The sequence below is a fragment of the Toxotes jaculatrix genome, chromosome 17, assembly GCF_017976425.1.
Source record: "Toxotes jaculatrix isolate fToxJac2 chromosome 17, fToxJac2.pri, whole genome shotgun sequence".
Taxonomy (NCBI): Eukaryota; Metazoa; Chordata; class Actinopteri; family Toxotidae; genus Toxotes; species Toxotes jaculatrix.
The window spans coordinates 5523174-5665069 of record NC_054410.1 but is presented as its reverse complement, the minus strand read 5'-3'; the positions used below and the strand labels follow the sequence as shown (position 1 = coordinate 5665069).

General features: G+C 41.2%; 8 protein-coding genes and 2 non-coding genes across 24 annotated transcripts in view; 9 read left to right on the top strand and 1 right to left on the bottom strand.

The window, feature by feature from the left end:
- rps6ka5 (ribosomal protein S6 kinase, polypeptide 5) overlaps positions 1-15904 on the bottom strand; it is a 19231-nt gene extending 3327 nt beyond the window's left edge. The window contains exons 1-17 of one of the 3 annotated variants that reach the window (XM_041060384.1): positions 15635-15904; positions 12607-12678; positions 12248-12466; positions 11952-12067; positions 11749-11850; positions 11275-11358; positions 10978-11081; positions 10732-10882; positions 10379-10540; positions 8902-9027; positions 7335-7468; positions 6443-6536; positions 5312-5482; positions 4790-4981; positions 2595-2754; positions 1991-2154; positions 1-1561 (exon numbers count right to left, since the gene is read on the bottom strand). The exon at positions 1-1561 is cut by the window's left edge and continues 3327 nt beyond it. In XM_041060384.1, the coding sequence (XP_040916318.1) occupies positions 1256-1561; positions 1991-2154; positions 2595-2754; positions 4790-4981; positions 5312-5482; positions 6443-6536; positions 7335-7468; positions 8902-9027; positions 10379-10540; positions 10732-10882; positions 10978-11081; positions 11275-11358; positions 11749-11850; positions 11952-12067; positions 12248-12466; positions 12607-12678; positions 15635-15704 (2427 nt within the window). In that variant the 5' untranslated portion in view covers positions 15705-15904 and the 3' untranslated portion in view covers positions 1-1255. Of the gene's footprint in view, positions 1562-1990; positions 2155-2594; positions 2755-4789; positions 4982-5311; positions 5483-6442; positions 6537-7334; positions 7469-8901; positions 9028-10378; positions 10541-10731; positions 10883-10977; positions 11082-11274; positions 11359-11748; positions 11851-11951; positions 12068-12247; positions 12467-12606; positions 12679-15634 lie in introns of those variants that run through there. The other 2 variants (XM_041060385.1, XM_041060386.1) reach the window with 2 other exon arrangements.
- A 1798-nt stretch (positions 15905-17702) lies between these two features.
- Positions 17703-24936, top strand: hadhab (hydroxyacyl-CoA dehydrogenase trifunctional multienzyme complex subunit alpha b). Its single transcript, XM_041061333.1, has 20 exons — positions 17703-17835; positions 18574-18615; positions 18727-18797; positions 18879-19012; positions 19176-19314; positions 19425-19544; positions 20053-20155; positions 20334-20456; positions 20562-20680; positions 20995-21051; positions 21144-21253; positions 21527-21661; positions 22119-22290; positions 22391-22477; positions 22570-22710; positions 22890-22958; positions 23120-23315; positions 23410-23524; positions 23753-23898; positions 24038-24936. Exons 1-20 carry the CDS (start codon positions 17769-17771, stop codon positions 24181-24183), a joined length of 2292 nt encoding a protein of 763 aa, XP_040917267.1. The 5' UTR covers positions 17703-17768; the 3' UTR covers positions 24184-24936.
- Positions 24937-25401: 465 nt separating this feature from the next.
- Positions 25402-31557, top strand: kif3cb (kinesin family member 3Cb). Its single transcript, XM_041060884.1, has 8 exons — positions 25402-26805; positions 26921-27022; positions 27180-27302; positions 27633-27751; positions 28069-28185; positions 28944-29058; positions 31032-31210; positions 31344-31557. Exons 1-8 carry the CDS (start codon positions 25402-25404, stop codon positions 31492-31494), a joined length of 2310 nt encoding a protein of 769 aa, XP_040916818.1. The 3' UTR covers positions 31495-31557.
- An 867-nt stretch (positions 31558-32424) lies between these two features.
- asxl2 (ASXL transcriptional regulator 2) lies at positions 32425-43631 on the top strand. Of its 3 annotated transcripts, XM_041060370.1 has the most exons (13): positions 32425-32579; positions 34025-34107; positions 34324-34326; positions 35135-35243; positions 35416-35557; positions 36810-36928; positions 37926-38046; positions 38363-38422; positions 38842-39002; positions 39275-39371; positions 39517-39622; positions 40072-40795; positions 41268-43631. In XM_041060370.1, the coding sequence occupies exons 1-13, from the start codon at positions 32523-32525 to the stop codon at positions 43089-43091; spliced, it is 3606 nt and encodes a 1201-aa protein (XP_040916304.1). In that variant the 5' UTR covers positions 32425-32522; the 3' UTR covers positions 43092-43631. The 3 variants fall into 3 exon arrangements, with proteins under 3 accessions (XP_040916304.1, XP_040916305.1, XP_040916306.1); XM_041060371.1 differs by lacking the exon at positions 34324-34326; XM_041060372.1 differs by lacking the exons at positions 32425-32579; positions 34025-34107; positions 34324-34326; positions 35135-35243; positions 35416-35557 and adding an exon at positions 35596-36080.
- Positions 43632-50285: 6654 nt separating this feature from the next.
- dtnbb (dystrobrevin, beta b) lies at positions 50286-73048 on the top strand. Of its 5 annotated transcripts, XM_041060473.1 has the most exons (18): positions 50286-50352; positions 50643-50723; positions 50870-51083; positions 52842-52927; positions 53260-53414; positions 53524-53629; positions 54345-54511; positions 56441-56565; positions 63129-63203; positions 66887-66977; positions 67295-67383; positions 67558-67671; positions 69630-69726; positions 70098-70118; positions 71462-71621; positions 71907-71996; positions 72205-72258; positions 72981-73048. In XM_041060473.1, the coding sequence occupies exons 1-18, from the start codon at positions 50286-50288 to the stop codon at positions 73004-73006; spliced, it is 1818 nt and encodes a 605-aa protein (XP_040916407.1). In that variant the 3' UTR covers positions 73007-73048. The 5 variants fall into 5 exon arrangements, with proteins under 5 accessions (XP_040916407.1, XP_040916409.1, XP_040916408.1 ...); XM_041060475.1 differs by lacking the exon at positions 63129-63203 and having other exon boundaries at positions 72205-72262; positions 72981-73035; XM_041060474.1 differs by lacking the exon at positions 63129-63203 and having other exon boundaries at positions 72205-72268; positions 72981-73035.
- Positions 73049-79718: 6670 nt separating this feature from the next.
- Positions 79719-112700, top strand: dnmt3ab (DNA (cytosine-5-)-methyltransferase 3 alpha b). 5 transcript variants are annotated; one of them, XM_041060161.1, is made up of 23 exons: positions 79719-79812; positions 81090-81310; positions 84971-85078; positions 89004-89355; positions 93876-93922; positions 95871-96017; positions 102542-102910; positions 103545-103703; positions 103971-104078; positions 104278-104434; positions 104633-104779; positions 105587-105631; positions 105985-106064; positions 106193-106305; positions 107252-107435; positions 107559-107643; positions 108197-108342; positions 109734-109824; positions 109968-110116; positions 110444-110529; positions 110806-110875; positions 111259-111377; positions 111553-112700. In XM_041060161.1, the coding sequence occupies exons 2-23, from the start codon at positions 81230-81232 to the stop codon at positions 111692-111694; spliced, it is 2985 nt and encodes a 994-aa protein (XP_040916095.1). In that variant the 5' UTR covers positions 79719-79812; positions 81090-81229; the 3' UTR covers positions 111695-112700. The 5 variants fall into 5 exon arrangements, with proteins under 5 accessions (XP_040916095.1, XP_040916093.1, XP_040916097.1 ...); XM_041060159.1 differs by having other exon boundaries at positions 110444-110544; XM_041060160.1 differs by lacking the exon at positions 79719-79812 and adding an exon at positions 80552-80610 and having other exon boundaries at positions 110444-110544.
- A 5877-nt stretch (positions 112701-118577) lies between these two features.
- On the top strand, positions 118578-124839 carry dpysl5a (dihydropyrimidinase like 5a). 2 transcript variants are annotated; one of them, XM_041060164.1, is made up of 12 exons: positions 118578-118862; positions 120686-120844; positions 121130-121309; positions 121443-121511; positions 121690-121734; positions 121978-122053; positions 122308-122464; positions 122587-122728; positions 122963-123105; positions 123217-123424; positions 123571-123739; positions 124729-124839. In XM_041060164.1, exons 1-12 carry the CDS (start codon positions 118602-118604, stop codon positions 124812-124814), a joined length of 1695 nt encoding a protein of 564 aa, XP_040916098.1. In that variant the 5' UTR covers positions 118578-118601; the 3' UTR covers positions 124815-124839. The 2 variants fall into 2 exon arrangements, with proteins under 2 accessions (XP_040916098.1, XP_040916099.1); XM_041060165.1 differs by having other exon boundaries at positions 118596-118862; positions 123217-123445.
- A 2706-nt stretch (positions 124840-127545) lies between these two features.
- Positions 127546-133307, top strand: mapre3a (microtubule-associated protein, RP/EB family, member 3a). 2 transcript variants are annotated; one of them, XM_041061587.1, is made up of 7 exons: positions 127546-127641; positions 129219-129346; positions 129458-129603; positions 129746-129902; positions 130940-131082; positions 131291-131443; positions 131900-133307. In XM_041061587.1, exons 2-7 carry the CDS (start codon positions 129226-129228, stop codon positions 131966-131968), a joined length of 789 nt encoding a protein of 262 aa, XP_040917521.1. In that variant the 5' UTR covers positions 127546-127641; positions 129219-129225; the 3' UTR covers positions 131969-133307. The 2 variants fall into 2 exon arrangements, with proteins under 2 accessions (XP_040917521.1, XP_040917520.1); XM_041061586.1 differs by having other exon boundaries at positions 129746-129938.
- Positions 133308-133782: 475 nt separating this feature from the next.
- On the top strand, positions 133783-133855 carry trnaa-agc. The gene has a single exon. It is a non-coding gene; the product is annotated as a tRNA-Ala (tRNA).
- Positions 133856-134471: 616 nt separating this feature from the next.
- trnaa-agc lies at positions 134472-134544 on the top strand. Its single transcript has one exon. It is a non-coding gene; the product is annotated as a tRNA-Ala (tRNA).
- Positions 134545-141896: the final 7352 nt, after the last annotated feature.

Genomic DNA, 141896 nt, shown 5'->3' with positions numbered 1-141896 from the left:
CAATTAAGTTTTACACCACACAAGGCAAATCCAGTGCTGGGCTAAATACTGACTTGAGGATCAGACCATGTGGAACAGCAGCAGTGCTGAGTCTTGAAGTAGTCATACTCCCACATATGAGGCAAAAATAATTCTTCTTGTAGGGTCACATCCCCTCAGGCAGCAGTATTCCCCATACAACAATAAAACCACAGATTTGGCTGAACATAGTACATCCACATTTGGTTGTTTCTACAAAGAAAGATGTTTACACTTTTGCTTCTTCAATCCTTATACGTAAGGAAACTGGCTTTTTGACCACTAGACACAGCTACAGCTGAACCCCAAAATTCACTAGGCTCTATAAATAAATTTAAAAGTCTGTTACATAAATTCAACAAATTGGTTTACAACCATTAACCAGTGGCTAATGCTGTTAATCTCTTCTTGCCTATAATATTCTTACAATGTCTACATGACTGTGTCTCAAAAACTAGAAGCATTGAAGTCTGAAGTTTACAAAGAGATATGACCAACCCATCTGACTACATGGAGCTGATAGGGAACAACATACACAAATACATAAAATATTTTTTTTAAAGACTCACTGTCTCTGTTATTTCTTTTCAGATCAGTCTGAACCATAAATAAGTTAACAATATAGCTTATCATAAATAAATTTCAGTCTGTAAAATTCACATATAAATACCCTGCTCCATCTTGCAGAGACTTCTCGGAAAAGAGAAGTGGACCCACGTTACGTTAGGCTGCAGCACACTGCATTTCTTCTCTCCCCTTGACAAAAAAAGTATAAAGCATCCGTGGTGTAAACACTACGACTTTCCCTTTAAAACCTCTGGAGGCATCGACAAAGACAGGTAAATGGAGCAGACACAGCTGGGATTTTATGATGAGACTAAAGGTGTCTCTCCATTGTCTGTCTGGACCTGCGGCAGTAGGGCAGCCCTTTTCATTTTGGACACCGGTGACAACTTCTTCCTGGTCCAGTCCCTGATTGATACAGTCTGTGTGTGAAAATGAAAGAGAAAGAGAGAGATAGGCTATTGCTAGTAATGACTGATTGATTGATACTGAGGTGACAGTTGCCGCTCCTGCTGCATGCTTGGTTTCGGAGACATGCGGACGTCCATGCAATTGAGCAAGAGGCAGAGAGCTGCCAGGGACAGAGAGAAAGAGAAGAGAGCTGTCTCTACACTGGTCTGAACCTTCCTGCTGTCCATGAAACTGTCTAAATCTCCCTTTTCCTCTGGCTGGCTCACTGTCCTTCTGAGAAGTGAAAGGCTGGAGGCGCTGCTTGGTGCTCAGAGTCCGTTCCCAGGGCCACGGGTGTGTTAACAGGGGTGGTAAGAGGAGTGCTGTTGGAGGGCTGCGGGTTGGCGTCGCCCTCTGGGAAAGTCTTCTCCTGAGACTGGGAGGAGGAGGACGAGGAATGGGTGCTCTCACTGGAACTGCTGCGGGTCTCTGTGCTGGTACTTGTCTTTTTCATCTTCCTCCTCTTGGCTAGCGGCGCCTTGTCCACAGTCTGCAGGCGGAAACCTTCACGCTTACATTTGTTAAATGCCTGGGACAAAAACAAGGGTGAGCCAGTTATTAAGATTTCTTTGAATAATTCGTTTTTCTAAGGGATGCACTGGGCCGATTGTAGCAGATCACAGACTGCTGTGGCATTTTTAGTGCCACTGCTGTGGCCTGCTGTAACTGAATGACTGTCCTCCTGGTGGAGGAAAAAAATGTTGTAATGACACTGGGAAAGGAACTGTATTTAATGTGTATCAGTTATGTGATGGCTCCCAATTAATCAAGAATTAATCTGCAAATTATTTTCTTGATTATTTGATTAACTGTTGCATCCACAAATGACAGAAATTAGTGAAAAATACCTCTTCGTATTTCCTAAAGCCGTAGCTAATGTCTTCAAATAGCTGTTTATAGTGTAGAGTTATTCTCAAGCATCAAATCCACACCTACATCGAACAATGACATTTCTTACATTAAAGGTAGCTTTGACATAAGTGTGGACGGAGACAGTGGAGGAGCCCAGAATGTCCGGGGTCATGAGCGGGTTGGAGGAGAGCTGGCTGTCGTCCTGGAGCCAGGCATTGTAACGCAGACCACACATTTTAATCCTCTTGTTTGGGTCCACCGTCAGCAACTCTTGAGGAAAAAGACACAGATGATTACCTTTAGTGCTGCTAATATGCAGTGAAAAGGTGAGCCCCAGAGAGGAAGTGCTTTTCTCTTCCAGCAGTTCAACCTCTGTGAACTACTGTTTGAGTCAAAGATTCAATCAGTGATCCAAATGTAAATAAATGGTTAAGTCCACTAACAAAGGTCAAAACACAATTTCACATCCTGTCAGTCCCAAACCCCTATTTCTAAATTTTGTTCACATAAATTATATTGAGTAAAGAGGCCTTTGATTATCAGCTAAGAATCATTAAAATGCTGATGTTCATAAAGGGGGTACAGGTGTCATTTTTATGATATATGGCAATCTTGACATGAAATAACACCTGATCTCTGATCTTGTGAAAAACTAAACTCTGTTGTTTAACCCACTGGATTTGACAGTGAGTCACTAGATCCATCCTCACCTTGTATCAGGTCTTTGGCCTGCTGGGACACATTTCTCCAGGCCTCTCCTTCAAAAGAGAAGTCCCCCTGTTTGATTTTCTTCATAATTTCCTCAGCACTGGTGTGGGTCAGGCTCTTCCCCTGACACTGAAAAGGCACCTGGCCAGACAGCATGGTGTACTGCAAACAGAGCAAAACCACACAATCTGCCATCAGAACAACACGAGCACATAGTTTCCAAGCATAAATATCTACAGTGTAAATCCAAGTTAAACTGTCTGTGCGTGGCACAGAAAATGTTCCACGTTTGCTTATGTTTATATCTTGTTGCCCACAATGAACTGGGAAAGCAAGTAGGCATTAGTGTTAAAACACATCTACTGTTAAAATAACAACATGCTTTAAAAGAGCTCTTGACCGATCACGACTGCCCACATTTTTCCATTGTCATGCTGCATGTTGTTGACCGTGGTTGAACCAGCACTAAACCAAAGAGCGGTCTGTGCTCAGCTGAATGAACAGGATACTCTCACCTTGGCCTGCTTAGATCTGCCCTCGCAATTCTCATTAAAATGACAGTAGTTGGGAACAGCGCTTTTGGCAGTAGAGGATATGTCGTGCTCTGATCTCTCGCTCTCCCTCCCTCTCTGTCTCGGCACGCTTTGCTTCCAGGGCATTGTGCACACAGCTTGTCAGTAGCCATTTCATCAAAGCTCTATGAGGCACACTACTCCCATATCCCCCCAGGGGGCGACGGTGCAAAGTAGCACTACAGAGACCAGGCTCAGTACGGATGACTGGCCAACTACAGAAATCTCTCTCAACTCTCCACCCCTCTGTGTACCCTCTCCTCCTCCTTTCTACCTCTCCTTTTAATTTTCCTCCTCCACACAGAAAAAGCTTGAATTAGGATGACATTTCCGCTGCCGGGAAGCAACGTTTCGTACGAGCGCAGCCTTAACCATCTCTGAGAGCTGGGCTGGTGGCTCGTCATTCTGTGGTGAACATTAAAACTGTGTCAGCTCACCACAGGATCCTGAAGGTTGTAGTGCTGAACAAGAGAGGGAGATGAATATCATGCAAAACAGATTAACCAGAACATGCACACACATGCAAGCACACATGTCTGCACGCATACACACAAACACATACACACACACACACACACACACACACACACACACACACACACACACACACACACACACACACACACACACACACACACACACACACACACACACACACACACACACACAAAGCCTAAACTACAACCAAAGGCAGTTAAAATATCAGCTGATTGCTTAAACAGAATGGCCTGCAGCAAAATGTTTTAATCCATAAACTGGATAACATCAACAAATCAACAGTGTATGGAGCTCATGATTAAACATTAATTTGGTTTTAGAGATGCTTCAGTTAAATGTATTATGAAAAACAACTTTAAAGTGGAGCTTGGAGCTGTGGATTTTGAAAAGATTTTTATAAATTATAAATTTATATAATCAGGTCATTTTCCTGGGGCATTGTGGAAAGTGATAGTCTAAAGCGGGCCTATACATGTTAAGATTGTCCCTGAATAGGGCTAATCAATGATCTGTTATTTAGTCCTTATTAGAGCCTGTAAGATGCATCACTATCATCAAAGTGAAAATTTAATTTTGATGTGAAGCGTGATCCTTTCTTAGTGTCCTATAACTTCTATCCTGATGATATCAAATATTAAATACTGTGCTGTAAACATTGTTTACTGGGTTCAAGGGTTAAAATTGATTGGACTGTTTGCCAAGACTGCTATGTAAAATTCTGCATTTTCTTTTCCAGACAGACTAATCCTGCCAAGACTACCAACGCTGGAATTTACAGACAAAATCTGGGATTTAAATGGCGAATCCTATTCTCTTCGCATAAATGTTGGCAGATTTCAGTGCATCTTTAAAACAGATCGCTGACTAATGAATAATTTCAGCACCAGCTTCAATCCCTCATTTCCAGGCAACATGTACAAGACATTGTACAATAAGTTTTCTTTCCTCTCAATACATTTAATTTTTTAAAAAGGTGTAAGATAAAATGTCTGTCATTTTTACAACCAGAAGTGTTGATGTTTTTTTCCCCTCAGATTAATACTGAGATGATTAATGAATGTTCATGGTCCAGCTACCAGTATTGAGTTCTAACCTGAGCATGGCTCTGTCATTCCACAGCCACTCACCAGAATGACCCCCAGACTCCACAGGTCACAGGATTCATCGTAGCCGTCATATTTGAGTATCTCTGGTGCAGCGTACTGCAGGGTGAAGCAGGGAGTCTTCAGGAGCTGATTGTCTGGTGGTTTGAGGCGAGCAAAGCCAAAGTCTATGATTTTTATCTCGGAGTTCTCACTCTCGTCTGTGAAGAGCAGGTTCTATGAAGCAATTTGAGACACGGACAGCAATCATTTCTTTCTGCCTAGCAAAACTGGTCCACTCAAGAGCTTACTAAATTGGACATCAAGACTCGTCTGACCAGGTAGTTTTGACCCATGTTAGGGTGAAACAATTTTACTCTTGTTTTGCAGAAGATTGCAGAGTCAGAATGACAACTGAACAGATCATACAAAGTTCAGAAAAAGACCGTAATTCTCTTTCAAAAGCTTATGATCCACTGTCTGTCCTCATCACAAAGACACAATGTGTTCAGGCAGAAAAGAATTTCTACTAGCAGCCCTGCTGCTCCCTGAGTATATGTCTAATACCTCCGGTTTAAGGTCCCTGTGCACCACTCCTACGTCATGCATGTGACTGACGGCGGACACCAGTTTGCGCATGATGCGGCTGGCCTCTGTTTCGCTGAAATGTTGCTTTCTGCGGATCCTCTCCAACAGCTCACCTCCGCCGAGCAGCTCCAGAACCAGATATGTGTGGAGCTACAGCAAACACACCACATACACACACACACACAGAATACATTTACATTACTCATCAGCCTCTGTTACACCCACCCACAACCTTTATTCTTTCACTTGTTCTGAAATAGTACAGTGGGTGCAAACATTCCTATAAGATTTGCAATTACACAAATATTGACAAATTTGCGTTAACCAGTGTAATCTCAATATTGCTTTCACAGCCTGAACTGGAAAGTTAAAAACAGCTGAATGTTAACATGTGAATGGGTGGGTAGGAATTTTTTATTGCATAATAAATACAGCAAAAACAGCCTATCCCCAATCCCATGACGGCGAGATCAAACCGTAATGGTGCTGAGTAAAAGTGAAAGGAGCCAAACAAAGTGGGAAGGGAATAATGTGTCTGGGCAGCGGGGTAGAGTTTCTCATTAGTGCTGGGTGTGGGGAACAAAGGCAGGACGCGGCTGAGGCGAGGCAAGGCAGCACTGCTTTGATCTGGGTCACAGGCCTCTGAGATACAGTAATAACCCCACTGAGCTCATCAGGACTAAAGTGGTGCTCCTGGGCTTGAAGGGCCGGGGCTAATGAACCTGTGCACAGTCAGACACACGGACACACCTTCCCAATAACGGAGGCAAGCTACATTTGGAACATATGCGCACTTAGTTTGGGCTGAGTGTGCAGCTCGTTTAGCGACACAAGCGAATCTAGGTTGTTTTTATTCAGTAACACAAAATGGGTGTTTGTACAGCTGCAGTTTAAAAATACATTTGGTGGGAAATATCAAGCACACGTAGAGATGTTTATGGGACAATACGTGAAGAGACAGAAAAAGACCTCGAGGGCTTCCAGCATCCCCATTAATCTGCCTTGTTCCAGTTCCAGGACTTAATAAGGCTGCAGTCCCTGCAGGCTCCACAGAGAGCCATGCAAAACAGAATTTATGGTGGCAAATGCAGCCGCTGCACTGAACCTTACCTGGTCGTGGTAAATTTCATGTAACTTGACAATGTTAGGGTGGCCATCACAAAGCTTCAGGGCTGCAATTTCCCGCTGAGTCTGTGCTTCCATCCTACAGCAAACACAAGCAGATACATATATATATATATATATATACATAAATACACACAAGCACCACAGAGAGAGAAACTGACCTTAACACGGTTTCAGTCGCTATTTTTGGTCCTAACTGTCTCGGGCATTATATAGCAAATGAACAGTCAGTTTAACGTGCCAGATGTTTTATTAACTTTTTATTTTCAGTATGATATTTCTACAATATAATTTTTTGATAATGAATTTTCTTCTGCAACCCCACTGATTTGACAGTGCCGTGGACGAACAGAAAACATACTGGTGGTGTGAGTAAAGTGAGATTCACTTTCCGAACATCCCTATCCAGATTTGAAGAACATGTGTTTGTGTCAGGAGGGGCCCAGAGAGGTTCACTCTTGTCAAAGCCATAATATTTGGTGCCATGCAGTCAGTGGAGAAGTGTAGGAGTGCAGAGTAGGACTGCAGTCAACACACATGATCAAAGCTTATTTTGTAGCAGCTGGCAAAAAAACAACCTGGGTTGTGAGCACAGGTATATTTGCATTTATTTAACCAACATCTGGCAACCTTAAACAAACAAGGCAAATAAAATCTGAGAAATTCTGTTATCAAGTTAGATTATGACATTATTATTTCTAAAATCGTATTTCTTTTGTAAAATTGTGTTTACAGTTGCTTGACAACACTCCAATTTCTGTAATGGCAACAAGGAGGGTGGCTGTCTGATGTATCCAGTGAAACTATAAACACCACACAGACCTAAAAGGACCTATGATGACAAACACATCTGAGTGAGCAGGCTGTGAGCTTGTACCTCTTGCTGACAATTTTGACGGCATACTTCTGTCCTGTCTTCTTGTGTGTGCACCGTCTGCAGATGGAGAAGCTACCTTCTCCCAAAGCACTGTCCTTCAAGTCCATCTCATAACTCATATAGAAGGGTGAGTCCTGTAAAGGGTAACAGTTACAAATATATATAACATAACAAATAAATATATCAAATATAAATGTTAACCAACGCCAAAGTGTTTAATTATTCCAACTGGCCTTAATGTTATTATGTCTTTCCAGTGGAATGTTTTCTCTGGTGTGAAATATATTGATTACAGCAAACAAGAACAGATTTGATACAGTTCTGTATTCCCGATAATCACATATATGTACAGATTAAACTAATCCAATATTTATTTGAATACTTTAATGTAGGCCAATGGTACTTGGCTTGCTGGAAACAGCTTATGGTTAAGGCAGAAAAGTTTCTCAAGTACTATGTTCCTTTTTCAACATAAAGACACAATTTAAGTCTTTAACACTTTCTCAGATGTCTCAAGTATAATCTAAAGGCATATATTCAGCATTTGTATTAAACACTCCTATTTTTTTTTCTTCAAAATTCAAAAATGTCAAAGTCTCCTAACTATTGCGTTTCTACTTATACATTAAATATTCCTGATTCGACACCCGTATAAAATGGTAAACATTTAGCTGTTCTATAACCATAAAAGTTTTTGCTTTTTTAAGTATATCACAGCAGCACTCCAAGAAAACCATTTCATGAGGATCCCAGTAAACTTCTCTGGCTGTGCAATGTTATCAAAATGAATATGCATTCAGAAAGAGAGACATGGAAGTGGTAAATGTATATAGCAACCCATCTAGATTTTCCAGATTTTAATTAAGATCTTGAAATTTACCACAGAACAAGACAAGAAAGATTAACTAGCTTCCTGTTTGTGACAAGAAATGGCATAAGAACCAATGAAGCACAGTGAGTTGAAGCTTTATTGGAATTCTGAGCACCGTTTGTTGCCTGAATGCCCAGCTGAAACTGCCCCTGTCTACAGTGTGTAAGCACTAAAAGAATTAAGAAGCTATGACCAAATTTACATACAAACTTTTTTTTTTTTTTTAAATTCTAGCATTTTGCTGATTAAATACACATAGCTAAAAATGTATTTGAGCTACACTGGCATGTTGATGATTATTTACAATCCCTATCAGCCATTTAACAAATGTAAATACAAAATCCTGAAAAGGATTTGTTTGTCAAAGAGCTCGATTTCATATCGCTTAATTCAAGAGAACACAGCTACACCAGCAGGTACAAAGGATGTTGATGAGAAAGCTTGATATTGAGTCCAAAAATGTACTTCTACCTTCTAAAAAAAGCATTATGCTGCACAGATACAGTACACATGTGCACTCTGGAACAAAATTCGATAAATGAACAGGCTGAAAACTCCTGAGTGCAGTAAAACAAGTACAGTAGAAAAAAAAATTCTAGTGGAATGGAGAGGAAGGGAAAAAAACTCATCTGTCTGTGACAGCAGCCATTAGCTTAAGTGTGTTTGTGCAGGGGGATCCAAGTCCATTTATCTTACCTTCATCATGGCGCTGCGGGCCACCGCAGCGGAGCCCGGCCTCTCAGAGCCCCCACACAGCTGGACAGGGTCATCCATCACCACATTCCTCTTGAACAGGATGGAGGGGGCCATGAAAGAGTAGCCCTGCACAGAGAAACACATAAACTCTTGATGTTTACATTTTACTAGGACATAAAGGGAAGGTTGGACTATATGGACAAAAAAGGAAACTTCCTTTAATGCAATTTAGAGCCTAAGAAAAAAGATTTTTGCATTACAGACATTTATAGACACTTAATGTGTTTTATACGTTCCCATATTTACTGTAAAACTTGAAACTGTTGTGCGTTTTTCTTCAAATGTTTCCACGTCAAAGCAGCCTGTCAGCTCCACAATGAGCCCAATTCAGTTCGTTTGTGAGTGACAGCAGCTGTCCAGCTGTTCCTATTGTTAGACCTGTCATTGTGAAGCGCTGCCTGCATAATTCCAGCTGTGAGGAGCCCAGAGCTTTGAACTGGCATTAATCTCTCTCTCTCTCTCCCTTTTTCACCGACACACACACAGCTGTGTGGTATGTAGTGACAGCCATGGATGGACGGAAGGATGGATGTTGAATGAATGAGATGCCCTAAATTGCCGGGCTTGAATATTTGATTGCTCTGCTGTGAAATTACATCTTGGCGCTCTTAATGCAATTTTAATTTTGTTTTGTGAGGCACTGTGGGGGAGCAAGTGCACGGTTTAAAATTGGGATTGCTGTCGTTATCTCAGAGATTGCTAGGCTTGCAAATTATAAAGACCACAAAATTTCAGACTATGTGAATGGCAGCTGAGAGCGAAAAAAGCCAAGATGAAGTTGGCAATCAAAGACCGAAGGCGTAACCGAGACAGACGTGGTGATGCTCTCAAAGTGTAACCTTTTATTCCATGAGAGAAGCCCGTTAATGGATCTATTGATCTACCGAGCTCAAGGATCCAGAAGGCAATCAGAGTTGAAATTTCATGCAATACATCAGACAGCCATCAGCTGGCACGGAGTTGTGGGCCATATTATGGTTCAAAGCTACATCAAAAATAGTCATTCACATCTGTTACTTCAATAAGAGCTGCATATGGCAGCAATTACTTCAATAAAAGACCCTTTAGTCAATTTGAATACCAATGCACACAGACAGACTCATGTTGACTTACAGCAACCTTTTGAGGACATTCAAAACTTCACTTGATTACTTCAATTGCTGTGGAGTATGTCAAATATAGTCGCAGACAAAAAGTGGATAATGTATAATGCGATTTTTCATCCGTGTCAACATTTCACTCAGCCTGCAACCAAAGCCCAGACAAACATCGCCACAAAGCGGATGCAAATATAAATGCTGTCCTGAGCAATGACCTGCAAGGAGCACAAAGCAGTATTCTTGTCTGTAAACAACAAAACCATGAGTCACAACAAAAAAGCAGTCTGGTTTTCTAACATCCCTTCCCTCTCTCCCACCTGGAAGATGCGGTCACAGTTCTGAGGCAGAGCTGCAGGGGAGTAGGTGGGGTCCATTTCCGTGAACTCGTCTGCAAAGTTGCTGACGTCCAGCTCATCCCGAATCACTGGCTTGAATGGAGCGAGCACCTTCTTAGCTGCCAAGTCCTCCCAGTTAATTTTCTAAAGTGAGTTTAAAAAAGAAAAATATTGTTGTCCATCCCAATCCTTATTAACTTGGTTTATACAAAAATACTCAGTTTTCCTAAATGCTGCGCTCACAAAGCGGCCCCCATTTTGTATCGTTAAAGCCCACCCTGCTATTTTGTTTTTCTAAACATTGTGAAATATTCAAGACAGGCAATGAGATCCACCTGGTAAAAAGCATGTTTCTTTACGTTCTCAGCTCCATTAGGACCTGAGCCTAATCTCTTCTTTGGATCTTTGATAAGGAGTCGCTGGATGAGGTCTTTGGCCAGTGGTCCCATGTCTTTGGGGAAAGGAGGATCCTTCTTTGAAATCCTCCTGTGGTGTGTGAGACAGATATGGTCAGTGTTGCAGAGTGATTATAAGTGAGAGCTAGCTGAATACTGTGGCTGGTGATCAGGGAGAATCCATACTTGGCAATGTCTGTGTGTGAGTTCTCGTCTCCATCGACGGTGAAGGGTGATCCGCCAGTCAAAAGCTCGTACATCAACACGCCGAGGCTCCACCAGTCCACCGCCTGAAATGCACGAGAGCACCCACCCGTGACTTAGACATACCAGACTACAAGAAAAATCTCACTGGAGAGTGCACACATTCTGGAGACCAGAGAGGAAAGTCTGGACTGCTTGATTTGATTGAACAGACGAAAATAAATAAATAAATAAATAAAATTAAATAAAATTAAATAAATAAATAAAACTACAAATTACCTTGTCATGCCCAGACTCTCCTCCCTCCACAATCTCTGGAGCCATGTATTCGATGGTGCCACAGACAGAGAAAGCCCTTTCCATCTTTCCATCCAAAACACAAATGCATCAAAGGACATTTTAGGAGCCAAATATATCACAAAATACACAAGATATTAGTCTCTGCATGATGTAAAATGTCTGCAAGTGACCAGGACTATGAACTGTCCAAGACTGAAGCCCATGAAAAATTCTCTATAAAATTAAACAGACATTATTTAAAAAAGCAATCAATCAATCCACTGCACATGGAAAAATGCTATTAGAGAAAATATTTTTAAAGGCCTTGAAGAGGATTTTTTTTCAAAACTATTAAGAGAACAAACTAATAAGTAAGTTTTGATTATAAATTTAGCTTCCAACTTCCTTTGCGCTCCTTACTGATAAGTTTAACGATTAAGAAGTTTTAACACATATCATTGAGACATATTGTACCTGATCAAATTCCTTACTGAGGCCAAAATCTGTGAGAACTATATGACCATTTGAATCCAGTAGAATATTCTCAAGTTTCAGGTCCCGGTAGACGATCCCAAGCTGCACCAAGAAAATGACAGAGGGGCTTTGACATGTGAAAGGAGAAAGCGATAACTTCTTAACAGACAAGACAGTTTGATTGTATGGAATCTAGGGGTTACCTTGTGTAGATGCTCCAGAGCCAACACAATCTCTCCACTGTACAGGGCTACTTCCTGCTCCTTAAACCGCACCCTTTGCACCAAATGTGTGAAGAGCTCTCCACCATTCACGTAATCTGTAACGAAAGATATCATGTATGTAACGTTTCATCCAAAATAATATCTTGTTCTTCTACAGGGACAGGCAAATGCTTCATGTAGATTTTTATTTATAAAGATTCAGCTGCTTAAAATCTGTTTCTTTCACTGGGTGAGTAAACATAACACAGAAGTGGAAATGTGTAAAATGTCCTAACCGAGAATGAGATGCAGCTTGGTATCCGTCTGGAAGGCATAGTGAAGTGTGACGAGGAATGGAGACTGTCGGATGTGCTCCAGCACTTGCCGCTCTGTCCGTGTGTGTTCAGCAGTCTTTGCCTTTTGTACAATAGTGGCCTTCTTCAAAACCTTCATGGCATATAGCTTTCCTGCATCATGACCACTCACTTTCCTCACCAGGAACACCTTGCCATATGCTGGTGGTTCAAATAAACAAAGACAGAGGGCAAAGTTCAGTGTAGAGCAAGGGCTTGAACAGAGGTGACTGGTATGATGTGCTTGTCCTTCCAAAAAACACAATATCAGATGTTCAACAGAGGAAAACAGTGTTACTCACCTCCTGTGCCCAGCACCTTTAATAGCTCAAAGTTTTCAATGCCCACCCTCTCTACATGGCCCGTCAGGTTGGCTGAAGTCAGAACAGAAATAAGAAAAAAATTAGCTTTTATTACTCATGTTCATGTAACGATACAAAGGTGGCTTGAACGACAAATTACACAGATACTCTAACAAAAATAACAAAAAATACTGCACTTATGGCCTTAATGGTCATTACCTCTGAGAAACATTACGTGTGAAAGTATATTTCAAATCTCAAACACCTCCACATCTCACAAAAATACAGTTAGACAACCCACTGAAGAATTAGCATGACCTACAAGCCATTTGCTAACAATTGAAAAATACTATGTAATAAAACCAAGACATTAAAGATCTGAAAAGGTACAAGTTGTGGTTGCCGACTGTAGAGTAAAAATTTAGGGTTTGATTCATTTAGAAAAACGTAGCTCTTAAAACTTCCTTTAATCTTGATCTTCTACAGCAGAGCTGTTCCTGCTTCTAATCAGCTGACTTTTCAACAAAATTTTGCAACAAAATTATCAGCCTGTGGTCAAAATCAGTGAAGCCATTCCTGTTCCCTATTCAGAAGTGTCGAGATAGCCAAGTTGTAAATACTTTGAGACCTATCACCTATCATTTTAACCATTTTTTCCAACAGCAGTGGACCTTGCATGGCCCCCAGGGGGTACATTACATCACCGTACAGTCCTCTATACTTTTTCTTTACTAAATGGTGCCTACCCACTAATAGCGTATTCTTGTATTATAATGCAAAGAGAGTCTCACTCTCTTTGCTTTGAGAAACATTCCAGCGAATAAAACCAAACTCTGCAAGGCTAAAAAGCTTGGAGAACAGAGCTTTAAACTGGAGGATCAATTATTTAAAACACTGGACCAGTTAAAGAAAGTCTGGGTAGTTACATGATTCGTAGCTGAATGAATGGTCAATAGCAGTAACACTGGTAGCACTGGGCATCTTACAATGGTAAATTTGCATAATGGAAAAAAGAGCAAGTACTGCAGAGAACACATGCATAATCATTAGACTTCCTGCATGTAAACAAAGATTTAAAAATAACAAGTCATGCTAAAAAGCTTCTAATATGCAACGGTATTAAGCAATCTCATATGCAACCGCAAGCAAACATGCCACATTAACCAGCAAAAGGTCATTATATTCAATCAAGGATTTTCAGTGAATTCAGCATGCACTGTCACTGACTTCTCGTGTCTTTCTAAATCACGGGCTCCCGGTACAGCTGACTGAGCATTGCACGCTCTTAGACTTGCACATCCATTGTAGTGAAAACATTCCTTCTGTCTCACACTCTGGAAATGGGCTACTGAGCAATTAAAGCAGCCGATTTCATCTTTGCATGTTTCTCCTGTTACACGCGAGAAGAAATGACGCAACTATTGGGCAATTCGAGTGCAAACTGTGTCATTTCAAAACAACAACACTGTCCTTCAAATTTAAAGTCAGAGGTTCAGGTTGCATAACACCCTTGTCAAGCTCACCCTGCCAAGGCCATGTTTGATTTTGGTGTTTATTAATAGACTGACAGAGGTGTCCAACCAGATGATGCCTTACTGCTAGACAAGAGGAACCTCTTCAGTTTACAGGTGGGACATATCGATGTTCCTCAACATAAAAAATTACAACTTTCAAATTTCAACAAACCACTGTGGATGAATGGATTAACTTTTTTGTGTAAAGCATTGAAAGAACTATGCCTTAATTTACTCTGTTTAAGTTCGGGAATTATAGCAATTATGTGCACTGTAGTATATTTTAGCAATTTTGCAAACAAACATTTTTGATATCTTGCAGGAAGATTAGGACTGAAAGGCACACTGATCACTTATGCACTGATATTGCTGATTCAATTTGCTTGAGAAGAGGAACTTATCAAATGCTACAGCACGGGTGCAAAGTAGGGTTAAGTTGATACAGGGGCTAAAATGTTGTGTGAAATATGACACACACAAAAAAACGAGCGCCAGTGACAACTAGACAGACTGCATATTTAGGGCAGGGCAGTAAATGGGGGTGCAGCATAGTCATGTTGCAGCCTGAACAGCGCTACTGTCTTTATAAACCAGTTGCAGCCGAGGCAGTGTTCAACTTCATTCAGCAACCTTCTGCACTGAATCAGACGACCTACAACTCTACTCAGCACAACCACTGAAGTCTCAGTTATAGGTAGTTTTAACAGTGACTGGAACTGTATTTGCTGTTGATGCTTTTTGGAGTCATGCCAATACTACTTCTCTTCCTCGTACCATCATTCTGTAAACTAATTCCAACAAAAACAAAAGCCAGAAAAAATTCAGCACAGCCGTCACAGTTTCACCTTGAGGATGGCACAGATTGAACAGTGTAAAGGTAACAGGGCTAGCCAAGAGACAGATGCATTTACCTGTCTGTCGTTTGACATAAACCAACAGTTGAGGTAGACCTCTGTCTGCTGTGCACACTGAAACCAAGCTAACGTTAGCTCTTGTGATTTGTCAGCACTGCAGCTGCGTCTGCTCTTAATTGGCTAAGAAGAAGATAGCTGTGACCGCTAACAAATCCAGACAATAACAGGAAAACCAACTCGTTTAGTAATTAACGTTAAGTTAAGGCGTTGACAATGGCATAAACTTAGTCAAATCTATGTCTGATTTCACCTAGTTACACGTTAACAACTGGCTTAAGCTAATGTTATTAACTGGGTTGACCACGGTTATTAAGTGGCAGTTAGCTAACGTTAGGAAAATGGTTAGGTAACAATAGTTTGCGTGAGTTAGCAGTACCGTTACAAGTAATGAGGACAGTCGGCTAACGTTAGCCTTCCTCTGCCATTTTTGGACTTGAGTAACGTTAATGTTAGCGCTCACTACAAGCGCCCATTGACAGTGACAGTTTGCTCCTCAGAGCTAGCCAGCTAACATTTCTCCCCTTGACACGTGTCTCCAAAAGATAAATGCCAATTAAAATGTACCGCATTAAGAGTTTAACCGGCTCGCAGCTAACTTACCATTTTTCAGCTCATGTTTCACAGTAAACAGGTCACCTTCTCTGGAAGATCCCTCCATCGGGGATGGCATCGTAATTTCGTGCTTCAAAGATGCTTTTCAGACAAGGTTCGGTTCACCTCGCGAGCTAGTTTCCAACAGGAACATGTAGAAAATAAAATATCTAGCAAGAGAATTAAATGCCTTTGAGTTATGAGCTAAACTTGACAGATATATAAGCAGAATCTTGCTGCCAAACGTAGCAGACAGCAAGCCCAAAGGAAACACTTGCTTCTTCCAGCACACCACCACTACCACTATCTTCGCAACCAGGCAGTCCCTCTTCGCTGATTGGTGTTGCTATGTGAAAATCTGACCTCTGATTGGATCTTTTTGTGTTAGCGACACACAGTCCCGCCTTCCTCAAAAGACTGGTGCTGCCTTCACATGTGCCTCGTACAACATCATGTCAAAGGTTAGAACTGTAAAAATGGAAGCGCAATCAATTGCACGCAAAACGATACTTCTAAATTCAAAACAGAGAAGTGACTTTAACGAAAGGAACTTTACCGATGTGCCTTATTTTAGCACAATATTGAGGCACTTTCATTTCACATTACTCTAAAATACTACTCGTGTACATTTTACAGGAAAATGTTGTACCGATTATTCCACTACATTTATTCTAAAGACATAGTTACTAGTTTGAAGATCAAAAATGCCTGTGGTGCATTTTCACTAGTGCTGCTTCAGTAATTCTAATCAGATGATAATTATTAATGGTATAACACTTGCTACTTATAATTAAGTAAAATATGCCATTACTTCGTCCACCACTGCACAAGAGCCCAACAACTCCTGGGAACATTTGTTTCGCCACAGTTGGTGTTTTCATTTGAGGCAGCAGAGAGATATGTTCATTTTACATGGAGTCTTATACGCTTTGAACCTCTACCTAAAAAAAATGCAAAACAATGCAAAGTGCTGCTGGTGATGAATGGCCATATTACTAAAAGGAATTGAGTTTTATCATCAGTCTGTAACTATCTCTGTCCAATCTAAAACCTGAAGAAACTTCATGGACGTTCAACATTAAAGCAGCTACATTGCACCCCGTGTATAGTGTATGTCTAGGTGCCATTTCCCAAAGAGAAGTCCATGCAATGTAGTTCACCAGTTTGTACACGGGGTGTCACCTTTGCGCTGTGCTCAATATGGAGTAAAGGTCACTCAGGTGCCAGGTGTCACTGGACAGAAGGTTCAGGGACAAACAGTCTTTGACTGAAAAGGGTCAGAAAAAAAGTAATCTGATGGGAGATGGTTATATGTTTTGCGACTCGAATTTTAGTTCACTTTTCAGACTTTTCTTAAATCTTTTTCTGCTTTATGTAGTGAGAAAGAGTTTGCTGTGAATATAACTAAAGTTTATTTATTGAGGTTACTAAGGTTACTAAAGGTTGAAAAAAAATAATACATATATACAAAATACTATGGTACAAATCATATGCCCCCACAGCAGCTCTTTTTTTTATTTTGAGAATCCCTATAGTTACAGATGGATGTAAAGCAAGGCTTCACCTTTTCAAACTTTCATTTATATGGAAATTATTTGCCCTAAATCAATGCAAAATCAGGTAAGTGAAAGTTAAGGATGAATGAAACCTTTTTTTCCCCCAAAAATTCGTGGATGAAGGCTCATTAACTGAAGACCTGATTGAAGATCTGATTTCTACCTCCGCCGTGTGGAAGCATGATGCTGTTGCATTCATTCAGTGTAATAATAATTTTTACGGCACATTTGAAACGGCAACAGTGTCGCATACTTAACTGAAAAAATATATATTCTTTAAAAATAATTTCAATAACACAGGGAATTTATAACTAAAAATATTTTTCATTTCATGGCATGTTAAGGAAGTGGCCGTGTTGAGAACCGTTTTGTTGTCCTTGAACGTCCAATGAGCTGCGAGTCCCTCAGAATCAGCCAATGGTGTGCGGGCAGTTTCAATGAGCGCCAATCAGCGTCTAGTCCGATTGATCTGGTTTTCAGGAAGTGGCATAGAGTCACCAATCCTGCTTTCTTACCCATGATAGCACACTTGACAGCGAGCTAGTTAGCTTCACTTCAGACTCTGCTGACTGACCTCCGCTCCCAACATGGCTGGTGTTCGAGCCCTTGGTGTTCTTTCAAGATTGACATCAAGGAGATATGCTCTCTGCATAGGTAAAAACTGCACGTGTTTAAATTGTAAAACATAAAGAAAAGCAGCGCGTTGAATGATCCTGGAAATACGGGGTTTGCCGAGTGCCGCAGAGGGGTGATTAGCTTGTTAGAGTAGCTATTAGCTCCGAGGAATGCTATGCAGAAATGTGTGGTGGTGCATCATAAAACACGATAGTATTGTTTTTTCAGCAAACATATATGTCAGTGAAAGTTTTGTTAAGAAGTAGAACGCTTTGTTTTTGCGAGCGAAGTTAAGTGTAAACTTATTATCTGTACTAGTCAGCTGCTACGGAATCATGTAAGTCAGGGAGGGAGGGAGGGGGGTGGCTCTTAAAATAAAAGGTTGAAATCAAATTGTCTGCTTTCACTTTTGCCTGTAAAATGTCCCTGTCACCGCAGTTTAGACAGGCTTTAGACGGTTTAGATAAGGATTTGAAGACTTGTGCCATTCATTCGCCATTGTGATGGCCACTTTCTGTCTCCGTGGTAGGCGGGGAATCTAGGTGAAGGGTCATTTTCCACTGGATTGCACAGCATGGCCGAGACCATCTGAGGTCATAGCAATATTATGTGCACGTCTCATGTGCATGTCATATATATGTTGTACGGGGACATTTTTTGTGGATTCAGTTTTTAGTGCTTTTTTTATGTGCTGCAGATTGGATGACTTATAAAGCAGTTTAAGACAATGGTTGTAATTTTATATTGTTTACTCTTTTTTCTTTTCCTTTTTTTCAGGCAGTAATTTTCGCACCTTCTCAGTAGCTCCTGCCATGCTAGGTAATTCCAAAATCACTACACATTTAAATAGAATATGTTTAAAAATAGGTCACCCTGTCCTGTGACACAATTGTGTTTTCACTGTACATTATCTCTCCTCTCTATTTTTAGCCCGTACACATGTGAACTATGAAGTCAAGGGCGATGTTGCTGTTGTACGGATCAATGACCCAAACTCTAAGGTGTGAGCTCATAAAAAAATGAATGTGACAGTTTTCACGTCTGGGGTGAAATGTGGACCTAACGGTCATTTCTCCTTCCAGGTCAACACCCTGTCAATCCAAATGCAAAAGGAGATGGCAGAAGTTATGAATGAAGTGTGGGCTAATGATGTTGTTAAAAGTGCTGTTCTCATCTCCTCAAAGCCCGGGTGCTTCATTGCAGGAGCTGATATTAAGTAAGTCATTTTGTTAATTGTCTGAAACAACAAAAAATTAGCTCATCTTATTTTATGTATCCTTAACATTCAGATCCTCTGTGTCTCTGAATGATATGTCACAGAGGTTTGTCATGTCTTGGATTTTGTGGATTTCTTATTATACACTCTACATTTGTTAAAGTATGATCCAGGCCTGCAGCAATGTAGAGGAGGTCACCAAACTTTCTCAAGAAGGGCAGAAGATGTTTGACCAGATTGAAAAATCTCCAAAGCCTGTTGTTGCTGCCATCAATGGCTCCTGCTTAGGAGGAGGCCTAGAGGTAAACAAAAACTATTTCAGCAACCAACTATATGTTTGACTTTGTTGGAAATATTTGAATAGAATGATTGATAATTATGTATTATTTAATGGGTTCGTTTTGTATTTCAGTTTGCCATTGCCTGCCAGTACAGAATTGCAACAAAGAGCAAGAAAACAGTTCTTGGTACTCCTGAAGTAATGCTGGGTCTTTTACCGGGAGCTGGTGGTACGCAGAGACTCCCCAAAATGGTTAGTACTGAAATTCTATTTGAAGAATTTCTGTGCATTTCTAATTCCTTCCTGTTTTTTTATGCAAAAATATGTGTGTGTGCCTCTTGGAGATTGCTGCACGGTTTAAGTGTTATAAATACAAAAACCATACAGTAAGATCAGATAGTGTACAGGATGATTCAAAGCATGGTCTGTGAAAGCATCCTATAATAGTTATAACATGGTAGTTGCATCAGACCTCAGATAGCTACACTATAATGCAGAATAATCTGCTTAATGCTCATAATTGGTTTAAGATGTTTACAAGCATCTTTAAGGCCCCACACACAGATTATGACCCCCTGCCCATCACGTTTACTTTCCAGCAACCCCGTCCTTCAAAGCTCAGGATTATGACTAAGCATAACATATGTTCAGAGCTTGAAAAAATATCACATTTGTGCATCTTTCTTATGTACCATAAACATTACAACACTTTCTTAATATTGATAATAATTCATTCTTACATATGTTGTTTTAATTTTAGGTTGGTCTACCCAGTGCCTTTGACATGATGCTAACGGGAAGAAATATCCGAGCAGATAAAGCCAAGAAGATGGGGCTCGTCGACCAACTCGTAGACCCTCTAGGTAAAACAGCTATCTTGACTAACATAACGGAAAAACTGCTTCAAACTGGTATTGGTATTAGTAAGTATAAAGTTGTGGTCTGTACACTTTGTGTATAGGATTGTGCATGAGCTGGTATTTAGGATGAAATTAAGATTAATAATGATTTTTTTGTGTGTTATTTCTGCTTGTATTCTAGGACCTGGACTGAAGAGTCCAGAGGAAAGAACAATAGACTACCTCGAGGAAGTTGCCATTGAATGTGCCAGAGGAATCGTCAACAAGAAGATCGCTCTCCGCAAAGAGAAAGGCACAATGCAGAGTAAGTTGTGCTGCATTTGCTGAGGCTCTTTGTAGTCACATGAGTTAGTTTCATCACTGATTAAAAGAAATACTACATTAAAGAGTTGATGTTCTTTTTCCATAGAAATTCAAGACTACATTATGAGCCTTGGGTTTGTGCAGAATCAAATTTACAAAACTGTCCATGGTAAAGTTATGAAGCAAACCAAGGGACTTTATCCAGCACCCCTGAAAATCATTGAAGTAAGTAAAAGCTCGTTCTGAGTAAAAACTTTGTACAGCTATATTTGACTATCTGGATGGCAGTAGTTAAATACTATTTAAGTGATTATTCAATTGACAGAGAAATAATGAATGCCTGCTTTAAATTTATGTTTAATTTACTTGCCAAAGCTTGTCAGATGTGAATAACTGGTGTGAGAAAACCTGTTGTAGACTTCATGTCTCTTTTGTCTTCTCTACTTTGTCAGTAATCGTAGAATGTTGTTAGAAATTTGGTCTCATATTTATCATGAATCGAAATTTAACTGTCATTTGTTGACATTTTCTCCTCTCAGTGTGTGAAGACTGGAGTAGAACAAGGCCCTGTTTCTGGATATTTAGCTGAGTCTCAGGTATATGTTGTTGGCCTATATCACAGACAAATTTAGTATTCACAGTAGTGCCTTGTGTAGTTGAACATCACCAATTTCCATTCTTGTCACAGAATTTCGGTCAGTTGGCTAAAACCTCAGAATCAGGGGCCCTGATTGGTCTCTACCACGGCCAAGTTGCGTGCAAGAAGAACCGCTTTGGAACGCCACAGAGAGAAGTGAAGTGAGTGTACATCACTTTCACATACAGATCTTGTGTGTGATGTGGACATGCGCTTCCAGACCAGTTGATTTGGTCATGGTTTAATACTTGCAAGACAGTGTCTGGTACTCATGTTGATATATCAACACAGACGTCAAACACTTATCTTGCGTCTTTGCTTTGCTGGTCTGAAGGAAGTATGAGAGTCTTAGGATCAGACTTCCTGTTATTTACTATTCTCCATTTCTTTTTTAGGTAGTAAATATATTTTCTGTCTTTGTTATTTATCACTAGGACTCTTGCCATCTTGGGAGCAGGTCTGATGGGGGCAGGTATTGCCCAGGTGACTGTGGACAAAGGTGTACACACAATCCTGAAGGACACCACTGTGGCTGGACTGGCCAGGGGAGAGCAGCAGGTTTACAAAGGGTGAGTTCTCTAAGGATGATTTGGCCTAAAAAATCTAAAAAAAATGCTTTTGTTATTGATTTCACAGTATGATGGGTAGTAGAATGGGGAAAAAAATTGCAGCAGATTTATGTGGTCATATTTCACTTCAGCTAGCCCTTTTACACTTTGAGCTGCTTCACCTACAAGAATCAAAACAGCAGGTGTGCTTGGAGACGCCCACGTAGTCTGTGAAGCCGAGACCTTCTGCTTTGCTCGTGTTGTTGTTCTTGCATTGTTACAGTAGGGCCTTATGTTTTTAAAAAAAGGCTTTAAATGTGGTAGATACAGTTACAGGTCTAATGAACCTAAAGCTTTCAAATCTTCTTTAAAATATGGTATTTGAAAGTAGTTGTACATTTTGTAGGATAAATGTGTTGGACAATGAAATGCGTGTGTCTGTACAGTGATGAATCATTCGAATTTTATTTCTAACAAGGCTCAATGACAAGACCAAAAAAAAGAGCATCACGTCATTTCAGAGGGACTCCACACTGTCCAACTTGACCGGCCAGCTGGACTACAGCGGCTTTGACAAGGCTGACATGGTTATTGAAGCTGTGTTTGAAGACATTAACATCAAGCATGCAGTCCTGAAGGAGGTGGAGGCTGTAAGTGTGACTGAAAAGAGGCCTGTGCTACAAAGAGAATGTACTCATAATAGTCACATAGTTTAGCTGTGACTTTGAGCTAACAAACATTTGCCTGCAGGTGGTCCCCCCTCACTGCATATTTGCCAGCAATACATCTGCTCTACCCATCAAGGAAATCGCTGCTGCCAGCAAGAGACCAGACAAGGTCTGTACTTCGGAGCTTTGTCATTTAAAAATCCTTTTCTGCTTCTAACTTCAAAGAGACAGTGTTGCTGAATATTGTCTCTGTATCCATAGGTGATTGGAATGCACTACTTCTCTCCAGTCGACAAGATGCAGCTTCTGGAGATTATAACCACTGACCAGACGTCAAAGGACACTACGGCCTCTGCTGTAGCAGTCGGCCTGAAGCAGGGCAAAGTCATCATAGTTGTTGGGGTGAGTTTTAGTGTCATGTTTAAAATATTCACAATGAAATGTCTAAAAGACATCAAATGACCAACAGTGGAGCTGTAAGACACTGAATGTGATTCAGCAAAAATATTTATCACAGTAGTAGCTTGTGTTAATACAGTTTAACTGCACTGCAGTCATATATTACACAAATGTCTTTGCAGGATGGACCTGGATTCTACACGACAAGGTGTTTGGCTCCAATGTTGGCTGAAGCTGTACGAGTTCTTCAGGTTAGTGGTATTACAGTACAAACTGTTGCTGTGGATACTGGGTTTGTTATGTACCAAGATGGACAGAGTCAGTTCACTTGAGCAAAGCATATTCATTACTTAAAGATAGCTGTTATACATTCTGTATGCCTAGTGTTAATTAATCCACTGTGCACTTAAAGGAAGGGGTTGACCCCAAGAAGTTAGATGCACTCACCACGAGCTTCGGGTTCCCTGTGGGTGCAGCCACACTGGCTGATGAAGTTGGTATTGACGTAGCCGCCCACGTGGCAGAGGATCTGGGCAAAGCTTTCGGCTCTCGCTTTGGCGGTGGAAATGTGGATGTTCTGAAAACCATGGTGGACATGGGATTTAAGGGTATGGGTGGTCACACTGAATTGTGCCTTACTTTTAGTTGGATGAAGTTCTTCACTATATAAGTATTTAATCCTCACTTTTATTTCCCCTCAAGGTCGCAAATCAGGAAAGGGTTGCTACATCTACCAGCCAGGACTAAAGTCCAAAGATGTCAACCCAGATATTGGAGACATCCTTGAGAAATACAAGATGACACCAAATCCCTCTGTGTAAGCTGACACTGGACCAATGCAGCAGTTTAAGTCACTACTCACCTCATCTTATACAAAATTACTATTTCATAATACATTCTTTTAACTTACATTTTGTCAAAAATTTTCAGTTTTTTTCTTTTTAAATACACAAAACCTACTGAGCTTTTGATATATTACTAATGTTAAATTTTAACCTGTTAAACCACTGAAATGCTCTGTTCTTACTTGTGAATGTTTTTACAGTTCATCAGACTCTGATGTGCAGTACAGGCTTGTTTCTCGATTTGTCAACGAGGCCGTGCTGTGTTTGCAAGAGGGTATCCTGAACAACCCTCTGGAAGGAGACATCGGGGCTGTGTTTGGGCTGGGATTCCCTCCCTTCCTCGGAGGTCAGTTTTAACCTTAGTCATAGTCATCTGAGCAGCTTATGCTCGGTGTCTGTATGCTCAGAGTATTACCTCCCTAAAGGGTCTCTTTTCATGTTTCATGATAATTTGAAATCTAATCTAATATCTCGCTCTCTTCCAGGACCTTTCCGTTTTGTGGACACCTTTGGTGCTGGCAAACTGGTGGAGAAGATGAGGACATATGAAGCTGTCTACGGAAATCAGTTCACACCTTGCCAGCTCCTTCTGGATCATGCAAAGGATCCCAGCAAGAAATTTCACAAGTGACCGACTCACCACGTGTGCCAGTAGCTAATAATAAAACTCTCGCCTGCCACTAGAATGTAGAAACATTTCTATGAGTGGAGGCAGACATACATGAATATATGCTCAGTTGTCAGTTTATTAAGTACACCTAGCAGAAACTGATGCCCTGCAATAAATGCTGTCTTCATGAAGATTGCAATGTTAAGTGTTGAAAGTTTCAACTGTATGATGATTTTGGAGGCTTGTGGTGCAGTACTGCATTAGCATAGAGGTGTTTTTGTCATTTAGTCTACCATTGCTGATATACACAGAGTGCACAAAGGGCTCCAAAATGATCAAACAGTGGAATTAATAATATATATGTATAAACTGATCATTATAACCTTCATGAAGGTAGCTTTCATTGCAAGACTGTTGTATTACAGTAGACCGCATTAGTTTTAATAATCTGACAACTGAGGGTATGATATCAGCAAAAATTGATGATGTTTTTTTTATTCTTTAACTTTAACATTATTGATTTACTTGATGGTGTATAGATTAAGAAGCATATGAAGCCTAATTATTCACACATTGCATATGTAAAGACACTGTAGAGGCAAAAAAATTAAAATATTTTCCAACTGGCAAATTAATTTTTCATTACTGATGAATGTCTACCAGTATGCATCAGCAAGTGTCTTTCTTTTTTTTTTTGTACATTAAAGATTTTCTGGCCTGGTTTGAACGGTGATGTAAATGTGAAGCTTGAATAAAAATGTTTTTGTTATTGAATCGTACCTGTTTTTTTGACTCTCTAGGTGCGTTCACGTGCCAGTTAGAGGGTAATTTATCACGATTACGGAATTAGACCATAGCTGTGGAGCATGCGAAGGTTTGCTCAAATCCAATTCGCTGCGCAGGTCACATGTCTGATTTCCATTGTCCGCAGAGCAGGGTGTGTACCGCGGGGAGGCTGTGTGGGCTGGGCCGGGCTGCCGGGGTGTTTTTCTTCAGCAGCATCCTTTTAACATCTTGTGACATCGCATCCTTTTCCGAGGGATGCTCAGGGCGGAGGAGACGGGGGTTCATGTGGGTGAGAAAAGCGGCTCAGACTGGCTCACATGAGGTGTGTCTGTCTGCCTGACGCTCCCGGTTGCACCTGTATGGAGAAGGAAAGGCGCAATATCGTGGCCGCCGCCCGAGATGATGGCTTTTTAACGTGGTGAGGACAGTTATGCTTTTTGATTTTTGACCGAAATGTCTAAAACCAAAAACTGCGAGGCGGTCAGGGTGGTGGTCCGCTGCCGGCCATTCAGCAGGAGTGAGAAGATAGCGGATTGCGAAAACATTTTGGAGATTGATGACAAACTGGGGCAGATCACCGTCATTAACCCGAAGGCACCACCTGATGAGCCGATGAAAGTGTTCACGTTTGACTCTGTGTACGGCTGGGATTCAAAACAAAGCGAAATTTATGATGATGCGGTGAGACCTCTCGTGGAGTCCGTGCTGCAAGGCTTCAATGGGACCGTGTTCGCCTATGGACAAACCGGGACAGGTAAAACACACACCATGCAAGGGGGTTCAAACGACCCAGAGAGCAGAGGGGTTATACCAAACTCATTTCACCACATTTTCACACAAATATCCAGAAGCCAGAATCAGAAGTACCTGGTGAGGTCATCATACCTTGAGATCTACCAGGAGGAGGTCAGAGACCTGCTGTGCAAAGATAACAACAAGAAACTTCAGCTTAAGGAAAACCCAGACTTTGGAGTTTATGTGAAAGATTTGTCCTCAGTGGTGACAAAGAATACCACCGAGATCGAACATGTGATGAACATAGGCAACCAGTCCAGGTCTGTGGGGTTCACTAACATGAATGAACGCAGCTCCCGGTCTCATGCAATTTTTGTCATAACTGTGGAGTGCAGTGAAGTAGGGCCAGATGGTGAGGACCACATCCGTGTTGGGAAGCTGAACATGGTCGACCTGGCAGGCAGCGAGCGCCAGAGGAAGACAGGCGCTAAAGGGAAGCAACTGAAGGAAGCAGCCAAAATCAACCTGTCTCTCTCAGCACTGGGGAATGTGATTTCAGCTCTGGTGGATGGGAAGAGCACCCACATCCCATACAGAGACTCCAAACTGACCCGCTTGCTCCAGGACTCACTGGGTGGCAATGCAAAGACTGTCATGATAGCAACAGTGGGACCCTCGCACAAGAATTTCGATGAATCCCTGGCCACGCTCAGGTATGCCAGCAGAGCCAAGAACATTAAGAACAAACCTCGGATTAATGAGGACCCCAAAGATGCCCTGCTGAGGGAGTTTCAGGAGGAGATTGCACGCTTGAAAGCCCAGCTGGAGGAGCAAGGGATGCTTGCAAAGGAGAGGAGGAGGAGAAGGAACAGTAAAAGACTGAGTAAAAGTATGGCTGGTATGGACGAGGAGATCCTTAAAGAGAGGGATGCAGAGGTTTGGAAGGCTGTTCAGGAGGAATCAGATGTGAAAGATTACATGAAAGAGGGAGGTGACATCCCCAAGAGCCTGACCTGCCAGGGAAGCTGTGAGAAGTTCAGGCCCCTGAGCGAACACAGAAAAAGTGTGGAGGACATGCAGTGGGATCAAGATGCTTTGGAGAAGATCATAGAGAAATATAAGGTACTGCTGAGGATCGCATGCTTTGTTATTAAACAGGGCAGTGTCTGATGAATGTGACTCTGGTGGAACAAAAACAAAACTGCATGAATAATTAATTGACTGTCTTTGTTCACAGACTATGGAGAGCAAACTGTTAATTGGAGGAAAGACTGTAATTGATCACACCAATGAACAACAAAAAATGCTGGAGCTGAAGAGGCAAGAGATTGCAGAACAGGTAATCTGTAGTTTATAAAAACAATAAAGATTAATTTTTTTCAAATGCAATTACTGGCTTTCTGAACTCACACACAAAGATGTCTGGAACCTGACTTGACATTTTAAAGGGTGCATTCAGCTTTAACTGAGCTAAATGTTTTGTCTTTGATTTGCAGATAAGACGAGAGAGGGAGATCCAGCAGCAGATGATGCTGCAGGATGAGGAGACTTTAGAAATGAAAGAAACATTCTCCTCCCTGCAGCAGGAGGTGGAACTAAAGACAAAGAAGCTGAAGAGGGTAAGATGACTCACCCGCTGATGTGTTCCAATGTCATTATCACAAAAGCAGTTAACCATTATTTTATCAGTTAATCTTATTTGCAAGTAGGTATCCTTTTGTTTTTTAAGACAGATGTTACCAGGAGAGGTAGCACTTATGAGTCTAGCTTTCTCTGGACAGATCTTTTGCTTTCTGGTGTTTAGGAATAATTTAATTGATCATTTCTGGTTGGCAGACAACATTTTTCTACTTGTATCTTGATTTAGGCCATTTGTGCAATTTTAATGCAGACATTTATCTACTATGCTTTAGTGACGCTAGCAGTTAATATGTCCCTGTACTGTACAGTTGTATGCCAAACTACAGGTGGTGAAGGGGGAGATGAAAGATGTCATTGATGAACACATCATGACCAGACAGGAGCTTGAACAGACACAGAATGAGCTAACCAGAGAACTCAAGTACAAGTAAGTGCATTACATTTAGTACATGTTGCACATATTCACACCAACAACACATTTCACATGGCCTTGCTTCTTCAAGCTTGCTGTATTCACAGTCATCACGCAAATATTTCAAGCCTGTTTGCTTGTATCCAGGATTATATACAGTAAATGCAATAAACAGCGCTTTTAATATTCTATTAACTACGGTTGTACTGTACACTGGAATATTATTAATGTGTCTCATTCTGTAGAAATTGTTTTTTTCATGTATTTTTTGTGGTATTGATGAAAAGCTTGGGGAGACCTCAGCTGACACATACTTGTATTGCATATTGCAGATATCTCTTAATTGAGAATTTTATACCTCCTGAGGAAAAGAACAAGATTATGAACAGGCTGCACTTTGACAGTGAGGAGGATCAGTGGAGACTCCAACCGGTCATTCCATCGGAGAGGTCAGTGAATTGATTTCACAAAGTTGACATGAGATACTGTAAGTGATATGCTGAAGAGAGATAGAAACCCTCAAATCTAATTGTAAATCAGCACTGAAAAATACAACTATCTACTAAGACTGTAATGCAAAGAATCTGTATATTCTAGTATATTTTGTAAGGTGTTAAATGTGCAAATATTCCCTCTTTACCACTGGAAAAAACATTCACTTCATTGCAGCTGTTACAGTTCTTGTGACCTCCATTTGCCACACCTGAATGCACCTGCACATTCCTTCTCTAAGCTTTCTGTGAAATGTGGGAAATCAGTAACAGAAGTATAAGTAGATAAGGTTCACTGAAGAAAAGTTTGCATGGCAAAAAATAAATTCACTAAAAGATCATTAAGAAAAGTCACAGATAGGTGATACAACAGAGTTTACGTTTGTAAACATTTTATCTGATCATAGCATTTTTCAAAGTTTTTGCATTGTTGTGAGATGCTACCACCAGGGGACGACAAAGTCAGAATTTTTCCAACCAGTGTCAGCCTCACACTGACAGACTCTAACCTTACATGCTATAGATAATTTATGTATTCTGCCTTTCCAAGAAACAGACATATATTTTTTTTCTACAAAGGAACCCAGACACCTTGGCCTCCTTGATTCTTTTTTTCTTTCTTTTTAAACAACATGGCACAAGGAAGCTAATAGGAGAGATTTAGACAAAGTATTTACCTGAATCCAAACTTTTCCTTTCCCACGTCTCTATCCCAGTGCACCCACTCAGGTCAAGAGAAGGCCTCTCTCTGCTGTGGGATACAAGAGGCCAATCAGTCAATATGCACAGATGGCTGTTGCCACAGCAACTGGGGCCCCATCTAGATACCAGGTCAGTGCTTGGACATTCACGAGGACAGTCGTGAAACGTACGGCAGAGATAGACATGTGAAATATTGATCTTACGCACCATATTTCCATGTTCAAAGACGCCTTCTGTGCTGGAGGTTGTGAAGATGGTTGTAGCCATGGTAACCATTCACAGCCTAAACTGTTGCATCTTTTGCTAGTGAATAATCAGTGTAATGCCACAAATCAGAAAATAGCTGGGTTTCAGTCACGTGATCATGATGACGCACGTAGACGGAGCGATTTTATATGGAGGGCAGGAAGTAAGTTACATGTCAAAGCCAATGGAGGAAATATTAGCAGGGAGTCCGATTGTACGGGTTTAGATCCCGTGTCGAGACAGAGATACACACAATTAATCAAACAATATGTTGGACTTGACCCGTACCTCATGAAGATGAGCGAGTTTTCAACGGACGTTAAAGGGTTGCCGACAATCGAGGCTGTTGAGATCGCCAATTACCTCGTACTTCAGACCTCTTATTATACGAAAAAGCAAATGAAAGCCTACAAAAGCCTGGAGGCATATAACTTTTTTATAAGCAGGTGGGCCCACAACCTTGTTACCAAACGGCTCCAAGACGATTATCGTTTGGTCTTCGCCAGGGTGAGTGTTTATTCTTATGCTGGTTATGTATAGCTAGCAGCTAGCATTAGCGGCTATAATGTAAACAAACCCATCTTACAGGGATACAAGGGGGTTTATTTGTATGACTGTATGACATGACAGCAAAATAGCATTTGGACTACTGAGTCAACGTCCTCTAAAACGCTAGGGCAGCCTAAAACGTCCCAGTGAAGTCCATATTAGACTATAGAGCTGTGTTGATAAAATCGATTCTATTCTGAATTGATTCTCATTTTATATTCTAAAGATCGATACGTACGTGCTCGCGTACGAATTCGCGTCATCGAATTCACGCACGTTCCGACGCTCGTCGGACAGTAAGCAATGCTTAGTTAACGTTAAAAATAAAAAAAAAGCTTGGGCATTACTAAATTACGTCGGACAGTAAGCAGTGCTTACTGCATTCAACGCTTACGTGCTGACGCCATGTTCATTGTTTGGTAGCGTCACACCACGCGCGCATGCGTGAATTCGATGACGCGAGTTCGTATGCGAACACGTACGAATCGATCTTGAGAACCGATTAAGAATAGGAGAATCGATTTGATCAACACAGCTCTATTAGACTACCGGCAACTTTTTTAGCAAATTGTTACTATGTGAATGAGCATTAAGTGACAACCTAATGATATAAACACAGCCACAAAAACCAAGTTAGCTAGCTAACATACCTTTGACGAAGTGGTCACTGCAGACACGGGCATTAGCAGAGTGCTCCTCCCGACCGCAGACGTAGGTTTAAGATCCACCTTTTACGGCGTTGTTCGGTAAGTTCTTTTTCTCCATTGGAACGATTTGAGCACCGGTAAACTACACAAAACCTTGGCATTTTTCCACACGGTAGATTCTCAGTTTGTCAGTCAGCTAACGGCTGAAACACTTCCGGCCCTCCATTTGAATTTGGCGCACTCGCGCCGCTGCGTCGTGACGTCACGTGAAACCCACCTATTCTCAGATAATAGCACAGGATGCAGTCTATTCTAATAAATAAAGGGGAGGGAGGTGACAGGGAGCCTACACAGTGCATTGCCATTTATAAACTGCCAACAATAAACAGCCAATGAAAAAACTGTTAATAAAACTTGGCATTTGCTGAAGATGTTTCATCATAGAAGCTTTCAAGGGCAGGGAATTGATTATTTACTGGAACGAATGAGGGCGTTTTAACTGAAACTGATAGAGTAAATATTGAATTTGCATTTACAGCAAAAATTAACATGGCAAGTGGGAGCAGAGCAGAGAACAGGGGAGCTATCCTACAAAAAATGTCCTTTGCATATATAGTTCTGTTTTTAAAACTGCAACTTTACTGTCATCTCTTCTTATAGGCTGAGAATATAATGCTGTTGGAGTTAGATATGTCTCCACCAACCATGTTCACCTTGAACCTTAATGGAGCTCACCTGGAGAGGGCCTTCTCTCCAAGGCTGATGCAGGATCTTCTGGTGAATGGTCCAATTAGAGAGAGGACCACTGCATCATCACGGGTCAGGAAATCCCAATCCTGGTGAGAGAACAGATGAGAAAAGCAGATGTTTTACATGCTTACAGATGCTGAGAGTTCCCTTTTTTCCCACAAAATAAACATAGCTGATATTTAATAATAAGTCAGTCTGTTTTTTTTTTTTAATGGTCTACAGGTATCAGGCTCCGCAAGCAGCATCCGTCACATCATCATCATCCTCCACCACTCTGGCATCAGGATCTCAGAGCTTCTCTCCCTCTCATAGGCAGAGACCATCCTCTGCTGCCTATCTTCCAGTGGGAGGTCCAGTTCAGACAAGCCCCTGATATGTGTCGATAGACCCGTACTGTAGGACTGGCCTTAGTTCAAGGTGGCACCAAGTAGTCCAGACTGGCTAAGGGGAATCTGGGAGAGGTGGGGGGAAATGTTATGCCTTGATTTTAAATTGATTTCACACTTTTTTCCCCTTATTTTTGAGTTACTTTAGTAAGCATGTATTCAACTTACCTGGAAAGATACACATCCTCCATTTTTTTCCAAATAATGTCTGTAACATGAATGCTGTAGAGAATGTGGAGCTCTTTCAACTTATCTTTTCCTGGCTATTTCTTACTGTTGCCTAAACCATGTTGTCTCTCTTGGCTTATACTGGCCTATCCAAATAGCACAGCTAAAACTTCCAGGTTTGACAGTGAACTGTTTTGGGGATCTTTTCAGCCTTTATTATTATTTTTTATTTTTTCAATTTTTGTTTCATTTAATCAGTATTTACCAAAAGCAACACTGAAAAATCCCCTTTTTTTCTCAACATAAAAGACTACCAAGTGTATCTGATCTTTGTCTAAACAGTGGAGGGTAATCAAGGAACTGATGGCCCCTGAGACTGGGTGCCACCCTTGTTTAACCTGTATGCTTGATGAGTTGTTGCTTGAATTTGTAGCTAATGTAATTGTGAGCCAAAAATGTGAAGAAAGCTTGCAGTGCTCTCTTGATTAGCTGCCTTATTTTTTCATAGATGTGAAATCGTGCAAAGTCCATTTGCTTACACATGAAAATAAACTGACTGAAATGATCTTTTACTGCCTACTGTATTTTTCGCAAGAGCTGCAGCTGTGCTGCGCTCTTCCTGCGATCGTGGTCTTAATTGCTGTTGACAGCTAAAATAAATATATGTGGGAAACCTGAGGACTTTGAAGTGACAGCTATATACAGTAAGATGACGTTTCCTTCGGAGTCACATGACTCTTTACAGTAAGTCCAACATGGCAGACGGAGTGGATCTTACGCGGTAACTAAAGCAACATTTCAACCGACACAGACAAATTCAACACTACTCTGCAACGAGACGTCCACAATGAGGGAGAGACAGAAGAAAAAGAAGGGGAGGACGTGGGCGGAAGCCGCTAAAACGGTATTCTGGGTGTTATTGTGTTCCGTGTGTTGTGGTTGTTTTCCTTGAACGCTCCCACTTGTACAACTGTGTTTATGAGTTCATGACCTGCTGGTGAAGACGAAATGTTGCGTACGCCGCGCAAGGCCTGTGTTGACGGTTAGACATTAGAGAGCGTCTGTCACTAGCTGTGTAGCTTCGCTTACCTGTCACCGATGAGCATTAAAAAAAAGAAATGCAGCGAAATTCATCTCAGCTGCGTGCCCCAAAGCATGTTCCCAAAACCCGTCTGCGTGTTGTGTCTAGACGGTACGGGTGACATGTCTGTCACGGTTTGAACACGAATAAAGTAGCCGTGAAGTAATCACGTCAGTGTTGCGAGCTAGCCAGGTTAGCACGCTAGCTCCTGCCAACGCAACTCAGTTCGTCAACAAGTTTGTTTGATACCAGTTGCAAGCAAAACACAAGCAAATATATACAGTGATCGCATCAACCCATTACCCCCGAGTTAACTTAACCACATAACTGATGACCAAGTTAGTACACCAGCTACATGCCAAACGCCTGGCGAGATACAGGAATGAACGTTGCTAGCATCGAAGCTAGCTGTCTAGCGTAGCATGCTAATGAGTGCAAAATGTCAAACTCACATAAACAACTTCATAATTAAAGAGCAACGTTATTGTTTGTGAGGACATCAGCTGTCTCGTGATGCATTAGCTCCACTGCGTTAATTGCAGTAAATGCTTTGCTCACATAATACAGCTAACTCCATAAATTAGACACTGTAATACATTAAAACACTCATAAAGACCCTTTTTACTGAAATGCTAAACATACTACAACAATGCAGTTATACGAGCAGTCCACAAAAAATATACAAGACGGAAGCAAAGTAAAAGCAACATTGCTAGCTCGAAACCAGATGTTCTTTTAATGCTGCAGTAAAAGTGTCTGTGATGTTACTGTACTGTACAGATGCTCTTGCTGACATGTTTCGCTTTTAACTCATATTTAAGTTTGTGATCTTGCAGCATTACCTGTTTATCTCATAACATACGGCCTAGAATGTAATTCCGTCAATGACCATACCCCACCCTTGTGTGAAAATTACAGCTTAGTGGTTAACCACCTGGTATTCATTAACAGCAAGATTCTTTACATGCATTTGGCCCAGAGCATGGACCAGCATCATGGAATATCTCAGTCTAAATCCAATGCAGTCAAAAAGCCACAGTGTTAATAATAGGTTTGCGGTCTTGATTATTCTGAGCATCATGTGCTGAATTTACACAGTCAAGGGAACTGAGGCTTTGTAGGAACTTGTTAGAAGCCTCCAGTATGTGAAATCTCAGGCTTCAGCTCAAGTAGCCCTGAAAAGCACATCCTGTTTTATGAAGACCACTCTCGTTTGAACCATAGAGCTGTATCATGTATTTTTTGATGATGATGTTTTGCTGTTGTAGGTTTTGGAGAAATACCCTAACACACCTATGAGCCATAAAGAGATCTTGCAGGTGATCCAAAGAGAAAGGCTTAAAGAAATAAGGTAAACATTTACCTGGCAATATATCTTCACTACAGCAAATGACCTTCTGTTTGGAGACATTTTCATGAGAGAGACAGAGAACACCACAGCATTCTCCCTCTATTACTGATTGCTCATATCATATACTTTCCTTTCTCTCTCATATAGCCGCGATTATTTTATTAAATGAATAATTCTTTCATTTCTTTTTGTTTCATTGTCACTGTTCTCATCCAGAAGGTAAGAAAAAAAAGCGAGCCCCCACCCCTTACCTTAACAAACTCACTGCAATGCCACTTTGTTTGGTTTTACCTTTTGCATGTTATTAACAATAACATGTCCTAGGTTCAGTTGCATAAAGATGCAGTGACCCGCATTCATAATTTTACAGAGATGTCTCAGAGCCACCTGTTGCATAAAAATCGAACATTTTCATCGTTTTTGCCAGTGTTGTAAAATAATCGACATTCTAACAAAGCGTGACAGCTATGTTTTTACTTTATAGATGGGAAAGTTCAGTACTGCTACCTGATATTATCCAAATGAATTTAACAACTGTGTAATTTAGATTTTATCCAGCGATATTTGTGAACCTATGTAGTGTAAATGAATGACAGATTTTGGTTTTTCTTTAACAAGTTGAATTTTTTTTTACTAAACATTTTGCCTAATCTGTATGTTACATACATGTAGGTTACACTTTGTAAAACAACAGAAATGCAAGCTGAAGTTTGACTGAGCTAGTTGTGATTTTTATGCAACAGACATTTTTATGTCAGACCAGTTTAATCTGTGAGTCAGTCCTTTACAATGATTAGATTAGCCTTGAATCAATTTTATGCAACTGATTCCACACAAACCATACAACAAATTTCCTCACAACTATACTGATGTGAATCTGAACTGAACTCACACGTGTCCTCCTGATGCATGATAGCAGTTTTCCCCCAGATATCAGACCAGCCTTTACCCTTCTTGCGTCTTTCTTCCAGCTGTCTGATTTATTGGCGAACAGATGTGTAATTTGCGTTTTTCTCCCATGATCCAGTGGAACCTCGCCGCTGGCATGTCTGAATGCAATGCTGCACACAAACTCTCGTGGTGAGGAGGGAATCTTCTACAAAGTTCCTGGCAGAATGGGAGTCTACACATTAAAGGTCAGTTAGACACAAAACAGAGTTCAAGGCCAAAACTGGTGAATGAGTTAACTGTGGTGTAAAATATTGTTCTTTTACTAATTACAATGGTTTTCGTCTCTGCCTGGTTCTTTCTCTGCTTTATGTATCACATAAAAATATGTACTCTGTGTGCTCTATTTTTTTTATGTAGAAGGACATCTCAGATGTGGCAAAGGAGCTGTCTGAGGATGGCTCTGAGGAAAGCAGCGACAATCTTTCTGACTCCCGAAGCACAGAAAACAACAGCAGTGCCATCACTCAGGAGGGCAGGAGAGGAAGGTGGATGCGGAGAGGTATCGTGCACTGTATACAGGATCATCTGTAACAGTTTGTACATCACTGCATCACTTAAAACCATTTCTTTAGCAACAGTTTACTGACTAGTGTCTTTAAAACCTAATGTGTATGCAGATTTTGAAGTAATTATATTATTATTAAAACACAAAAAAGTATTCTCTATTACTTATGATCTAAAATTCCTTATTCTGTAAACAACCTTGATTGCAAGCTCTGTTTACATTATTAAAGAGTAAGGGCTTCCTTCTTGTTGCAGTACTGTGCACTGGTGTTAGTGTACAGATGTGTTCGTTAGCTGATTTTTGCTGATTGGTTACGGAGCTCTATTATGGCAACAAGAGTTGACGCCCCTTCTCAGCCGTTTCTAAAAGTCATTGCGGAAACACAGGAAACCAGCTGAAGTAGCAGTAGACGAGGCAAGCTGAGGAAAAGTGGCTTCACCACACACATAAATTACACCATCTCATCACAAAATATTTCCTGGAATACACTGAGCATCAGACATGATCATAGCAAAAGGTGGGTTTTACCTTTAAACAAATGTGCTGTGTCCATGATGTCTTCCGCTAACTGTCAGCAGAGAAGCTTCAGCCTGCACATGACGATTGCAGCACAGCAGTTATTGCTTTTGTGTCTGGCTGTGGGGTCAAATCATTGCTTTATTGCGAATTGCGCACCTGATTGTGCCTGATTGCAGTGCAACTTCGGAGAATGAGCTTTTTCGTCAAGTACCAATTATTTTGTTTTCCTCAGGCTGTGCTCTCACTGACTGTCATTATTTTTCTCTGCCACTTGAATATTTTAAGTGACTGTTAAAACAGGAAACTGTATTTTTTCAGTATGACCTGTGACCACTTCCTCATTATGCACAAGTTAGAAACTGCCAAGCAAGTGCAAGGACTCCAATATTGTTTTATTTTTCATATAATCAATGCTAAGAACCACAAAGTCAAATGCAAATTAAGTGGCATAAAAAACGAAACAAGTGGAACTGCTGCGGTATGTAGAAACGATATCATACTAGAAATAGATGGGGTGGGGTGGGGGGTTGTTCTGAACAATCTTCCTATTGAGTTGTTCAGCCCTTTTTTAGTAACATAATATCTTAGTAATGAAATGTAATCTGTTTCTTTGTGTATTGTGTTGGTTTCAGTTTCGTCAAAACAAAAGCATGATGTGATAAAGTCTGTACACCACCCTCAGGAAGTGTATTTTGTGACATCTGTTTTGTGCTTTTGTATTTCGTAGTTCCCTCCAAGCTGCAGTCGCAGCCCTCGTCTCCGCAACCTCGATGTTCATCGCCTTCTGTCCCCACCAGCAAGCTCATCTCTCCCTCGCAGAAACACAGCAAGAAAGCTTTGAAACAGGTACTGGAAAAATGTTCTGTATTTCTTTTTTTTTTTTTAGTTGTTTCTTACTGGAGTTAACATATTCACTAGTTGTGTAAGCGCACATCTCAAATGGTACAAGTTCCTGCCACACCCTCATACTCACACTCATAAAAATCCCTGCCGCCCGGCTCAGTGACACATAGATACACCCTCATTAAATATACAAGAATTTTTATGTGGTTTATCTTACAGTGATATGTATAGCGATAAGTGTATATTTAGATTTTCTCACAGCTCCATTTTATAACATATTACTTACTCATACTTTTCTGTATATTTCACTACATTTATCTAAACTTTTTAAACATGATAACCCATATTGGTGTTCCAGCAGGCGCTCATTATCCTTCCATTCTCTGTCTATTTAACATCTTGTGCTGATTATTTAAAAACAATGAGGCGTCGGGGAAGAATGCCTATAGCTGGTTTTACAGTATTAATGTTCTCATAATCCACCCGTTCAACATTTTCCTGTTGGCCGCTTTGTGCCTTTTGTGTTCCATTTAATTAGATTTCACTTGATTGCACAGATTGTAACTCACTCCATCTGTGCTTGTGTGGAATTTTCAGCTCTGTAAGACCAATTTGTATTCATTTATAGGGCGTAGGCAACACTAGAAGATTGCAATTTGGCTAAAATATTAGTATGAGGGACCTATTGTGTATTTTCCTACTATGATTTCCTATATATTTCAGTCAGATGAACCAAAAAAAGCAATCAGTGAACTGTCTCAGATTGTTTCTTTAATCTGTTGACACTGTGTTTCTGAGATGATCAGACTTCTTGACAGATTTACAAGGAGATGATTTATACTTGTATTGTGCAACCTATGTTTCATTGTTGCGCTGTTATTTAACTAACCAAGTGGCCCTGAGGGAGTAGTTGCAGCGAAACAGAGGGTTAGACACATTCACACTCTCTTTTTCTCATAGTGCTGGCTATTTGTTTCTTCCTTATTTTGCCTGTTTTCAGGCCTTGAAGCAGCAGCAGCAGAGAAACCAGCGTAGACAGGGGGGGATGCCAACCACCTCCAGTCCCAGACTGCTTCTGAAAACTATCAAAGACATGGCTGACAACATTACTACAAAAACTGGTAGGTGGCAGCTACTATATTGTCAAATGCATTATAAAATGAGAAACTGATGTGTCAGTTTCATTCAGTTTGGGTGTTTTCTTAGTGTTCAGTCTATGATATTACACAGTTTTGAAGATAAATGACTGATATTAATGCAGTTCTTTGTTATTGTCCTGTTATTATGGGTTTTCATAAGTAGACAACAAAAATGTATTCATCATCCAAACATGACTCATATAATTGGCTGCCTCCGTGTGGAAACTGAAACAGTCAGTTCTCTGTCCTGCAGTTTCTCAGAGCTTTTCCTTGTGCTTGTTTTCCTCTGTCCAAACAGACCTATGCCATCCAGTCGTACCCAGGAAGGTTTCCCAGAGAGCAGGTCGCCTTAGTGCAGGTAAGTCAGACGTCTGCTTTCATGAAATCAAATGGTTTGGCAATTTTGAGGCAAAGGGCCGTTTTCTTACTGTTGGAATCAACTCTCAACTGCTGTACCACAAAAAGACCAAAACCAATAGTGAATCAGTCCCAATATCAACTACTGCCCAAGCTGTCAAAGCCTAGTACAGCATATTCCTCTTTGCCATAGACTTCCAGTGTTTTCCAAAAACTATTACAAACCACACTGGTGCACTGAATGGCACGTTCTTTTATTACAGTTACCACAGACACTGTCGTTTATTTAGAGTCCAACGCATATTATGAGACTAAATTTGCCATTAAATTACTCAAGATGTCACCTCCAAGATTGACATTTATTTTTTTTCACTGCTTGACCCGTCTTGGCTTACATGTATTTCTCATGTTGTATTGCAGGGCAGATAAAACGCACCAAGTGTAAAATAGATGTGGAGACCCCAGACTCTATTTTGGTTAACACCAACCTGCGTGCGATCATCAACAAGCACACCTTCTCTGTCCTGCCCCCAGACTGCCAGCAGAGGTTGCTCAAACTTCTGCCTGAAGTTGATCGGCAGGTGGCTCTAAAATTATACATACTTTCAATGCTTCTTTTGCATTATTTAGTGTTAACTGCAGAGAGTGTAGTATTGCTGCATGTGATTTCCATCTAGTTATGATTGAATATAGTCAGCTAGCTCATAAAATAGTTTGGAATTATTGAAAAACTGTGTTCACGCAGCATTCACTGATTCTAGATGTTGAACTCTACATCAAGCAGTATGTGAAGCACAAATCGAAGTGCTGATGATGACGATTTTAGTCTTAACATTGCGCTTCTTCTCCCCAGGCTTGCATGGACGGCCTTCTCAAGGTCACTAGTTCTGCCTTAAACAATGAGTTCTTTACATCGGCAGCACAGTCTTGGAAGGAGAGGCTGGCTGAGGGTGAGTGCAGCTACTTCCAAATGATAAAAACAGCATTCACTTTACATTGAAAAAAAATCATTATGTCATCAAGGTTCAGTGTGAAATACTTACAAGTATAATGTAATTTTTCTTTTATAAATTGTCTCAACTTTTTTCTTTGCAGGGGAATTCACTCCTGAGTTGCAGCTACGAATGCGTCAAGAAGTTGAGAAGGAAAAAAAGGTTGAGCACTGGAAGGAGGCCTTCTTCGAAAACTATTATGGTGAAAAGTAAGTTCTCCTTTACAGTTGATCATCTTAATAATTTCTTGTGTCTGCCATTTTTGATTCGTCATATTTTCCAAATGCCAAAAGACTGTGGCATCACATTTTATTGATCTGCTTTGTATCCAGCAACATCATGTTGCTTCAAGACAAGGCTAAATCGACCTGCTGGCTGCTTAAAAAAGTATCTAGATTTGGAGGCTTATTGATTGTATAGCAAGGTCAGTCGAAGCAGTCAGCCAGTCAGTCTGAGTGAGATTCAAGAGACTGGATGGATGATAACCGATTACCAGACTTCTTTTAAAGAGCCTTTTTGTGTAAATTCGGATCGACTTTTATTTTAAAGAAGTAAACAAATATTAAACAATAATGTTTAAGTGTGGTTTTCCTTGTTGATGTATGGGTTTTATTTTGTTGTCTGACTTTCTATTTCCCTCGTCTTTTTCTTTGTATAGTTCTGGGCTCAGCTATGAGGAATCCAAAGAGCTGACAAAGGCTGATCTGAATCAGGAGTCTGCCAGGGCCCAGTCTCCCCCTCATCAGACAGGACATGCCGCTCAAGCACCAGAGGAAACCAAGGGCACGAAGGACAGCGGCCAGAGTGATGCTGCTGCTAAAGACATGAAGCCAACCCAGACATCGTCGCAGGAGCCTCTGAAGGCAGCGCCTGCTCAAAAAGAGCCAGTCTCCACCACAGAGCCCATGAAGACACGGCGCTCACAGTGCACTGAGGATCGTAAGTGGAACATAACAGCTGAGCCAACACCTGCAGTGAGAACACCAGAGGTGGAGAGACGGACTGAACGGGGAGCAGCAGGTTCACTGCCTGATAAGGAGAATAAAGAAGAAGTGAAGGAGGAGAAAACTGAACTCCCCCAGTCGCCTGTGAAGAAGAGCCCTCTGCCAAAGGCTAGTTCAGAGTTAAAAGATCAGCCAGCGTCTGTGGTTAAGCCTGCTGAGGAGGGTGAAGAGGTCATCTCTGAGCCTGGTGGCCCCTCTGAGTCTCTTAAAAGGAAATCTCTTAGTGAGACAGAGGGGGAATTGACACCAGAGAAAAGGCCCCGTATGTCCTCAGTTTCCTCAGTGTCTTCAGTCTCCTCCGTATCTCCCCCGGCATCATCCATATCCAGCCCTGCTACACCAACGCCAGCAACAAATCAGAGGGTTCCACCACTCAAGGTAGGAAGTCTCCTCTGATCTGTCTGTCTTTTCAGTATCAAAAACTCATTATTTGTGAGCTTGAAAGGGGGCTCTGTCAAGTTTGTGGCTTGCCTGTTTGCAGAGAGCAGCATCTGTAGTCAGCTTGGATTCACAGCAGTTAGAGTCAATTCCAGTGGCAACCCAGAGACATGGGGAAAAAAAATGTGTCAAAAATGATAGAAATGTCCATAGAAATTTCTGTAACCACTCCTGCAGCATAATCCATTTCTCCAGCATTGATCTCTATGTTCAGTATGTTCCAAATAGTCTTAGCTTCTCTAGTAAATCCCTAAATTTTCTACTTCCAGCAGAGTTTTGTAGCTGTGAGGAAGAGAGAACGTGACACAAAAGTAGTGTGTTTAGCTATGTTGCGGAGAAATGTTATTTCTCATTTATTATATATGGGTATTTAGAAATAAATGTTTAACATCTCTTTATTTTCACTTTGCAGATCCCAGTGTCACGAATTCTTCCCGTTCCTGTGTCACCAAGCCAAGTCTCACCCAGGACTCCCCTCCCTGCACCACTAAGCAGCCCAGGCCGCACTGGTGCTCGCACTTTGGCTGATATCAAAGCCAAAGCTCAGCTCGCCCGAGCACAGCGAGCAGCGGCTGCTGCAGTATCATCCGCATCTAAGGGAGCAGTGCCAGGCCCGGGGCCAGGAGGAGGCAGTGGTGAGCAGACACAGCCCTCACCCAGCCCCAGCCCAACATCCCCACAGGCATCAACCAAGTTACCCGGCACCAGCAGCAGCACTCAGAGCAGTACACCTCCTTCTCACCCTCTGGACCCTTTTGGTCAGCTTAGTCCAAACAGGTCTCAGATGTCTTATTCAGGCAAACTGGATGACACACAGAAAGATCACTGCACTGGTACCATCAGCGCAGGACACCAGGTGGCTCTAAAGAGTTCAAATTCATCAGCACAGTCTTCATCTGTGCACACTCTCCAGGAAAACCCAACTCCAGTTGGATCATCAACCAGGACCAGTTCCTGTATCCCAGCAAACAACCCACTAGTTACTCAGCTTCTGCAGGGTAAAGAGGTTCCATTGGACCAGATCCTCCCAAAGCCGCTGTCTAAGGTGGAAGTAAAGATTTCAAGCTTACCCTCTGGTAGTAAGGGGAAGACGTCACACTCTGCTGAGCTCAGGCCTGATAAACAAATGGCCCACCAGTTTCACACAGCAGGACGAGCTGGAGTTTTCTCAGAATACTCGAGGCATCACAGGGAACTTCCTGACAAGGAGACGCAGGAACAGATCCTGCAGGCTCTAATGCAGAGGAAGGTCCAGCAGAGCCAGCCTTATGGAGGTTTGGGGCCTCAGCACCCTCAGTACAAAGCCCATCAACTGGTGCATGCTGAAGAGCTTCAGGACCAATCCAGGATTTGCGTAGGCTTTTTGGGCCGTAAGAGGATGCCCAGACCTGCCATGACAGGACATTACCTGCTCAATGTGTCCACATACGGCCGCGGACCGGAGAGTAAAAGACTGCACCAGTCTGCCATCCCAAACACATCTGTGTTTGGTTTAAAAAGGGAAAGCACAGAAGGAGAAGAGGCGGCTAAGGAAGAAGAACCAGCCAGGAAAGTGTTCTCTCCTGCTTCTGGGGTTAAAACAGAGCAGCAGGGATACTCATCCACCAAGTCTGATGAAGCAGCGAGCTTTCAGCATTGCTCCAACGTAAAGACTGAGCCTGGATCAGAGGACAGTGCAGCTGGTGCAGATCACAGCAGCACCAGTGCGACAGCCAAAGACACCAGCCCTTTTTCTCAGTCACACCGAAGGCACCTCGAACTCTGCAATAGTAATCAAGGAAACTCCGAGCCATATCTTACCGAAGTGGACCCCAGTCACCAGCGGCCGTCTGCCTTTCAAACCCAGAGAACGCTTGATAATCAGGAAGCCGTGGTTGCATCGTGTTTTGGTGGCACTATCAGCATGTCCGTACCTCACACTTTGAACCATAGCACTGCAGGCACCGGCTCTTCCACGTCCTCGTCAGAGGCTGACGGCAGTGGCGTTCACGGGAGCGTCATGTCTTTCTCAGTGACTGTCACCACCATACCTGCCGGTCACTCGTTAGACCACGGTAACCAGGGCGAGCCCTCGCCTGAACAGTCGTTCATCGAGGGCTCCAACATGGAGGACGTCCAGTCTAAATGCTACTGCCGACTGAAGGCGATGATCATGTGCAAAGGGTGTGGAGCCTTTTGCCACGATGATTGCATCGGCCCCTCAAAACTGTGTGTCTCGTGTTTAGTGGTACGATGATATGAAATTAATGATAACTAGAAGATACCGTGGTTTGATTTGTACTGGATCAAGGCACAAAGCAGGAGCAGGCCCTTCAGGATCGGTTCAGAATGGGGTGAAGCATCTTAGCCATTCTCCAGAAAAACAGCAGGTCGCTGTGGGAAAGGCAAAGATTTACACTGGATGGTCTTTTGTTTCACCAACATTTAAGAAAAGCTGTTTTGTGCAATGGTTTTAGTAGAAATGTCAGTTTTCAATCAGATCAGTAGTCTGTCAGATGTGTGACAAATATAAAATCTGGCAACGTTTGCACTCGGCTAGGATTAGTGTTATATATTTTTTTAAATATATATGTGTGTGTGTGTGTGTGTAGTTTTTAAAAACGGAGGGAAAAATGAATGTTGCTATTTTTATAGAACATAATGACTGTTGTTGTGTTTTAGACTGACACTTTATTATTGGGCCTAATCAGTCATGGTTTAAAGGCAAAAAAAAAAAAGGGCGCTAATGATAATCATTGGTTGTAGAGTACCTCCTATTTGGCATTTATGCACGCATGGCAGGGAAGTGCAACTTACAGTAACTATTTTATATGAAAACTGTACATTTATTACTGAACACACTCAGATTTAAGAACTAGAAAGATCATGTATAGTTTTAGAAAGAGAATATAAAAAGGAATTTTGAATGATACTTTATAAAAATCAGCTTGTGAGGAATGCACATCACATCATTTTTTTGACTAACAGTTACAGGGCGAAGCACTTGAAAACCACCTGGAGATAAGGTAGTGGTTCTGTACAGCACTTACATTCAAACATACACAAACACAGGGAGAAAAAGAAGCATTTCTATATAAAAATGCCTACATGTTCCTTCTGACAAACTCAGATCTTTTCCATTTCTGGTCAAGGTCTAAAGTCACTTCCTACTGTATGAACCTTCATTTTCTCCCCAAAAAGCTGGTTTTGTAGATATTGTCTCCCTTGAAGTGGGTTTTCTTGTGCTTGTATATCTGTATAGCTAGATCAGCAGTGGCAAAGTAAAAAAAAAAACAAAAACAAAACACAAACAAAAAAAAAACAAACACCCGATGCAGTGTTTTTTCACTGTAAATATTTGCTCATATATGGTATATGCCTAGATGTAGAAATTTATTTTATTTTATTTTATTTGTGCAGCACACTTTGCTTGAGCATATCCAGCTGTTTATTATGAAATGATTTTTACTGTGGAAAGAAAATAGAGAAGAACAGTAACTTATGCTAAAACGCTAAATGCTCTATCATATAATGATTTAGCATAGCATGCTTAAGTTTTACAAAATGATTTGGAGGTACAATATGACACCAGTTAACAGGCAGGTGTAATGCTTCACATTAAAAGGGCCTTTTTCCATCTAACTGAGAGAGTACTCCCTCATATTAATGTGGTATGAAGTATTGTAAACACAAAACAATGCTGTGTCATGTTTGTATAATGTACAATGTGTGTATGTGATGTACAAGGATGAACCAGCACATTTTGTGGTGTGAACACTGTGTTGTTACAAACTTGTATGTGCTTTGCGATGATGTTAACACAACATTAATGCTTACGTTACCACATATTAACAAGCAAAAAGGTCAGTGTGAAGTGTTACCTCAGCAGGTTTTTGTGGGTGCTCATGCTGATTGCAAATAAGGACATTTATCATTTATATTTTGAAATCTCCTGGAGGTGCAGCGTAGGCCTGTTTTATAGCAATTATTTCCAAGGTAACATGCCAAAGTCACCTTAAGAAAACAAAATAATCAGAACTTGTTTTTAATGTCTGACTAGTTAATCAAAGTAATATATTTTAATTAATATATTTTAATATAAAAAAAAATCTATTTGCTAATTGTTTTTGACAAATCAACAGGGTATTTACTATAATAATATATTGGCTGTCCGTTTTTTCCTATAATTTTGTTCAGACTGGACAGACCACCATACAGAGAGTAACTTGACTTTTGTAATTCAAATTGCCCAGGTATCTGATACTCTGTATGGCCCAAGTTTTTCAAAGCATCCATTCATTTATATTTTTTCCATAGAGATGTTGTCTAAAGTGTGTATCCTCTTAGCTGTCTGCATTTGTGTCATTATCTCATGAAAACAATATGTTTTCAAAGCACAATTTTTGGGTCAGTGGATTAATCCCAAGTCAATCTTTAAATGTATTTGTTATTAAAATGGGGATTGTGTCTTGTGGAAATTTGGTTTTAAAATCGTAGGAATAGAATCTGGAGAGGTTTCCACATATTGAGTGTAGTCGTTTCACTAAAACTGGTTTACCAGTATTTGATTCTGTTAACGCAAATCTGATTTACCCCCAATGAATATTTAGGTCTTATCTTAGGTTGAATGTGATGTTAGAATGCTGTTTTTACTCGCGTAGAGTTGGGGACTGGACTGCACTGCAAAAAAAGAAAGTTAAAAACATTCAACCACAACCCAAAAGGCAGCTGAAATCTTTGTTGATGAGGACTGAAACATGAGTTAGGCAGCAGTCCCCTCTGTCGTTGTGAGTGTGTATGTGTGTGTGTGTGTGTGTGTGTTTGCATTTAGAGCAGCAGTTCATATAGAATTGGCTTTGAGGAAAACTGTCATGGGCAATCACCACCATTTTTAAAATTGTCACGTTTGTCACTAGGTGAATTTGTTTAATATATCTGTGTCATTTTGTTTCCATTTAAACTCCGGGTGAATGTAATATAGTAATCAGCACTTGTAAACAAAGTGTATTTTATCAAAAGTTATAGACTATTACAAATAAATAATATAAAAAAGCATTTTGTGTGCACCTTTGTCTTTTTACTGGTGTGTAGCTCACATAGAGAGCTACGAAAAATTGAAGTGAGAAAACTGAACAGGTAGAGACTCTCACATAGAGTCTACTGAATTGCATTGTGGGAATTGTAGGATTCAGTGCTTTTGGAGCTTGACTCCCGGATATCTCTGCATCTGCTGCATCAATTCTGACCGTCTTTTTTTTAAATCTGTCTCTAGTGTGTCCCCTGACTTTATGAAAGTGCAATCCTAAAAAAAAACTGGAGTGGCCCTTTAAATTAAATTCAATTTGTGTTTCCTCTGTCATCTCCACTCTACTATGCCGAGGATCATAATTCAGAGTAACAGCAGCGATAGTAGTAGCGCGCCTTTAACCAGCGTGCGTGCGCACATGCGTAAAAGTATAGTAGGTGGCCGCGCATGGCATCTCCGAGCCTGCTTGCGCTCTGCTCTGCCGTCCTCTGCCGCTGGGTCGCTGGTGATGCCGAGCGGAGCGGGGCGCTCGTACATTTCTATGTGCGGCTACAACCGCAGTTCCAGAGACTGAAGTCGAATGAAAAGGGAGAGAGGCTCGAAATACGACGATGGATGGTCCGAGCCGTTTCTCATCGCTCGGGCAGCTGTAACGTCGGCGGACACACGCGTGGATTCATCAAAGGTGAGAGTGCGGATGTGAATCACGGAGGAAATATCCTCCTTATTCACCCTGGACCACTTATCCTCCATCCATCTGATGCTGATGCTGCTGCTGCTGCCTCTGCCGGTGATGATGATGATGATGATGATGAGGCTCTAAACGCAACCTGCGTGATTTTCCTCCGATAAAGGCCAGTTCCCCGCTATGCCTGTTATTCGACTGTCGACACACCAGTGAGAATTGAAAAGGTACAGGTTTGCCATTGTTTCCTATCCAAAACAAAATTTACGCGCATCACGACACACCGTTGCCATTGCGGAAATAAGGTAAATAGGCAGTTAAATCAGCAATATGGCTGCGTTTGTGCTCTGCCTGCGCCTCAGAAGTGAATTTTAAGTGTTGCAGGATCGCTCGGTGCGAGAAATGAGGCTTGTAGAGACGGAGAAGTGAATGATGTCAGCGGAAGGGAGATACTGCAGTAACCGAGTCCTTATGTTGACTCCCGTCAAAGGATGTTGTCATTACCTCGAAGCTGAAGGTGCGGTTACAGTAAAATGCACCTTTACGGGCCTGTAATGATCATCAAAATCAGAATGAGCGCATGATTGTTAATGTGCATGTAAGAGAATATAACTGACTAAAAATCCCATTAATTCAGAGCATTATCACACTGATTCTGATCTGTGAGCCTTTGACTGTGCTCCCGTCTGTGAATTCATTTTGTCTATTAATTATTAAGAACTTGCGCCTTGTCCCTTACCTTATATAAAGCAGTAAACGTATCTATTAGACTGTCATTTTCTGTCATGCACTGCTCACAGCTTCTGTGCACATTGCCTGCCAAAGCAAGGCCTGAGTTGCCTACTCATGAATTTCTGCAGTTACTTCATAGGCTGAATATTTACAATGAACCATTGTGTTATTTTGCTGACATGTGTCTGTTGGGTCTCCCACTGCATAGCAAATGTTTTCTACCCTTTCCCCCCGCGGTGCATTAGTGCTTCTCTGACATATTGCCCTTTAAAATGCCCAGGCACAGTTTTCGTTGCCCTGTTTGGGACCCCACTCAGTATGTAATTAGGCTGACCAAGTTTTTCCAACTGCCTTCATAGCCCTGTGAACTCTTAATCCTGACTGGGTTTGAGACTTGAAGTGCCCTTTGAGCTACAAAGAACCACAACAGAGTTTCAGAGCACTAAAATAGCTGTTTGATTTGGCACAAAATGTTTCTTTCCAACCTTAAAATGCAGCCATATCTGGCGTCATGGCATCAACGATCGATCAGTCGCTCCACAAAAAATTCATTGGCAACTACTATGATTATCAATTTCTGGTTACAGTCATTTTTTTAAAGGAAATGTGCCTGAGAAACTGGTTTCAGTTTCTCAAAAGTGAGGATTTTCCACTTTTCTTTTTCTTTTGTATCACTGCAAATTGAACTTATTTGGGTTTTTGACATCTGAAGCATTTGAAGATGTCACTTTGAGCTCTGGGAAATGATGATTCCAGCCCTGATCATTCCTATTGTTTCGACTAATAAATGACATACTGCTTTAAGTGAATAACGCAGCATTTCGGTTGAGGACCCCCTGTTAAAGACCCATGCTGGTGTTTGCTCCCAGCCACCTAACACAAGCCAGAGTTGCAAGTTGGTGAATGGAAAGAGGCTCTGTCACAACGTTAGAGATCAGTGTAAGAAGAAAGGTGTCTGTAAAACAAAGAGTTCCCGGTCAGCAGATACAACCTGTGAACATGGATGCGATGCAGAGATGTTTTGGGTGCTCGGCCCCTTGGTCCGAGGCTGTCCGGGACACCCAGCGCTCGTCGGTCACTGGCCGGCCGTAATGTGCTCTGTGTCCATCATCATTAAGTGGTTCCTTTGCAGCTCAGTTGGTGTCATTAGCCCACAGGATGCAGTCACTGCCGAGCGGGATGTCATGGAGAATTATCATTTGCACAGACCACAGGCACTGGAGTGTTCCCCAGCTAGCTCACCAATATCTCTACAGGAGGAGAGGGAGGGGAAACAAAAGCACAAATTGAGAGTTAATGAAGTCCTTGAAGGAGGGAGAGAGGGGAGGTGTTAATTTCTTATTTAATAGTCAGCCACATTTTTGTCAGCGAGGAATAGCTTATCGCTCATAGTAAAGGTAATATCAAGTGGAGAGACACCCTCACTAACTCGTAATTTGGCTTTCTTCACAGGGTCGACGTTTGGGCTTCACATTGTTGGACATTCAGCCTGCTACAGGTAAATACTTTTGAAATTTTTTATAAAATCAAATACACGATGCTGAAGTAAAAGCAGGATTAAAGACATAGTTTCTTTGCCATGGCTTACTAAGAACAAAGGATACGATTTCCCTGTACATTAGACCACAAATGCCCGCCACTGACGCATTGATATTACTATGAAAAATCTTTATTTCATAAGGACACAGGGGAACATTACTGTTAAAGAGCAATTTATCTCCACTGTTCAAGAAGAAATGACACCTGCTCTGAAGAAATTACATACGCCACACCATTAAAAGCCCTGATGACACTTTTTGAAAAATAGTTGACAGAAGGAATGGATGAAATAATGATTGTTTCAAAGGGAATTTGCCTTCCACAAGTATGAGTATCAAGTTCAAACAAAAAATAAATAAATAGCCCAACAGAACAAACACTGAAGTTGAGTCGGGCATCATCAAAGGTTAAGAAGTTAAAATTCAATAGATATAGATTCTTGTGATGAGCACTCTTTTTGTTCCTCTCTTCATCATCTTACACCTTTGCACAAAGATTAAAATCTTTGTGTTCGCCCTGTTTCCATCCTTTGTGCTAAACTAAGCCAGTCGGCTGCTGGCTGTAGCTTCATATTTACTGTACAGACGTGAGAGTCCTATCAGTCTTCTCATCTAACTCTCAGCATTAAAGCGAAGAAGCGTATTTCCCAAAAAGTCGAGCCAATTCTTTAAGTAAAGGGGAATTTTGTCAACATTAAATTTTCTTAGTTGGACCTAAGCACCTTACATTTGTAGTGGTTTTCCAAGCGGTTGCCATGCTACTGTGACGATGATTCGTACAATCAGAGATACTTTAAATGTAAGAAATTATCATTTACTTCTGGTTTTCACTGGCCTGAACAGCTGCCCACGTCTCCATTTTTTTTCAGTGATTTAAACAGCAATGAAATTAAACAAAATTCAGCAATTCAGACTGGTCATTAGGCTCGGTTTTCATATTGATTAAATTAAGGTGTGCCGGCCATGAAAAAAAAAAAAAAGCTCATTTCTTTTCTATAACTGGTTTCATCATCTGTTGAAAAGCCAAGCAAAGCCACATAATCTATATATTTGACAAAGCTGCTGCGATGACTAACTCAGTCCCTGGTGCACAGGGTAAATAATAAAGATGAAAGGATGTACTTTATCCTTTTGGTACAGCAATGTTCAGGAGCTCATCTGTGCATTTCAGCCACTTAGCATGACCACATAACAGATCACTTATCTGAATGCCTCCACTGATGACATAATGCACACATGAAGGCCAGAGTTTTTTTTTTTTTGAGGTTTAGATAATCACTTTTTTTTTCCTCAGACAACAAATCTTATTTTCTGGAAACATTTTGCACACATGATATGAATGTAAATCCCGCTCACTTGTACGGTATCTGAATGATTCTGGACAATGAACGGAGCTGCGTGTTGCATTTATCACCATGCGGCTGTCTGAACAGTAAGCGCTGCATGCTCTGCCGTTTGATGTGCCACAGAATGATCGAGGAAGGCAGTAAACGAGGCAAGGCCATGGTGGAGAAGAGACAGCTCTTCATGGAAATGAGTGAGTGGAGTCGACTGAGAGAAATCTCTTTTCACTATTCATAGTCAGCACCGCCTCATGTAATTCTTTGACTGGCTCGAAGTTGCACAGGAGATGCGTGGTCCCTCACACGTACATTAGAATTCCTCCCACACAAACACAGTGATAGTGTTTAAATGTGCCTTCGGTAAGCCAGATTGTGTTTGTAAGGTGTTTTCGTTTTATTTCATTAAACTGGACAGGCTCTGAATTCACCTGAGAGGATTTTGTGGGAAATACGCTGACACTTTCTCCGTGCATTTATTTCTTAGGAGCTCAGAACTTCGACGTTATCAGACTGTCGACTTACAGGACTGCCTGCAAACTCCGGTTTGTGCAAAAGAGATGCAACCGTAAGAGCACTTAGATTCTTAGATTCTTTTTCCCCTCTTTTCAGCTGTTATAACACTGTGTAACCAACAGAAGCATTTATTCGAACATGAATTCAGACTTAATTGATCTCACTCTGTCTGTTTGCCCCCCACCCACGCACCCACAGTTCATCTGGTGGATGTCTGGAACATGATCGAAGCCTTTCGTGACAATGGACTCAACACATTGGACCACAATGCCGAAATCAATGTGTCGCGGCTGGAGACTATCCTGTCTTCCATTTACTACCAGCTCAACAAGCGACTGCCCACCACCCACCAGATCAATGTGGAACAGTCCATCGGGTTGCTGCTCAACTTCATGGTGGCCACCTATGACAGGTATGAGGTAGACGGTCAGTGCAGAGGAGTGCTGCTCGCTTTAGGTTTTCAGAATCAGAATCTCTTTCTCTGTTGTCGTGGGTGCAGTTGCTGCAGAAAGAAGCTGCATCAAACTTATTGTGGGCGGTTTCATGTTAACATGTGACTTAGAAGCTTATAGACATGCATTCAACAAACCACATAACATTTTAGAGCAGTGGTGCCAAATCTTTTTAACTAATGACGCCTTCAAGTTACGTCTTCTCGTGAGGGTTTGTCACTGGTCACATGTGTCTGGTGGATGTGATCAGTATTCTACTATTTCACAAGGAAAAAAGCAAAGATCCTGAATATCTTTGGGATTTGGACTGTTGTTGAACAGACAAAAAAATTGTGATGGTTATTTTTCCACTACTTATTTTCATTTTATAACCTTAACAATTATTGGTCAGCCCTGCTCTGAATAAAATAACTTCCACAGAACATTCTCAGTTTTCCCTATAATTAGTATCAAATTGCATTGTTCTCTTTCCAGAAAATTTCCATGAAAATTGTTAGGAAAAATTAGACCCGTCAAATACAGCACTAGAATTTTTTTTTCCAAAAAGAAAGGTCCAAATGTTCCTTCAAAGTCCTTCCACACTGCCAGAGATAAAGTTCTAGTGGAGAAATGCTGAATTGGTCTGCTTGTCTATTTTATTGGCCTAAAAGTGGTCAAATTTAGATTAAAAAATTCTGGGATGAACATCAAAAAATACTGTCCATTTGTTCATTTTTAATTGTTGACCCTCAAGAGTACTAAAACCTCCAAATTCACAAAAGATTCACATGAGCTTAGTATCTTCAAGGATAGCTACAACCCTGACTTCACTGTACAAACAAACCATCAAATCAGGACTGAGGCCTCCAATATCTTGGCAATAAACTGACGGATATTGGAACAAACACAGATGCCAGCTTTCTCCATCACACCACAAATAGAAAAGTGTACTGCGTAAAATTAAAAAAAAAAAAAACTCATCTGAAGTATCCCTGGTGATGTTTTATTGTATATCCCTCCTAATGGCTGCTCTGTGTTCAAGGCCCCAGACACTGTGCATCCTGGAGCACAGAGGTTTATTATTGACTGTAAAGCTCTCTCTCTCATTATTGTACCTAGTGTGCTAAAATTGATTGGCTGCTTGTCCTGTCCATTCATGGACCCATTCAATTGGTTTACTTTTATCTGTGAGGCCATTCTCGTGCCGCTCCATTATTATTCATGTGGCCCTATCTCTGGAAAAACTTCGTGGAAATGACTGCCTGCGATCACAGGAAGCAGCTTCGCTATCTGTCCCTGAGGTCCAAACTGAATTAGGCAGAAGAGCTTTCATGTACTCTGTTACCTCTGCTCGGAAGCCAGAGCTAAATGAATCTGAAATGAAAGAGCCGGTCTCTCTTGGCAAGTTAAAAAGACTTTAAGGGGTCTTGAGGCAGACTAATAATGACCTGTATAAACCACATTAAGCTGTGATTTAAGGCTTTGTGCATAACTTTTGACATTTTTGAAGCCCTAATGGATGCAGCACCAACAGTACACTGATATGTTTCCATTACATGCCTGCTTATGTGCGCTGCCGGATGTTATGTTTATCACAGTGCAAGTTTTTCTTTGGGTTACCCTCTTATATTGCTAATCTCAGTATCATTCTCATCGTAAATGAAGGTGCTGCGCACAGTGGAATACATAAAAATTCCTCATTCATTCAAATAAAGCGTCCCTGTTCTTTCCCCTGACAGCGAAAGCCATGGGAAGTTAACAGTTTTCTCAATGAAAGCAATGCTGGCAACAATGTGTGGAGGGAAAATCGTGGACAAACTGCGTTGTAAGTACATGTTTGACTGCCTGACTTATAGCATGTCAGAAGATTTAGACGTCAATTAGCGGCTTAATTTTCTACAGTTTAATGTCCTGGTTGGCTGTACTTGCAGTGTTTTTTTTTTTTCCACAGTCCTGGACCAGTTTCAGTCTTGTAGTTGCTCAACTTAAACACACAGGGGCACTGTTGGAACACACATTCAGAGCTAATTTATTGCACATGCATTAACTCTGCTGTGTATATGGATTGTGGATCTCTAGTTCATTCACATAAATGTCCAAAGCCTGCTTGCGCTCTGTTTTTGCTGAGTACAAAGTCTGACATTTGTTTTCTCTCAGATATTTTCTCACAGATCTCTGACTCGAGTGGAGTCATGGTGTTTGCCAAGTTTGATCAGTTTCTTCGGGAGGTGCTGAAGCTGCCCACAGCTGTGTTCGAGGGCCCTTCGTTCGGTTACACGGAGCATTCGGTGCGGACATGCTTCCCTCAGCAGGTAGGATGTTTGAACACCTTTCCCTCTGCTTCTTCTTCTCTATCTTCTTTTTAATTTTTAATAACGTACACTTCTCATTGGATATGTGTATGTTTGTGTTTGTATCTAGAAGAAGATCATGCTGAACACATTTTTGGATGTGTTGATGGCAGATCCTCCTCCTCAGTGTCTCGTGTGGTTACCACTCATGCACCGACTTGCTAATGTTGAAAATGGTAAGATCTGGACCAGATGTGGGCAGATTTAGAAAAAGATACTCTATGTACATCACTTATCTCTATCCACACAGTACATCCATGTTGACATTTCAGCATTTGAACGTTCAAGTTCCTCATTTAACTTTTCTAAATTTAAATCTGACCTTGTCGAATGACCTGAAATGAATTTCTACCATAAAGGAGGGATTTCTGCAGCATCCAGGAGGCACATGAAAGGATTGTGCAGTACTTCAGCTAATAATAAAAAAAAAAAATGAGAGCAAGCTGGAATTGCATGAAGAGGAGTTAGCACATCAAAAAATAGTAAAAAATGAATTGCTAAAAAAATGTAATTTAATTGATAAATGGTTGATAAATGTCCACCTGCTGCCACAGAGGTACTTCACCTAGTCGACTGAGAGAAGGGAAAAAATCAGTCCTGACTTTGCAGATTGAGATTTTTTTTGCAGATTGCTGAAATTTTATCTGCTTTAGATACTGTTTGGTAGTTTAGTCCAGTCCTTCCCAAGTACAAGTACTTCAAAATTGGACTTGAGTACAATTCTTGACTAAATTACTTTCCATCACTGACTGTAGGGGCACATCAGATGGAAAAAAAAAATGTTGGCTTCAGACTAACTGCATGCAAAGGTTTGTGTCAGAAACCCTGTAGGGAGAGATGTCGCAGCTCTGACTGAAAATCCTGTCTTTGTTGTTGTTTTCAACCGCTCAGTCTTCCATCCGGTGGAATGTTCATATTGCCGGAGCGAGAGCATGATGGGTTTCCGGTATCGGTGCCAACAGTGCCATGGCTACCAGCTTTGTCAGAGCTGCTTCTGGCGTGGCCATGCCAATGGTCCCCATAGCAACCAGCACCAGATGAAGGAGCACTCCTCTTGGGTAAGGCGAAACCCTGATCACTCTCAATTTTATACCGCGTTGTTCCCTTTTCTAAACACTTCAAAAGTCAATATCTCTCCGTGAGTGTGGAATGATTTTACAACATAGCGGACAATTCAGCTGTCCTCCTACATTTCCTGTCCTTTCAGAGCAATCCAAGGGTTTTACTCATTTTGGCAAATTAAATTGTATTGATTGAATTCGCCATGTTGCCGCATTCCCCCGAAGCTCGATCATTGTGTTATAAATCGAAACAAGGGAAGTCATAGGCGCCGGATCCCAAATCCAATTCCCATCCCACTCGGTTTTTGTACAGAGAAGAATGACTGTTCATGAAGCCTCAGGACTGGAATAACTTGCCTCAGTGCATGAAAGACAAACATTCTCCGAAATATTTACAAAAAAAATGTGACATTTATCATGAAGCTTTGGTTGAATCTGTTCTGGATGTTTTCCTTCTTTCTGTGTAAATCACATGGCTATGAAACACATCTGTGTCATTGCTCACCATGTCATTTGGTTTCCAGTTCTCAAAACCATCTGCAGCTTGTTTGGTTTTGGCATTTGGCAGCATTTTCAATTCACCTCTATTCTGATTAGCTGGCACTATTACTGTCCCTTCCTGTGACAGAAACTATGACTGCTCATTCAGGAGTCCACTGCTGTGTCACTTCCCATCTGCTGCCAAGCTCAGCGTTTGTACAAGTGTAAAATTTATGCACTGTATCGGCAAGGCAATTTTATTTCTATTGCACATTTCATGCCAAGTAAATAGATAGATAGATAGATAGACAGGCAAAGCAGCACCATAACATTCCCACAAAAAGATGAAAAATGTGTTGTTTATCACATGTGCTCGGCTTTTTACTAGCAACACAACAACGCAGTGTTTCTCTTTTGCCTGATGCGTTAATTACAGTTAAGCCACAATACACCACAGAGTGATGGAGCAAAACGCTGAAACACATAATTTACTACTCTCTCAGACATGGCTCATTTCGGCCCTTTATATGTCTGTCAGGACACAATCTGGAATATACGTTCTTTGTGATATGACACTTAAGGGCAGTTTTCTTTGGCATGTTTATATCTTGCCTTTTCATCCCTGTAAAAAAAATGATGAAATGTCAAGAGTAGTTACCAGCGTCTATCAGCACTTAAACGCTATGTTTGGTAGAAAAATTGTACCCTGAGAGTGGACAGTTCCTGTTTTTTTTCAATACCAGATGTCCGTCAACTTTATAAAGATGACAACAGATGTGCGACAACCTAAAATCCTGCGTGAGCCTTCTTTTCTTGCAGGTTTTATTTATTTGCATGCTACACTGATCATCCTAGCTTAAGGAACTGCAGTACCACTCAAAAATATTTGATCAGTCTGACTTTTTCTGTGTTAGAGGACACTAAAACCTGATTCTAAGGCTTATCTAACCTGTCAAGAACAACATGACAGTGATCATATAAACATAAACATAAACATAGTTTTGATATCAAAGTGCATTTATCTCTGACTTAGTACTTATTGTTGTGGAAATGCCTAAACCTAAATTTAATGGACGTGGTGCAAGATCTGCAGCTGTGTAACTGTCTTTGGTTGTCTGATGCTGGAACACTCATAGTAAACCTTTTTTTCTATACATCCCATGTGACATGAATGCAGCATAATGGCCAAATTGCATTGCGGTTTTAGGGCTCCAGGGCAGTTTGTAATTCAGCAGCCAATAAAACTGCCTATGAAGTAGCAGATATAAGCCCTTCCTGAGTATGCACAAACTGCTGCTGATCCACACTTTTGACACAGTAAACAAACTGTTAACCTAGTTATGTAAATGACTTCTGAAGCAGCTCAAATCCGCTTCTGCCGCTCCGACAGCCGTGAATACAACAGACAAGGTGACAGTGCTTTGTTTTTTTCTGCCCTCCTCACAGAAGTCTCCAGCCAAAAAGCTGAGCCACGCAATCAGTAAATCTCTAGGCTGCGTCCCCATCGGAGAGCCACCGCATCCTGTGTTCCCCGAGCAGGCTGAGAGACCACAGGAACTCACCCATACTGTGTAAGTGCCATCCCCAAGGCATTTGTTGCCACTATTTGTGCCATTAATGAGGGATACCCAGCCGATTTGTTGATTAACAACACAGCAAGCCCCAGTGTGCTGATGATCTATAGTCTGTTCTTGTTATGTAACTGCCTCCATCTTTTCCATTTCGCTGTCTCTACATGACCGATAGAGTGCCATCTCTCTAAGATGTCAAGCCCCTGATTATTTGCTAACGTGGAAACGCTGATATACGGCGCAGGTTCAGACGCCGCTGCCGTTTACAGCACGGTCGTCCTCATCAGTCTCTTGGCAATGAAACGGGGACGATGGTATAAATCTCACACTCCAGGCTTTGAAGCTCCTGGAAGTCATTATAGGAAATGCATTATGTTCTGCTGCTGTCTTAAACCCCACATTAATTTACATTTCAGTTGAAAAATAGTACGATTTCCATAATCAGTTCCACTACAGAGATGCATCAGCAGTAGTCAACATCGCTAAGGTCACTTCATATTTTTCTCATCATTGTTGCACCGGATTTCTGATGCTTTTGGCCTCCACCAAGACGTAATCTAATAATGTTTCAGATTAAAAAAGTGATTTATGATTTCAGTTGTTCATGGCATTAATAGGATCACAGGAAATCTCTCAACTTTCTCATTTGAGCTTTCAGCATTTCTCATGGCACATTTCATAACAAAATCCTGTTTCATATTCCAGTCACGACCATAAATCTAAGCTGTCTGTATATGCTTTTGCTGCTGGCAAGTGTCAGTGAGTAATTGATAGTGAGCTACATCACGGGGGAGAAAGAAGTAGTGCCAGAGAATGCCAAGAAAAATAGACACAAGGTAAATACATCAGCGTGATTTCCTGTTTTAGAGCCGTGATCTCTGAATCAGTTCTCACATCCAGGCTCTGCCCACTGGTGGGAGGATTTTTCTGCACTGTGCTCAAACTTATGCATTTAAGATGAAGTTTACATTTACATAAATTTACAATTCTTCGCAACAGGGAGAATCAGCTGTCGACCCGGATGTTTTCCTCCAACTGAGAGATGAGGCGATTGGATAAGCCTGCACGGTATAGGCCGTCTAGCATGAAATTACATCACACAAGTAGATTAATATTGATTAAAATAAAATTTGTGGCTAAAACTATTTCGGATTATGTCCCTCCAGTGACCCCAGCAAGCAATAATCCGTGTCTTTTTTTATAATGTTGATTGTTTCAGATGATGGAGGCCCCAAGAATATTGAGCTCTGTCCATTTGGGGCTCGGGTTATATTGGATTTTGTAGCACAAAGGACTTTCATTGTAATTCTTTTTCTCTGAACGATTTTTTTCCATGAACTAAAGCGTCCCGTTTGAGTATTTTTTTGTCACTATAAAAAGATATAGTAGTTATTTGCAGTGAGGGAAAGTGACATTTGCTGAAGTACCGCACATAACTACATATTTGAGGTACTTCAAATTAAGATATTGCATTCAATATACACATGAGAAACTTATATAATGCAAAGTACTGTTGTAGAGTCTGGCTCATGTCCCCTTACAAAAATGCCCCTTGTCACATTTCAGATGTCTATTGGTTGTTAGCAGTTTTACCGAAGAGCCATTTCTCCTTTAAACTTCTCAGACGGTTTCATTTAAATAACATTTAGAGGCCCACATAGATTAAATGATACAATATTGAACAAAATGGTGGTTTTACTTGAGCAAAACAGACAATACAAATCTCTGTGATACCTCTAAAATTGAACTTTTTGGGAAGAAATTCCAGGAATTTCTTGTCGTTATGTTCTCCTTTAAGACTTTAATGAACAAAGTGCATTCTCATGCTCTTGCAAATGGCATTTCAAGGTTGGTGGCACTGTGTGTGTGTGTATGTTCACTGACTTTTAGGATAATGGATGTGACTGTTGACCCCTGAGACTTGTTTGTATGTCCCTCTGTCTCTATTGTTATGCCTGACGCAGAGAAGGTATTTACCAAAAGTCTCCGTTTTTGATGATGGGAAGAAAAGGCTATTTGTGGTTCCTGATGCATTAGTGTTTTTATTTGTGTGCGGTGATTAAGTAGCGCCTCTCATCAACCGTGCAATGAAAAGATGTTTTTAGCCTGACAACCTCTCAAAATATGTATTCATCAGTGACTGCCGTCCTCAATTTTGGCTCCACTCTGCAAACTGTGTTCAAAATGACAAACAGATGTACTACAGGCAAATCATTTTCAGAAAATATGCATATCTGCTACAGAAGATACACAGAAAATGTACCGATTTCATTTACTAATAGTTCAGAATATGACAGGTCATATGTGACTAACATTTAAGGGATGAGAGGACCGATACTGCTCTCACATCTGTTGGTTAATTATGAAGCTTCAGAAAACAGCTGGTTAGCTTAGCTTAGCATAAAGACTTAAAACAGGGGGAAGCTGTTAGCCCTGCTCTGTCAAAAGTTAACAAAATCCACCTACAAGCAACGCTAAAGCTTGCTAATTGGTATGTTATATCTTGTTTGTTTAATTTGCACAACAAAAGCAAAATGTAAAAATGACAATCTGTGGCTATTAACAAAGGCCACGTCTCTGTCTCTTTAGCATAAACAATGGAAACAGCAAACAAAAAATTTAAATATTGTATCCCATTTGTTTAATAATCAGTACAAAATGTAAAAACTGTCATTTCTGGCTTGGAGGAAGTGCCCGGCCAAGAAACAGTCACATACATAACTGTGCTAAATCTACAAAAAAAAAAAAAAAAAAATCACTGTGGATTTTGCACAGATTAAACAACCAACATATAACATGCAAATTTGTGAGCTTTAGAAGTGCTGGTGGATGGATTTTGTTACCTTCAGACAGTGCCAGGCTTGCTGTTTCCCCCTGTTTCCAGTCTTTACACAAAGCCATGCTAATTGACTACTGGCTATAGCTTTAATTTATTCATGAGAATGGCATTGATCTTCTCATCTAACTCTCAGCAAGAAAGCAAACATTTCCCAAAAACTTAAACTATTTAACTTTAAATCCGACTGTAAATCTTCTGCCCTCTTTGTGGCTATGAGCCATAAGGTAGAGGAACCGGCACTAATGGAATAATTTGTTAACGGTCGATTTCAGAGAAATTATGGGTGAATACAGTAATTATCTGCCTCCCATTCCCATGTTGATTTCCCTGCTGGCTACAGAAATCTTCCTTCAAACTGAATCCCTCAGATAATTAGTCACAGGAAAACTGCCAAACCTCCAATTTTATTCTACATTGACTCCATTTTATTGGTGATACATAACAGAGAGAGAAATGTATTGTTCATATTCTAAAACTAGTGCAGCCAGTTGCCAATCTGGAAGAATGTTGTCTGCGAAGAGGTGTTATTTCATGTTGTACACTGGGAGACATCCATCAGTGTGGTCTCTCAGGTGTGTGTATGCATGTGTGAGGGTTGACGAAGTGCCTGTGATTGAGTAACAATGGCAGAATCAGGGTAGAGCGTCAGATTTGATCAAAACTCCCAAATCGAACGGACACGAGTCTCCCAGTTGTCCAGCCCCTTGCGTCGTCTTCAGAGAAAGTGCAGCTATTCTGATACTGTTCTGAAATATTTACTGGCATCTGAAAGCAAAGACTAACAGCAAACTGAGCTGTGAGTTTTTCCCTCCACTCAAACTGTCAGCAAGATTCTTGGGGATTTGTGTTTTGGAGAGGAGTTATGGGTTTGGGATGCACCGTCTGTCTCAGGAACTTTAAATCTATGATACGGCTTCTTACCTTCTTACTTAGCACCGCTTCTGCCAAAAGACTTTAAACATGGAAATAGCCTAAAAGTCGAAAATAGGCATCTTACCTTACTTTGCATTAATGTGGAACACACACTTTGGTGTCAGATTCTGAGTGCCATGTTTAATATTTAGCAACCAATTTTCCACTCTCCATATAATCCCCAGAAATCCCTTAACATTTTAAAACGCCTTCCTCTGTTTTACATCTTTTTTTATTCTCCGGGTCAATGCAAATTCCATCAGTGTCATTAAAATAGGAGAGAGCAGGCATGTAATTCACTTTTCTGTGAGCGTGATCCATTGGGTTTTTATGGCCAAGGTACAGACAGCCTCACAGGGAAATAGGAGCACCGTTGCCAGCAGGAGAGGATGCTTCGTGTTTGCGTATTATTTTTAGCCGGCTGAGGGCGATTGAAGGAAGCCGTGCATCCGTCGTTGTCAGAAATAAGGTGAATGCGTATGTATGAAGCACCACCAGACTTAATTTTCCCTGAACCTCTGCCAACTGCCAAGTGCAAGGAAAGGGTGGTACATTGTCATTCACTGCACACAGGTGGAACGAGGCTTAGCGCATTGCAGACTTTGATCTTAGTTCCTAAATGTTATGTCAGTTCGCTCCCATTTGACCTCTAGGACTCCAGCTGAATGTCTTTGTGTGGACTGTGTGTCCTTCATCAACATTTCTCTCGGGGGTGAACCACAGGGCTTCAGATACAGATCTGAAAGAGTCAGGACGCTGGTTAGTATTAATCCAAATTTGTAGAGGGAATTGAAATACGGTTACTCTGAGGCTTTTACGTAAGAAGAAGCTCTTTTTTTTTTATTGCATCCTACTGTTCCACATAAGAGATACTGGTGTACTCGAAACGGACTGGTTATTATTTATAGAAGGATAGTCGTGAAGAGCCTAGCTGAAGGAAAGGCGAGGAAGAGTCATGATATAGTATGTAAATCCTGTCATAGTACAGACTGTAGAGGCCATTGTTTTTCTCCTGAAGGGATGAGAGAAGATCAATCGCAACCTTTTTCTTTTTTTTTTTTGAAGGTTGCAATTAAGGTACTTTGAGCAAATGGCATTTCCCTAATAAAAAAAAAAAGTGTGTGTTAGAGAGGTGAAACGACCGAGTCAGAGCAGAGGGCTTCAGAGAGAGACAGCGTCAGGAGAGAGAGAGTGTGTGTGTGTGTCTGTTAGAGACCGAGAGAGAGATAGAGAAAAGCTACGTCGTCATAAAGTCATGTGACTGCCGAGTTTCCTTGGAGACAGCAGCAGTGTAGTACATTGAGATGCTCGCCTGCTCAGTTGAGGGCAGGTTAGGCATCTGGCAACAGCAGCAGTTGGATGTATTTTGCCAGCCAGGCAGGTGCTTTCTCTCCTCACAGAGGTAAGTGTGATGTCTCGTGCCTCGTCCTCTGTCTGGAGCTCACCTTCAGGGCGGATTACTGTAACATGATGAGGGTTAAATGGCAGGCAAACATTTTTCACATGGTACTGGGATTTTACTTGGAGTATTTCTCTGCTTCTGATGAGACTACAGGGCAACGTGCAGGTTTCAGTAGTGACAGTTCCTTTTTCCTTCTCCTGTTGTTGTCTTGTCGCACAAAACAAACAAATTAGCAGGACTGTGTTTGCGCAATTTGCCTCAGAAACTTCAGAAAAATCAGGACGGATGAATTGCTCATGCAGGACCATCCGTGGTTTTCTTTTGAATCTGTTGAGTTGATCCTGAGGGAAATTTAAATGTATGAACCAATAATTGTAGCATGTCTTTAAAAAGAACATGCCATCCCCCTTTGAGCATCCACATTAATGCAGGGAACATGTACTTTAGTTTGTGAACAAATAACACTGCAAAATATTTGAATACAATTAGTGAGACAAAAATTGTGCAGTCTCTCCTGCTCTGGTTTCTGTTTTGTTTTTAGTAGCACGATAATATACTGAAAAGACTATGTGTGCTGTTGAGGCACTTTGTGGCTCTCAGTGCTTCATGCTGATAACAGTATTCTGCACAATGTGGATATAAATAGTTTGATTTGGGGGGAAAAAAAAAAAGCTGATTGGACAAATAAGCATTATAGGACACAATGCTTTTCAGTGCTTTGCCTTTTATGTGATAATGAGAGCTTTAAATAAAACTGTCAGTTACAATAGAATCAAGGCTGATAATTACAGAGAGATACTATGTTCAGATTTTAGGAGATGCAGCTACAGAGACAAGGAAATCAAGTGCCGTCGTCAGTGGCTGCTGAGAAGCTGAGAGCACCTGAGATGTGCAGAGAGATATTTTTGATCCGTTAATGAGACTCTGTGGTCCGGGCTCCGATGAGTTCGTCGGGGGCCACTGATTCAGCCGCCAGATGGACCCCATCGCTTTGTTTACTCTCACAAATTACCTCCCACAATGTCACCTTCCCTGGTTTTTCACAGACTTCCAGTTTAATTAGATTTCTTGTCTGCTGTTGTTGCTTTTGCTCATGTTAATTAGGTTTCAGGTAATAGCCTAAAAACATCTAAATTGCCGGTTCCGGGAAAAGTCAATTACTTCGCAACAATTTTGAGTTAACTCAAGTACAACATGTTGCCTGTTTTGTGCAATACGCTCAGTAGTTGTGTAATGATCACCACCTGCCTCCCCTCTTACCCTCTTTTGTACAGTTGGATTAAATTGAAGTCAGGATCGCTGATTTATGAATATTAATAAAATGCAAATGCCCCTCTCCTCCATTCCCTGGTGACAAGCACCACAGGCCTCTGCAGTGTAGCATTAAAGACCTCTAATCTTGTCTTTTAGTCAGCCGAAACCAGTGGCCAACAACATGAACGACACATTGCTCATGTCCTCTGGGGCACCTACTCCTACCAAAAGGTAAGCACCCCCGGGCACAATGTCTTTCTTAAGATATCATTCAGATTACTCCACAGAATTGGTGTAACTCTTGTGATTACTACCCCTGATGTTTTCCTTAAAAAACAGACAAAACGTCAGTTTAAGTTACGCACTTTAACGCACAGAATTCAGCCTGTGCTCAGAATAGGTGACATATTCCCTCTCATCCGTGGAAATAACAAGAATAGCGCAACAAATCAGACTACAGATGTTATTTGTTCCCTCACACTTGACACACATTTTTGCATCTGAGCAGCATGCCCTTGTGAGTGTGTATTTTTAGCGGAAAAATTTGTTACGCTGTCATGAAGGGTATGTGAGCACTCCTACTTAAAGGGCTGATTTGACAAATAGATTATGATAGAATTGGAGCCTATCATGTAAGCAGATAGCAGGCGAGGGCCCCGTGAAAGCAGCCTAATTGTCTTCTCATTTGAGCCCCTCCCAGTTAAAGGCCATCACTGTTATTATTTACTGCGAGTGGTAATGAACCATTGTGATTATGAATTCGATAATGGAGAGCACTCTGAGGGAGCTGTAATGTATCTGCACTCTGTCCTTCAGGTCTGTGCTGGGTGAATTGTTCTTTTGTGTACGGTATCTCTCGATCGCATCTTTCCAGCAATTTGGGTTTTGCAAGACGGGTCTGCTCGGGGACTCAGGACTTCCCACAAGACATTAGAAGGGAAGAGACGTCACTGTCCACTGTACAGAAATAACAAGAGGTGTGACCGTCCACAGTGTTTAACATCGGGTATTTGTTTGAAATCCAGACAAAGGCAGAGCATTCAGAAAGAGCTTGAATGGCTGTATTTTTTTTTCACTTGTGTGCCTCTGGGCAGGGTTATCATACAGTACTACACCAAGGACCAAGCCAGCCGAAGGACAGCATGCACACTGAGAAAAATGTCCATCGCAGAAAAAAAAATGTTTCAATCCAAAGGGTTGACGTCATGTCGTTGTTCCCTCGCTTCACGCTAGAAATTGACGTTACATTTTGAAAAAGTTTAATCATCTAATGTTGCTGGAAGATTTCCTTTCTGTATTTAGAAAAATGAGATGCTAACAATCAATAGCAGATTAAGTTTCGTGCAGAGACGAACATTTTGTGCAGTGCAGTCTTGTCTCCAAGGGCTGACAGTATCAAGATTAGAGCAGGTTTGAAGGAAGCTGACAAGACAGGGACACCCGAGGCGGTAAACGATGCCTTGCATCCAGACCCGTGGAGGTCAGTGGAAGACATCACGTGTTGCAGCGTGTACAAGTGGAAGGCGACGCTCTCCTGAGGTTTGTTTCACTGTGGCAGTAATGAAGAAGCCTGATAACCTTTGTCTTGACATTTTGCTTTGTGAGTCAGAGCTGCTTTGGGAAGATGTCATGCACTGAGGATGCTGCTGCCTTGGGGGGGCATAACAACTACAAAGCTGCCATATTTAGGGCAGAAATTGTGCATTAAGCCACTGTGACACTTGCAAAACAGGTTGTGTTGAGTGTCAGTGTGGATACGGGGAGATAAGGTGTTGAATGGAGAGGGAAGGAGCAGGTTTCACTTAGGTTTGCTTGCAGAGAACAGAAGGCCAGTTGCTACCAGGCTCACATTTGGTTTGTAAATATTAATCTATTGTCATAATTACCCTGCACTGGCCTGCTTGCTCTCACATGAAGGGCCTATGAGTCAAAGATGCCACTGCTGAATAATACAAAGCTCCTTGTGGCTCTGCCTCATTTCAAGAGCCCCCAAACTATAAAGCAGCACCAGCGCCGCCTTTGTTTGTTTGTTGACCCTTTCAAATTCCACTTTTTATCAGAGAAAAAAAAAAAAATTACGAAACACATCCGTGATTGTGTGTCAGCGCAGAGCTCAGACTGAATGCACTCTGTTTGAAAAATTGTGCGTGTTGTGCTTCCAGCCTCCATCACAGTCTGCTCTGTGATTCTGTCTGCTCTGCTGACATGGCATCTGTTCCCTCCCACCTCGCCGTCTCTCATAGGCAATCACTCACCACAAGCTGGTCCTCCAAGGGTGAACCGACGCCGCGGTATTTATTACCTGTTAGTCATGCAGAACCACGGCGGCAGAAGATAAAATTAAATGGATAAAGAAAATGCTGCGTTGAGCCTGATGAGATAGAGAGGATGATTTTTGTGTGAGGTGACATGAACTGAGTCAGCAGCTCACCATGACTGAATGAATGTAATAAAGAAATTCATTGTATTATATATTAATATAAAAAATACTGTAACTAGCAAGTCAGATTTAAAAGTAAACATTTACCTTTTGAGGCTGCTTCACCTCTATGTATGTTCACAACATTCAGATCTTTGGCCTCTTTTCTTATAGGACAAGTAGGTCCAATAAGACCAGTGGTGTCTGAGACATTGTGTTTGAGGGAAAAAAAATCTTCACATGTGCAACTAAAATATAAAAATAAAAAAACCTGGGAAAGACGCCAGTTAAGGAGGGCTTCAAGGCAGTGTATGCATCTTTGTCCAAAAACCTGGCACAGATAAACAGGTATCGCCAGGAAAGTCCCTGAAGAAGCAAAGCCAGGAGCAGCTTCTACACTGATAGCCTGAAGATCCAGACACGCAGTCCAACTCCAAAAGACCGCGCAGGGTCACAGCTTCTCCTGAGCCAACCTGAGCAGCTCGTTGGTGTCTGTTAGTGTATTACTTTAATCCTGCAAGAAACCCCAGGCTCAGTCTTTGCTTTAGCCTGAGGACCAGACTGTAAATTATTTAGAAAGTGTTCCATTTAAAAAGACATTTTTTTTGACATCCTCCTCAAAACAAGCGCTTTTAAAGTTTGTGGAGTGATTTCTTTTTTTTTTTTCTGGTGCAGATCAACTGAGTTTTCTCGAGTCAGGTGACATTATCTTGAAACGAGTCAAATAATGCAGAGTATTTTTAGATATCATCGCTGAAACAAGAAAAAACCCTTGAAACAAGTGAGTTAGGAGCCAAGGCAGCTAAAATTATCTCATCACACTGGCAGCTTTTTTTTTTTAATCTTTCTTTGAGAAAGATAAGATTTTAATACAAATGTTGATTAAAAGGCTGGTTTACAGTGTTTTTTGGGGGGGTTTTTTTGGGCCTGGGCAGTGAACCCTGCGGGGACTCTGGCTGTTGATCCGCTGTGTTTGAAGCCAGATTGTGCTTAATGATCTTAATCATCGCTCACTCTCCAGTCAGGGTTAGATAGCACCCAGCACCATTTCAGCTCTCCTTCACTCCTCATTTCAGGCCGCTTGCCGAGAAAGGACAGCCTATGTTCTGTCATCTGTCCTCGCCATATGCCACGCCCATGATCATTTAAAGTCTCGTGCCGTATTTGACATTTCCAGTCAGCGATGAAATGGCCAGAACGGACATTGGCACAGTCACAAATGCATTTGGCATGCTGCATTTCTCTCTTATCCATCTCATTGTTATGACCAATTATCTCAGACTGTCGATCAACACTGGAGTCAAAGCCAAGTGTTATATATTAAGGTCACCTCAATTATAAAGTTTTTTTTTTCATGCAAATTCTTTTACGTAATCACTTTGACTGTACAAACTTTTCCCTCTACTTACATAAGAGCTTTTGACATTAAAGTCAGTGTTACTGTATATGTGTATGTGTGTGGGTGATGTATCTCTCTGTTTATGACTTTGGGCAGTGTCTTGGAGAGTCCCAGCCGGCTAGATGAAGAGCACCGCCTCATCGCTCGCTACGCTGCCCGCCTGGCAGCCGAGGCGGGCAACTCTACAGTGAGTGTCTCCCAGAACACCCTGTGGTGGACTTCAGACAACCTGCATTTCACATTTAACGCTTTGACAAGTTATTGTTCAGCACTTCATTGTGACTGGAGAACTTAAGCGTTGAACCAGCAGTTTGTAAGACTACTCACACTTGTAAGCGTGAGAGTGCCTAATATGGCTCCCTGTTTATGCAGAAACATAACCGGTCTCCAGCAGGGCGTCATTGCTGCCCACTGTGGTCAGGAGGTAGCTGCTGGTGGTGTTTGACTTTTGTTTGCACATTCTTGTTAATGTCATTCTATGATAATTTTGTTTGTATTTTCCAGCAACAGTGTCCTCCAACAGATCTGAGTTTCAACTTCGATGCCAATAAGCAGCAGAGGCAGCTGATTGCAGAGCTGGAGAACAAAAACAGGTAAAATTCATCCTTTTATTCATTTACATTTACTATCGTACTATTGCTTCTACTACTTCCACTACTGTAGCTGAGTGTTTTTACATTATTGCATCACTACTTCAGCTTAATTAAAGAATCTCAGTACTTCTTCCACCCCTGCTGAATATTAAACTGGTTGCCTGACTTATTCAGGGAGATCCTCCAGGAGATCCAGAGGCTGCGTTTGGAGCACGAACAGGCCTCTCAGCCGACCCCAGAAAAAGCCCAGCAGAACCCCACCCTTCTCACTGAACTGCGGCTCCTCAGGTATCATCCCTGCCGCCACCACCACACCACTTAGAAGAGCACCCTCTTCCCGGCGAAAGGAAGAAAGAGCAATATATTATCGAAATCAAGTAGTAAAACCACTGCAGGGCTGCTGCATTTATGCAGACTGAACTCATTCTTCAAGTTGAGGTAATGTCTTCCTAATTCAGGAGGGTGATTTTGAATTAGCAGCATGGGCATTCATCATGCTGGCAGGACACTGAGACCCTTGGGTTCAGTTCTTGGAAGAGACTCACTCTATGAGGACGTGTTACAGCACTTGTTGCCCTGAATGACTCCTTGTTTGTCTGGTCTGCCCTAAATAATGAATCAGCAGTGAGCTTTAAGGTCAACAGTTGTGTCAAATTGAATATTCATCCAATAATTTATAGCATAAATTACAGGCTGCCCATCAATATATAGGCATAGTAGATGTATTTGAATGTTTTTCTCAATTTCAGTATCCTCACACCGGCTCTTGGTCATGTTAAAGGATTGTTGTATGTGAAGGAAACTAATTATATGTACGAGTACAAAAACAGAGGAATTCAGCAGTAAAACAAATGGGTTTATATCACTGGAGGTCACAGTTATTACTCCTCCCAGTTTTAATTCAAACATATTTGGGAGCATTATTCAGCTCACTGAGTCTGTTTGTGATTCAGGCTTTAGACCAGGATATTACCTAATGGTAACTATTTCATCACAGACTGTGGACTGTGTTTGGAGTCTGGCTGAACAGCTCTGGTATCGCCTTTATTCAGCCTGGGGATATAGAGCAGAGCAGAGATGTTTACAGTCTGCAGATGTTTGTGAGTTTCTGATAGGACGACCTCAGCCTGACAGACGGCCGCTACAGTTCTTCAAGGCTTTTTCAAAAATGCAGCTGCACACTGCGAACACCAGAGGGTGATAATACGCCAGAGTCATTACTGAAAAGAGAAGACAACAAACTACAGAACTTAACAGGGGTCTCAAACTCAGATGACCTGGGGACAGGTTTTTCTCTTTTAGATGAGCCAGTTCAACATTCACTGGAAAGCAAAATATATTATTTTCCAAATATAAATTTAAATTTAGTACAGTTTGAAGCTGAGCAGCTAGTCTTTCCCTCTTGTATATCTCTCTTGAAACTGTCCAGGTATATTGTTTATGTGCATTAAGAGATATTTTGGTGCCAGGTGAACCACAGTAAATCAGAGTTCAGTTGGTCACAGTTTCATTCAGCAGCTGGCTGAATGCTAAGTGTAGAAAAAAGGTCCATTTTTATGCTCCGATCCTGCAGGCCCCCCCCCCCCCCCCAAAAATGGAAAAAAGTAAGTGATAACTGTAAAATAAAAGGCTGGAGATAAATCATAGAGGAAAAAAATAAATTTGTGGGCTGGATTCAACAGTGCATTAAACACATCTGAGCCTTTATAGGGTGGACTTGGCCTCCGGCCCAGTAGCCTGATACCCCTGCTTTAAAAGGACCAGGTGTGAAGTACGTATCACGTTTTCAGTGCTGAGGGAACCAGTGACAGATTAATGACAGTGAATGTAGTCGTGACAGTGACGCTGGTGCAGGTAAAAACTCTAGAGAAATATTTTAATAGACTAGACCAGAGCATCAGGAGCCCAGTCCTGTGCAGCAGCACGATGCAAATGATGCAAATGCCACATGGCTCAACACACTTCATGTATGTACTTCATGTATATTCAACACATAGCATCTGTGTTTATGCTTCTGATCACTGCATTATTAGACTCTTTTGTCCCCAGACTGTTCACATAGAAGGAACAGATTCACCGAAAAATCAAGACACACCGCTTTGTTAAGGCAGACAAGGTTTTCTTTTGTGAAACATCAACCTGGCCATCAGGAGCACCTGCTTTATGTTTTATTACTGTCATGCATCCAAGTAGCACTTCCTCCTTTGGTTTTTAATGTATCCCTAAACTCTTTCCCTCTGCTACAGACACAGGAAGGACGAGCTGGAGAGGCGCATGTCGGCCCTGCAGGAGAGCAGACGGGAGCTAATGGTGCAGCTGGAGGGGCTCATGAGGCTTCTAAAGGTAAGACGATCACCTGATTGTGGGACAAAAGGGCCTTTGAATCAGTATTAATATCCGAATACATTAGTGCATAAACACTGAATGTAAATCTGCTGTTCTTCTTTAGCATTTTACAGGTTTTGTCAGTGATAATATATCTTACGCAGTCTGGTGGCATGTTTGATGAAATGAGCTGCTGGCATGTTAAATTCTTCAACACCAAGACATTAAAGCATTCTTAAGTTATATTAATGTGCCATATGGTGCATGCAGAAATCCCTTTCCTCTTCTTCTTTCACTGCTTTAACTCTGTTGCTCCCACTCCTCTTGCTCTCTCTCTCTTTCTCTCTCTCTCTCTCTCTCTCTTTCTGCTTACCTTTGCTGGCTGATAGGATGAGGAGCAGAAGCAGGCTGTAAGTTGCCCTTAATTCAGTTTGCCAGGCTCAATACCTGGCTGTAGTCACAGCACTTAGTTTAATGCTTCTATACTCCCCCCCCTTCACACAGATGTGATTGAAGGAAGTTTTTTATAATAGATTTTAAGAAAGATGTGAGGAAAGGTGATAGGATTCCACTATCTAACTGGGTTCCACAGATCTAGTCCTCTTATCCAGGCTCTCTGCATCCCTTGTTTTACTGGAAATATTAGGGAGCTCAAACCACAGACCGGGACACAGTCTTTAAAACCAGGTTTCTCATGTCCGCGGTCCAAACAAGTTGAGAGATCTGTGTTTTTCTTAGCCCAAATGTCAGGGACCTGTTCCTTTCATCGGCACTAACAACCTCCCTTCTAATGTGACTGCAGTCTGGCTGGCCATCTGCTGCCTGGCTCTGAGCCATCGACCTGGGCCTGCACTAGTCACAGAGACACACAGTGATCCTTTCTCTGTGAGATATAGCTCCCGACTCAGCACCGGCCCCGGCCGCTCAACCACACATGGTTCTCATTACCCCCTCGCTGCAGTAAAGGTGCAATATAGAGACGCGGAGTATAGCCAGCCAGTGTAGGATTACCAGAAAATTTTCTTGCCTTTATACCATTGTTTTTGTTTGTTCTCCCTAAAAGGATTAAGATCTTTTGGTCACATCTGTGTCTGTGTTTGTTTTAATAAAGTCACCTTTAAAAGCAAAAAGGTCATCTGTTCTAAAAGCTGCCATCTGTGATTACAATACAGCATCTTCCATTGAAACGCAGTGGCTGTAGAATTGGCTTTGTTGATGAAGAGATTACTGTGGATTTAAGTTTTCTTTTCCTCTTTATCAGAATTCCAGATTCACTAAAGTTTTGCACTTGGAAGACTTATCCAATATGTCATGAAAATAACCAGATATTCTGTGGTATTTGTTCACTTTGCACTAGTGGGGACATGCTTAGAAACATTTTTCAGCTTGTCCCTTTGCGCCTGTCACAGTCAAACATATGAATGATGAGCAGCACCTCTAAGGCTCATCAGTTATCATGTTGCATCCCATGTGTTTTATCTCTACAAAAAAAAAAAAAAGTACTAAAATTGAGACATCTATTTCCCAACATGTTGAACTATTTCTTTAACATCTGTTTCAAGACTCACTGAGGTGAAAGAAACCTGTATTTTCAGTTCACAGATTAAACAGGTCGATAAACAAAAAAGAGGCAAACAGAACAAAACTGTATTTTCCATCTAAATGTCAGGGAATAGAGTAAATATTAGATTCTGAAGATTAAACAATTTGCCGATGAAACAGTAACTATCATGGGTGTTTCTTTACCTTGCAGTCGCAGTCTGGAGGCTCCCCTCATTCTTCCCCCAGTCACGGCGCAGGCTGCTCCATGCCCATGCCCATACGCTCCACCTCGGCTGGGTCCACCCCAACTCACACACCACAGGACTGCCTGGCAGGGGTGGGAGGGGACGTGCTGGAGGCCTTTGCTCAGGGTGAGTCTAAACCAACACCTGAAACAAAGTGCATTCATTACAAGCTCATGCAAAATGTATAACACACTGATTAATTGATGTCGGCGTGGAAACAAAACTTTTTGTAGAAACTTATGAAAGGCCTCATTCATAAAACATTAAAATTTTTGAATAGTGATCAGTGAACATAAGCTTACTCTATGCACTTCAGCTGACTTTGGCTGTTTATACTTTAAAATGTTTGAACAGCAAAACTAAAAACTGCATGTGTTTTTAATTTGGTTTTAAAACATCTCCTTTTCCCAGGTGTACCTAGAAATCTTCGGAATGATCTATTAGTTGCTGCTGATTCAATCACAAACACCATGTCATCTCTGGTGAAAGAGCTCCACTCAGGTTAGTCTATAACATGTGTTTTACGATATAAGACTGTTTTTCCATCTGGATTATGTTTTCCTTTGTTTCCTGGGTTTGAGTCTTTGAATGAGTCTCTGAGTTTTTGTCCTTCTAACACCTGCTTCTGATATGTTTCCCTCCATATTTTTGAGTTTTTACAAAGCGATCAAAAACATTGTCACTGAAATCTGGGGTTTTATTTTTAAAGTAGACGACGGGGGAGAGGAAGAGGAGACCAACATGAGGAACGGTGGGGACAGAGGTGAGTCCACGTACATGCTGATATAGACGTTTCCTAATTGAATCTTTCAAAGCCAATCGTATAAATAGCACATACAGTAAGCCACTCGAAAAACAGAATGCAGAATTATTTATGTCGATCATTAAAATTGGCCAAAACATAAACATGCAATATTTCCTTTCTTTTTTTCCAGCTGAAGCAGAATGAAGAACAAAAAGTAGGAACTATAAATAATTAATATTATGTTAAGCACATTTAACTTACTACAGCATTGTTGTCTCAAGATAACGAGATACTTAACCATTGTAACAATAAAATGGCTGATATTATGAGATAACAGGATAATTAACTTATGACATTGAGATAATGTGATAAAAAAAATTGGCCATTCTTGAGTTATTATGATTTCATAGAAACAAGTTGCCTGAAGTACACTCATTTTCTACAACTACAACATCTAGAACTAATTTCAGCTGCATTGTTTTTTTTTTTGGTTTGGAGGAGTTGGCTGCAGTAAAATATTTGCATGGCACTTTAGCAGCCAATAATGTATAATAATATACTTGTTTGGCTAATATAATGGGCTGCTGCTGCAACCCTGCTTCCAAAAGTAGCAAAGCAATGTGGCACATTGCCACAGAGTCATTTATAATTTTATTTAATTTTTTTTTTCTTTTACTAATTCATCCAAGCTGTACAGACTGTCAGCGACACTAAATTCACTCTCCTTTGTGTGTATCTAGGCACAGTGAGAGTACAGAAGCACTGAGGGACAGAGAACACCATCCCATCCTGTAAGGACATACAGTCATCAACTGGGAAGAATCAGTAACAACAACAACAACAACAACAACCCTGGCATTAGCACGTAGAGTAATGCATGCTGTAATCTAACAGGATTTCACTATGTGAAAAAAATTGTTTCTTCACACCTTGCAGGTAGCAAGATGTGTCTAATTATCGAGTGTGTGTGTTGTCCTGTAAACAAAAACTGCTGTAATTACCCAATGATTTCCCTCATGACTGCTAAGGAATGGCTTGCTGTGCTTTCTCCTCCAACTGTTCCATTGCAGCAGGTCATTCTGTATATAAAATACTGTAAACACGTGACCTTGGGAACAACCCCGACATGGAGATGACCTCCTGTCACCACGTGTTCCCTGTCATTGCTTTTGTATGATTAGCGCTAGTATTTCTTTATTTCTTTTATTTATTTCTTTTTTAAATTATTTTTGCATGAAGTTGCACTCACGTCTGGATTTAGGTACTGTACCATGCTATGCCAGCTCTTCGTGGGTTTATGGTGACAGCTGGGGTGTCAGAAGTGTCCTGCCTCAGAGTTCACGCTGAGTGTGTTTACTGCACATCCACATTCTGGAGCTGAAGTTTGAGGTTACCCAGGACATGCTGCTGTCTCAATTAAAGGAGTAGTTAAACATTTTTTGGGAAATACATTTTTAACCCTTAAACTAGCTGTTTCCCCACTTCCAGTGTTATGCTAACAGTCTCCTGGCTGTCCCAAACCTTTGTTTTTGTGTGACAGTTAACAAAAAGAGGTAGCTTAGCTTAGCACAAAGATTGTAAACTGGGGGGAGCCAGCCCCTGCTTTCAGTCTTTAGGTTAAGCTAAGCTAACTCGCTACAGGCTGTTGTCTTGTATCAACCTCACAGACAGTGATATCAGTCTTCTTATCTAATTCTCTGCAAGAATGCACATAGGCATATTTTTCCCCAAATGTCAAACTATTCCTTTAACCATTCAGCAAATGGATTAGCAGATTAAAAAATTATGAAAATAATTGTTAGTTGCAGCCACCAAGGAGATTTACTGTTTCCATTATTGCAAATATGAGCTGGTCTCCAGAATACCGCGTGCATGTGAACACACTCAGTGAGTCACATACTGTACTGCTGCTACTGTGCTCTCAGTGAGCCACCCTTGCAAATAAGAGGGCTGTGCGGTTAAGAGAAACCGAGGGGCTACTCCAAACAATGGGCCGAGTCTCATTGTTTACTCCCAATGAAAACTTAACTGAACCACCTGAAGGGCATTGTAACACTCGACGCAGCATGGTGCCTCCTTCCAAAATACACTGACTAGCTGGTAGCCTCAGTATTTATAGTTTCAAGTGTAGGGAAGCACCTCAGGATGTTTAATAGTGATGAATTAGGCATCAAGTATTAGTTGTGAGTCACAAAATGAACACTTATATAGTATGTGAGGGTGTGAGGTAGTCGTAAGCAAGTAGGAAATGCTTTGATAGCTTTATTTAGTTAAGAATATTGAAAACGTTTATGTGCAATGACGGTAGGTGCTCAGGGACTGCAGAGCTCCGCTATATGAAATGTGGTGATGACTAGAAATCATTGCCACAGGTAGAAAAGTTAAAGTAAGGTTAAATGATTTTAAATAGTTTCATTCTAAAAATTTTGTATATCATGTGGGCAAAACTTCAAACTGCGTGTCAAGCCCCGTCATAAGTGGTTCGTTTTACTTTCATTTCTCCAGTCAATTTGTCTCATTTTGGAATGAAACTCTTTAAATATTTATAGGAAAACAACAGCAAGTGATACGATGCTGGGCAAAGAATGTAGGTGATAAGAAGGGGACAAGTTTTTCTGAAGTGCTATTTGGTGAAGCATGTTGTTGAATATAGTTTGTCTGTGTGTGAATTTGTGTCTTTCATGGAAAAGCAAAGCGATCTGTCTCTTACAGAGGTAGCTGTCAACCAGGGAGGTTTATTTTGAGTCAGACAGAGATCAGGTCTAAGTTACCTTTACATTTTTGTCTTCTGGATCAAGGTTTTTTGTCCTTCAGGGTAGCCGTTCATCTCAAGTTGAAAATTGAGCTATGTCTGGTTTTTAGTAAATGCAATGTGACAGAGTTCTGGGAGGAGTTTCAGGTGTGTGTTCAATTCTCAACGGGAAGTAATAGGTAAAATCTGACGGAAGTAAACCACAGAAAGTGTGAACTTTTTGTTTAGAGATTTGTACAGTAAGCCTATCCTATAAGCTAAGTATAAGGTTTCAACAACCTGTTAAACTGTGTCAAGAAAAAGAACAAAAAGAGGCTCCTCTGTTATCGTCGTTCTAAATGTGATGTTTTCATTCAGTTCTCTGTTCTGCTCTATGTTATCATTATTGTTCTTATTCTGGTTTACAGTATTAGTGGAGTGTAGTCATTGTAATGAGTTTGTCAAAATGCCGATTCACGTGCACACTCGCACTTGCTTAGTCGCCCAAATATTAATTCTAATACAGCAGGTGTGAAAACTGATATACCACAGTTTGAAATTCTGTGACTGCTGCCGTCAAAAGGTTTATTTTATTCAGCTGAAAAGGTCCAGAAATGATTAAAATGCAGAGGTAAATATTTAAGGAGTTACTGTCTTCCCCTTTCTTCTGGCCACACATCTGAATGCAAAACTTTTTGTTCTTTCGGTTTGTGCCTGTAGCTGTTCTGTAAAGTGCTGTATAAAGTAACCATTCAGCAAATAAGACGATCTATCAGCCTTTATGTCAGCGTTTTAGTCCGTGACTTCGTAGAGATTTTATTCATTTATTTAATGTGTTTTCTGCGGGAAATTTATGCTCAGCCTTTACATTTGTGCCAAACTGTTTGCAGACATTGTGTGTCATACAAATTACAGGTATATATCAAAAGTATATCTGCATTAGTATGTTGTTGTTGCCCATAGTTTATTCACAGAATGCCTGGAGATGTTTCCACTGCTAGAATCTGCTGGGGAAAAAAAATCGCATTTAATAGTTAATAAAGATAGAAAACACATTCCAGATCTACTGATAGAGAGTCACTGATGTCATTTTAAACAATGTGGAGGCAATACTGTGTACCCTGTCAGACCAAACTCGGGGTAATATAAATAAAACACAGCCAGTCATACGGAGGTGCATCGTGATCCTTTTATTGTTTGCAGAGAGACAATGTGCAAAGAGGACAACCTCGACCACAACGCTCCCCTGATGTTATTTATCTATGTATGTGTTCTGTATGGTTATGCTTCTGGTACATATTTGTTTCTCATGTCGATTTTACAAAAACATAGTTTTATGTCACAAAGCCACTGTCTTTTGTAAATAAATCAAATGTGAGATATATTAAAAAGATTTAAAATATGTCTTTGACTAGTCATGTCATGATTGTTGTTAATCATCACCAAAGACTCACTGAAGTGCAGTGTTCATGTAGATGATAAGCATGGACACAATCCCCAATCACCATATTTCCACAACAGGAAATATGGTGACTGGGGAAATATATTTCTCTACTTTTACTCAAGTAAAGGATCTGAGTGCTTCTTCTACATCCTTTTTGTGGTCAGCATCTGGATAAACATATAAATGTTTCCCTCATGTCTCTTTCTCAGTCACAATGTTCCTCTTTATCAGAATCACAAAATAGGAAATCACTTCCTCCTCATAGTTCAACCAAACACGGTGCCCTTTCCTGCTTCACCTGCAAATCTGATTCGAAAACAAACTGACCTTTTTTTTTTTCCTGATGCTTCGGGCGCAGACAATGGCGAAAAACTATACAGAGCTGAGACGAGTTTGTGATGTTTCGTCCTATCAGCATCCTCATCTGTGTTCTGGGAAGAGACAGAGAGCTTCGGCCAGCAGGTAGCACGCTGCTCCTGTCTGCTGGTCATGAGGCATCGTTGTGCTTCTGCCGCAGGCTGCTGTCCTCAGATGAACCACACAGTGTCACTGACTCTATGACAAAGAGGCGACACTTCCTGATGAGTGCACCACATTCGCCTGCTGTGCAGACACTTCCTCTCTCCCTCTTTGCCCCATATGCCCTCAAACTGCCCCACAGTGAGTCGTTCTGCTTGTCTTTAGCGCTTCTCCATTCGGCAACCTGTACTGTTTACCTCACTGTGTCTCCGTCTAGTGGGCATGCACGGGATAGATAAACGTTGGTTGCAGTGGTAGGCTGCTGTAGGGTTAATGAAATGAAAGCGAAATGAGATTTGATATCTTTTTCTAGCTGCACTCTAGGAAATGAACTAGAGATGTGGTGCCAGATGAGGGATTCTGCTCACAGGATAAAATCTATGAGGCTGTATGGACTGAGCTACAATACATATGCCCACATCCGTTTTGATCTGAAGTCCAGTAACGCTTATTTGGGCAAGTTTGATAATATGAAATGTGTAAAATTTTCTCATAAGTGAACATACTTCAAAGGCACACAACATCTTTTTCTTGTTTCTATCGGTGCAGTGCCAGTGTTCACATCCGTTACTTTTATTTGGTTTTCAACAGCTGCATAATTAACTATTTTATTTTGTAAGCGGAGCCACAACTCTAGCAGAGGAAAGAGTAGTTCAGCAGTTCCCAAGTTCAAAAAGTTTAAAAATTGGGGAAACTAGTGCAACAAAAGAAGTCAAGTTGACTTTGCGTGAAGCAACATTATCAAGAACATAAAGCGCAGGTTTCTTTTTGTACATGTTTCTCATTAGTTTCCATCATGCAAAGGAAGAGTGTCACGGGAGAGACAGAGGACTCTCCTGCTACTATACCATTATCTTATGGACGTGACTAATGTGTTTGCCTGATGAACATGATCAATGTTTTCAGTCCATGTTGTTTTGCTTTCTGAAAAATCTTGCAAATGTAAAATCTTGAAAGCCTTGTAGCATCAAAGCGCTCCTGTTTTCTTTTTTCTTTTTCTTTTTTTATTGTTCCCAAATGAATCAGATTTGTCAAACTTTTTCACAGCAGACATTTCGACTTGTCACAGCAGGCGCAGCACAGGTGGAACTAATAACATTAATGATGCCTGCGCTCCGGCAATTAATGCAAGGCAACGCAGCTATTAAAAATGTTATTAGACACAGCAGTGCTTGACAAGTCAAAAAGATCAATGCAGCCTGGGATTGGATAGAATTGAACACTGTATTTGTCCCCTAAACAGAATTTCAAACACATTCAGAACAACATAGGCACGCAGAATGAACGAATAAATAAATAAATAAATAAATAAATAAATTGAACGCAGGAATTTCACAGAGTACTAGTGATGACAAAGGAAAGTCAAAAGTGTGCAAATGTATGTAACCACAGCACATGCACTGGAATAGAGGGGCCTTTGTGGTGTAATAGTTGAGGTTTATAAAACGGAATGTGCCCAGTGTGCAAATGTCAGCAGCAACGCTATATATAAAGGACTTACCACATTACCACACTGTGTGTACTCAAGCATACAGAAAAATATATGAAATGAATATAAACCACTGCACTGTATGAATGTGTGTGGAAGATGAGACATGAGATTCAGGGTGTATTAATCTAAACACGGACGGCAGAATAATCTGGAAATCTAAACTATAGCGGGCATGTGTTTCACCTCACTGGGCTGCGAAACTCGCCTGAGGCATAAAGGAATTGCACGGCTGCTTGGGGCCCCACAACCACCAGGGGGCCCATAAATGACGCAAATTAAAAATGGGAAGTCTCCCCAGGTTCCTGTGCTCATTTTGTCATCATTCAAAGACCATTAGTTTGGGTTTGTTGTAAATTTGTGAGTCGTGTACATTTTGCGGCCTTTTCAAAAGAATGAAACTCATCAGTTATTTCGTTTTACCAGAGCTGTGTATTTTCTACTTTTTTATGCAGTTTAATGCAGTTCATTGATACTGCAGTCACTGAAAGGGAAAAACACTAAATGGCAATAATTTACACTTCCCAGTTTAGTTCTCACACAGGTAACTTGGTGACTGTTGTGCCACCGTGTAGTGCACATGAAGTAGGTGGGGTAGGTGGTCAGTGGGGTCAAACAAATTTTCCTTGAAGGCACAAAACAGGCAAAAGCTCTCCAGGTTCGGCCTTCACATGGGGGTACCTAAGTTATTAAATCATCATTAACAAAATAACTGTATGAGGGTCCGTGCAGAGATGTACACAGACTCCACGGAGCCAGTGCGAATTAGAAAGGGGGCGGCCCCCCACCACAGCAGCCACTGTGGGACATTTGGGCCATTAAATTGTCCAGTTCAGAAATTAAGCATGAGAGTGTTAAGATTGGGTGCTGATGTTTTAACCTTTAAATAAAGGTTTTGGGGGCATCTCGAAGACCCTGGTGGTGGAGGCCTTTGAACCTTTGCTGCATGTCTGCTCACTTGTTTTCTCCATATGTTTCCTGTTTGTAGTCATCTGTTAAATATTGTCTAAGAATTATCAAAAAACATAATAATAAAATATAAATAACATGACTGGACCCCCCCCCCCCCCCCCCCCACCCCCGAGATGATCAATAAAGATCTGCTGAATTTAGAAGTATGCGTGTGTTTTTTTTTTTTTAATTAGTAATCACTTATTAATGTCAGACCCCTTTCGCCACCCTCCACCCTCTGCCCAGAACAGTGCGTGTAAGCGGCTGGCTTTAGGACCCGGCGGCAGCCGGCGACCGCGTACAGGCCGCTGCAGTGAGAGCGGCGCATCTGGAAGAGAGCTGGCCGGCTGGGGAGGTGGAGGACGGGGAGAGAAGAGGAAGGAGGCTCCGGGAGCAAGCGAGACAAAAAGGGTCAGGCCTGGGACTTGGGAAAATCGGGTAACGAACACACGGCGATTCACTCATTTAAATCCGTTTAACCCGGCACTAGTAAGCGTGCACGCAGGAAGGGTAACCTTTATGTGAACAAAAACGTGAAAGCCCTGAGAGCGGAAGGCGCTCGATGGAAATGGGGAAATAGCGATTTAGGGTTTGCTTTTTGCAGATGTGCTGATTGGACATCGCGGTGTGCACTTGAGCTTGACCGAATTTACAGCACAGAACCGGGATCGCGGCTCCTTAAAACACTGGCCTCATTAAAAAGGAAATAACGGGGGTTTATCCTTCAGTGGCCATGGCCTGTAAAAGAGCCACAATCCCCTGGGTCATATTGCACACTTCCCCCTGCTGCAAAAAGACGTCTAAAACTTTGCAATTTTAACGCATAGCCCGTGGGATTGTAAAATGCGAGTCAGTCGATCGCAGTAATGTGAGCGTTTTGCCCCGATCGTAGTTTGAGGTGCATGGAAATGCGGTGACTTTAGACGCCCGTGTGGCCTCATAATAAATTATTATTTTTTTCAAGATAACGCTTTCTGGTTGTTGTCTGCAATTATTTTTTCAGGAGCGAGGACTTCATTCCTGCAGCCCATTAGACCCTCTAAATAAATCAGAACCGATTGTCATCAATCCTGACTTAACCCTTTCGGGGGAAACATCCTGTTTGAATAGAGACATATAGGCCTGGTATTTTTTTTTTTTTTTTAAAGCACATTTCCACGAGTGCAACAACGTAAAAGTGGCTCCGCTGTGTGCGCATGGCTGACTGCTGGAGTAACTTTAACCCAGACTCTTGAGGTGAAAATTAAATATTAATAATAATTAAAAAAAACAGCCCAGTTCTATGATCATCCTCAGTTGAACTTGCAGCATTATTAAAGCTATTGTGCGCACAGAAGCAGCCGTTTAATGTCGAGTTACTGTATACGTTCATACATCCATATGGTGCAGAAGGTGGCCTAAGGCCCTATAGGCGATAGCAGCCATACAGTATCCTGTAAAGCAGCATGTGAGCTTCTCTATATGACGTTCACTAACAAAGGGAAAGCTGATGCTCAGAAAGTGCCTGTTCATGGCAGAAAATAAGATTTAACTGAAATGATCTGAGGAAATATGCACCAAGAAGTGTCAGTATTTGTCAGCGCAGCAGGCATTTTTACACAAAACTATGTTCTATTCTGAATCAAAGGATCGCAGCACTAATGCAAAACTAAAGTCTGTCTGATGTGTGAGGAGCGAACAAGCTGATTGTCACTTTTCTTCCTTGTCTCCTGCAGGAGAGCGGAGAGAAGAGGGATCATCTCTCATTTGTTTTATTTTTTTTTATTCCTTTGAGTTTATTTTCACCTGAAACTTCCCTTACCTACATCGCCCATCGTCAGACGTTACCCATAATAAGCCCATAAGACTCTCAACGATGCCGTCCAACACTGTCACCAACACCAACACCACTGCATTCAAAGGCTCAGACTTCACCGATTCACCTGGAAACAGAATGGTAAGAAACACGCGTGAAATATGAAAGCACGCCTCAGGAATCTCACTGAAGGGATTTCTGAGACTCCTCTGAAGCCTGGCGTGTTAGTGAATGACTCAGGATTTCTCATCTCTACAGCTGGTGGGTTTAAGGAGTTCACTCGGTCATGTTTTCAGTTTTTGAATGACTTGAGCTGAGCTGTTGAAGAATTTGCATTTGACTGTCCACTGCAGAGAGCAATTCAAACAATTTGATTTAAAGGGAGATTGTTCGCCCCTGAGCTTATGCAACACTGCTGTAGTGCAATGTGCCTTCTAGTGTTTTTCCAAAAAAACTGCTATCTATAAAGTGAATGTGCAAGTAAGTGTGCATGAATTTATAAAGTGTGTGTGAGGGAGGTTTTAAGGGTGCAGTTTTTATGATGCTCTTATTGTGATGATTCATGGATAAAGCCTTAAAATAAGAGCAGTGTGGTCTGTGCAGTTACTTCATGTCAAAGCCAATTTAAATCTTTCCCAGTTTAATAAATGGAGTTAATCAGTCAGTCAAGCTAAGGCCTTATTGAATCGCTGTAATCCACAGACTTACTGGGTTAGATCAAGTTGCATTGATTAGTATTGATTGTCTGATTTTTGCTGAACAGCGTGAGGAGTGCCATGTCACCTTTCACGAGGCAGACAGGCTCATTATCACCATCCTTGTGCAACTGCAGCATCACCGATGCTCCACAGTGGCAGCGGCAGCAGCATCACGGAGGAGGCTGCTGCGAGGTGCAGCAGCAAATGTGACATTTGCTGTTGTAATGGTGGTTAGTGACGTGGGCGTTGGCTGGTGTAGGTTGAGCTGGAGCTGGAATGGCTCTACGGCTCTTTTACTGGGGGGATCTGTCCTCTTCCTCTACATTCCCATTACACAGTACTGCCCTTAGTCTTGTTGCCTGGCAACAGACATTGCCTTAAATAACCGGCTACCCAGACGGAAATAGTGCAGAGATATTGACAATGTACTAGGGTTCACTCCAGGCTACAACAAATCATATTTAAGGCTTCTCTATTATTTTATTTTATTTTTTTCAGAAAATATTAGGACGAGGCTGTGTGGGAAAATGGCGTGTTGTTTTCATTCGGTGTGTCTACGCTCTCAGGTTGGGTACTGGATGAGCGGTGTTGTGTAGGCTGTTCCTGCAGAGATAGCCAGGCACCAGTGAATTGTGTCATCCATGTAAGTGGTTCCCAAATGAGCCTGCACACCAGGCTGCACTCAAAACGTGCTATTATCTATGCAAATTCCGTCGCCCTGGTAAGGAAAAACCAAAGCACCAGGCTCTCTATTAGTAAGCGCACAATGAACCGGCACCATCTGCAAAACACGTTCTCCCACAAAAGCATCAACATCTACATTTAAAATAACACTTTTAAAGGCTTGTTGGCTACCTCTGTATTTTCATCCAGAAATCCATTGATGAATATTCCATGGAGCCGTTTTTATCAGTTATTACCCCGCGCTCATTAATCACAGCATCAGTTACTCTGATCACATCCATCTCTTTATGCAAATCAGTTTATCACCCTGGGACACTAATGGTTGATGGATTTATTCCATTTTAGGAGCAAACACTCTCAGGAAGTAGCACGGCCTGACCATTGAAATTTATGCCTGTCTTTATTAACATCCTCCACCTTCTACATTATTTAACAACTGGAGTCTGTTGGAATCTGTGCATGCTCCATAACCTATTTTATTTTAAAGAATATTTTTATGCCATTTTTGATTTAAGTGGCTAATATTGACACAGAAAGCAAGAGGGACGGAGAAAGAAGGCGATGAGATGCTGCTGCAAACTCTTTAGCTGCGTCACATGAGGTTATAAATTTTGATATACCCACAGTGTTTACACCGGTCACATACTTTGATCGCTGTTACCACAGGTGCTAATCTCACAGTATAAGATCACAAATTTTGATAGCAGTGATACTTTAGTCCAGGCTGTCCAGGAGCTCATGAATGGTTCTTCTATTCTTAACCCTCAGGATCCCAGGACAGCGTCAGAATCAAACTGGGGATCTCACAGTTACATAGCACCACATCATACACCCTACTTACCCCCAGGATAAACCCAAACCCCATTTTTGGCTCGCCACAAGGTCCACTTAGCAGCAGATCTGGAGCTTTTCATTATATCACAAGATCTTCATCAACGGACAGAATTTTCCCAATAGTCATGAAAATTATGTATGTTCTAATTTTTATTTTTGCTGAACTTCTGAAGTTCCAAGTTTATTTTTGACCGTGAAAACAGCAACTGTGAAAAAAACAGTCTCACCGCAAGGCTCATTCAGTAGCTGTCCTGGAGCTTTTGATGATATCACATGAGCTTCATCGACAGATGGAGTTTGCCAAAGGGTTTAAATCTAACATGGACAAGATAAGTTCTTAAAGTGCACAGAAAAAAAAGGACAATGACAATACAGTTCCATGACATCTGTGAGCAACTGTGATGAAGATCACCTGACAGGACCACCTGCTAAATGGACACTGGTCTCAACTACTGTTTTAAAGACCCAGAATAAATCTTGAACATCAGTTGAAATACTTTCATGTAAAACCAGGATGCAAAACTAATTCAAATACAGATACATGTACAATTCTAAAATACACCACTGATTGCCCCATAGCCCTCATAGCTCAGTGATTCTTTTGTTATCACTCTAGTTTGCTTCTTATTGTAGATATTAAAGATGATGCACCTGCCTCTGGTCTCCACTACTTTCCCTCAGTTCAGTGACTGCAGTTTTCTTGTTTTATTTAACTCCAGCCATGATACAAAGAATAAAGTCATGTTGTATCTCACAGCGATCTTCTCTCATGTTCTCCTACGTCACAGTGCCTAAGCTTAAAATAAAAGTACTTAACAAGTCAGCAGAGGGTCTCGATTGCAGAATGCCTTACGGTGCGGAGAGCCCATTTATCTTTGAGTGAATCTCGCATTCAATACTGAAGGAATTTAATAAGGACCCAGCCCCCCCCCCACTGCAGCTGTCAGCAATGGCCTTGCAATCTCATTTGCATTCAGACCTGGTGCTGGTGGTCCTATTCAGTCAATATTGACACTCAAAGCATCTACATTAGGATCATCTTTTCTCCCATCAACCCCAGGGGTACTTGGTGGTGGCAGACATGGGGCTTTGTTCGTGGGGGTAGACAGTTTTATTAATCAAAAAGAAATTGCAGCAAGGGAAGGTGGGGGCCGGTCGATGTCTTTGTAACGGTGTCAAGAGGGGATTGTCTGTGGAAGGTCAGCGCTGCGTCCGCAGAGCTTTCACTTCAGCCTAGTTCAAAGGAACGTGTCATTCAATTTCTATCTGTCTCATTGTCCACTCAGCCAAAGACACTCAAGGACCCGCTGCAGTCCCCCCAAATGCTCAAGTGTTTTAGTGAGGTGCAGTTTTGTGTGTGTCCTGCAGCTCTAGTATCACTCCTGCTGCATCTTTGGCTGAGGTGAAACCACAACTTAGTTTACTGTATCCACAAGTATAGTCTTTCATAACCTGGAAAGATGTAGCGTCGTACGTGCATCCAGGCCCGAAAAGAAAACTTGACATTCCCATAAATAAGAACACTGTCACTTCAATTATTACAGGATACTGTGTCCAAATCATGGTGTGTTCCTTTTGTTCACAGGGTGAGAGCACAATACTGGACATGGACCTGATGACAGAGGAGAAGTCAGCTAAAAGTAGCGCCTCTTGTAAAATTGGCAAGCCTGGAAGAAAGCGCAAGCAGTTTCCAGTGAGTGTACTTATTTTATCGTATTTTTCTGTCAGTTTTCCATATGTATTGGTCCTTCAGCACAGTAACCTAAAAAGAATCGGTACATTTGCATATTTAATTAATTTGTTTAGTTTGTTCAGTGGTATGTCTGTGAATGTTCTCATTCATCCAGGTCATAGTTCTCTCTTTGAAAATTGAATCGAAGGCAACTTCGATTGGGTTTTTTTTTTGTGTGGGGGACAACTGCTTATTTTCAGTCTCTTCTGGAGGACATTCATAGTATTGCACTCATTACGCAGACGTTTTATAGTTCTATGAAGAACGGAAGAGAGAGTTTGAGAGAGAAAGAGGTTCAAACCTGGATTACTTTCTCACCTCCACACAAGTGGCAAATCAGTGTGTGAAGCAGGTGCGAATGTGGGATTGTCAGACGCTGTTCGACCATCTGATAAGCGTTTCTGTACCCTTGACATCCTTCACACACAATGCTTAATGGATCATCAAACGCTATCATAAAACCGCCCCCCTACTCATCCTGGTAATCAGGCTACATTCCTTCACACCTTTCTGGCGTCAGAATGAGGGGGGCTGGGTCACGTAATGTGTAACTTTCCAAAAACCAGCAATCAGACATTCATGCCCATTTCACTCATCAATAGGCCAGACGTGTGGAGATGAGTAAGTATGAAAGTTTAAACTTAACTCACTCAGACTGTGCAGTACCATAAATGTCTTCAAGTCTGTGTAAAAGTGTACAGTGTTTTCCATTTGCACAATGATTGCGTCTCCCCTCCTCTGAGACACCAGGCTTTTCAGCCCACTATTGAGTGTGGCCTAACAGCTGTTAACATTTTTCCACATGACATATCATATGAACCATTTTTAAGCATAACCCAGCCTTAAGTGTGTCACGATGATCTAAATGCAAGGTGCGAGGCTTTGAATAGTAAAAAAAAAAAAATAGTATCTGTACAAGATATTACACCTGTCAGCAGCCTCAGTGTTGTTTCTGCCTTCAGAAACCTGTTAACCTGTAAGACACCACATGTACTCCTTTTGTAGTCATGAATAAACATCATACAGTCTCCACCACACGCAGACACCGCACTAACACCATTTGTAATCTGCTTGTGATGCCTTCTGTAGTTAAAAGCCCTGATTTAATAATGACTCTTGGGCCAGCATGTATCGGGGCATTTTTTTTTTCCCAAGATGTTATCATTTGCATAAGCCTGTGCTTAAAATCATGGTAATTAATTCTCGCAGTGTGATTCAACAAACCTAAAAGGGGATTAGAAAAATATTTACAGATAGTATACGGCGGGGATATGCCTGAGGGTTTGTGTCAGTGTATTTAGAGCAGCTGAGTGAATTGCGCCAGTAACGGAAAAAGAAAAGATGCACTCAGAAACATGTACAGATGCTCCAGTCACATAGGTGTTTCACTCTTGTTGTTATTCTTCTCAAAATGAGACAGTCGCTCAAACATGTACTTATCAAACTAAAATGCCATTGAAAAGGCACTGAAGGCTCTCTGACCTGGATTAGTGGTGGCAGTTCTTTCCTTTTTAGTGATTAATTATTAAATCTTTAAATCGAAAACAGAAGGTTAAGCGGTCGATGGCTGACAGAGGTGAGATATCACTGACCCCGAGCCAAGCCTTCTAGAAAAATGCAAAACAAGGCAAAGTATTAACTCACTCACCTCGTCTCACCGGGTTTAACGTTTTAAATATTAACTGCGGTTAACTGCTCCTTACTATCGTGGGTCCAGACTGTAACATTCAGTGCCTTCAGCTAGTCTGGAGGAGGTTGCAAAAATACTTAGCTGATCTCATTATTCAGTAATCTGCTCTAAAGTCCTAATATAATATTAACACCTGAGACGGCCCCCCACCCGTGAAACCTGCAGTACTGTGCTAAGACGAGCTTGCTTAGCCAAGTTGTTTCATTGGTAAGATGAAAAATTAATTGATTGAGAACTTACTCATCAATAAATAAGCATTAGTATATATAAATGTATGTAAACAAAACATGTTTAAAGGCAGTGGCAGGGCATAGTTTGTCTTTACAGCAGAGCTGAGGACTTCCAAGTTTGATGATATTTATCAGTTGGTTTATCACTGTCACAAGTGACGCCTTTCACATCACCACCAACTTACACACCATACCACGACGTGGTGGTGTGTAAGTTGTGCTGCTGCAGCAGTAAGTTGGATTAGGTTGTCAGTGTTTTGTTTTGACCTCTGTCTGCCTGTCTGAGCCGCCTGATTTACTGACTGTGAACTCTGACCTCTGGCAGGGGCCTCATGTAGTTCACTGGGTCACTAATCTGTTGCGTAATTCTTTAAGCGACAGTTGTGTGTACTGTTTGTGTGTGTGCACTGCCTGTGCATGTGTTTGACTTTCTGTTTGTGTCCATGTCTGTTTGCTTTTGTGTGTGTGTGTATGTGGGCATTGGCCTAAACTCACGCTGCAAGCCCTTTTTCTTGATTCACAATATTAATATTTTGTGAGTTGTGGGTTTGTTGTTTTCCTTCATTGTGTCAAATAGATTTAGCAGAGCGCCGCTCTTTGCATGAGCACAACTGCACAACATTTACAGTTAATTTGTTCTCAGTTACTACAACGATGAAGTCATTTAGAGTTTTGTGGCCTGCGAGGAATGCTTAAAAACCAACTTTGGCTTGATGTATCTTTGTTTTACGATACAGTACGACTTTCACCGAAGTTTATTTTGTGCCTGTGTTCCGCATAATTTGCATTGTATTCATTACGCAGACGTTTTATAGATCTCTGGGTCACATTAAAGCTAGTTTACATTGTTTGCCTATTTAGTCTGCAAGAATCAGATTACATTTGACCTTTTTGCTTCCAGCACAGGGTCTTGTGTTTGCTAAATACCGTCTGCTGACAGACAGATGCCTCCTGTGGCGTTACTGTCGCCTGTCTTCAATGCAAACTGCCGTACCTACATCTATGAGGGATGAAAGCTTCAGCGCTGCTCTCGTCAGTGTTGACAGTCTGATCTCACAAGACATGCTCCACTTTCTGCTCCCAGTGACCCAGTAATGGGATTGTCTGAGAAAGTGTGTTTTTATGGCTATTTTTATGCGGCAGCAGAGACACTGTCACTTTTTTTTTTTTTAAACACTTATATTTGAAACAAATCTTTTCTCGGTCTTTTAAAACTGTGCTTTTTAAGGCGTCTGCTGCTGTAACTTAAACTGCAGCTTCAGATGGGTCAGCTCTCTTTGAATTTACTCCTCTGCATAGAATGAAATAGTTTAGCTGGGCGTTCCAAACTGGACGGAGAGAGAAACTTCTCCGTTGTCAAACAGCCAACATTCTTCACATATTTCCATGCTGCTGTAATGATGAATGCATGACTACAGGAAGCGCAGTAGTGTACCTGATGAACTGTAATGTAATCCCTTCCTCACTTTCCAACTTAATGGCTGTACAGCAGATTTACTGGCACAGCTTTGAAGTTTACAGCTCTAGTTTAACAGAGCTAAATGGGAAATGCCATAATTCACTGACTAATAAGTGTAGAAGTTGAGCTACATGTTTGATTCTGTCCAAATAGAGCTGAGGAGGATGAAATAGCTTATCTAATATGAAATGGATAAATGCTTTAATTGACATTTCCTTTCAAATTGCCCATTTAGCCAGCAGAGGCTGAAGAGTGCTTATCCTCACTCTGATAATGCCAAATGTTTTATTGTTACTCGCTCAGGTGACCTTTTTTCAAGCGTGCTGGAGGATTTGTTGTAAATCCTGAAAGGTTTTGTTTATTGCACAGACAGCTACAGTGATATGTCATAACTGCTGACAGGCACAACACTGCTGTACGCCTTCAGAACATCAAATTGTAACTATCTGTGAAGTTGATAGATTGCCAGGATGTTAACATTTCAACCTCCTCTTCCCCTGCCTGCAGGTCGAGAGCTGTGGCTCTCTCAAAGATGGTGTGGGTGTGGGCAACAGCTACATTGGGATGGGTAGGCAGTCCATGGCACAGGTCCACAATGGAGACGTGGGCGGGCACAGAGACAGGACGTCTGACGCCTGCTTCCCCAAACAGGAGAAGAGGGAAGTGGAGAACGGGATCCCCAGAGACCCTTCCTCCTGCCGGGCAGAGGACAGCTCCCAGGGTCAGAGCCTGAGCCCTTCCCAGGAGAACGGATTCCTGCCCAGCCGGGAACAGCAGGACTCGGAGAAAGACAAGAACGACAGCCTGACGACGCCGCGCAAGAAAAGAGGGAGGCGGAAACTGGAGCGCCCAACGAAATGTGAGTTTTTGGCCTCTGCTTGTTCAGCTTCGCTATCTTTTGATCCGCTCTCTGCGGATCCAGCAGGAAAAGTCACATGCATTAGAATTGTACAAGATGTTGAGTAATGAAGTGTAAATGTCAGATTGAGTGGGTATGTGTAGCTCCACACACAGAACCTGGCACTGACAATTCAAGGATCAGTAACACTGGCTAAGAGAGTTGCATTTATCAAGAAAAGGCTGTAGTAAATATTAGATTTGTCGGGCAAATTAGCCATCAGAATCAGAATCAGATTTATTGGCCAAGTTTGTGCAAACAAACAAGGAATTTGACTCCGGTTTTTCTTCGCTCTCAGGCAGTACAGAACAATATAACTATAATGTTAAAACTATTAATATTCACATTATACAAATTATATTGCATGTTTGCATGATGTATTCATTTCTTCTAAACGTCTTGGTGTGGTTTACCAAATGCTTTCACTATGAGCCACAAGTTGGCTTTTGAATGTGCAGCGTGCACCATGCAACCGAGACAAGTGTTAAGATGGAGACACATGCGGCTCTAGTGTGAAAGAAAGACAGTGATACTAAATTAACCACCTTAAATATAATTTAGCAACAAGGAGGCGTCAGCCTCAGCCAGTCTAAATGTGAAAACCTTGTTTTAGTTCCTTAAAGTTTTATGTCGCTCAGAGAAGGTACAAGTTTTATGTGCAGTCCTGTGTTTGCCTCTGGATTGTAATAATATCCAGTATTTATGGGGTTTGGATTGTTGATCAGAAAAAAAAACAAGCAACAGGAAAATTGCACCCGGAGCTTTAGGAAATTACGATGAGAATCTTTCACTGTGTTCTTGTGTTTTATCCACAAAATGACGAGTCGAGACAATAAATGCCAGACAGTCATTAATTGCCCTCATTATGAATTTAGACAAACTGAAACTGAAATTGAAACTAACAAGTAAGACGACAGAAACAGAGGCATGACTTTAAAGTGCTTGCCTCTAAAAGAAAGAGGTGACTTGTACTAGTGCAAAACTTAAATGACTAAACGGCTATTAACTTATATTGCACTATTACATAAAATACAATAACTAGCTTAAATTCAAAGTGTCCACATTTTTATTATAACAAACTATTTTAAATTGAGTTTTGGTCACACAGAGCTGAATCTGCAGCAGCCACAGAGGAGAGGCAGATAAAATTAGCATATAAAGATGATATAAATCAGAGGGGCATTGTTGGGAGAGAGTGGTGCTGACAGGTAGTTTTCAGGCCAAGATGGAGATTAACCATATCACTTAGCCCGCACCCCCCCACATACACTCTGCTTTTCTGTCCTATCTCTCTCTCTCAGCCACGTGTCTCTCTCCCTCCTCTCTCGGCCGCAGAGACACTGGCTTTGACCTTGATGAGGAGTGCAGTAAATAAAGCCAGGGGAGGAGCGACTCGTCTCCTGGCAACAAGCCTCTGTTGGGAGCTGGCAGGTCTCTGTTGTGGCCGCCTCCCTGTCGGGGGCCCTGCCAGGTGGATGGCGTTGTGCCCAGAACTCTTTACAAACTTCGTCTGCACTCTGTATTCACCTGGTCTGTGCTTCTAGGATCTGTTACTGCACTTCCAAGCAGAGACCAGGGATAACCCTGTTTGCTTTTGGTGTAAATGACTCAGAACAAGATTTCTGAGAGCTGGATCCAACGCTGCTCAGCTTTAGTGTGATAGAGTGGTGAGTACAGACGGCATAACAGAACCTAAACCATAAACCTATGATAATGATAATTTATATTATCTGTGCAAATATCACTTTTTAAATGAGCTAAACTGTAACTCTCAAAATCACTGACAGTGTCACCAGGGTTTGCCAAGCAGTCTAACACAGAGATGCTTTTAGGTTGCATTACAGGAAGTATAGGAACAAGGATTTTTAAAGCTAAATCCATACCACAGACTTAAAGTCATCTCGCCTTCTGGCACTTCAATTTTGACCATTACTGGGTTTTTTTTCCTCCCAGCTTTATGAAAATACAACATAAAATCACTGGCTAAGACAGACTTTGTTACAAGTGTCAGATGTTTTGTTGAAAAATTTCACTCACAGTTTCAGCAGAGGCAGCACACAGCAGACTGGGATTAAATGAAAGAGGAACTAAGTAGTCATCATGAGCAGTGTTAGCCACAAAGTTTTTTTTTTTTTCCCTTTCGAGGCAGCAGGCGTGCATCTGCAGTCATATCGTAATGTGTGAACAGTGCAGGATGGATAGCTCGTTATTTAACAGGCTGCATACACACAAATATGCTGTTTGGCATCGGTTTGTGAGTACTTTGTGACACCTATGACACACTGAAACAACATTTGTAGGATTTCTGAGTTGGGGCAGGCGACTGTAGCAGAGGAAGCAGTCAGCACGTGCAGTCTTAAAAAAAAAGACCACACTGGCTTTTAATTCAGATTACGTCAGCAAAAAGTGCCCACAGTACTGCCCGGAGTTTAATTGCTAAGTGATCCTTTAGATACCACACACAGTTTCACCTGTAAGATGTACAGATGGAGCATACTGTGAGGTACTAAACATTAAATGAGACTGGACAAATCTGAATAGAGGGAGAGTGGATATAAATTCATCTTATAGAGCAGAGACCTTAGTGGGGGGCAGTGTGGTGGATCGATAGCCAGCTAAACAGGGTTTCTGTTATCCATCTGGAGGGCACAGGAAGGATTTGAGCTCCGGCTGGAGTGGAACTGAGCTCTAGCAATACGAGAGCTGGAACCCGCTCAAACTGGCAAGGTATACTCTCTGTGGGCAACATTAGCCAGCTCCCCTCACAAACCCAATGACCTTGGCAGTCCACACCGCCTCACCGATTTGTTATATAGTCACTTATTCCCGATGAGGACGACGAGACCAGGAGAGAGTGATGGAAAAAAAAAAAAAAGAGCAAGGGGGAGGGAGGAACAGGGGGCTCAGCTACACATGGAACCAACTTGAAGAGGCTGCTAAGAGAGCAGACTATTGTTTGGACAGGTCTGTAGGGTACTTCACTGACAAGCCAGTGTTGGCTGTGCAGAAAACATGCCATCAGAAGCTGTCCTTAGCCTCTCAGGGCTCAAGTGTTATGATAGTGTTTGGGCTTCGACTAAGCAGATAGTCATGTTTACTCAGACTGTGCCACCATGCTAATTTAGGGCACAGCCGCTTGAATGATGTGTGTATACTCCACTGGTGTCATATCACCTTGCCTGGGCACTTTTAGAAATACTTGCTTATGTTCAAATTAATCATTGTGAATGTAATACCAGAGGTGTTGGTTTGAGGAGCTGTGATGAAGCTGATTTTGGCTTCCTTATCTATTTTTCTGCTGCTGCGGGTGAAAAACTTTTCATGAATCATGTTTCAGTTGGGTGGTATCCATGCTCCCTGGCTAACCCCTCGCTGCTCTGCTGAACACAGGCAAACAATGCTGTTTAAGAATGAATAACATGCCCTTGTTGTTGTAGACCTCCAGATCTTAAATCATGGCCAAGTTAATGGGAAATCCCAACTGCAGCTTTTATTGTGTTTAAGACATTTTTATTAGACTGTGGTTTCAGTGCATGTTTCACCAAATGTTTTCTGTGCTATTTTTGACAATCTTTACCCTTCTGCACCTCTCTATTTTTGCAACTTCCTCTGTGTATGTGTATGCGTGTGTATGTGTGTGTATATATATATATATGTATGTATAAAATTTTATCCACAGTTGTTTCCAACGTCAAGACAGAACTTATAAACTCAAAGGCCGAAGTACCTTTAAACTGTTCTTAGGTGGAATACTTATGTAGAATACTTACACAGTAATGCTTGAGTGGTGGTACAACTTGCAGAATTTTTTTAGGCTCTACCACCTTTTTCTGTTCCAAATAACATAGACAAAGACCAGCTTCTACACACGCCCGCTTCTACAGGACTCAACAGCAGCAAGAAGCGATTTATGTCTTAATGCAGTTGAGGCTTTGGAGATTGGCAGAGAGATTATATACCGCCCCAGAGTCACAGAAGTGAAGCAGTATGTTGTTGCCTTTACGGCTCAGTGTCAGCGGCGTGGGAGGGGTCATGCTAATAGCAACCAGCTGTGTGTCTCATGAAGGGGGGATATATAAGGTCAGAAGTGTGACATTTGCCAAAATAAACGTGGCCCCTCTCCACACTCATCATAACCTGGGAAGCCACTCCAAACCCTCTGGATTGCATCAAACCCTCTTATGGCACCTGAGCGCACAAGCTCTGACGATCCCAGAGCAGTTTTGAGCGTGCCTAAGGAGTTTTCCAGAGCCTGTATCCCTCAGCAGACTTATTAATCTGGCTTTAATTTGATCAAGCATATAGTTAATGGCATGATAACGGAGGGCAAGCTCAACAATCTGGGTTAATAAATGTGTCATATGGTGAATATGGTGAATGAGGGGGCAGTTAAACACAGATGCAGCGATAACCGATGTGGCCAATTTCCACTCTCCTGTGAATGATTCAGGCCATCCATTGTGTCGCTGTCTTCTTTCTAGATGTGGAGCACAAGGAGGAGGATGGGGGTGATGCAGTCAAGACGGAGGTAAGATTTCTGCTCTGTTTGTGTCTTTGTTCTCTGGCTGATGTAACTCTTTTGGCGTCTTTCACAACTGCCAGGGCTGTAGCATCCTTTTTGAATGTGAATTATCTTTCCTGTCACAAACTGTGAAACCTCTGCTTGCCAGCATGATAGATGGTTGTGGTGCAGTTTGAACAGAAGCTAAAGTGCTTTTTTTTGACTTGGAAAAAGGACTGTTTTTGTAGCAGAAATGCTGAATAGAACAACTCATCATACTGGTATGTTGTCAAAGTGTCAGTCTATTCAGTGTTGTTATAGCAATGTCCTTGTTTTTTCTTATCACTTATTGTTTATTGTAGAACAGGTTGTATGCTTGATGAGGGGAGGTTTACGTGTATTTTTTGCATGACTGTAGCTGAGTAGCAACAGTTTTGGAAAAGCACTTTTTTTTCTAGTTTTCTTGCTGAGAGTTAGATGATAGGATTTTTGGGTAAATGTGAAGCTATAGCCAACAACCAGTTAGCTTAGCTTAAGCATAAAGACTGGAAACAGGGGGAAACAGCTAGCCTGAGTTTGTCCAAAGATAGTATGGTACGTATGCCCCCTTAAAGGAAAAATTCTGCATTTTCGAAAATACATAATAATTTAATATGTTACATCTCACTTGGTTAAATATCAACAGTTCACCATTTGAAAAGAGCCTGGGTGGCAGACTGTTTCTGTGAATCTTCTCGTCTAGCCCTCTGAACTTGTTTTTACACTTTGGTTTTGCATGGATAAAAAAACAAGTTATAAAGTTTTAATTACTTGGTAGATGCTAGCAGGTGTATTGTGTTACTTCTAGACAGAGCCAGGCTAGGGAAATGAACATAGATTAGATTTAGTAATCAATGTATTGATATAGTGATCCCTACCTGATTATCCATGTTTAAGTTGTGAGGTAATCTGAAGGGAGGGGAGAGACAGCCGACCGTCAACTGAAAGTTAACATTAAACGGCCATTGTACTGAGGAAGGCATGATCGACAACTTGAGTGTGTGACTGACTGAATCAACCTTGTCACAAAGTCAGCAGCTGCTGTGCTTTTGCTTACCTGATTGTATAGAAGGTAAGGAGCTGTGAATGTCCCTTCAGAGAACAGCTGTGCTTGGGTCTTCTGTCCACGCAGCATGAAGCAAAGAGACTGGATTCATCACACTGAGTCTGTACAATGTGAACAGAGAAATAGCAGCTCTCAGTATTCAAGAAGAAGTTTTTCTACAGCAGTCTTTATGTTAAGCTAACCTAATCAGCTGCTGGCTCCAGTTTCATGTTGAAGGGACAGATATGAAAGTAGTTTTAATCTTTTCATCTAACTCTTGTTAAGAAAAGGAATTGAAGTGAGAAAACAGTGTGTTTCTCAAAATATCAAACTAAACCTTTTAAGTTTATATCTGTCCATCATTCAACCTTTTGCCACCTGCTCTCCCACAAATGTATTTTGAAAGCTTGCACCCAAAGTAAACTGTATCTACACCATCGCTAGTACAGAAGCTTGGTATCTTCGCTGATCTCCAAGGTCCAGAAAAACTGATCAGTTCTCTTGCCTTTGGACTTGTGAAAGAAATGGTACCTAATGGTGTATAGATCTGAAATATCAAATACACTTGGGAGCTCCTCGTATCAGTTATTGCTGGTGACCTTGAGGCTGTTGCCAGGGAGTTGTGATTAGACACTGTGGCATCACTTCTTGCTGCCTGACCAATCACAAGCTAATAGCACCAAATGGCACACCAACATGTGAGTCATCATCTTTTTACAATTTCGACAATTCCATCGCCTCAACTACAAATTACTCACTTGTTAACCAGAGTCTTTCTCACAGGCTCTAGTGACAGATTGGATGCACAGATTTACTACAAATCTCGATGCTTCCTCAAGGGAAGAATCAAAAACTAGTAGCTAACTTTTTTTTTTTTAACACCTTAAACAGGGAGGTCGAGGCAGGCTGCGAGGGGGAGTTGGTTGGGAGATCAGCCTTCGTCAGAGGCCCATGCCCAGAATAACCTTCCAGGCTGGTGACCCTTATTACATTAGCAAGCGGACCAGAGAGGAGTGGCTGGCCAAGTGGAAGATGGAGGTGAGTACCCCAGCTCTGTCCCAGCCACCGCTGACAGCAGGGTGAGTGACAGGCGTGGACTAAAGCTGCCAGGGTCAAAGATAGGGCTTGTGGTGTATTCACGGCCAAGTGTATTTGATGGGTCATTTGATATCTCATGAAGGTACCATTTATTTCAGAGGATTTCCAGAGCCATTGGCTCAGTCGGCTCCTGCGTTTCCTGGCTTTGTTCTTGTCTATTGTATTAGCAGAGGAGAAATCACATGCAGCTGCGGTGAACACATCTGTTTGATGCCTTGACATGATTCATGCTTCCTGGATGAAAATGTTGCTGTAAATTTAGATTTGCATAATTCTGAGTGCTTTTGATCTCTTGAAGCTGAGGCGAAATGATCTAAGATTATAGGGTCAGTTCAATACCCAGAAAAACTTTTTTGTTTCTTTGTTTGTTTAGTTTTTTGCCGTTTTTACCTTTATTTGATATTTGACAGCATAGAGAGATGGGAAGCGTGGAGGGAGAAGGAGGGGTATGGCATGCATCAAAGAGTCCCCAGCTAGAATCTAACTGGGGACATTGCAGTTATATGGCGTGCATCCTAACCATTAGTCTACCAGGGGCACACACATAATTCCCCTTCATAGTCTTAGGAGGAAGGATTTCACTCCTCTGGAAAGTTATCGTGACAGCAACCATTTTGTCTTTAATCATGACAGTTACAAGGTAAACAGTAGACGTATAGAGCATCTTGCCTTATGACATAACACTGTAGAAAAAGTTGAGCCAGGTTCAACGTTTTTGCCGGCTGACCTTGTGTGTTTTTTTTTTTTTGCTGAAGCCCTTCGCGTTGGCACCCTGAAAGTGGCCACATTCAAATGAATGAGGGTGCAGTGTTTTTCACACAAGATTAAAGTCGGTTGGAACGTGGTTTTTCCTGTTAACAGATTTTGTTGGGACTTTTTCTTTGATTGAAAATAGTTTCAATGAGGCTTGTCTTGTAAATGTAGAGCAGTAACAAACAGTTTAAAGTTCATTACTGGGAACAGTAGTTGACAGAACAATTACGCCACAAGTTGAATTTTGTAGCCCTTCCTGAGCTTTTGATTGTTTCACATGGGCTTCCTCATCAGTTGGAGATTGCCAAGTCGCTATGGAATTGTATTTTCATTTGCTTTTGATTGTATCACACGATCTTCAGATGGAGATTGATCAAAATTTGATCCCAAAAAAAGTTTGATCAGCTGAAAGCTCAAGGTCAGTAAGAATTTTTTATTCTCAAAGCCACCTAAGTGACAAGTGGGCATAATGAAAACATCGTCAGTAGAAGATCACGTGACATGATCAAAAGTTCTGATTTCTTTTGTGGAGCAATAATCCAGCATGAATTTAATCTGTACAAACGTGGAGTTCCCCACATTCCTCATTAGTAATGTGATGTAGTGCAACTTCATCTGTTACATAATGAGGAGTCTCCGTAGTATCAACATGGGGTCTTCCATTTCTTCTGCCTCCCCTCCCCCCTCTGCTCTCCTCTGGAGAAGGCTTGGGGAGCGGCCATAAAAATGTCTCCAGGGAGGAAATATTGCCAAATTAGCAGGACATGCCGGAGTCCCACAAGTGAAATGTCGTAAAATACGAGGCAAGTAGGCAGTTTACATTTTCCAAACAGAGGTGGATTTTCTTGAACATGTGGCTCTACTAGGCTGAGATTTGAGGGGATTTGCAAGATGCAAATTGTGACTGTGCCTGTTTTTTCCCCTTTTCTCATCTGGCGTATTTCAAGCTTTGATCTAATTTGCACAAAGACTTTGTTTTGGCATCAAAGCCCTTTCCTGAGGAGTAATGTGATGCATAGCCTCCAGTTTTGGCTCTCTTGCCACACAGCATTTTGCTGTTGCATGCTCCTGCAGCAGGGAAGGACATGGTGGCTGAAAGGGTTACTGCCATCTTGCACTTTCTCCAGGATCTCTCTTTTTTTCATGTGCCTTGTGTTACAGTGGACTTCTCCGTCTCTCCCTCTCCGTTTCCCTCCCCTATTCTTCTCCTGACCCCTCCCCCAGCTATGGAAATGAACTCTGTGCTATGGATATGAGGGTGAAGATGAGGTTTGCAGCAAATTTCCAGCCCTGCTTGCAAGACAGCCTCTTGGCTCGCTGCCAACATTTTGCAAGTCCTCTCTAGCCAACCAGAATTCCTGTCGGCAATCACCTGACCCTGAATTCCCAGACAAAGAAATGTTCATGCTTTCTTTTTTTAAGCGATCTCTTCTACCCCGAGAGTGGGGGTGAAAAAAACTCAAGCCCCACACTGGATTATGAGGGTTGCGCGCTGGCGTGTATGGGTATGTGCACTGCATTGTTTGTTTGATAACACAGGGGGATAGTGTGCATGTCTGATTAGCCAGCTTATAGCGAGGGGAATATGCTGACTTCAGGTATTTCCACGAGGGTTGTTGTGGACCATCTGCTCTGCACAGCTTAAAGGGAAACCGTCTCTTTAAAAAAAAAGGAAGCGTGAACAGGCTTTAGCCGTGTTTGGGAAAAAGTTGCTTGCGTGAAAAAAAGTTTTTCCCGTGGGGTGAATATGCGCTGAAACTATTTCCTGTTTCATTGCAGTGCCTAGAAATGTCAGAGTAGCATCATTCTTTTAGGTCAAATACATGTACCTTAAAAATGTTTCTGTTTCTTTCAGAGCCAGCATGATTTTACCTTACATAACATTCAACTGGGAAAAAGGTTAAGTTGTTGTTTGAGCACTTTCCTTCCTGTCATTGTGCACTTTGTTCTGTTGCACTCAGGATGTATATTTACTATAAGAACAGTGATTTGGATAACTCAAAAAGATTTTAAAGATCTTTTGAGTGAACTGAGCAGCCTCTTCGGGTAGGGGGGGTTGGGGGGGGGGGGGGGGCATTTTTTTGTAACAACTCCACTTGTGGATTCATGGGGAATTCTATTTATGTATTCATAGCTAACTCTGTAATATTCCTAATTATCTCTTAAAAGGACGCAATACAATGAGAACCAGATGGCCTCTTTTGGTGTGACCCCCCAAGGCCACTCATGAAATACACTGCCTTTGTAGGGATCTGTGCTAAAATCAGGCTAATGAATGCAGTAGCCACATCACTGCACAACAGAACCTGCCACTTGTGTATTTTCAGACAGTATTTCCACTTTAAAAGCAGCCTTTTTCAAGGTTTAGATCTGATGCATCTCAAGTTAACTACACCTGTCGTGACTTACGGAAGTTTCCACTATTTGTCTGCAGTCTTGCTGTGTAGATAAGCTTAGGTCTTTGCACTGAAGATATATCTCACTGTATAATCCATCAGACAATTACACAAAACAGTCCCCGCCGTGTCTCTCCTGCCTGTTGCGTATGAGAGACTACTGCATTCAAAGGTCAAACTCTTTTGTGTTGCTTCAAAGGCTCGCTGTCGTGTTGTGTGAGGAAGTAATGTTCAGTGACAGTTTATTTCATCTAACTTTTTGCCTTTAATCAGACTTGGCTGTTTGTTTTGATTTGATGGCACATTTCCTGCTACTTGAACATCTCTAATATCCCGTTTGTTTGAGGGTTGCTGTCTTTGTCTCTGTGTTACATGTGAGCTTTCAGGGTTTTATGCACAATGGTGTTTCATCTCAACAACTGCACTTTTGACTCTCTGACCCTTTGAGACTAAGAAATTCTCCTCGTAAAGTTAACAACCTTATAATAGACAGTTGTTGTATTATAAATAACTGAAGCTAAGCAGTAAACGTGACCTTTTTGTTAACAAGTACTGTCCAGATTGGATACTAAAGTATCATCTGCACACCCCGGAGACTAATATCTCTTCTTTTTTTTCTGCCTCCCAGTGCACTCTGTCACCCTTTGAGCCCTCAGGGTATCATGCTGCACAGCCTCTAAGTCAGATTATCCCTTATTGTGCGCCCAACATGTCTCTACACTCTGCCAGCAGCCTGTAGAGCCTCTGTTTTCACTTTATCAATAACAAAATCCATGATTACTGTAAGTACAGTAACTTAAGATTGGTTTTCCATTGTATTCACATATAACATATTTTTTTCCATGAAGAAAAGGGAGTAGATGTTTTCACTGTGAAGCTGTTTAAACACATTTGTTCTCCTGTGTTTATACATCTACAGTATGCCTGCTGTCATTTTTGGTATTTGTCTTCAGCACAGCGTGACAGCGGATATAAGTGGTGGTATTTCTGAGCTGTCAGTGACGGGCAGGCGTGCGTAAATGATAAAGACCGCATTGTGTGTCTGCTACCTCCTTCCCTATTTTCCCCTTTAGACTCGGAGGGCCTGTCTTGCTGGTGGAGCTGCACACACACTGTGAGGCCCCCAAAAGGGGGCATTTACAACTGGGAAGAAGTCCAGAGACAAATATCTGGTTCTTATAGCCACTGTACTTTCTCTCCTCCCCCCACTGGCATTTTCAGCGTCACTTTCTCATTGGCTCTGAGGAGAAGGAACCCTGGAGACGGTCTGACCCTAAACACTCCAAAATGAGCGCAGTAGCAGTAGCTCAGCTGCTTTACTGGCACTTACCGATCTCCCAGTATACCTGTGATTACCGGTCACCAGAGGTGAAGAAGCTGGACTAAAAAACCTTGCACTTATTCTCAGTCAGCTCATTTATTTCTGATTGCACCAGCGACTGCTCTCCTCACTTGCCAATATGATTACAGACTGTTTCTCCCCATACACATAACACATTTACCAGTTTAATTGACGTTTGTTAGCTTTTGCAGTTTACCATCTGGAACCACACATCCAAGCAGGCTGTCGAACACTAACTCCAGTGTGCTTGTGCTGGAGCCAAGAGGCCTAACACATATGGCCAAGGGCTTTGAACCATCCATCCAGCACTACAGTACAGATATTTATAAACCACAGCAGAGGCTCTTGATTGAAGAGCACATGTTTCTACTCTTCTGCGCAGATACCCCTCCCCACGCCGTCTAGGCACCACCTCCCCTTAAAGGCGCTATTGTTTACGAGTCACACTGGGAGAGAGGACGGAGGATTGTGCTATACTCTCTCTCAGTCTCTCCTCTACTTGCCTTTTTTCTCCTCTTCCCATAGACTGAGTCCAGCTCTGGACATTTACAGTGTGTGTGAGACCCGAGAACCTGAGAAAGACTCGAGGAAAGTAAGCACAGCTGTGCAGCGCTGCTCTCACGTGGAGCCTATAGTATGACTAACACGTGTTTACATATGGGACTGCAGATATATACTCTCTGTGTGTGTATGTAAAAGGAAGAGAGAGCGAGAGCAGGAGAAGAAAGTTAGCATGTGAGTCCTACCGTGTGTGTGTGTGTGTGTTTGAGAGAAAGAGATCAGAATGAGTGCAGCTGTTGGGGATTTACTGTGAGAGGCTTAAGTCCCGGCTGCGTCTCGTCCTCTCTGATCGACCTAGCGGTTCAGTGTCAGGTACCGCAAACCCAGTGAACTTTCCGCTGCCGCTATGGACACTATAGAGTTACTGTATACACGGCAGTTGATGAATGGGCCTTGCAGGCGGAGATAAAGACGTGTTTACAAAGGCGTTCAGACTCCCACCATCAAGATTCTGCACGTACACAGCAGAGATGAAGTGCACCACTTATGTTGTTCAGCTAAATGGCTAAAAACACTGTCAGCTGCTGCTTATACTGTACCTGGTAGTAATACAGTTTAATTGACAGCCCTGCATGAACACCACCACCACCATGGCAGGAAGTGAGCATATAATTGCAGCTAAGTCACTGGTGTGACGCAGAAGCATGAACCATATAGCACATATTTTTTATTTAAAGCTGTACTCACCAGTATTTTTATATAAACAACGGGTCAGAGTAACTATGTGTAATGTGAAATAGGTGGTTTGAAATGATGAACTCAGAGATTTATTAACATACTCTGTAGTTCCTGTTAGCTGTCCGACACATTTTAGCATCTTTCACCTCATTGTTTTGGTTTTAGTAGTTAAAGCACAGGGTATCCCTCAGGACTCGGTGGAAAGCAAAACAAAACTAAATTGAATATTGGACTTTTTATGACTCTGAATAATGTCTCTCCTTGTCTGTTCAGTGTGTAAATAAGTGAATGTTTGCAAACAAATTTGCTATAACTTGATAAGGTGATGATTTGTCAGTGTTGCTGCCCCAAAAACCCAGCTACAGTGTTACAGTTAGCAAAATACACTCATTTATTTTCTTTGCACCAGACACATGAGAATCTGGTATCAGTTTAATTTCCGTGATGTGTTTAGCCCAGCTAACGGTCGCTTGTAGCTGGTTAACAAACATCAACACGTTTGAGTACCAAGTTCTTTCCATAGCACAGTCTCTCCAACACTATCAGGGACTAAAAAACTGCACTGAATGTTTGCTCATATCTGTTTCCGTGAGTATGACCTTCAACAATGTTTTTATATTAACTATCCAGCTGGAGCAAAACTCAGTCTTGATACTCAGCCTTAAACTCAGTGACTGCACACATCATCTGCAAAGCCCTGTCTTCATCTCTGCTGTCACTGGACTGTGTTTCAGGCAGAGAAAAAGGCCAAACTGATGTCAGCGATGAACGCGATGAAGGATCACGAGGAGAATGAAACAGAGACCCAGAGAGAAGAGGTCTCAATAATAAAGCACCCACAGCCTTCAAAGCAGCTGCAGCAGCAGCAGCCGCAGCCTCAGTCGCACACTCAGTGTCAGTCTCAGCCTCAGTATCAACAGCAATCGCAGCCGTCGCTGCCACAGCAACAGCAGCAGCAGCAACAACAACATCAACAGCCGCCTCAGCAGCAGCAGCCTACTGACCCAGCTTCCCCCACTGTGGCCACGACCCCTGAGCCTGTCGCCATCGTAGGTGGAGACAAGACGTGCCCCAAGTCTGCAGACACTGAGCCCGAGTATGAGGTGAGATCATTTTGTACTTGGCTCACACAAGATTAATGTCCGGTTGTAGACTCACAGGATTTTGCAACAGTGATCTCTATTGGAAAAAGGATTCAGTTTAAAGCCAGGGTTAATCTTTGTGGAGTCTAGTAGCCATCAGAAGCTGTTCACCTGGGATGTTGTACAACTGTCAGTCAGACTATACAAAGATGCCAAATATGTCACCTTAAACTCTGGGAAAATGCTTATAATATGATGCAGAGGACATCTGCAGTACAGTTCTGTTTGATGTAAACTGGTGTCTTCTGGTTGGTTTGTGTCTTTCTGATGATCATGTTTCACAGTTGTCTGACATTTTCTAGAACAAAACGATTAATCGAGAAAATAATTGGGTGATTAATAGATCATGAAAATAATTGTTAGCAGGCCACATTTATTGTTAGCAGGCCACATTTATATTATAGGTAATCACCTTTAATTATTGTTGTTGTATAATATTTTATTTTATTTTGTCATGTTAGATATTTAATCTCACTTAATCATCCCCCTAAAAAAAAAAAAAAAAACCCTGAGACAGACAGTGTTTAAAAACATTTCACAACTATGCCCAGAAGTTAATACGGAGCGGATGATTTGTCTTTTATTTTGGCTGCAGGACGGTCGTGGTTTTGGCATCGGCGAGCTGGTTTGGGGGAAGCTGCGAGGGTTCTCGTGGTGGCCAGGCCGCATCGTATCCTGGTGGATGACGGGACGGAGCAGAGCTGCCGAGGGAACCAGATGGGTCATGTGGTTTGGAGATGGAAAATTCTCAGTGGTGAGTGTATAGAGCCAACATTAACATTACTGTGAGGTGATTTTTTTTTTTTTCTCAAGGAATTAAGCAAAACAGCCTTCCATTTATAGTGACAACCACACACTTCATAATAAGCTTTCTTCGTTTTACTTGTTCAACCAATTGCTGTTTTCCTCTATAAATATAAAAGTTATTAATGTTTTGACACTTTTTACCTAAAAACAATGACAATATTGTTAATGCCCCACGGCAGTGAACAATAATCATATTTCCTGTGGATTTTCTCAGGTCTGTGTGGAGAAACTCATGCCTTTAAGTTCCTTTAACAATGCCTTTCACCAACCAACTTACAATAAGCAGCCCATGTACAAGAAAGCCATCTATGAAGTCCTACAGGTGAGTATATAAGAGCAGCGGGATTCAAAATCTTGTTTTCAGCCTGAATTATTAATAATAAGAAGAAGAAGAAGAAGAATTATTAATAATTAGAGGAAAAGTGTTTATTTGGAATACTGAGACTGAATCAATGGACAGTCCTTTGTGTGGACAAACAGAGGATTAGCCTAAGTCATAAATGTTTTTGATGCATTCACAGGTGGCGTGCAGCCGGGCAGGCAAAGCCTTCATGGCCTGTCCTGACAGTGATGAGACAGAAACCTCCAAATCAGTGGAAATGCTGAACAAGCAGATGATTGACTGGGCGATGACAGGATTTCAGCCCACTGGACCCAAGGGCTTGGAGCCACCAGAGGGTAAGAGGAAGTCATTATTATGAAGCTCTAATATTTGACCTTGTGTCTCAGTTTGTCAGCGGCTGGGCGTGTGAAAACTTCCCATGTGTGATCAAATGTATCACCACTTCATCTTCACTTTCCTAATTAAGCATGTCATTTAATAATTCATAACATTAGCCTGTAATATGAATCATCTGATACGCCGTGCTCCCCCAGAGGAGCGTAACCCATACAAAGAGGTGTACCCTGAGATGTGGGTGGAGCCAGAAGCAGCAGCCTACACGCCTCCTCCAGCCAAAAAGCCTCGCAAAAGCACAGCGGAGAAACCCAAGGTCAAGGACATCATTGATGAGAGGACACGAGGTGAGGTGCCTCATTTACTGGGTTAAATAGGAGTCGTGAACTCTATATTTCTTCCCTTGGGGAGGACTCAGCAGAGCTGTACATCAGAGTAAGTGGTCAGAGAAGTAGTGTATGGACAAGAGGTGCATTAGAGTGACAGGTTCAAGATGAAAGTGAATGATGTGAGCAGGTAAAAAGCCTCAGACCGTTCCAAAGACAATGAATAGATGTTTGTTCGAGGTTATGCCCAAATGTGCTTCATCTGCAGAGCATTACCTGAGCAGCAGCACCTGATCCAGCAACACAACTGGGACCAGTGTTAGTGTAGCCTGTAATTAGACAAGTTATTGTTAACATCTGTAGTTGTTTCCCATGAAAGTGTTAAAGTCAAATGCTTTAAAGGTAATTTGGTGCTTAATAACCTACTGCTATAGAATTTAATGCAACTTTCAATACTGTGGTCTTAAATCAAATAAATCTCAATCTGAACCAAAAAAATGTGTCAAGAATTACCAGATTTTTAACTTTCAGTATAAATTCATTGTGCATTTACATTTAAAAAATGTATTTGCACATTATATATATATATATATATGTTCATGCATAAACCATTTACAATAGTACTTTAGTTTTGAATCTTTTGGTTCTGTTTTTTTCCCTTTCTTTTTGATCTGTGGGAATAAATAAACCAAAAAAAAAAAAACCAAACCTGAAAGCGGATGTTGTAAAGACACAAATTTTGAACTGTTGACCTGACAGGCACAGTGTTAAATGTAGATTGTGTTAACTTACATTTCTCATCTCTCTCACCCTGTTTTGTGTTTTCAGAGCGGCTTGTTTATGAAGTGAGACAAAAGTGCCGCAGCATAGAGGGTAAGTGACGTGTCCCCCGTGTGCCGTAGCTTGCAGCAGCGCTGGGGGGCCTCTCAAGGGACGAACACCCAGACGCTTTACACTTGGCCTTGTTGTTGACAAGCAAAGCAGCAGAAATGTATGCGCCTGTTAATAAAACAATAAACAGGTACAAAAGAAGAAATAACACTTCCATGATTTTTGCTCCCTTGCAGGCTCCCTTGTGTGTTCTCTCCAAACATAACAGCTAGGCTCATTAGATCTAGACCTGCATCACAGCTGTTCAAATAATTTCACTGAAGTGTGCAGCAGCGTTCACACCTCTCTGACCTCTGCCTGTTAAACACTGACATGCTGCACTTGTCTTTCTACAGACATCTGTATCTCCTGTGGAAGTCTGAATGTTAGCCTTGAGCACCCACTGTTTGCTGGAGGAATGTGCCAGAGCTGTAAGGTAAGCTGCGACAGAAGTCATTCAAAGTCTGAGACTCAGCTCCAGCTACATATTTCAAGCAGCCTCTCGTGTGACTCAGAATTTTAAAGGTGTCAGACTGCTCACTGACTTTTCACCTCCCCCCGCAGAACTGCTTCCTAGAATGTGCATATCAATATGACGACGACGGTTACCAGTCATACTGCACTATCTGCTGTGGAGGACGAGAGGTGCTCATGTGCGGGAACAACAACTGTTGCCGGTGAGAATATTATAGACACTATTACAAGACACAGCATAGGAAATAAAAAATAAGCTGATTAAGTAAAAGTAAGTTGTGTATACGTAAGTGTGAGATCTGTTCTACTATAAAAAGAAAAAATCTGAACAGGCACTTTATCGACTTTTTTCTACGGCCAAATTACCTTTTAATGTACTGAGCGCAGACTCAGAGGATATTACTGCATCTCTGCATTTACTTGATCTGTCGAACCTGGAAATTGATTCAGGAGGCTGCGAGCACGTCCACCCTAATAACTGAAAAAGCATATTTTGGCATAGTGTGGTATTTGAACACAAATCAGGAGTCAAAGGGTTTATGGAACCAAAACTTTCACCCAATACAATTTCCAATACAGATAGCAGGACTGTGCCATCATTGCACATAATAAACACACAATAGAGGCTTTGTAGCAATGTCACAAATCTCACAGCAGGTCCAGAGGAGAAGCGGCTGATCACAAATATTATATAAAGTGCAGTTGTATGTCACTTGAATAGTCCAACTATAAAGAAATAGTCTGATAAAGTGTCCTCACACTGTCAGACTATGACATTAAAGTCTAGAAAAATGCCACTGAGAACAGATTGAGCCTTGTCAGATACATGTTGGACCAGTCAGTAAACAGTTGATGCCATTTGACATTTGGATGACATTTTGATGATAACTCGCTGTCTCTCAAAACTCCCAAACCTCATTCAAAACCATGAAACTAAGCCCCGTAGGTATAAAACCAAGACCGACACTGCAGCTCTGTCACCTGTGTCTGACCCCTGATTGATTTAGAAACTAATTTAAGTAGAAGAGAACTGCTCAGCTACTGCTTCTATTAGAGGGCAAGGCTGTAACCAAACACTGTTAATCAAAGCTTCAACTATATACTTATAACGTTTGTCACTCATAATACTTGTCCTTGGCCTGTGTTCAGGTGTTTCTGTGTGGAGTGTGTCGACCTCCTCGTTGGTCAAGGAGCGGCCCACGCTGCCATCAAAGAGGACCCGTGGAACTGCTACATGTGCGGTCAGAAGGGTGTGTTTGGTCTGCTGGAACGTCGCACTGACTGGCCCAGCCGCCTGCAGCTCTTCTTTGCAAATAATCACGACCAAGATTTTGTGAGTATTTCACCCTTAGGAGATAAACCCCCACTATCTGTTTCTCTGAGAAACCTTTTCTTTTTTTAACCCCCTGTGTTTCTCATTTTCTTCCCCTCTCTCTCTCTGGGTGTTATATTTCAGGATCCACCAAAGCATTACCCTCCAGTCATGGCGGAGAAGAGGAAGCCCATTCGTGTCCTGTCACTATTTGATGGCATAGCAACAGGTTAGACAAGAACCCCCTGTCTCCCATTTCCCATCTCCCAAGTCTCTATATGAAATGTTCTGTTTGTATCCCCTTACACCATTTGCCCCATTTCTATATTAACCACAACATTTTCATTATAATTTTGGTCACATAAAAAAAAAAAAAAAAAATCATTTAATTTTTTATCCATTTAGTTTACTTTTATGTCATGACCATACCCTTATTGGACAACAAACATCAAAATATTGCATCCTAGTTGCAAAAAGTCGGTGTTACTGATATTGACTATCAGTAACACCATCATAGTAATAAGAGTTCATCAGTCAATACATGACGAGTATCAAAGCATTATATTGGTGAGGAGAGTGAACATGGCCATGTTTCAGATACTGTATAGTAAATTTGAATGGTCATTTTCAGTATTGTTCAGCGTTTGGCTTTTAGTCAGACACAGCTCCAGAGTTTCACATCGGTCTAAGCGGACACTTTTAAAGCACCTTTTACCCTCCACTGGTTTTGGGTCTGTCCCTGATTTCCTGCTTTCTCACTTTCTATACCCCGTCCCATGCAGGGCTGCTGGTGCTGAAAGAACTTGGCATCCAAGTAGATCGCTACGTAGCTTCTGAAGTGTGTGAAGACTCCATCACTGTGGGTATTGTCCGGCATCAGGGTCGCATCATGTATGTTGGCGATGTGAGGAACGTCACACGCAAACATGTGAGTCTCATGTTGTTGTTTTTTTTAAAGAGTTGCCAAGTGTACATGTTGTTGTTTTTTTTTTTTTTCAGTTGCTTCACACTGATGAGAGTTGTCTTACACAACAGCAGTCCTGTTCTGCTGGCCAGTAAAGCTGGATAGAAATTGCACAGATCAGCTGTTTTAGATTTTTTTTGTCTTAAATGTGGGGAATGAGCATAATATTGTGCAACTAAGTACATACAGAGAAACACGCTGGGTGCAAGTTGGCTAAGATTACAGATTTATACGAGAACAATGAGACCATTCCTGTCCCAAAACAGAAAGTGTATCAACATGTATACTGGAGCCCCATTTTGTGGGGCATTAATGATATAAGCAGGGCATTTTTTTAACATTAAAATAATTCCTAACATAGTTTTAACAACACTGGGGCCCTCATCATCAGTCCCAGGGGAACAACAGTGTCCTTCTCACCGTCTTTGTTATTGCACTTTATTAATTTTCATCACATTATTTTATCAGTGGAGAGGTTACTGTAACTACTCTCATAGTTGTTGTCAGCTCCACCAAAAACCTGACAGATTACACTGGTTAGTTGTGTTACTGTTCTGTAATGAGCTGTAATATCTGACATCTTCATTCGTCACAGCTCTAATAAAATGCATTTCAGCATTTTTTTTTGTAGGCGAGCATAAATTCGACTTGTGTGTATAATCCATTATAAATCTTGAATGCAACTATTAGTATTTTTGAACAGTCCTGGTTATTCTGGAAAAGGAAATGTCAAGTACAGGTCCAGTTGATGCTAATGACTCTGAGTGGCGAATAAGTGGAAGTAGGACTGAAAGGTTAAGGTAGGACTGTTGTCAGATTCTGATTAGAAATGCATGCTGAGTGAGCCGGTAGTATTTTTATTATATTTTATCATCCACTTCAGGTTTAAAGTCAGAGCCACAGCTTAACTGAAGTTGACCTCACTCTGATGAAGCGCTCTCTCATCTCTCTGCAGAGCTCATAGTTACCATTTCCACACAGATTGCACTGTAAACCTAATGAGAACGTTGTGCCGTATGTTCTCGAAACTCTCACTTGATATACAGATGTTTGTGCTCGCAAACTGTCCCCCAAACGCCGCTGGGCCTCCTTTTCTAACACTACTGAGCCAGAGAGAACTGGAACGTCTGTCCAAACCAAAACTGCTGCTACCTTGCCTCATAACCAAAGTGCATGAACTCAATAAAAGTGGAAAGTGGAGACTAGAAGACAATAAAGACATTTTTAAAGCCACAGCTTAATTTGTTCTTATTTCAGTGAGCATAATATACCTGAGAGTTGGAGGAGTGTTCAGTTAATCTTACAGCATATCAGTAACTATACTGTCTCTGATTCTGTCTCTTATCTGTACACAGATACAGGAGTGGGGTCCTTTTGACCTAGTTATTGGTGGAAGCCCATGCAACGATCTGTCTATAGTCAACCCTGCCAGGAAAGGTCTTTATGGTAGGTCTAACCATGTTCACTTCCCTTTTGCTTTGTGATACGGTTTTGGAGATGCATCTGGTTAAAATTAAAGATAGCTAATAATCTTAATAGGAAAATCACTGGTATATCATGTTTGTGTCCTTCTTTCCTCTGTCCCACAGAGGGCACCGGACGCCTGTTCTTTGAGTTTTACAGGCTGCTCCATGAGGCTCGGCCAAAGGAGGGGGACGACCGGCCTTTCTTCTGGCTCTTTGAGAATGTGGTTGCTATGGGTGTCAGCGATAAGAGGGACATCTCTCGCTTTTTGGAGGTCAGCTTCTTTACTGTTAGTAGTACTGGATGGATTATGAATGCCCCCTTGTGGCACTAAATCATCATCTTTAGACACAGACCATCTTAATCTTGATGTTACACTTTAATGTGCTCCTACATAGTGTATTTTGCTCTGTACATTGTATTTTGTCCTGTAAAGACCCAGTTGGCTACTGGTTGAAAAATATTTTACAATTCAAAATGATTGGACACTGTGAAAAATGCATTGACGCTAACAACGTGGAGGTTTTTAAGCATAGCAGGGCATCTTACCTTGGTTCCTCATGGATCGGTGTCTTGTTTTTCTTTGGCTTTTGGCTTTCAGTGTAACCCAGTGATGATCGATGCCAAGGAGGTGTCCGCTGCCCACCGTGCCCGCTACTTCTGGGGTAACCTTCCTGGCATGAACAGGTTGGTGGGTCAATGGTGAGGGAAGCAGCAGCCTTTGATGTACACAATAGGGAAAAACAAACCCTGTGACTAAGGGACTACATTCATTTCACAGACGAAATAGTGATTATTGCAGTTACACAATAACTAAATTAATAAGTCTTTTTATTTTGGCTTAAATGTGTCCACAAATACTAATATTTGTAGCCATGTACAACAGACTTCTTCTGATCTAAGGTCCTTTTTTGCTAAAAGGTCTAAATACAAGTTGTGACTCCTGGTCTTTCTCCTTTTCAGGCCTTTGAGTGCTATGTGCACTGACAGGCTGGACCTCCAGGACTGTTTAGAACACGGCAGGACAGCTAAGGTACTTTATGTGATACTGTAACAAAAGCTAATTCATCACCTGGTGAAATGTCAACACAAATCACTGTCCTGTCTTGTCTGAAACTTGACATTTGTATTGTATTCATTTATCTAAAAATTTACAGTCAATGACAGCAAGTGCAGTTAAATATGATTGCCAGTGGTGTTTGTGCAAAATAGATTCAAAAACATGGTACATGACATTAGTTAATGTGATTTCTTTGCTCACTGGTGGCTCCCAGTGGCAGTAAGAGGTAACAGTTTGATACTCCATCAGTCAGCTTGACTTAGTTAAGTTTCAGGTTTTTTGCACCTTGATGAAAAACATACAGCTAGTAATGCTTATGGACTAATATTTCTCTCATTACCTTTTTTTCCCCTCAGTTTGACAAGGTGAGGACCATCACCACCAGGTCTAATTCCATCAAGCAGGGCAAGGACCAGCACTTCCCCGTCTACATGAACGAGAAGGAGGACATACTCTGGTGCACTGAGATGGAGAGGTATGTAAACGTAAAGATCGTCCTTTAAATAACTTCACACCGCTCTTATTCTGAGATCAAAATCTCAAGATTATCTTCCTGTGTCCTCCCCTGTTTTACTCCCTGTCTGTCCCTCCACCCCACCCCCAACCCCGGTTGTTTTGTATCCTGTGATCTGGCTGGTTGCTCTTGTCAGGGTCTTTGGCTTTCCAGTCCACTATACGGACGTGTCCAACATGAGCCGACTGGCGAGGCAGAGGCTCCTGGGCAGATCGTGGAGCGTCCCGGTTATTCGCCACCTGTTTGCACCACTCAAAGATTACTTTGCCTGTGTTTGAGCAGCAAGAAAACTTGCTCTGAACCATTTAGAACTACAACTGTATGTTGTGACTAGAATTAAGAGCCTTGATCCTCAAATTATACTCTGGTATAATTTGCAAGCGAAACATTGACGTAGATTTCACATTATTTCTTGTATTTGAATTGTAATTCTTATTCTATTTAATTTTGATATGTCATTTTACCTTTTAGCAGTGTTATCAAGTATTGTTGATTTGTTTGTGCAAGCTATACTTGAGACTATGCTTTCTTCTCAAGACACTGAGACAGAAAAGTGCTAAACATGTATTTTAAAGGAGACGGTGATGCGATGGGAAACATCAGAAAGATGGAAAGCGGTTTTGAGATATGTGAAATGTTTCTGCTGTGTGAGCGTACTGTACGTCGGGGCTGCGAGATTCCCACCTGCAGTGCAGCCATCCTTCCAGCTACTGAGCCTCACAGAGATGTGAAGAGAAAGGCGATTTTCTTCAGTGTCAGGAGAGCTGTGTCTCTGAGAATCCAAAACACCAGATCACATATACCTCTTTGTTTACAGTTTCTATACACAACTGAAGGTAATAAAAGGTACTACTGTAATATGGTTAACAATACCATGGTGCTCCAAAATGATGAGAAACATCATAGCCCATGTGGCACTACAACTTTAGACAATACGGAGCTCTTTAACCTGTTGCTGGAAAAACTTGTTTGATGTTTTTACACTCAATGAAAAAAAAAGAAATCAGTTCTGTGCCGTTTTGTTCACTTCAAAGGAAACGTAGGAGTGACAGACAGTAGACTGCAAAATAGAGCATATCCTCTTTTCTGCATTTTACAGCTTTTATACAGTTTTTACTGGTGCTCATTTAATCTCTCAGCCTTGCAACACTCAGGCCCACTGCCTGGATCTGCACAAACAGAAAGTGAAGCTAGCCACATGGGAAATGATGTTTTCCGTCATTCAAAAAAAAAAAAAAACCTTAAGATCAAAGTCTGTGGTGAGCTACTTTTTTCTAGTTTCATCCTGACCAATGACATTACTGTACAACTGTTAGTAAGCGTGGTGGCTGGAGGGTGGGAGGGTGACCAGGCCGGGTAACTCTCCTTCCCCAACTTCCACTTCTCTAAACTGAAAAACTGTCAGGTGCAAATCCTCAACAATATGGTGCGGCTTCACAAAGTTCTTCTACCTTTTTATAGCAATTTTGTGCTGTTTTATCAACATTATAAAGCACTTTTATATGTATACTTTCTTTTTTCTTGATATTTTTTTAAAAATATTGGTTCTTGTGAATTGTTTTTGTTTTGTTTTATGATGTGAACTGATCTACCCTCGTGTAATACTTTTTGTATACAGTAGGGCTGTGCCAATAGAAGTGAAAGAATGGATTTTGATATGTGAAACCCATGTTATTTGACTCAGTGTACAGTAGATGGATTGACATTTGTAACCCCAATCCCCCTTTCCTTTCTTCTATCATCCATATTGTTTACTGTTTTAAAGCAGCGATACAGTATGTTACTTCCCAGAATCAAAGAATGTCTACTTCTATTAAGATTGTAAAATGTAAGACAGAGTTAAAGAACTGTGTCATGCGCTTTGTGTAATATTTTGTCCCTTATGAAGGACAGTTGGCTTCTGCCATTTCCCTGATAAAACGTAGTCGTCATGTTGACAAATTTTAGTGCTGATCCAAATTTGGATTACATTCACCAACTGAATTCTCTTGATTGTAACCTCTTAAGCTAAATATGGAGGGCTTAGGCTGCAGTTTGTCAAAACGAAAAACTGACACAGTGTTAGACAGAAATGTCAGCACTCAAAGAATAAAGAGGATAATAAAAAAACAGATGCTATCACTTATCTATATCATATTTAAGATTCAAAATTTGAAATTTAATTTCTTAATGTAATTAAGTTCTTAAGTGACCTTATTGCTATAATTTTTGTCCATGCACACTGGGCTCAATATGAGCTCCTGTGCTTTGTGATATTTTAACCAGATGTTATTTCCCCCCTCCTTCTATAGTACTTAACACCCCCTCATGTTTGTACATTTTGTACATAGAGTTTTCCGGTTGCTGTTTTCAATTTATTTTTATCTTTTTTTTTTTTACGATTGAGATGTACAAATATAATTCTTTGCTAATATATTATCATCAAATTAGAAAAAAAAAATCTTAGGTTAAAAATAAAAATCAAGTGACAAATTTGATTCAAAACATGCTTTGAGCATTAGAAATAGGGAGACTCCAAGTCAACGTTTTTTTTCGTACTGATTTGTTTGTGTCAAGTGAATCCAGATTCAATGTCATGTGATCTTAATAGTGGCCTATGGACAGCTTTAAGATGAACGGTCTCAACTTCACTGCACAGCCCTACATGGTGGTGTTTTTTGCTTCTGTTTCTTTTGTAAGAATTTAAAAAAAAGAGGGATTGTAGGTGTTTCCGATGGTGCTAAACATTTTATCTAATCAAGAAAAATATATTTGATTGGAAGAGAAATAAACATGTCTTGACAATGACTGTTTTTAAGTTCCTTGTAGTAATGGAAAAGAACTATTATTTCACTCATATAAATATATTAACAAAGGCATTTTAACTTTGTACTTGAAAAAATAAGGATAACAAATAATGAAAGGTTTCCTATATTGTTTTAGACTAGAGATTGCTGTAGTTGGTGCTTATCTGTGGGAAAATCGTGTGAGAAAAAAAAAACGGTAATAACTTTTACTGTAGCATAATGTAAGCTTAATACGCATTGCTTCTTAATCCTACATTCCATGCCGTAATATTCTCCATGTCTGTTTTCAAAATGTTGTTTTGAATTGATGCTTATTTGTTTTGTTTTTTGTTTTGTTTTTTTTTTAAATCAGAAACATTTCATTTTTACTGTTCAAGGCAGGTCAATAATTCTATATTCAGTGATACAGTTGACACTCTGTGTGACTTTCTTTCTGTCATAACTGTTTTATGGCTTCTACGCTTTTCCTCAAGACCAGTTCGTACAGCAAATGTAGCAGTCATTCTCCACTTTGAACCCCCCCATACTTATGTTTAGTGTCCAGAGAGAAGATAAAGGCTCCGTATGTACTTGTGCTGGAGAACACTTGAATAAATGTATTGTTTTTGTGCAAAAATCTGCAATGTCCTGTCCTTTTTTTAAAAAAAAATTATATATAATATTTAAAAATAATTTACATTAAAGCCCCTGAAAATAAAAGTGGTTTAAAATCTGTAGTTTACTGTAGTTCTGAAACCAAACGTATGTCCTTGGTCCCATTTTTTAATTATTACACAGTATAGTCTACAATCTCAGAGACCTTGTGATTAACTACCACGTAATTATGCGTGGTAGTTCATAAAGTTGTAGGAACACTTGAGAATGAAATTTGAGAACGAAATTTTGTAGTGGTGGAAATGCATGCTGGAATTACAGTTACGACATTTTGGATATTTGATCAACTCCAGTAATAACTGATGCCCTCGTGACTATGTTTTAGTTTTTAATTGTCAGAAGGCCGACAGAGGACATGTGGACATTGATATCTGGGTCTTTGCCACCTTGAGCGCTCTAAAATAAGAATAAGGGTGTTTCCCTGCAGCTCCTCTCTGATCAGCTCTGAACATGTTGCCACACTATAGGCTATTATTCAGCCATTAGACTGATTTTATGGGCTTGCACTGACACTTCCTACTAATGCCATTTGCTCATTTATCTGTTTTATGTGTCTTTTTTTTTTTCTTCAATTATAAATCAAGCCCGGGTCATGAAAGATAACACATAAAGGAGAACAGGCTGATTAATACGACTGATTAAAGTCATTAATTGTCTATGAAATGATAACAGTGATGATAATATATTACAGCAGTCTATTATGCAGCCTCACACCACTGATATTTTCATGACACCCTCTTCCTCTGATAGTGGTACAGCCTCTTCCTAGTAGACACGCCCAAAGTCCAAAGTAATTGGTTGCTTAGGCGACCAAGCCTTCACTCACCGCTGCTGATTGGAGCTTCGCACCGTCGCACGGCCTGGATGCTGCGAGCTGCGTCAAGTTAAGCGCAGAAAGATATAATGGTACCGGAAGACAAGTGATTTGCCTACAAAATAAAAGCAAAAAAAAAAAAAAAGTAGTCAAGCAGTGAAACACGTTAAGTTCAAATGTTGATGAGGGATGGCAATGCACTGCCGTCACTGTTAAGCAAGAATAAATACAACGGATAAGCTAGGGTGAGTTAGTTAATATTATAAAATCTGTTTGTTCATCTTACTTAGCCTGCTTGTCCCGCACTTAATTACAGTTGTTGAAACAACACAGTACATAAATGAGAGAGAAATCACCATAAATGTTAGTAAACTATATGTTACCGAACTGTATGTTTGCAAAAGTCTACATGAAACTGTTGTTAAGAGCTGTCAAAACTACATATAAGGGGAAAAAACCATTTTAATTCGATGCAGACCTCTTGTGTGAAGCACTTTGCATGTTGGATTTGTTTGGATTTTTATCTTGAAAGCCACAACCGGAAGACTTGCTCGCATCTCCATGCTGACTCGACGGTTGATGATGCTGCGGTCTGCTGGTCCCGGACCGGCCAGGAAGGCATCCATCTGGTGTGTGTATCTCCTTAGGAAGTGCCATCCACGGATTGTGTTGCGTTCTGTTCCTGTCAGAAAGGAACCAGAGAACTGAGTGAAGCAGCAGCAGCAGCAGCAACAACAACAACGGCAACAGCAGCAGGCCCGTAGAGGAGGTATGTGGTGCATTAATTCTGATTAGTTGGTTGTAATGGCTCTGTCTGGTAGGTGGAGGGGGGAAATCCTCTGCTGAAGCCTGGAGACTTTGTTTCCATTCCCCCCCTGGCTACACGTCTGGGTGTCTGCCCTGCCGGCTGTTCCTGTCACCCTCCCAGGACCCACACACACACACCCTAAAGTACGGCTACACCACTTCACCTGGAAAGGAGGGCTATATTGATTATAATGTGAGGCCACTTCGCGCTGGTAGAGAGCGAGCTGGTCGTTGTGGAGGAGGGAGAGGAGGGACTAGGGCGGACTGAGAGCAGGGAGGCGGTTTCTAGGTCGATAACGAACGCCGTGCAGCCGCTCATGCCGGATGGAGACCGGTTTCTTTGTGTCAAGTCGCACAAGTGGTAGTGTCATCATTTCACTGCGTTCACGTTCACCCAGCAAAATCACCATATTTGCCCGTCTGATCATTGTGGTCGATGCTAATTTAAAAATGCCTGAGACCGCATGTGATTTGTAGCAGGGATTTCATAGATATTTTTTATGGGACAAATCACAAAAAAACAGAGGCCTGCACTTTAATAAATGAGCTCAAAGTGAATTTTCAAACACTTGAATAAACTGTAGTTGCGTTATCTGTAATCGATTTGTGTCTCACTTCATATTTGCCCCACGAAAACAATTTCTTTACACGGATTTATTGTGCAAGTACTTAAACAGGTAGCATAACCTCACCTGTTTATTATTATTAACTAACCGGCGTCAATTGCTTACACAGCCATAGGCCTTATAATAAAATGATAACTTTATTATAGCCTGTAGCTGCTTCCAGGCTTTGGGGAACAGGGGGGAATAGTGTGTTTCGCCTTATAGCTTGTTGGTCATTAATGGATGGATAGACAATTTAAGAACGAGGCATCCTCCACGATATCACCCATCAGATCTGGATGTGTGAAGGAGTCCATGCCATGCAGTAAAGTTGCCGCACCCTCATACGTACGCATCTTGCACGCACACATGCACGCAAGCACGCAGACTGGACACACATACACGCACACGCACACACACACATACACAATACATCACAACATTAATACAGCTGTGTAAAAGGGAAGGGAGGAGGCAGATCTTGGAGATTGTTTCTTTGTTGTGATGAATAGTTAATCACTGCCAGTAACTGCATTCACTTTACTCAAGAACTGGCTGGACTTTTTTTTTTTTAGATAGTAGAATAGAGTAGGGCAACCTTTGTGGTGGTTTGTGAGCAGGTTAGTAGCCAGAATTGTTTTTGGATCTTAAGAGGTCCTTTTTTGTTTGTTTGTTTTTTGGTTTTTCCAATTTATTTATTTAGATCACGAAACTAAATTTTGCAACATGAAGGTCTGAATGCTTTTTCAACTTTTCCACACGGCCGGGAATAAGTTCTTTGGTCCAAAAGTTGTCCAATTTAAAAACACAAAGTTAAAAAAAATGGGATCAGTCAATTAATTTGTAGAATTGTAGAATGTAAACTCCTTCCAAATAAATTAAAAAACAAACAATTTCAGAGAGATTCATCTGTCCTCAGTAGTAGCAACAGCACTCACCTCAACTTAATTCGTATTTTTCAGCCTCTATGATTCTTTCTATTTAGCTTCATAGTGAGTGGACATCATTGTAAGTAGCTTTATGCTGCCTCAGTCTTTTCAAAAATAATGGCTTCATTTACCCTTGTTTGCCTTATTGTGATCCACAACCGGACTCAGCTTCCTCCTGTTTACCACTACATCACGGTCCACTGGGACGTCAGGTCTCAGGCGGTGACTGACACAGCCTACTCTGTCCTGTAGCTGATGTCAGTCACAGGCTGACAGACCAGTCTCAGAGCAGCATCACTGACCCTTCTCTCTCTTCGATAGTCTTACTACACTGTCTCAGAATGAGGTACTGTAAAACGTTTATTTTGTATAGTTTCTTGTAGAAATGCCGTTGTTTGTTAGTCCTTTGGTGTTTTTGGATTATTGTGTTGCAGCCAAGGAACAAACAGTTTAAAAAGTTGTGGTAGCTGTAACTTTTCTTACATTGTCAGATCACCACTGTTACAGCAACTACAACTGATGCCTGACAGAAAGGCTTAACCCCCCCACTGTCAAATCTTTTTTTCTCTTTGCCTTACAGAGCTATAGCCATGTCTTCCAGCTCAGCGATGGTGCGGATCCTGATAAAGGGCGGCAAGGTGGTGAACGACGACTGCACGCAGGAGGCCGACGTCTACATTGAGAACGGCATCATCCAGCAAGTGGGGAAGGAGCTGATGATCCCAGGTGGGGCCAAAGTGATTGACGCCTCGGGCAAACTGGTCCTCCCCGGCGGCATTGACACCAGCGTCCACCTGGAGGAGAGCTTCATGAACGCCACCACGGCAGATGACTACTACAGTGGCACTAAGGTAATATCCTGCAGGAAATGGAAAGACAGAAGAAGAAAAAAGGGTTTAGACTGGAAGTAAAGCAGGTGACTTTGTCAGAGTGAAAGCAAAATAAGGCCCATGTTTTTGCAGATTAAGACTCAGAAAATCATTTTTTATCATAAAACTATTTAGGGCAGTTTTTGTACTAAATTCAACTTGACAAAAACTTTCCACTGATGTTAATTTTACCCTCTTTGTTTTGATATCATGAGACTGCTTTGCTAATATTTTGGGATCAAAGATGTTGCCCATTTTAGACAGAACTACTTGTCAGTAAGATGTCAAAGTAAGAAACAGAGTGTTAGAATGTAATAAACACAACGAAACTGACAACAGTAAAAACAATACTACAAATAAAGGATGAAAGTAGAACAAAAACAGTATGTTAGAAAGTTATTTCAACCAGGCGGCTGATGGCAACAGTTTGAATATTTTCAGTAGGCTGTATGGCTTGCACATGCGGTATTTTGTAATTACATACTTTGGCTGATCTTACCTCCATGGCATCAATCTTGGAAAGCTGAGCTGCAGTTATTAGTTAATTAATATATTAGTGGACAGAAAATTAATCAGATCAATTCTCTAGTTTCAGCCTCTCAAATGTGAAACTTTTCTGGTTTTCCTACTTTGTTATGATCGTAAACTGAATATCTGAGTTTTGAACTACGTAATAATCTTTCACAATGTTTTGATATTTTACAGACAAAGTAATTCATTTCTGATTCAGGAAAACAATCAGTAGATTAGAAGATAATGAAAATTGCTGCTGGTTGTAGCCGTACTTCTACCAAGATCACACAAAGATGATCTGGCATTTTGCTGCTGGCAGTATAGCTTAGCAGTCAAGGCTAATAGCTGCCAGAAAGACTGGAATGGAGTCATTATGGCTGCTGATAGGACTGGGATACCCTATGACTCATCAGTTTGTAGCACTTTGAGATGATGGGAGCAGAGAGATGACGGAGGCTGGGATTCAGATGTTTTAGTGACTGGGCAGAGCGGCAGACAATGGTGACAGACACTATTCACCACTGTTCTCTCTCCTCGCTCCTCATTCCTCTCTCCGACTTCCTCCCCACCCCTCCCAAACCCGCTCCGCTGCTGCCGTGCTCCAGAATCGGTCCAGGGATAAATGCAGATGAGTATCTGTTTCCATGGATACCAGGGGGCTGCTGCAAAGACTGCCGCAAAGCCTTTTCACTCACGCCATTGTGTTTGTAGACAATGGTTCTCAGACCCACTCCCTCCCTCGTATTCCCCCTCTACTACACACTACTCGACTCTCTAGGGTCAGCTCACAGATGCTCAGTGAAGCGTGCACTTATACACAAAACACAGACTGTCTTCAATTATTTGGATTATTAAGATTTACAGTAGTTTAAAACATCTAAATCTGTTGTTGGAGGATAAAAAGAAAGAGGTGGTGATACTGCAAAGAAATGATCCAGTTATAGCTTTAAATACCTCTTGATTATGCTGTGAGGGGCAGTCAGTCCTGTATTTTAGCTGCTGAAGGATTTATATCTCCCTTAGCAGTCGTCTGCACATAACCATAAAGATAAGCATTAATGGCAGTTGAGGCTTTTATGCTTAGACTGGGGGCTGTGTTGATTAGTTGATTATGGTCTCTTCAGTGTCACTTAATGCTTAAGTTTATTGTTCATTTGCTTTTCAGTTAACCTCAGGTCATTTTAGTCTTACACTGCAATTGATAAAAGCAATACAACTCAAATACATATACATAACCGAATTACATCCTGCATTTAAGCGAGTGGTTGAGTGCTATTCTGTATTTCTTCCAGGCGGCTCTAGCTGGCGGTACAACAATGGTGATTGGGCACGTTCTGCCAGAGAAGAACGAGTCTTTGCTGGAAGCCTACGAGAAGTGCCGCAGTTCGGCAGACTCCAAAACCTGCTGTGACTACGCTCTGCACGTGGGAGTTACTTGGTGGGGACCCAAGGTACGGCAACTCTGTGCATCCCAGCCCACATGATAGATTTATCTCCCCACACAATTTACTTTTAAAAGACAAAATTCTCATTTAGTCCTAACCTGTTAAACATGATCAGTCTGTAATGCTCGGGAAATAGTTTGTTACTCTTTTACCTCTTAGTGACTTTTTACTATTCCCAGGCTGTGTTTTGGCAGCTTCCAGAGGCTATACATTTACTTGTAACTATCAGCTGCCTTTATGTGTACATGCACGTGCACATGGTCATAGAGAGAACATCCTCTCCCCCTGCAGGTACGAGCTGAGATGGAGAACCTGGTGAGAGAGAAAGGAGTGAATTCCTTTCAGATGTTCATGGCCTATAAGGACATGTTCATGCTGAGAGACAGCGAGCTTTTCCAGGTCCTGCAGCACTGTAAGGACATTGGAGCTATAGCAAGAGTCCATGCTGAGAATGGGGAACTGGTGGCAGAGGTGAGGGAGAATCATTTCAGTAACACTTCATTCATATTTACTCTGTTAAATAGACTGAACTGCTTCCAAAAAGCTCTTGTACCAGTTTGTTCTGTACGTACATAATTCATGGTGTTCTCTTGCCTCTTTTCAGGGTGCAAAGGAAGCACTGGACCTGGGCATCAGTGGCCCTGAGGGGATTGAAATCAGCAGGCCTGAGGAGGTATGATAGTCAGGTTTAACCTCTAAGTACTGTGTCAAACTAAATTAAATTACTTTTATTATATCCAGGCTCCAGTCAAGAGTATTAATATTGTTTCTGTAATGAAATAAATCCAGTCTCTATCTCCGCACCCCTGGTATACTATGGTAATTCCTCACTGGCTTCTGTTTCTTTACAGTTGGAAGCAGAGGCGACCCACAGGGCAATTACCATCGCCAACAGGGTGAGTGAGATGTCATTAGTACATGTGAAAAAATATGTAATATAAACCTGCTGTATGTAAAGGCAAGATAATTTTCAGCCATGGTAACAGTATAGCTCTGTGGCACTGTCTGTTGGTCCAGACTGAAATAACTATTGGATGAATTGCAATGAACTTTTGTTCATTGCCTCACAGAGCTGCTAGCATGGCTGTAGATAGTTTGTTAAAAATAACTGTAAACATTTTGTGCATGTTTTTTCTTAGGCCCACTGCCCGATCTATCTTGTGAATGTGTCCAGTATGGCTGCAGGAGATGTTGTGGCTACAGCCAAGATGCAAGGTGAGGCCTAGTTTCTTTTACATTTGGTGTTACCATTTTATGAGTAAATACTATACTTATATGAAATGAAATGAAATTAAAGGTCATTTACTTTTATGTTTACTTTGTCACTGGCATATTTCCCAAAGTATTTTAGACTGAAAGTGCTCGCTTAATCTTTTAATCTCTTGCTTAAACTCTGTGCCTTTTCTTGCAACTCTCCTCTCACTGACATTTAATCCAGTATATGTCCATATTGTACTGTCTGACCACAGGAAAGGTGGTCCACGGCGAAACAGCCACGGCCCACGCTGTGCTGAATGGTATGCAGTACTATCATCAGGACTGGGCCCATGCTGCTGCCCATGTTACCGTGCCTCCTCTCCGCCTGGACCCCAGTACTCCCAATTTCCTGATGAGCCTGCTGGGAAAGTATGCACAAGGCTATAAAATCTCACATTAAAGGCAATATAATGTGTGTGTTTCTGTTTTTTTTGTTTAAACTACTTCAGAATCTAAATGTGACCCTCGCTTTTATTCTGTCCTGCCTGCAGTGACACTCTGAATGTCGTGGGGTCCGACCACCGTCCATTCACCATCAAACAGAAAGCCATGGGCAAGGATGATTTCACAAAGATCCCCCATGGGCTCCCTGGCATTCAGGACCGCATGAGCGTCATCTGGGAGAAAGGAGTGGTATGTGTAGCCCTATTGTTCCTGTTGGGCTGCCAGGGAGCCTCCACAAACAGGACATCTGTTTTGGTTTGGTGGTTATTGATTTGAAAAAAAATAAACACAGACAGAAGAGGCCCAAAAAACATCTATTCCACTCTTAGTGCTTCAGTTGACTCAGTCGGATTTTGTGTATGAATTTATCTATCCCTAAGATTACAAACATATCTTAATTTACGTGTTTGTTATAACTCACAGATTGGAGGTAAGATGGATGAGAATCGCTTTGTAGCAGTCACAAGCTCAAATGCTGCCAAGATCTACAACCTCTACCCCAGGAAAGGGAGGATCATCCCAGGAGCAGATGCTGATGTGGTGGTCTGGGACCCCGAGGGATCCAAGTATGAAACTGGATCCATCCATTCATCGACCAGCTTGTCTCACTACAGCTATCATCCCATATATCTCAGAGGCTAAACTGGGTCATCTCTTTCTTTCATCTCTGTCTGCAGGACCATTTCTGTGGATAACCAGGTCCAGGGAGGAGACATAAACCTGTATGAAGGCCTCCGTTGTCATGGTGTACCCATGGTCACCATAAGCCGTGGCCGTCTGGTCTATGAAAGTGGCACGTTCACGTGTGCTCAGGGCTCTGGAAAGTTTTGCCCCCTGAGAACCTTCCCAGATTATCTTTACAAGAAGATGGTTCAAAGGGAAAAGGTATCAGACAGAACTGAATTTGTAAAAACCACAGTGGATCAATCCCAAAATGCGTAGTTGTGCTTTTGCAGTTTTAACATGTTCATTAACCTGTTGTTTGTGTGTGTGTGTGTGTGTGTATGTGTGATATCATGTTGGCCTACCAGTGTCAGGCGGTGAAAGCAGTGGAGCGGGAGCCGTACACAGGTGAAGTGGTCGCGGTGGTCAACTCAGGAAAGAGGGACTTTGGGGCTTCAGACCTGGACACTCCGACACGCCCCTGCACCAGGCACGGCGGCATGAGGGACCTCCACGAGTCCAGCTTCAGCCTGTCTGGTGGGGACCAACAAATTCATACAAGAATCAGATATATGAGGAAATTAGTTTTTCATGTAATCAAATTTTGCATGCGTTTGTCACTGAAAACACTGGCAGCTGGTGTACTGGTGGTACAACTGCTGTTCTAGCCTTTAAAAAAATCCAAAGACTGGCCTGATGAGGGTGCTGTAGTTGTTAAAGTAGCTCAGACAGTTACAGTAACAGTGCATCTTGTTGGCCACATGCAGTATGCGGTTGGCCCAGTAGTTGAGGAAGCTGTTTACACAGTATTTTAAGCTTTTACTGTGACAGATTTGTAATTCTGTTACAGGCTGCTTTGCCAAACAAAGGTATAAAAAGCTGACACTGTCCTCTCATTTGCTTACATTTTTCACATTTATACATACACAGAACTAGGAGTTACTTGGGACAGTTTTTTTTACAGTATTTTGTGGGTATTTTTATTTCTTAATTAGAGAGATGTGACAGTAGAGAGCAGACAGAACTGGAGGCGAGAGATGGGGAGTGACAGGAATGGTATACAACAAAAGTCTGTGGGCTAAACTCAAACCAGGGATGTTGCGGTTCATGGTTGGTGCCTTAAACCCTAAACGACCAGGGCCACCCTGTACACTTTTAGGTCAGTGAGGAACAGAGATTTGTTCAGTATCTTGGCCCCTGGGGATTTTGCCTAGAAAGACAACAGCATTCTCTGTTTGAGAGTCAAGGTCATAAATTTATACTTAGCACCCAGTAACTTTGCAGTAGCAATAAATGGCTTTAGCAGCATTTTAAATGGAACGAGAAGAATTGCTTTGATCTTTTGAAGTATGTTGCAATCCTTAAATCTGACTGGAACTGCTTTGGACTAATTATAAGCTGTTTAGAGAATCCATTATAATACCACAAGAAAATATGATTGATGCTGCTCATAAACACTTTGAGGAAAAACCAGTTCCTTGTGTTTCACTGCTAAACCCACGTGATCTTGTTTCCTGCTGTTTCAGGTGCCCAGATTGATGACAACATTCCAAAGAGATCCTCGGCCAGGATCCTCGCTCCTCCTGGAGGGAGATCCAGTGGGATCTGGTAACTAATCAGGCCACCGTTACATGAAGCGGAAGAATGATACCTGAGGGAAACATATGGCCAAGCAAGATGACTTTTTCTTTTTTTTTTTCTCTCTCTCTGGAAGCTTAGAATATGTGTGGGGGTAATGGAGTCATGTTTTCATTTTGAACCCAGCACAGTTATTTAGGACTGTAAAACATTAAACTGTATGATGCTGCTGTAATAATACTGGAATATTATTGAAGGTAAACCTTTGTGAAGTGATTACAGCTACCAAATTTCAGTCAAATGTTGACCAAAAGCAGCAAATAAAAAAATAAGTTGCCAGTGAATTACATTGGCTATTGGATCACGTTAGAGGAAATATCTTACTAATAGTTTTAGGAAAATGAAGGTGAGTCATGTTTTTTATGATGCGATTGTGTTACCTCACTTTAAAATACGATTTTGCACTTGTATCATGTACTATTTAGATGCCTTTTTACATGATTTAATGTCACAAATGTCACAAATGTCTTTTAACTGCGAGTCATGGTGAATGAAATGTAATAAATTATTACAAGGGTGTCAGCATGACATTAATATGTCAGTTAATAAAAAAACAGTTGCAATTGACCAATTGATGAAAAACAACAGAATGCAAGCTAACCTTTTAAATGTTTTTATTTATTTTTTTATATTGTATTATTTGAGCTATTTCCCTTTGATGCTCCTGCGTTAGAATTATTTCCTAACAAAGAATGAGGTCTTTGTTCAGTAGTTCATCATTGTCAGATTAGCATTTCATATTCATGTTTACAGCCTTATAGCAGAATAGACTTCTGTTCCACCCCTACCAAATGTGAATGAACCTATGCTGTGTGTACTGTGCATGGTAGCATAGTTAGAACTACTGTAGTAAGCACTAATATTGATAGCATTCATTTTCCACAGGGAGCAAAAAGTCTCACCCAAACTGCCTTTTTCTCACCTGAGAACACTGACACCCTCAAACTCACCTTCCCATACTGCCGCTATAGGTCATGACCTCTGACATGTTGACTGCTGTAACGCCTTTTAGCTTTTTTTTTTTTTTTTATTTGTCCTGGTCTGAAACTGCAGCGTTCAAAACGTTCCTCTGACTGACACTTCCAATGTAACAAACCACTGTGAAGCATAGAGCAGGTGAAGTGATCCTCTTTAGAATTCACGTTGAAGTTTAACAGCAGAGGTGTTCATCGATGAATGTTCATTTCTTCAGGAGATCAAATGCCTTCACATGCCAGTGAAAGCTCAGCACCATAACTCGAAGGCATGCTTGTTTATCAACTACTGAAAAGCACTGATACTTTGTCAAGTTCTCAACTACTGTAATTTTTATTGTTTGTATTTAGTTACATAATATTTCTTGTGAATAATTGTCTTAGTAACTTTTTTTTCTTTTTTTTTTTTGTCAAACCTGCAGTGTAAGCAGGGATGCACACAAGATTTAGACCCAGTTATGTTCAGAAGATCATTGTTCTACAGTAAAAGTCTTTTTGGACAGTTTTCACTTTTGATCTTAAGAACCTCCAGCGAATCTTGTTGTGTCTTCCCCCTCCCCAAATGTACACTGGTGCTGAAGAATGTGTTGTCTCTTTATTTCTTTCTTGCAGCTCTTTATCACATGATTTGAGTGCAAATAAACCACAGTGAAATCCTCAGCTGAGTCCTACATTTACTGAAGCACATTACTTCAATTTTCGAGTACTTCCAATTCATGCTACTTTACACATCTACTTCAGCACATTCAGGGGGAAACACCGTACTTTTACTCTGCAACTAACTTTGATTTAACAGCAATAGTTACTAATTATTTAAAAACCAGTGCTTTCCAAACTTTTTGGCTTGTGACCCCTGACAAAAAAGTTCCCGGAAGGTTTAATCTAAATTACTATTTAAGAGCTAAAGAGGTACAATGCTCCAATAGTTTACAGATACTAAAATTAAATATAAATATGTATCAGAACCTTCTCTTGTTCTTATGGCCTGCCCAATTAATCATCTCAGAACCCCTCATGTTTATCATCATAACCTGTTGGAGGGGGTCTGAATCCTAGGTTGGGAACCACTGGACTAGATACGGTGTAGTTAAAACAATAAAATGCAACTTACGCATTGATATATCAGATTTAACAGTCTAATCATATAAAATATAATAATGTATAGCTCACAGGAGACATATCTGCAGAAAAAGCGCTTCTACCTTTGACACTGAGTTCATTTTGCTGATAATACTTAACATACTTTCATTTTAAGATTCTGAATGCAGGACTTTCACTTGTCATAATGTATTTTTACATTGTTGGCAGAGCTGAAATAATTAGTAACTATTTTGATAACCGATTAATTCTTCAAGTCATTCTTTAAACCAAAGAAATTTAGACCAAACAGGCAATCAGGTAATCAAGAAAACCGATTAATATTACACAATAAACAAACCATATAGCCTTAATTGTTGTATTTGCACTTGTGCTTAAGTAAAGGAGCTGAGTTATACATCTCTCTTCCAGCTGCTGATAAAACATTAACATAAGGAATTTTTTTTGTGTATCATGATCTCACTAAAACCTTAGTCACTGGCAGGCCTAAAATCCAACCAGACACATCATGTGTCTCTTAGCTGGAACAGGCCAAAGTCCTATTTATAATGAACCTTTAACAGCATGGAGTCGGGCGCATGCGCGGTTGGAGCTGGATTGTTGCAGCCCCAGACAGGGCGGCCCGTTACCAAGCACTGCACCGCGCAGGGTCTGACAACGACGACAGCAACGGGCATTGACACAAGGAATACTGCCAGCGTAATAACAACACAGACGCCCCTGAATACAGTGAGTATAAACGCACGGAGAGTCCCCTGACCCCGCTCGGTGCTCCTCGTTTCTCCTTTTGTGCGCGTAGACGTGTTCTGTGTTCCGGAGCTGTGTTTTTATTCCCATACAGCGGAGGATATTTCCCGTGCACTGACAGTCCTGAGGTATTCGGGGAGGCCTGTAGAGGGGGCCGCTGGAAGACCAGCGTTGCGGGTTTTTTTAACCAGGAGGCACCCAGCAAACGGGCACATTTATTGTTCTCAGCTCGGGCTTGAAATGTCAGACCCCCGCCCCATTTGTTCTCGCTGGACTTGTGGGGTTTTGCATTCAGGATTTTTATTTTTTTGCTGCAGTCATTATCGGAGCTTTCGCAAAGGCCCGGCGGATTTTAGGAGAATAGATTGACTTCCCTTTCGTGCACCGCCCTCGATGCAATAATCCATATTTATTAGGAATTACACCCATGCACGGTCCACGCCTGTTAATGTAGCTGAACCTGCGTGGTTTTGTCTCATAAACGGGTTTATTGTCGGTCATATGGTTGCACGTTATAATCATGTAATTGTAGGCTAGCCAAGCCCCATGGGAGAATGCTGGTGTAATGTGCGCTGCTGAGGCTGCATTCACACTATTAGGGCTATCTCCAGAAATCTCTGTCGTGCAAATTGCAGGTAAACGTGATTCAGTTGTTATTAGTGTGAAGCTGAGAGACATGCTGTCATTTCTCTCTGGCAGTCAGCTGCAGACATACAGCGGCGTGTGACCTTAAAGCCATCATTTTAAAAGTCTCCATCTGGCCTGTGTTAATGTGCAATTTTTTTTTTTTTTTTACTGCGGGGAATGTCAAGGTGCCATGGGCCCATTTTGACACGACACACGACTGCAAATCAAAGTGAGAACAGAGAAGGCTGGAGCTGTCAGATGTGTAAAGCTGCTCACAAACATCAGGATATTTCTGTTTAATCTAGGGAGGATTATGCTCACAACACATCTGTAGATTAAAACTAAAACTAAAGATGCCTCACAGGCACCGTGTCCACAGCTGGAAATCAAGTGTATTTCCCACTGGCCAATACTGGTGGTCTGGTGGGGGTGGGGGGACTTTACAGGCCCACAACTGCAGCAGTTTCTGACCCAGTCCAGGATCTCTTAATCTGAGAAGACAAGGGAAAAAGTCTCCCTCAAAACTGGTCAAGTGAAATTAGTCAATTAAAGCAGGTCCACAAATGAACGAAGTCCAGAGCTGAAACTATTCGATCAACATAGCTACAAAAAATTAATAAGAGACCAAGTCTTCAAAACAGCCAAGCCTAACTTTATCATATGATAACAGCAATCAGTTTACCTTCATTTACATACAGTGGGCAATCACTGACAGGTGAATCAATCAGTTTGAAATATTTAATTATGACTTTGTCGAGACGTGTAGTTTTCTTTTTGCTCTTTGGCTGTGGACCAACTTTCTACCAAATTCCACTGAAATCAGCCAATGGTTTTTTTTTTTAAATTTTTTTAGATACAGCAAAAAAAAAAACCCAGACAGACAGAAATCCAACTGAACACCTATACATTTCTCTCTCTGTTGTTTGTTTCAGGTAGGTGATGGCAGTGAATGTGTACGCCACATCTGTGTCCATTGACAACCTCAGCCGACATGACATGCTGGCATGGGTCAACGATTCTTTGCATCTCACCTACACCAAGATCGAACAGCTCTGTTCAGGTAAGGCAGAGTTTGTAGTCTAGAGTTTTAATTAGACACTGTTCAACAATTAACTCCCGGCTGTTCGCAACAGGACAACAAAACAAACCACAGTGTCTTTGTGTTTTCCAGGAGCAGCATATTGCCAGTTCATGGACATGTTGTTTCCAGGTTGCATCCTTCTGAAGAAGGTCAAATTTCAAGCGAAGCTGGAGCATGAATTTATACACAACTTCAAAGTTCTTCAGGCAGCTTTTAAAAGGATGAGTGTTGACAAAGTCAGAATACTATTATTATCACATTATTATGCATCTTACTCAATACTTTTGATAATACCTAAGATAATTTATGCTATCATCTCCTAAGATGCTTGTTGTACCATGTGGAGCTATTCACGCGTTTCCTGTTTCTATTCTCTAGATAATTCCTGTAGAAAAGCTTGTAAAAGGGAAGTTCCAGGACAACTTTGAATTCGTGCAGTGGTTCAAGAAGTTCTTCGATGCCAACTACGACGGGAAGGAGTACGACCCTTTACTAGCCAGACAGGGGCAGGACGTGGCCCCTCCCCCCAACCCAGGTGATCACTTTATCCACAAACCAAAGAGAAACCCAGGTAAACCATACAGTTTTGCCTTTGCTGCACGGTCTTGCTGAGCTTTGGATGGCTCAAAGGCGCTCCCTGCAAGCAAGTGGTGTGAGCAGCACGATTCACAGAATGACTGCTGTCTTCTTAGATCCATCTCACTGCGCCCAGCATTCACAAGCAACATGACACTCTGTAGGTATGAGTGAGTCACTGGTGGGATTGTAGTAATCACCACAGAGTATAAGTGGGATGCAGCACTGGTGGGGTTGCAAATTCACATCTTGCAACTTCAGTTTTAACTTGCTTTCCCAGTTTTAATTGATCATGTAATCAGTAATGCCAGAAGACACAAAGAAATATCAGAGTTCACTGCATTACGAAGGTGATGCAGCACTGCAGCAGCTTCATCTCTCTGAAAGCTGGACTGATAAACAAGAAAGTGTGTCTCGTTTTACTAACAAGAGTAATGTCAGCCTGACCAGCCTTGCTCTGTCTCTGTGAAAGCTTTTTGCTTGAAAATCATGGCGACCAATCTAATTTGATTTGTAGTATGTCATAAGCCTGCTTTGTGACTTTGTCACTGGCAAGCAGTGTGGTTGAAAATGGGCAGAATGACTGCATTTGTTTTAAAATGGAAAAAATACGCGTTGGCATGTTTTGTCTTTGAGTTTATTTGAAACACCTCTGCTGAAGCACTTATAGAGGTTTGGCAGTTTTTTTTAAACAAGATTTTGACTCAACTAAGTTTGATTTTCAGCCATTTTCCAAGTGTTAATTTCTAATTTGGCTTTTTTTAAATCTGGCAATCTAAATTTGTCTCTTTTATATCAGTTCTGTTGTAAAATAATTTGAAATCCATTCTCAATAATAATATATAAAAAGCAACAACATGATGCTACAAGCTGATAATATCAGCTCTCTATAATGTGCTACATCCATCGCCACAGTTGCTACAAAGCTAAAATAAACGCAGTGATTCTGTTATAATTAAAACGCTCAACATTTCTCACCATCTCTGAACAATTCAGGACCACAGAGGACATCTCCAACAGTTCCCAAAAACATGCCAACACCACAGAGGGTCCAACACAACACTCCAGTCATCAGGAAGAATCCATCTTTGTCTAGAAATGGGGGAAGTGATGCTGAGATCATGGAGCTAAATCAACAGGTACCATATTATCTTTCTCTTATAAATAAAAGCTCTGGTTGGTGTTAACAAAATCATAAAAAAAAGATCCTTGATCACATATTTTTTAGCTGTGTCCGCCATCACTATGAAAAGTCACTTGTGGTTGTTTTTTTTTCCTGACTACATTGTTCAGAATAAGTTTTGGAGACTACCAGCGTAAACATATGTTTTTTCTTTCTGTCCTAAGTTGATGGAGTTAAAGTTGACCGTAGACGGACTAGAGAAGGAGAGAGACTTCTACTTCAGCAAACTACGGGATATCGAGCTGATCTGCCAGGAGCATGAGAGTGAAAACAATCCAGTCCTCAGCAGGATAATCGACATTCTCTACGCAACAGAGGTATGTATTACTCTATTATTATTAATGCATGCATAACCAACAAGAATCCCAGGCTGCAATGCACTATTGCAATCTGCATGTTAATTACCACAGAGCCAAAAAAAACCCTCAACATTTGTAATAACACAAATGACTAAAAATCCATCTTTAGAACATAACCACACACTATCTGCTTTCATCAGCCTTTAATAAACACCATTTCCCATGAGTCCCAGACAACCGTGGGTTAAATGTTAGAGCTCAAACCCCAGGAGCAAATGTTTTCAGAAAGACCAATGAATGAGAGAATGCAGTGAGTTAGAGTAGCTAGTGGAACAGATGGAACATCATGACTTCATCTCTCTGAGTAGAGGATATAGTTTATCTGTTTGGATGTCATCTGTGATCAGGATAATTTTAAAGTTAAAAGAAAATAAGCAGGAAACCTGAATGTCTTTTTTCTTTTCTGTTTCTCAGGAAGGCTTTGCGCCTCCAGAAGATGAAGACCTCGATGAACAAGGTCACCTGGACCAGGATGAATACTGAACACTTCGTCTCCCTCCCCCCTAACATCTCCATCCTTCCTTTCCTTTTTTTTTGCCCTCATTTGTTTCTCTCTCTGCACGCTCTCTATGAACACTTACCATTATCCCTACTCTTTGTCCATGTTTTCCTTTCTTTCTCATATGAATATCTGTTCGTAACCTCCCCCTTTCCACCCTCTGGCTGTCTACATACGCTACACAACTACTCTGCGTCATCATTTGCTGCTCCTCCCTGCCTCCACTTACACAGTAACAACAGTAATGTACAACATATCCCACTTATTTCAGCATGAGTAACGCAGAAAATCAAGCCAAGCCTGGCATGGAGGTTATAATGGCAAACAGTGAATTTCAGTCTGTAAATATTACTGACATTTTGATTTCTGAGAGAACAATGTCTTTGCTCATTATGGAGGTATTTATTTGCCTTTGGTGCGCTGTTAATAATACTATTAGAGCACAGAACAACACTGCTCCAATGTGCCATCAGGACACTCCCAGAGCTACTAAAACTGTAACAAAGTAACTTTTTAATAACAATTTCTTATTTATTTAACTTATATTTAATTTAGATTAACTTTCTGTAGCAGATTTGGTGCAAAACCTACTGTACATGAACTGAACGCTAAAGGCCCTATGTGTTATTTGATTTAAGGTTTGTGCTTGAGTCTGCATCAAGCTTTTGGTTTCTGTCATGGTGGGTTCATGGCATGTAGAAATGCGGAAAGGACATACTTTGGTGTAATGACTCGAGGCATATGATCAGTGCTCTGCGATTATTCATTATTGATCAACAACATATCTGAGCATGAGAATGTTACACATTGACTGTGAATGAGTGATATTTTGTAAATGTATTTTGTGTGGAGACTTTGTGTGATGTCGCACGATCCTGGTTAACTGCCGTTTTATCTTTTAGGCGGACATGCAGTAGCCTTTAAGTTTAAAATTTAGAGGTGGAGAGCCACCTGCTGACTGACAACATGGTTATAGATTGTAGCAGTTCTAATGTTTTATTCTGAAATACAAGGGAGCCTGACACTTTTCTCATGACAGCTTCTGTCATGCTTTTACTGCTAATCATGCTGTGTTTATATTTTGATTTGCTGTAAAGGGTTACCCAGGGCGTTTGAGTCATAGTTTGGAAGAAAGTCACTATCAAGAGGTATGTGACCAGTTGACTGGTCACAATTAGCATCCAGTTTAACCAAGGAAGTCTCCTTGTCCTTCCCCGGCTATTTTTATTTTGCAAAACTGGCTGTCGTCTGCTCTGGAACTTGCATTCATTGACCATGTAAACATCTACAGAACACTCATCTTTTGAGTTTTGAATAAATAAACAGTTGTGAAATAAAACTGCTTTGTGTTGGTGTGTGGTTTATTATGTGTGAGGATGGATTTCTAACAATGTGTGTGCCGATATGAAGTTACATTAAAGCATACAAGGAATACATGTGTCTGCTTTTCTCTAAATTAATTCTACAGATTATCAAGTTTAGCTTTCATCTGAGATTATAAACCAAAGCATGTTAATCTATGACTGTGGTATATTAGTTTCTTTAGTAACGGGTACAAAAAAATGTAACCACATCCCACAATAACCACCAGACATAAATGCAGATAAAACGCTATAAAATTCAGTTTGAAAACGGAAATGGTATTTCGAGTGGCAGCGAGCTTCATCCGGAACTATTTCAGTCACATAAAAATATGAACAGACACGAACGTAAATGATGAGCGTGTCAACCCAAAGTTATTCCGTCTGAATTCGGCCGTTCTTCGATTTGTTCCGATACCGCCCATACAATAACATAAGGGGGATTAGCTCAAATGGTAGAGCGCTCGCTTAGCATGCGAGAGGTAGCGGGATCGATGCCCGCATCCTCCAAAACAACGTTTTTGTTTTATTACAGGAGTGTTGTTATTTAGCGACGCATCTATGCATTACATCTTCCTAGCAACCGGTAACCCTTTCGTAACGGTGGTAAGGCAGTAACCGGTTACTGTCTTCCCCTCGATGACCAACAACTGTTTAGCCATTACACAAAGGCGACGTCTTCTCGCTATGACAGCTCGCTAAAAGTTTGTCACCGTCACTTGCAAGAAACATACGTTCACGTAGGTGAGTCTTCGACGAAAAGCGCATTTCTACCGCGCATCATTGTGCACAAATATATCAAGCATTTTCAGTAACCTAACATCTCGCTGTGAACTGCAAGTGGTCTGGTCTAACATTATAAATGTCAGCTCTTCTGCCCTGAGGTCTAGCTGCCTGTCAATGACCCCTACCGGAGCTTCACCGCCACAGAAAATGCAGCATTCTGGTGAATTTGCATGCAAATTTGCAACATGTCTGCATGAAAGAACCAGTGAGCGTTATACCGTTCCACCGACGACTACAAATTCGCATGTGAATTGGCATAGAGCCCTTTTCAATAACCTAATAATAAAAGCTACAGGCTTATGCAGTGGTGAAATTATTTGCCTAATGTACAGTGTACAGTGGGGGATTAGCTCAAATGGTAGAGCGCTCGCTTAGCATGCGAGAGGTAGCGGGATCGATGCCCGCATCCTCCAATTAGTTTAACATTTAATTTAGCAGAATAGCATGTTCAATTCGATATAGCTTACCTGTGCCGACTTCGCCAGAACCAAGCCAATGCTCAAACGCGGTGTCTGCTACGGAAGAATTCCAGACAGATGCTGCACACTGTTGACAAAGTATTGAGTTTACAATAAATCAGCAAAATAATACATAAAAAACTTCTAACAACAGCAACCACTCCTTCAAAGAACACAAGAGAAACTTATAAGTGAAATTAATTCTTACTGTGTAAAATAGTAAACTTGAGCAGATCTCTCAGGCCCCCAGCATCTTCTTCACCACGTGACCAGGCATGTTGTATAGGAAAAGAGCCAAGATGGCCAGCAGCAGGAGAGCAGTGACAAATCTTGATGGTCAGCCACCTGTACTGGTCACACACCAGGTGTTTCGCAGCTTTGAGAGGGATGAGGAACCAGAGGGCGGCAACATCTGGACAGCTGGTGGAGTGGAGATGTAAAAAGATGAGATAACAGATAGATAACAGATTAGTAAGATCTGAAAATCTGATTTAATAAATCAATTAGTTGGTTTGCTTTAAGCCTTTTTAACATACCATGAATGTCAAGAAAGTGTCAGCACTTTCAGTAGCTAATTGGGTATTTTCATATTACAATAAGGACGCTACATTTTAAAAAAGTAATTTTACTTCTACTTCTGTTCTATGAGTTGAAACACGATGCCATACTTTTCAGCATTGTAATTACTGATAACTAGACAATTTCCCTGTGGGAAACCGCGAGAGTTGTGTGGTGTCCCTTTCATTGTCTGTACTATTAAAGCAGAAATCAAAATATACTCATGACCTTTGTAAATGAAAGAATGATAAAAGAGAGGGTGGGAGAAGAAGAAGAGAGGGAGCATAGGACGGATAGAAAAGGGTCTGATTCACAGAGGGGAGAGGAATGATAAAAATGGGCTCGTATGGAAAATCACTGTAGGAAGGAAGGAAGGGAGGGTAGAAGAAGAATACAGAAAGGATGGATAAATTGGGATGAGGGCACAGAGGGGTTAGGAAAGGGAGGAAAAGATAGATAAAAATGAATAGGAGATCTTAAGAGGAGTTAGGGAGGATAAAGGATGGAACCATGTCAATAGTAGTGTGTGTCTGTCTGTGTGTGTCATTTAAATAAAATTGAATATGAACAAATTACTTTGGGTCTCTAATTACATCACATTCAGTTATATCATGAACATACTTATCGTAGTTCAACACAGACTGGAAATGACACAGAGCATCAGCTAACAATCAGGAGAGAGCACAATAACGGCTAATACCAACCTCAGAGTACAAACTGAGAATGCTAACCTTGGAAAGCAGAACATCCCATATGATAAGAACTTAAAGTTAAAACAATAATTTGCTATGGCTTCTTCTGTTAAACATACACATAATTCAGATGCCAATACATATTTGAAATTCATTCATAAAATCACTCACTTGGTAAAAATGCAGCTTTAAGACAGAGTCAGCAAGTCTGAATGAACAACTACTTACAATAGCACTATGTCATATTAGTGTCACATCTTATGTCATATGAGTCGACTCAGTTTGACCTTATTCACTATATAATGGAGAAGTTCTGGCTAATTGAATCCTGTTAATGACACCAAATTACTGCCAAAATGTGAGCACTAAATAAAAGACAATACAAAGAATTAAACACTATAAAGTACAAGATTTTGTTCATCCAAGAGACAAAATTAAATGAAAAACATACGAGAAAAGGGACAAAGAAATCCGTTGACTTCAACCTGTATTTTCTTTTTAATTTAAAATTTTCTTTGAAGATACCATATCTTTAAAAAAAAAAAAAACAGATACCAGCACATGTTCAGTTTCTCCAAAGCTTGGATTCAGGTGTTCAACTTCAAGTATGTCAATAGCACGTAGCTCAGAATTTCCCTCCAGGGATTAATAAAGGTTTTCAGATTCTGACACACATACAAAGAAGATTGTCTTTGTTTCTGAATATAACAAAAAAACAGCTGGAAAATTCATTCATAACACATGATCTATGAGCTTCAGGCATCACAAGTGAAGAGCTGGTAAAATGTCTGCTCCAACAACAGAGTTGATAAATGGTCACAGTCTGTATTTAATCAGCACTTGAGCTTCAGTAGGCAGAAAATCAGTCCATCCACTTCCTAGATGCAGCAGACTCACTTCCTGGTCATGTCCTGTAGTTTGAAGAGCAGCTTGCAGACTTGTGCGACTTGTGTGCTGCAACAGTCTTTCAGGTTGGGCTCAGAGACAGAAAAGTCCAAATGTAAAGTAAGAAATTTAAAAAAACCAAAACAAATGATCAAGCACTACAGAGTACAAGGTTTTCTTCATCCAAGTGACAATAAATTCACAATTACAAAGAAATTTAAGAAAAAGTATAACTATGAAAACAAAAGAATGAAAAAAACATACACATAAATATGTAAAGTCAAACTGTAATAAATAACATGACAAGAATATGAAAAGAGGGCTAAAAGACAAAGAACTGACAATAAGGGAGCAATGTGTGCAACAGGCCATGTAAAAGCAAATAGCATGGATAAAGAGAGTATCACCATCACTAGAGGTTCAGTCACAGAATAAAGCCTCAGTTCACTCATAATCAAACTACAGCAGCTACAGAATCATTTAAGCAGAATTTGTGGTCTGTCCAAACTTCAACATGTCTTCCTCACTCTGTTCCTTCAAGCACTGGAACAAGGCCTTAACTGCGTCTCTCTACCATCTGTAAACATCTTTTCAGGTTTGCCTTCTGAAATGGCTGTCACTCTGTTCACATTTATTTAGAAAGATTAGCAGTTCTACTTCAAGACAAAGCCTGTTATCCTTAAGACCTTCTCTTCAATTCAGCCCATGACAATGTCTCATTTCAAGTATGTCAATAGCACATAGCTCAGTAGGAGCAAAATATCATTATTGTTCAAGGTGGTAAACTTGACACATCTATTAGGTTTTCACAGTGGTCACTGCGTTCATCATCACCACTAGATGGAAAATGAAGCAAATATACCCAAACTGGGTGTATCTTTACAGTGGTCTGAGCTATCTGAGTCGTCTCTCTGCCAGGCTTCCTTCCCTTACCCTGTCCACCACGCAATAAAAAAAAAAAAAGGAACCCACCTACACTTAAACCTGACCCAAATAACCCCACATCGCTTGATACTGCAGTGAATCTTGTCCACGATTGACCGTGCGTAGAGCTTTACAGGGGCGGGAAATATTCCCCTGCCGGGAGGCCTCCCTATGTGCCGACGCCAAAAAAAACGCAAGAATCGCAAAACTTTTCCTCACCGCACCTACTTCTACCCAGAAAGGCCCTACTCCAGTCTCCCCTTGGAACGAAACTTGGCAGAGCAAGACGAGCCAGTGTTTGACCTCAAAGTCCAACTCACCTTCCCTGTACATTAAAGCTATCAAAATTTGGGTGGTGATGATAGACAGCAGTGCAACTATGCTCAGGACACAGGCTGACCAATCGATCTGCATCAGACCTGCCTGTGTACCTTCACCATTTACTGATCAATGCTTTTACTCAATATCGAAAAATGTGATCATAAATGTATCTCAGATGCCAATACAGATTTTAAATGCATTCATAAAACATCATCCATGGGCTGAATAACTGTTTGAGAAAGCCAACATCAGAAACACATTTACAACCAATTCATCAGATCAGGAACAGGAATGTTCTATCAATAATTCCATTTAAACCAATGAATTTTCTGATATTAGGGTATATGTATATTCTAAGGGGCGGGTATTGCAGTTTTTTTAATTCTATTTGTTATTTATAATTTAAATTTATCTAAAAAAATGTTTATATCTTACTTCTGTCTGTCAACTCTTCTGTATATTATGTTGCATTTTTGTCTTTGTTTCTGAACAAAAAAAAAAAAAAAAAAAAAAAACTAGCTGGAAAATCCATTCATAACACATGATCTATGAACTTCAGGCATTACAAGTGAAGAGCTGGTAAAACTTCTGTTCCAAAAACAGAGTTGATAAATTATCACAGTCTGTATTTAATCAGCACTTGAGCTTCACTATGCAGAAAATCAGTCCATCCACTTCCTAGATGCAGCAGACTCACTTCCTGGTCATGTCCTGTAGTTTGAAGAGCAGCTTGCAGACTTGTGCGATGTGGGCTGCAACAATCCTTCAGAGGTGAGGTCCGGAGATCTAGGCGGTGTCCAGGGCTTGGTGGAGGAGGTCAGGCCACAACATTCCCCTTCCAGCCTTTCTTCAGGTTGGACATATGAGTAAAACAGAGAAAAAAAACAATCATTAGCAATAAGTCAAAAAACAAACAGACTAAAGCAAACTTTCAACATGACCTCAGATCTTACCTTTGGTTGCTGATCTCTCACATCTCCTGACTGTGGTGTCTCCTGCTTTGACAGATGGTTGTGGAACAGTCCAGTGGATCCATCCCTGCAGGGTGGAAAGTCTGCTGGGAGTCTCCGAACTCATCTATCCATCAGTCCATTAAGTTAAAACTTCATCACTTTCCAGTTCTGTATTGCCTGTGGAACTCCTCTTCAGCATGTTCTGCCGTGGTCTTGTGATCTTTGCAAACTGTTCCACAGAGGCTCAGCAGTAATTAGCAAGTCCAATGTCCTGATGTCCATGGAGACAGTCTGAGAAGACACTATTGTCTTCTATTACACTTTACACCTTTTGCAGTCTAATATCAACAGGTTGACAGCTCCATGTCTTGGGCTCAGATACAGAAAAGTCCAAATGTAAAGTAAGAAAAAAAAAAAAAGACAAAACAAATGATCAAGCACTAGAGTACAAGGTTTTCTTCATCCAAGTGACAAAGTTAAATAAAATCACAATGACAAAGAAATTTAAGAAAAAGGATAACTATGAAAACAAAACTAAAAAAAACCCATACACATAAATATATAGAGTTAAACTAAAATAAATAACATGACAAGTGTATGAAAAGGTGCTAAAGGACAGAAAACTGACAATTTGGGAAAAATATGTGCAACAGACAATGTAAAAGTAAAAAGCATGGATAAAGAGAGTAACACTATCACTGGATGTTCAGCCACAGAATAAAGCCTCAGTTCATTCATAATCAAGCTACAGAATCATTCAAGCAGAATTTATGGTCTGTCCAAACTTCAACATGTCTTCCTCACTCTGTTTCTTCAAGCACTGGAACAAGGCCTTAATTGTGTCTTCCCATCTAGTGTCTTTGACATGGTTTCTAAAACATAGTGAAAGATTTATCTACCATCTGTAAACATCTTTTCAGGTTTGCCTTCTGAAATGGCTGTCACTCTGTTAAGATTTGTTTATAAAGATTAGCAGTTCTTCTTCAACTCAAAGCCTGTTATCCTTCAATTCAGCCTATGACAATGTCTCATTTCAAATATATCAATAGCACGTAGCTCAGTAGGAGCAAATATCATTATTGTTCAGCCTGGTAGACTTGACACAATTATTAGGTTTTCACAGTGGTCACTGCGTTCATCATCACCACTAGATAGAAAATGAAGCAAATATACCCAAACTGGGTGTATCTTTACAGTGGTCTGAGCTACCTGAGTCATCTCTCTGCCAGGCTTCCTTCCCTGCAGTGAATCTTGTCCGCGATTGACCGTGTGTAGCGCTTTACAGGGGCGGGAAATATTCCCCTGCCGGGAGGCCTCCCTATGTGCCGACGCCAAAAAAAAAACGCAAGAATCGCAAAACTTTTCCTCACCCCAACCTACTTCTACCCAGAATGGTCCTGCTCCAGTCTCCCCTTGGAACGAAACTTGGCAGAGCAAGACGAGTCAGTGTTTGACCTCAAAGTCAACTCACCCTCCCTGTACAATAAAGCTTCTATCAAAATTTGGGTGGTGATGATGGACAGCAGTGCAACTATGCTCAGGACACAGGCTGAATACTATTAAACAACTCTTACTTTGGAGGATCCCCAATCCATCTACAGCAGACCTGCTCGTGTACCTCCATCATTTAATGGTAGAAAACTTACTAAGTTACTGACCTAACAATGATTTTACTCAATATCAAAAAATGTGATCACAAATGTATCTCAGATGCCAATACAGATTTTAAATGCATTGATAAAACATCATCCTGAATAACTGTTTGAGAAAGCCAACATCAGAAAGACATTTACAAAGTTTCGTTTGCACTTTCCTGAAACCGTGTCCTCTTGATGCATCTGAAGTGAAGAGCTAGCAAAACTTCAGTTCCAAAAACAGAGTTAATGAATGGTCACAGTCTGTGCTTAATCAGCACTTGAACTTCACTATGCAGAACATCAGTCCATCCACTTCTAGATGCAGCAGACTCACTTCCTGGTCGTGTCCTGTAGTTTGAAGAGCAGCTTGCAGACTTGTGTGATGTGGGCTGCAACAGTCCTTCAGAGGTGAGGTCCGGAGATCTAGGCGGTGTCCAGGGCTTGGTGGAGGAGGTCAGGCCACAACATTCCCCTTCCAGCCTTCCTTCAAGTTGGACATATGACTTGAACAGAAAAAAAAAAAAAAAATCATTAACAATAAGTAAAAAGCAAATAGACCAAAGCAAACCTTCAACATGACCTCATATGTTACCTTTGGTTGCCACTCCTCTCACTTCCTCTGGTGTCCGCCACTTTGAAAGACTGTTGTGAAACAGTCCAGTGCATCCATCCCTGCAAGGTGGAAAGAAATTTAAGAAAAAAGATAACTATGAAAACAAAATTTAAAAAACCCATATACATAAATATGTAAAGTTAAACTAAAATAAATAACATGACAAGTGTATGAAAAAGGTTCTAAAGGACAGAAAACTGACAATTTGGGAGAAATGTGTGCAACAGACCATTTAAAGCAGCTTCAGAATCATTTAAGCAGAATTTATGGTCTGTCCAAATTTCAACATGTCTTCCTCACTCTGTTTCTTCAAGCGTCTCCTTGCTGAATAACCACGTGAGAAAGCCAACATCACAGATCCAGCTGTGTTTCGTTTGCACTTTCCTGAGACCGTGTCCTCTTGAGACATCAGAAGTGAAGAGCTGGTAAAACTTCTGTTCTAAAAACAGAGATAATAAATGGTCACAGTCTGTATTTAATCAGCACTTGAGCTTCACTACACAGAAAATCAGTCCATCCAGTTCCTAGATGCAGCAGACTCACTTCTTGGTCGTGTCCTGTAGTTTTAAGAGCAGCTTGCAGACTTGTAGACTTGTGCGATGTGGGCTGCAACAGTCCTTCAGAGGTGAGGTCCGGAGATCTAGGCAGTGTCCAGGGCTTGGTGGAGGAGGTCAGGCCACAACATGCCCCTTCCAGCCTTCCTTCAGGTTGGACATATGACTCA

Coding starts and splice junctions, on each gene's coding strand:
- hadhab (XM_041061333.1), top strand. CDS start 17,769: ATGGCTGGTGTTCGAGCCCTTGGTGTTCTTTCAAGATTGACATCAAGG. Junction 18,798..18,878: donor TCAATGACCCAAACTCTAAG/GTGTGAGCTCAT, acceptor TTCTCCTTCCAG/GTCAACACCCTGTCAATCCA. Junction 21,052..21,143: donor GATATTTAGCTGAGTCTCAG/GTATATGTTGTT, acceptor TTCTTGTCACAG/AATTTCGGTCAGTTGGCTAA.
- dpysl5a (XM_041060165.1), top strand. CDS start 118,602: ATGTCTTCCAGCTCAGCGATGGTGCGGATCCTGATAAAGGGCGGCAAG. Junction 121,310..121,442: donor ATGGGGAACTGGTGGCAGAG/GTGAGGGAGAAT, acceptor GCCTCTTTTCAG/GGTGCAAAGGAAGCACTGGA. Junction 123,446..123,570: donor TATCAGACAGAACTGAATTT/GTAAAAACCACA, acceptor TTGGCCTACCAG/TGTCAGGCGGTGAAAGCAGT.
- dtnbb (XM_041060473.1), top strand. CDS start 50,286: ATGATCGAGGAAGGCAGTAAACGAGGCAAGGCCATGGTGGAGAAGAGA. Junction 50,724..50,869: donor TGTGCAAAAGAGATGCAACC/GTAAGAGCACTT, acceptor ACGCACCCACAG/TTCATCTGGTGGATGTCTGG. Junction 71,622..71,906: donor GCTGGAGGCCTTTGCTCAGG/GTGAGTCTAAAC, acceptor TCCTTTTCCCAG/GTGTACCTAGAAATCTTCGG.
- dnmt3ab (XM_041060159.1), top strand. CDS start 81,230: ATGCCGTCCAACACTGTCACCAACACCAACACCACTGCATTCAAAGGC. Junction 85,079..89,003: donor GAAAGCGCAAGCAGTTTCCA/GTGAGTGTACTT, acceptor CCCTGCCTGCAG/GTCGAGAGCTGTGGCTCTCT. Junction 89,356..93,875: donor ACTGGAGCGCCCAACGAAAT/GTGAGTTTTTGG, acceptor TCTTCTTTCTAG/ATGTGGAGCACAAGGAGGAG.
- kif3cb (XM_041060884.1), top strand. CDS start 25,402: ATGTCTAAAACCAAAAACTGCGAGGCGGTCAGGGTGGTGGTCCGCTGC. Junction 27,303..27,632: donor AGACAAAGAAGCTGAAGAGG/GTAAGATGACTC, acceptor TGTACTGTACAG/TTGTATGCCAAACTACAGGT. Junction 28,186..28,943: donor CCGGTCATTCCATCGGAGAG/GTCAGTGAATTG, acceptor TCTCTATCCCAG/TGCACCCACTCAGGTCAAGA.
- mapre3a (XM_041061586.1), top strand. CDS start 129,226: ATGGCAGTGAATGTGTACGCCACATCTGTGTCCATTGACAACCTCAGC. Junction 129,347..129,457: donor GATCGAACAGCTCTGTTCAG/GTAAGGCAGAGT, acceptor TGTGTTTTCCAG/GAGCAGCATATTGCCAGTTC. Junction 129,604..129,745: donor AAAGGATGAGTGTTGACAAA/GTCAGAATACTA, acceptor TCTATTCTCTAG/ATAATTCCTGTAGAAAAGCT.
- asxl2 (XM_041060370.1), top strand. CDS start 32,523: ATGAGGGAGAGACAGAAGAAAAAGAAGGGGAGGACGTGGGCGGAAGCC. Junction 35,558..36,809: donor AGGAAGGTGGATGCGGAGAG/GTATCGTGCACT, acceptor TGTATTTCGTAG/TTCCCTCCAAGCTGCAGTCG. Junction 39,003..39,274: donor TGCCTGAAGTTGATCGGCAG/GTGGCTCTAAAA, acceptor TCTTCTCCCCAG/GCTTGCATGGACGGCCTTCT.